General features: G+C 45.6%; 11 protein-coding genes and 1 long non-coding RNA gene across 28 annotated transcripts; 5 read left to right on the top strand and 7 right to left on the bottom strand.

Annotated features, from left to right (window-relative positions):
• Nucleotides 1-13,245: 13,245 nt before the first annotated feature.
• LOC9269675 (abscisic acid 8'-hydroxylase 1-like) lies at nt 13,246-16,038 on the bottom strand. The gene is made up of 5 exons (NM_001424303.1): nt 15,395-16,038; nt 14,907-15,290; nt 14,658-14,826; nt 14,370-14,476; nt 13,246-14,214 (listed from the first exon to the last, which is right to left on the bottom strand). The coding sequence occupies exons 1-5, from the start codon at nt 15,923-15,925 to the stop codon at nt 13,990-13,992; spliced, it is 1,416 nt and encodes a 471-aa protein (NP_001411232.1). The 5' UTR covers nt 15,926-16,038; the 3' UTR covers nt 13,246-13,989.
• A 10,446-nt stretch (nt 16,039-26,484) lies between these two features.
• Nucleotides 26,485-26,873, bottom strand: LOC136355423 (uncharacterized). The gene is made up of 2 exons (XR_010739674.1): nt 26,824-26,873; nt 26,485-26,749 (listed from the first exon to the last, which is right to left on the bottom strand). It is a non-coding gene; the product is annotated as an uncharacterized lncRNA (long non-coding RNA).
• A 4,322-nt stretch (nt 26,874-31,195) lies between these two features.
• Nucleotides 31,196-33,461, bottom strand: LOC4330447 (protein MODIFYING WALL LIGNIN-1). The gene is made up of 3 exons (XM_015767737.3): nt 32,583-33,461; nt 32,270-32,478; nt 31,196-32,160 (listed from the first exon to the last, which is right to left on the bottom strand). Exons 1-3 carry the CDS (start codon nt 32,694-32,696, stop codon nt 31,875-31,877), a joined length of 609 nt encoding a protein of 202 aa, XP_015623223.1. The 5' UTR covers nt 32,697-33,461; the 3' UTR covers nt 31,196-31,874.
• A 6,304-nt stretch (nt 33,462-39,765) lies between these two features.
• Nucleotides 39,766-44,172, top strand: LOC4330446 (syntaxin-22). The gene is made up of 7 exons (XM_015771641.3): nt 39,766-40,157; nt 40,370-40,463; nt 40,624-40,760; nt 42,588-42,665; nt 43,307-43,464; nt 43,542-43,642; nt 43,724-44,172. The coding sequence occupies exons 1-7, from the start codon at nt 39,988-39,990 to the stop codon at nt 43,787-43,789; spliced, it is 804 nt and encodes a 267-aa protein (XP_015627127.1). The 5' UTR covers nt 39,766-39,987; the 3' UTR covers nt 43,790-44,172.
• Nucleotides 44,173-52,818: 8,646 nt separating this feature from the next.
• LOC4330445 (rop guanine nucleotide exchange factor 14) lies at nt 52,819-58,702 on the top strand. Of its 3 annotated transcripts, XM_015767842.3 has the most exons (9): nt 52,819-52,910; nt 53,032-53,125; nt 54,244-54,359; nt 56,295-56,708; nt 56,856-57,010; nt 57,078-57,152; nt 57,328-57,603; nt 57,723-58,070; nt 58,228-58,702. In XM_015767842.3, the coding sequence occupies exons 3-9, from the start codon at nt 54,284-54,286 to the stop codon at nt 58,513-58,515; spliced, it is 1,632 nt and encodes a 543-aa protein (XP_015623328.1). In that variant the 5' UTR covers nt 52,819-52,910; nt 53,032-53,125; nt 54,244-54,283; the 3' UTR covers nt 58,516-58,702. The 3 variants fall into 3 exon arrangements, with proteins under 3 accessions (XP_015623328.1, XP_025878620.1, XP_025878621.1); XM_026022835.2 differs by lacking the exons at nt 52,819-52,910; nt 53,032-53,125 and adding an exon at nt 53,548-53,718; XM_026022836.2 differs by lacking the exons at nt 52,819-52,910; nt 53,032-53,125 and adding an exon at nt 53,774-54,129.
• A 4,635-nt stretch (nt 58,703-63,337) lies between these two features.
• LOC4330444 (dual specificity protein kinase YAK1 homolog) lies at nt 63,338-71,951 on the top strand. 7 transcript variants are annotated; one of them, XM_066307305.1, is made up of 18 exons: nt 63,338-64,073; nt 64,866-65,065; nt 65,700-65,853; nt 65,939-66,048; nt 66,130-66,199; nt 66,290-66,372; nt 66,454-66,535; nt 66,633-66,673; nt 66,840-66,962; nt 67,162-67,306; nt 67,405-67,513; nt 68,039-68,121; nt 68,365-68,439; nt 68,994-69,068; nt 69,156-69,961; nt 70,037-70,192; nt 70,786-71,045; nt 71,583-71,951. In XM_066307305.1, exons 1-18 carry the CDS (start codon nt 63,894-63,896, stop codon nt 71,660-71,662), a joined length of 2,832 nt encoding a protein of 943 aa, XP_066163402.1. In that variant the 5' UTR covers nt 63,338-63,893; the 3' UTR covers nt 71,663-71,951. The 7 variants fall into 7 exon arrangements, with proteins under 7 accessions (XP_066163402.1, XP_066163401.1, XP_015625776.1 ...); XM_066307304.1 differs by having other exon boundaries at nt 68,994-69,071; XM_015770290.2 differs by having other exon boundaries at nt 68,033-68,121.
• Nucleotides 71,952-72,825: 874 nt separating this feature from the next.
• On the bottom strand, nt 72,826-76,372 carry LOC4330443 (pectin acetylesterase 8). Of its 2 annotated transcripts, none has more exons than XM_015770291.3 (13): nt 76,140-76,372; nt 75,899-76,020; nt 75,679-75,761; nt 75,444-75,573; nt 75,026-75,105; nt 74,834-74,920; nt 74,641-74,765; nt 74,389-74,449; nt 74,103-74,156; nt 73,933-74,010; nt 73,632-73,737; nt 73,386-73,531; nt 72,826-73,257 (listed from the first exon to the last, which is right to left on the bottom strand). In XM_015770291.3, the coding sequence occupies exons 2-13, from the start codon at nt 76,017-76,019 to the stop codon at nt 73,135-73,137; spliced, it is 1,194 nt and encodes a 397-aa protein (XP_015625777.1). In that variant the 5' UTR covers nt 76,020; nt 76,140-76,372; the 3' UTR covers nt 72,826-73,134. The 2 variants fall into 2 exon arrangements, with proteins under 2 accessions (XP_015625777.1, XP_015625779.1); XM_015770293.3 differs by having other exon boundaries at nt 76,109-76,325.
• Nucleotides 76,373-89,960: 13,588 nt separating this feature from the next.
• LOC4330441 (trihelix transcription factor GT-3b) lies at nt 89,961-90,580 on the top strand. The gene has a single exon (NM_001416843.1). The coding sequence runs from the start codon at nt 90,103-90,105 to the stop codon at nt 90,430-90,432; it is 330 nt and encodes a 109-aa protein (NP_001403772.1). The 5' UTR covers nt 89,961-90,102; the 3' UTR covers nt 90,433-90,580.
• Nucleotides 90,581-90,689: 109 nt separating this feature from the next.
• LOC4330440 (pentatricopeptide repeat-containing protein OTP51, chloroplastic) lies at nt 90,690-94,382 on the bottom strand. Its single transcript, NM_001417114.1, has 2 exons — nt 93,453-94,382; nt 90,690-92,867 (listed from the first exon to the last, which is right to left on the bottom strand). Exons 1-2 carry the CDS (start codon nt 93,954-93,956, stop codon nt 90,999-91,001), a joined length of 2,373 nt encoding a protein of 790 aa, NP_001404043.1. The 5' UTR covers nt 93,957-94,382; the 3' UTR covers nt 90,690-90,998.
• Nucleotides 94,383-95,021: 639 nt separating this feature from the next.
• On the bottom strand, nt 95,022-97,012 carry LOC4330439 (3-dehydrosphinganine reductase TSC10A). The gene is made up of 3 exons (NM_001416842.1): nt 96,298-97,012; nt 96,036-96,183; nt 95,022-95,520 (listed from the first exon to the last, which is right to left on the bottom strand). Exons 1-3 carry the CDS (start codon nt 96,829-96,831, stop codon nt 95,219-95,221), a joined length of 984 nt encoding a protein of 327 aa, NP_001403771.1. The 5' UTR covers nt 96,832-97,012; the 3' UTR covers nt 95,022-95,218.
• Nucleotides 97,013-110,855: 13,843 nt separating this feature from the next.
• LOC4330438 (V-type proton ATPase subunit G 1) lies at nt 110,856-113,247 on the top strand. 8 transcript variants are annotated; one of them, XM_066307046.1, is made up of 5 exons: nt 110,856-110,965; nt 111,441-111,597; nt 111,875-111,989; nt 112,688-112,765; nt 112,841-113,193. In XM_066307046.1, exons 2-5 carry the CDS (start codon nt 111,569-111,571, stop codon nt 112,982-112,984), a joined length of 366 nt encoding a protein of 121 aa, XP_066163143.1. In that variant the 5' UTR covers nt 110,856-110,965; nt 111,441-111,568; the 3' UTR covers nt 112,985-113,193. The 8 variants fall into 8 exon arrangements, with proteins under 8 accessions (XP_066163143.1, XP_015623268.1, XP_015623266.1 ...); XM_015767782.3 differs by lacking the exon at nt 111,441-111,597 and adding an exon at nt 111,125-111,217 and having other exon boundaries at nt 111,895-111,989; XM_015767780.3 differs by lacking the exon at nt 111,441-111,597 and adding an exon at nt 111,125-111,217 and having other exon boundaries at nt 111,892-111,989.
• A 960-nt stretch (nt 113,248-114,207) lies between these two features.
• Nucleotides 114,208-117,792, bottom strand: LOC4330437 (probable tocopherol O-methyltransferase, chloroplastic). Its single transcript, NM_001416840.1, has 6 exons — nt 117,278-117,792; nt 115,948-116,117; nt 115,683-115,787; nt 114,987-115,190; nt 114,743-114,845; nt 114,208-114,642 (listed from the first exon to the last, which is right to left on the bottom strand). The coding sequence occupies exons 1-6, from the start codon at nt 117,669-117,671 to the stop codon at nt 114,530-114,532; spliced, it is 1,089 nt and encodes a 362-aa protein (NP_001403769.1). The 5' UTR covers nt 117,672-117,792; the 3' UTR covers nt 114,208-114,529.
• Nucleotides 117,793-119,250: the final 1,458 nt, after the last annotated feature.

The raw sequence follows: 119,250 nt of genomic DNA, 5'->3' as shown, positions 1-119,250 counted from the left end.
TGCCAAAAGGAATTGCTACCGTGCATGTGCCCCGTGCGCTAGGTCACGCTCACGTTGCACGCGAATCGATCGCTAGGACGGATCCCCCTCCCTCCCGACACCTGTTTTTTTTTTTTCACCGTATTACTTTCCTATTTTAGTAAATTTATGCACTTAAAAGTTTATACACCTCAAGTTTACACATCTAAAGTTTATACACAAAGTTTAGAGATCTAAAGTTTACAATCAAAAGTTTATATATCCGATTCAAATTTGAATTTGAATTCAATTATTTTTTAATATATAGTATTTCTATACATCTAAAGTTTATAGAGCCAAAGTTTATAAGTCAAAAGTTTACATACCCGATTCAAATTTGAATTTGAATTATATCCGATTCAAATTTGAATTTGAATTCAAATATTTTTTTATATAGTATTTCTATACAACTAAAGTTTATATACCAAAAGTTTATAAGTCAAAAGTTTACATACCCGATTCAAATTTGAATTTGAATTCAAATATTAGTTTATAGACTCAAAGTTTATAAGTCAAAAGTTTACATACCGGTTTAAAATTTAAATTTAAATTCAAAAAAAATTATATAGTATTTCTATACATAATCGTTTTTCCAACTTTGTTTTTTTATTTTTTAAAAAAATTATGGTGTAGTAGAAAAAGAAGAAAAGGAGGAGAAATGGGGGAGAGAGCGTATAGGGGGATGGGATCGATCACCCATTAACCACACCCTACCCTTTGTTCCTTTACTTTTTGTTCCATGGGTAGGAACAGACTCCATCCACTTCGTTGTTTCCAATATATTGTCAGAATCCTGAATCATGTCATCAATCACAATTACAATTATATGATGGGTCTACAACATAATAGTCGTCCTTACTCCCTCCGTCCCAAACGAAATGAATCTAGCTAGGACTGAATGTGACATATTCTAATATAATAAATATGGATAAAGATATGTCCAGATTCGTAGTACTAGAATGTGTCACATCCAATAGGTTAGTTTTTATGGGACGGAGAGAGTACTCTCTAACACATGTGACATGATTGTATTATATATGAGATTAGTTCCGATATAATCCTGTGGGTCAACAGCTTACATAACCCATAATGTAACAAACAATGTTATTCCATCGTGTGTTGTACCAGGGATAAATCATGTACGTACATGTAAATTCGTTCAAACAGTGTATCTCGATTAATTGTTGTTTAATAATTTTCTACTATAAAACAATAAATAAATAGTCTTTTCTCCTATAAAGTTTAGTTACTATCGTACAATTTTGTAAAGTTTTAAAACATGAGTTGAAAAGTTTCAAAAGTGTAAAGTTACATTTTGAATCCTATAAAGTTAATTATAAAGTTATTCATCACTGAGTATAGTTAATGATAATTATCGTTTCTCTCATAAAGCCACACATCACTTTAATTATTTTCAACCCTTTGATCATTCATTTATGGTGCAAATCGTTCCCTTCGTCTCTAGCATGAATCCACGTACAACATCTCAATTGTTTTTGTTTTTTTTATCAAACTACCTGTATTGTTTTTAACATTTGAATCATTGGTATTTTTCCATAATGGCAAGATGTGATTGTGTAAAGTACGTGAAGGCAAAAAGTTTAACTACAAAGCAAATTTACTTTGTACCTCACGTTTAGTTACTATCGTATAATTTTTCCTTAGCAATGCCCAGACTTTCATCTACATCTATTTTAAAGACAAATTATACATAAATCTTTTTATTTGCGTGGAAAAAGAAAATTTTTCCCTCCTGTTATTATAGCTAGGAGGGTTGACTCCAAAGTGCTAAGAATTTACTCCCTAGTGGTGACATAGCCAAAAGAATTTCGGACTGCACCTATTTGACGCCATGGTTTGACAAAACGAACAGTTGACGCCAGGGTGATCCAAACAAGGGACGTAGGAAGTTACCTGGTGGGAGCAACTTAATGACGGGTGCCACGTGTCCAGCTTATTGGCTAACAGTATGCTCCGTATCAGTGTGGTGGTGTTCTTTTCTCCCGAAGATAAAGATGAAAATAAAAATTAAGTTTTTTATGCAAAACGAGGTGTTATTAACGTATGATTGATTGAGTTTTAATTATTATAAACTTGAAAAAATAGATTAATATGATATTTTAGAACAACTTTCATATAGAAAGTTTTTGTACGAAACACACCATTTAGCAGTTTGAAAAACGTGCCACACGAAAATCTTAATCTTCATCCAACTCTTGTTGGAGAAAAGAACGGGGTCTATATGTAATATTGTAAACTACTCCCTTGTTACTCCCTCTCCCATTTCAAACACAACTATGAGTTTACGTGTCCAACTTTAATCATTTATCTTGTTTGAAATTTTTTTTAAAAAAATAATAAGTCATACATAAAGTATTATTCATGTTTTATCATCTAATAACAATAAAAATACTAATCATAAAAAAATTGAAATAAGACGGATAATTAAAGTTGGACACGAAAACTCATAGGTACACTTAAAATGAGACGAAGGGAGTATTTTCAATGACAAGTCAAATCACCGGTCAATTATTTGCCCCTAGAACTCTGAACAATTATAAAAGCTAAATTAGTCAGCATTTGTACTGTTCTAATAAAAAGGTGGCACTCGTACCACAGTGCTACTTGCAATGCTGTTCAAGTTGACCGGTTGTAGTATGTTAATTAACCTGAAAGTCCTGAGCGAAGACTGCTTATCACTATTGTTATGAAATAACAAATCATTGTTTCGGAGTTTTGCAGAAAAACGAGCTTCAGTTTTTCAACTGAAAAGTTCAGAAGATAGCTCCGCGTGTCATTTTCTTCAGAAGTTTTGAAAGAAAAAAGGGGGCTCATCAGCTCATGCCATCAGGTTTGCATAAGTACAGTTGACCTATATATAGCACATTAATAAAACACAAAATTCAAGCCGAAAATAAATTCAGGTCAAATAAGCATTTAAGTTTGACTCTGATGGATGCTCCAATAAAAAAAAACGGTACTACGTGTAGGTTGCGTATTCTCCACAACTGCACCTACTAGCCATAAAAAAAACAAGTGGAAATCGTCGCACAGCAAGCACAAGCCAAGGATCGAGTCCATGCATGCATGCATGAGGACGGTACTGGGCTTTTCATCTAAAAAATATAGTACACATATTATCAATTTTCAATGGCAATGAGATCGATCTGAAGACACTGATGAAGACTGGTCCAGTTTCTTTCAGAAGCAGGGAAGCCACAATAATGAACAATTGTATAATGTGTAACACTATGCAGATAGAGTTGTGCCTCTTGTAGACTTTGCTTGCTGAAAAACCAAACGTGGATATATAAATAAGTAGCATATGCAGAGGAGAACGGCTAATATATAAGCAAATTATTAGGTATCAATGGAGGCTTCCCAGCGGCGCCAGTATTCCTGGGGCCTAAATATATTTTAAAGTGTCAATATGTATGTAAACAATAGTATTATACTTCCTTCGTTTCAAAATGTTTAACACCATTGACTTTTTAGTATGTGTTTGACCATTCGTCTTATTCAAAAAATTTATGTAATTATTTATTCTTTTCATATCATTTGATTCATTGATAAATATACTTTCATGTATACATATAGTTTTACATATTTCACAAATTTTTTTGAATAAGACGAACGGTCAAACATGTGCTAAAAAGTCAACGGTGTCAAACATTTTGAAACAGAGAGAGTACTACTGTGGAATAAAATACATAGTTCTTTTCAAAATACATATAGTTGGAAGCTGTATTTTAGAGGCCACGTTAATTGCATACACCCGGCAATCATACAGAGAAACGGGAACTCGTCAACTCTATCATACTTCAGATTTCAGAACTCCCCTAGAAAAGTTTGGGCTATATTAATTCATGCTATAGTCAACTCATAGTTTAATTATATGAATGATATATTCATGCTAGCTGACTTAGCTCCGTGAGACCTAACCCTTCCATCTTGACCACGCAGCCCATTGAATTTTGTTACGTTCCTGATGAAACTTGTAATGTCAACGTACCAGATGACACGACAAAACATCATGTCATGAGCTGACAAAACAGCTTACGGACTGCTAGTACACTAAAGTTGAGGCTGACAAACAATCTTACAATTACCTCATCCTTACGACTTACGAGAGGGACGTTCCTCACCTAGGGTTTCCTTTGATCGGTAACCAAGCTTACGACCGAGATGCTATAAAAAGAAAATGAAATGGAATTTTGAAACTTCTGGTAAATATTACCTAGCTAGTTTTTCCATTATTCATTGCATAACTGCAAGGTTACCAAGCTTACTATCGGGGTACGATGACCCCTCCAACCTTAGTAAGGTCAATCTTGCCAGTGTTCGATTTACCGCCGGTAACCGCGCGGCTACCGCGGTTACCGGGCTTATCGCGGGGGTACAGTAATATAAATACCGCAGTAACCTCCTTAAATTCAAATAAATTTAAAAAATAATTTGAATTTTTGATAAATTTTGCACTGTTTCGTACGGTTTTTCACGGTTACCACGGTTACCGCGCGGTAACCGTGTTTACCGCCGGGGCACGGTAACCCCGGCCCCAGTGGTTTGGGAAACCCTGAACCTTGCCCCGCTTAATTTCCAAGCAAAAAATGACACCGAAGGGACTATGCTTTGAAAAAGAAAAAGGAAGTGCTCCCTCCTGAAATTTTTATATTTTGGTCCTTTTTGAAAACTTATTTTACAAATAGACCCCTAGGAAAACTTAAACTGGAAATGGTCCTTTTTGGGGCGCCAGAGTGGCTGGTGTCGTATCCCAACATAGCAGCGCCAGCCACACTGGCGCTGTGCCCGTGCCACCGTGGCACTAGGGCTGTCATGGAGGTGCTGACTGGGCAGAATGGGGGCGCCAGCCACACTGGCGCCGCCCCTCATACCACGCGCCAGCCATCGCGCCCCTCCTCTGCGGGCCCCACCAACTTTCTCCCCCCCCAAAATTTTCGCCAAGTCTATTCTGCCTCCGGGCAACGGCTGGCGCCCCCTCCCCCAGACTGTGGCGCTAGGGTGGCTGGCGCCGCCCTCCTCCCCCGCCCGAAACCCTTCTGCCTCCGGGCCTCGGCTGGCGTCGCCTCATGGACCACGGCGCCAGGGTGGCTGGTGCCGTCCTCCTCCCCCACCGAAACCCTTCTGCCTCCGGGCCTCGGCTGGCGCCGCCCTCATGGACCACGGCGTCAGGGTAGCTGGCGTCGCCCTCTGCCTCCCTGCAAATTGAAGATCTATATTGCACAAATGTACCAATTCACAGTTCGCAATTCAAATCATAATTCACAGATTCATACAGACTAAAACAAGTTCCAATTGCACAAATCACAATGCCAAAAGTCCATCATATAGTCCTCACATAGTCCATCACATATTCCACACATCAAACAATGCCAAAAGTCCATCACATATTCCACACATCAAACAATGCCAAAAGTCCATCACATATTCGACACATCAAACAATGCCAAAAGTCCATCCTATATTCCACACATGAAACAATGTCAAAAGTTCATCACATAGTCCTCACATAGTCCATCACATTTTATATCACATAGTACACCACATATGTCATACTACCAACAAATAGATTAACTTCATACAAATCACTTCTTCCGTTAGCGCCGAATTGCTTGCGAGCCCGGAGTGTACCTACATTTGAAAATCCAATGTTTAAAACATATTAAAAACAAAATGAGGGAAATCAAATAACATTTGAGAATGGTAAGCTCATTTTACCTCTTTTTCGCTGTCCGAGTGGATCGCAAGTTGTATTGCGTGGATTGTGTCCCCTGAGGCGCGTCGGGAAGCTGCGACATGTCTATCTCCTCAGCGTCTAGTGCGACGTAGTTCTCATCCTCCTCCTCGTCGTCGTCATCGTCGTCGCTAGGTGGAGCCGGCGCCTTCTCCTTTCCCCTCCCTTGCGGAATGCGTGACGACGACGAGCCACCAACTTCTTCACGCTCTTCTATCCTGATGGAGTGTCGAGCGGTACTTGGACGTGCGGATTGAGGTAGTGGTGGTGGTAGTCTCCGCGGTTGGTACACGTCGTCCAATCCAACCGACCTGCAACCTAATCTTGCTGCAAGTTTCCGGCACCTTTGACGAACTTTCTGCATTTCAAAAAAAAAAGAAGTTTGTTAGGCATAACTCAAGTAATGCAAAGTGCTAAATAAATTTTACCTCTACGGAGTGTGTTCTCCGTGTCCTCACCACCCCTCGGAGCTTGGAGGGCATGCCCCATTTCATTCACACTCTTGAGGAGCTCTCTCGACTGAAAGCGTGAGAAGATATATGTTAGGGTCTAGGGTGCAAATGGAAATAACTTTTGACAAATGCAAGAAAACTTATGACTCTGTCTCTAAGTGGGGCGTGCTCCATTTGATATCCAACTCTAGTCCGGACATCATAGGGATTCCGGCCCTCATCGGAGTCGCGGTCATCCTCTATGTCGGCTTCCGTCCATGTAGGGTGGAGGAACAATCTATATGTCCTATGCAGCCAACGAAGGTACTCTGAGAAAAGATGATTTTGGTGTATAGTCTCGATGTACCTGTCGTTCCTTCCGGCTGTCCTCCATTCATCAATGTATCTGTTATGCTCTAGCCCCCAGTCTTTCACCTTCTTTGTTCTCACCCTGTCATACCTAGACAAGTGGAAGGTGATGAAACAATAGTGAGCATCGACAAGGGTTAAATGGTACAAAATTGAACATTGACAATGAAAGCAAACAAAGATAAGAAATATTTACTTGTGTAATTCAACTCTAGTTGAGATGTCCTCAACCGGCCAGTCTTGTTTCTTCCCGAACTTTCGCATGACACGGTGCGGAAGGTGGTACTCAACTGCCCAAAAACAAATCAATGGGCACTGGTACATGAAGTAGTCAGAGTCTCGATTGCACATCGAGTTCAGGGTCAGGCTTGAAGCCTCATTTGTATGTATGGTAACCACTCAATCTGCAAAAGTTGAAGAGATGTCGTTGGTTAGTATATCAATTAAAGAAGTAAATGTCTAACTAGAAGTGATATTGGAAGTATTTACATGTTGAGGCTGTAAGCAGTCCATCTCATTGACATGATGCTTGTATGCCACATCCCGGTGAGCATGTGCAGTGGTAGTACTCTCAAAAAGGTAGGCCACTGTCTTCTCCATGTCTGGCTCATTGTAGGGGCAAGGAGTAAAGCTTTGCCTCCACTTAGGCCTTCCAACCGGTAGTCTTAACCACATCCACAGCTGAATCAATAGCACACAACCACTCATGTTGGATGATCGTGCCTGACGACAACAGGCCTCACAGAGCTGTCTATATGTCCACGCCAACACTGCTGAGCCCCAACTAAAATGGCCCAGATCACCAAGGTTGGTGACCAAAGGAATCCATATCACCGAAGCAATGTCACCTCCAGCATCAGGAAACAGAACCCCTCCCAACAAGTGCAAGATGTATGCACGGGCATAACACTCAACACGCCATGGCTCAGCGTCGTCGTCAAGATGTGAGAAGTTCTGACTCAGCCAAGACAGGGGTATTCCATTCTGCTTCTTCTTGCCCCCTTGCCCCTGCTCAATGTTCAGTGGAATGCCAAACAGCTGCTCCACTTGTGCACGCCATCCAGGATTCTCTGTCCTGCCCGTCACGGCATGCCCCCGTAATGGACGGTCATCATCAGAGTCTTCAGCAAATTCAACATCATATTGCTCAACACTTGCCTCCTCGTCAACCTCCTCTCTATTGACTTCTACTGAGACAGAATCGTGACCACCACTCAATTCGACATCAAAGTAATCATCTGGATTCACATATTGGCCTGCTACTTCCGTCGGGTATTCAGGGTTGCCTCCGTACGACAACCAATGAACACTCTCCGACAAATGTTCACTTAGATCAAGCCCCTTTTGTACTAACTCCCTTTTCATCTCCCTCGCTGCATCCATATCATCAGTACCGCAATGTCTCTTTGATGATCCTGCCTCCCCTAAATCATTTCCAAGCAAAGGTCTCTTCTTATCTCCTTCCCCCTCCAAGTCTTCTCGTACCAACTCAGTCTTACTTGCACCCCCTTCACGATGAGAAGAATATGTCACAAAATTCTTCTCAACGTAATGATAAGAAGGAGATTTGTTTAGATTCAAATTTTCTACGGTACGTACCAACTTTGATGCAAACACCTCTAGAGATCTAAACTGAGACTCTTTTACCAAATCAAAGTAAACTTCCCATTCCAACTGACCTATGACATTTAATATATACTTATGCCCTTGACCAACATCGTATCTCCCATAAAAACGAATCTCCACATTATCCTCGGTCCATCCAAGAACTTCTTTCACTCGTGACCTTAGTTCATCTAGAGTTGGGTGGGTGGGAAACAAAATGGTCTTCAATGACATATCCTAAAACTCAACATGTGCACCAACATAAGGTTCCACCACTCTACCACCGTAGTAAACACGAACAAGTCTATCCATCTACACCAAAAAATCAAATGTAACTTTGCAACAAAAATTAAATATTCATTTATAAACGTAGTCCAAACCGACATATTATAACCAATGCATAACTTAATTTGTCCCAAAGCTACTACTCCAAAAAAAATATTTAATCCACCTACAACTATCAACAAGTTTACTAGTGCATTATACATCGAAATATTACAAATACTCCGTCATACAACCCAACCTAGTTCTAATTAACTATAATCAATTTCTATAATGCAACCAAAATTTTCTCCCCTTCATATAATTAATTGTTAAAAGTTTAACCTATAGGCTATAGCATCAAGTCCATCAAATTAAAATTACTTTCATGCCTCAACCCTAATTTTTCATCCATCCATCCAACCAAACAATCCAAAAATTAACATTACCACATATATGGTTAAAAAAATCGTGACACCAATGCGTACATTGCAAACATGTAGCACTACAACAAGTAAATCCCAAGAACAAATGCTAAAAATCACAAATTTGGGCATAAAAGGGGTTCTAGGGTTACCCTTCGATCTACAAATTCAACCAATAAAAACGAAAAAAAAGAGGGGGGAATGGAGGAGTCTACCTTTCTCTTCAATTTCCACAAAAAATCCTGCGAAAAATGAGTTCAAATGGAGTGGATTTGATGTGGGGAGGTGAGGGGGAGAGAGAGGGGGAGAGCTGCTGCTGCTCAGCTCGGGCTGGTGCTTGGGCGAAAATGGGAGTGGGGAGGAGAAAGGTGGTGGGACCCACAGGGTTTAAGGGGTCGGCCCACAGAGAAGGGGCGCGCCAGCCATGTTGGCGCCGTGGTATGAGGGGTGGCGCCAGTGTGGCTGGCGCCCATATTCTGACCAGTCAGCACCTCCACGACAGCCCTAGTGCCACGGTGGCACGGGCACGGCGCCAGTGTGGGTGGCACCACCATGTTGGGGTACGGCGCCAGCCACTCTGGCGCCCCAAAAAGGACCATTTCCGGTTTAAGTTTTCCCAGGGGTTTATTTGTAAAATAAGTTTTCAAAAAGGACCAAAATGTAAAAATTTCAGGTGCTCCCGCTGTAAACTTTTTTAAGATACATTTCGTTTAGAGAAAAGGTCAAACTTTATGGATCTTGTCAACGATTAGTCAAACTACAAATACTTTTAGTGAAATAGATTCATATTTCAAAGTATTTTTTATAAATGTTACTAATATTTTCTATCAAAAACCAATGGTTAAAGTGTGATGTTGAAGACTTTTTCCAAATAAAATGTTGCATATAAATATCTATGCATGGAGGCAGTACTCTTATGTATGGCATGCATGCTTTTTAAAAACAAAATAAATCAAACCACATAGAATTTCATCAACAATTAGTTAAGTTACAACTTTGTTTAGTGTATAAAAAAATATGCTGCTACATTCGTACTATAAAGTATTTTGCCACCTTATTGTCTTTGTACCCTGTTTATTATGTGAAAAATCAATGGCCAAACCGTGCCCAAACAGAGAGAGGTACTACAATGGATGAGTATATGTATATCAACTAAAACCAAACCAGAGAGAGAATACTGCCTCTACATTTTTATTCATTAGCTAGCTAGTGGAGTAGCACGCCTAAGATAGGCGCTGTAATCGCTTCTTCTTCATTTACATTAGAGATAATCCATTGTATGCCACTGAGTTTGTCATAGGTCTACAATTTGCCACTGACTTTATCACGTTCTATAATATGCCATCGATTTTTGCTTAACTTCTACGATTTACCACCGCCATCCGGTTAGTCTCCGTTAGTACTGTACACTTTCATCCAAATGACCAAAATACCCCTGAGACAAAAACTTTCAAATTTTGGATAAAAAATCTGAAATGTCAGACTTTAAGTTTTTGGACAAATTTTGAATGTTTACAATCTTATGTTTATAATATGGTATTTCAGAATTTTTGTCCACATTTTGGAAGTTTTATCCCAGGGGTATTTTGGTCATTTGGACAAAATTGTACAGTACTAACGGAGACTAACTGGACGGCGATGGTAAATCATAGAAGTTAAGTAAAAGTCGATGGTATATTATAGAACGTGACAAAGTCAGTGGCAAATCGTAGAGCTATGACAAACTCAGTGGCATATAATGGATTGTCTCTTTACATTACCTTCGGGCATTAACTTTTCTTTTCCTTTTGTTGGTGTGCACTTTTCTACTGTGAATGTGAATAACATTATATACATAATTTACCTTCCGCAAAGTACATCTCAAAGAGGCTGCCTCTATGTCACTTAATAAAAAGGAACGAACCATATGGTAGGATCAATAATTAATGCAAGATGTGTGGAAGTGGAAAGGTTCACTTCCATCCTATGACACAAACTTCACGCCACGTAAGAAACATGGTTAGCAACTACTCATGCGCTGCCATCTATAAAATTACTATATGTAACTCTCATGCGACAACAACATAACTAAATAGCGTGTTCCTAAAAACACCCGGTGTAGCCATTTGTCCTCCATTTAACCAATACGTTCGCTGCAATTTTCACTTTCTTGTCACATTCTTCCTCCCACTCGTTTTCTCCGGTGTGTACACCCATTTTTTTCACAGTATTATACCAGAAGTACTGCATTAACACTAAGCTCTTACCTTTCAGCACATGCAACCATCAACCATGGGTGATACTATATTGCAAGTGCATGCACACGGTTGACAACCCGTAACTCTAGTCTCTAGTACGGCACTAGCACATGGGATTAGGCAAAACGGGGAGCTCGTCAAGCCTCTCCTGGCTGACCAGTGCTGACGTGTCAGCCCGGGAATGGCTAGGAAAGGAAGAGATTATATTAGCCAGTAGCAGAAGAGCAGAGAATCTAGCGGCCAATCAGCAGCAGCGTCTCCTCCCCCCCTGCATGCATGACGCGCACACGAACACTGAAAGTCCGAAACATACTTGTAGTAAAAGGCACATTTCCAGATGGATCATCGGTGGACGCGCGCGCGCACGCAGTGACTAAAAAAATGGGCAGGCAAAGGCCAAATTGCAAGCCGACCCGGCCGGGCGCGCGCTATCGCACGCAGCTGCCTCCTGCCTGTCACTGATTGGGCTCAGTTCACTCACCAATACCACATCGGTGTCCATCCATGAATTCCATCGATGGGCAACTGAATAATGCCGGGCTCGTGACCGCTTGCCTGCCTGCCCGGCTGGCTGAATAATTGGCACAGAGGATAGGGTTCCATCTGTCTCGCCATTAGAGGGAGAGGAGACTTCGGCCTCCGCTTTCCTGGAAACTTCGCTTTCGCTCTGTTCCTCTGCATCTCTCTTTGGCTCTTTGCACCTCTGTTTTTTTAAGCGTCTCTCTGTTTTTTTTTAAGTATGCTTGTTTCCATCTCCAAAAGTCAATCACTCGACTCGGTCACCAACCCTGTACCGCTGTACGTACTACGGCGCTTCCAAAGTTCATCCCAAGAAAATTGTCAACACCATGTTTAATTTGAGATTCGGTGGGCGAATCGATAGGGAAACAGATCCTCTCACATTGTCATATCAGTGTCACAACTGTAAACTGCACAAAGTTAGGGGAGTCTAATCCAATCGATAGGGATAGAATTATGGTATCATCCAAACTTCATCGTTGTTTCACTAGAAAAGCTCAGTTTCAACTTGATTAAGTTAGTTCATATAAGCATGGGAGATTGGATGAAAACAGGATAAGTATTTTCCACATACCCATCCACTCACCCGACCTGAAACGTGGGGATGATATTAGAGAGAAAAATAGATATGTGGTACTATTATCTAAACAACAAATATGAAATAGGATACGAGTTACTGAGTGATAGATTATTGACTCTATCCATACTTTCTAACTCCGAAAGAAAATATGGGCTAAGATACGGAAATACGATGAGCTGACGTACCAAACTTGATTTCACCCCTTGGCAGCTAACATGGTAAACGGATAAGTAGGTGAGTTTAAGTGTAAACCATTTTTGATACCTCTATAAATCAACTGGAACTTCTATCAAGGGAACCAAATTGCATGTGTTCGTCCGAGGTGAAAAATACTTATCCTGTTCTCATCCAATCTCCCATGCGTATATGATTGTATAGCAACACGAATACACGATGGAAGAATTTCATAACTCCATTAACCACATTTTATTTGAATTCTATGTGATGCCAACATTATATTTGTTGTTTCAATTCCCTAGGGTGTTGTTCCACGCGACCTTGGCCTAATTCATCGACGCTTGACCAATGCCACCGTGCCCAATGGGAGCAACATTACCCGCTACAATCTTAGTAGTTGTTGGCCATTATGGTTGTTTTTAACAAAATGAAATATTTTGAAGGGTTAAACCATCATAGTGCATTTGGGTTGTTTTGGAGCCAACATTTAGACCAAGAGTAACAATTTGATTTCAATCATCTCCTAATTCCATATTCATTTTTTTTATAAAAAGAATCAAGAACATGCCATTGGCATCCAAAGTTAGCTTCTAGAACCTTAAGATTGGAGATGGATCACAGACGTGGTACAAAGAGCTAGCCCTTCCAGTGCTAGAGAGGCAACAGATAGTTTTAGTTTAGTTTTAAAAGAACTCATCATCCACAATATGCATCATTCCATCAGTTTGACTCGGGTAGTATCCTATCCCAAAGTCCAACCGATATTTTTATGGATCACGCTGCAGATTAGAATTAGTTTATTGGAAGCATGCATGCATGCTTACACACAAGAAGTGATCGAAAAAATCGCTTGCTCAACTGCAATATAGGGTGCTGGGTAGCAATTCCTGTGTGCGCGTGTATAGGGACAATTCAATACTTTTCTCAAGAAGGTCATTTTCTCTTGAGTTGGACGAAACGGTACAGAGGAGTCGCTCTCCCGTGGCCTGGCTTAGCCCGCGGGGGATCACGACGTTCTTCCCTTTTGACTCTGGCGATCGATGAATCGATCCATCCGTCCATCATCGCTCGCCTCGATTATTCGACCTATAGCTGCATCTGCATGCCAGCCTGCTTTCAGGCGGGCAACCTAGCTTACATCCCAATCAGGGCCTCTTCATCCTCCCTGTATTTTCTCCCCAATTTCTCTTCTCTTCTCTACTCTTCTCCTATAGTTGTTGGCCAAAAAAAAAACTAAGCAAAAAAGGATAAAAAATGGTTGGTTTTACAATTAAGGGCCACTTCTTTGTGGCGCTCCCTAGCTCAGATGTCTACGTAGTGTTTGGTTTTTTTCATCAACTCCTCTGCTCCTCCTCTCGATTGCCAACCGTGGTCCTAGCTGAAGAATCTGTACAAGGACTCTGATGATCCGTGCTAATACGGAATCCACCGTTCGGTCTCCCGCTCCCACTGCGGCGCCAACAGGTGTCCCCCCGGACGGTGACCGCCGCGAAAATGGACTCGCGCGCGCTGCGTGGCGCCGCTGCCCGCCGTTGATGTTGGTTTTGCCAGCTTTCCCCAGCTTAGCTGATGCTAGTATTCTTCTTCTTCTTTTTGTCTCCCTGTTCGGTTTTCACTCCTGCTCGGTGTTCTTGCGGGTGAAGCTCATGGGGAGGCCGTTGAGCGGCAGCGCGAAGGGGCCGAACTGGACGCCGCTCTCGGACTTGGACGTGGACCACCTGTACTTGGTTGCGAGGTGGTGGAAGAGCACGAGCATCTCCAGCTTGGCGAGCTCGTTGCCCGGGCACGAGTGGGTCCCGTTCCCGAACGGCATGAACGTGTTGGGCTTGGGCGCCACCTGCAACAGTGACGGGACGGACGCGGGGTCAGGAAAACCCATACCGGCCACTGCTCGCAAACCGCGGACCGACTTGGCTAGGAAGTCGGCCGCACCGGGAAAGGAAAGGGAGGGAAGGGAACAAAAACACGGAAGAGTGGGTTCGTGATGCTGACCTCGAACCGGGACGGGTCGAACTTTTCCGGGCAGGGGAAGTGGTCGGGGTTGTGGTGGATGTTGCGGAACAGAGGTAGCACTTTCCAGCCCTTGGGGATCAGGTACCCTGCACAGAGCAGACGATCGAACGAGGTTAGATTCTGGGACGACTGATCGAGTTAGTCTATTTCAGTTAAGGAACCAGTCTGCCCCATTCGGTCCAGTTCACTCGCAGCGGAAGAGAAGCGCGAGGCTGTCTCGAAAGGGACGGACAGGCTGCCACCGGACAGCTCTGCTCTGCTGCTCACCTTGGTATTCCACGTCCTCCACGGCCTCCCTGAAGGTGAAGGAGAGGATGGACGCCACCCTCATCGTCTCCTGGATGACCCGGCTCGTCATCTTCATCCGCCGCGTGTCCGCCCATGACAGCGGCTCGCCCGACGCCTCTTTCTCCTTGGCAATCTGCAGCTGCTCTTCCTGTTCCATCCATGGCACCCGCGGTCAGCCTCACCATCAAGGACTTTGATATACTATGAGATATGAGGAGGCGAACTTACGGTGACGGCCTTGAGGACGGCGGGGTGGTCGCCGAGGAACTTGACCATCCAGGTGAGGACGCTGGCGGTGGTGTCGCGGGCGGCGAAGATGACGCCGATGACGTTGTCGGCGATCTGGGCGTCGGTGAGGGCCTCGCGGCCGTCCACGAACGACCCTAGCAGGTCGTTCCCCCGCTGCCGCTCGCGCCGGGCAGAGATGATGTGGGCCACAATGGCGCCCAGCCTCTTCCGGGCCTTCATGGCCTTGTGGAACAGGGTGCCCGGCAGGTTCACCGGCATCGAGTTGTACCCCTTCTCCAGCGTCAGGTAGCACTGCTTCAGCTCCTCGATGTAGCGCATCTCCTCCTCCCCGAAGATGGACAGCAATGCCACATTCAGCGCGTACTGTTGTATATGCCATCAACAACAAACACATCGGATCGATCAGCAAAGCAGAGTAGAGCAGAGCAAAGCAGAGTGGGAAGAGGAGTTAGGCAGTAAGAACTCACAGTCTTCATCTCTTGGAAGGTGTTGACGAACTGGCCGTCCCAGGAGTGGAGGGAGCGGAGCGCGATGGCCTCGATGGCCGGGACGGAGGCGCGGATGGACTCGGGGGAGAAGGCGCGGGAGACGATGCGGCGGAGGTGGGCGTGGTAGTCGCCCTGCTGGAAGAAGATGGCCTGGGGACCCAGCATCCGCTCCTTGCTCGCCGGGAAGGTGGGCTTGAAGAGGTGCGCCTGCGTCACCAGCACGAACCGCGCCGCCTCCGGGCTGGACACCATCACGCAGGGGCATCCCAGGATGTGCGTCTTGAAGATGGGACCGTACTTGTTCCGCTTCTTGTTGAAGAACACGTTGGGGTTCTTGGACGAGTACAGCTGGAACGTCTCCCCGACGTACGGCCACCCCATCGACCCCGGCGGCAGCGGCAGGCCGCACGCCGCCGCTTCCGACGAGCCCGCCTGCCGGCGGCGGCCGCGGACGGCGCAGACAAGCAAGAAAGGCGCGAGCACGCACACGAACAGAAGAAAAGCACCCATTGGCGCCTGCTCACTTCACTTATCTTTGTCAATCGCAGAGGAGTAGGAGGAGAAGGAAGAAGAAGAGGAAGAGAAAGGGAAATGGGCGGTGGTGTTGTTGGGGGGGGTGTGGAGGGAAAGGCGAGAGGGGTGGCAGCTATTTATAGATTGGCCGCGAGCTGAGTTTCCCGGTTTCTCCTCCGTTTCGCTCTCCTTTTCTGCGGCCGCTTGCTGCCCAAAAATCTACTACTACTAGTAGCTAGCACCACCACTACGCGCTAGAATAGCCGAGCTGGGTGCCTCCGCGCGCGAGAGAGACAGATAGACGCTGCCGAATAATTGCGCAATCAATACGGAAATAAAGGGAAAAAGGCGTGCGGGCGAGAGAGCCGGATTAATCAACTGATCGGTTAAACCGGTTAACCAATACAGTGATAGCTAAATGGGCCTCTCTTCTCTTCTGGCCAGCGCGCGAGAGAATCATCCCTTTCTCCAGCTCACCTCTCCCTTTCCGCCCTGTTTCCACACCATCAGCTACTGTACGCGCTCTCGTACGTACTACGTACTGCCCCGGCAGCAGCTGCTGCTGCTCCTGCTCCTGCTCCTGCTCCTATAATGCTGCTCTCCTTTGGCCGCTTCCTCTGATCATCCCCAACCAGCCATCATACTGGCCTGAACACTGTTCTGCTTAATTACTTGGTGTCCGGTGCGGCGGTGTTTTTTTTTTCTTTTTGTCGGTAAACACATCTACCGATTGTTCCTGAGTCCATCGTAAGATACTCATTTTATGATTTATTGATGCGTGAATAATCTATTTTTTCGAAGTAAACATCACTTGGGAATTTTTGCCGGTATCACTGACCGCGGCTAGCTAAAGCAGGTTGCAAAGTAGGAATGCGTGCCGAAATGCTTAACCTGCTCATGATGGGAATGACAGGTGTTGAACAAACCGTTAGTCCGTCGCGAAATGGTCGTGCGCATGCAGCTCTACCCCTCTTTTTTTCTTCTGAGAAAAATAAAAGCATATTTTTTTCTCTTTTCTCTCTTTTTTGATTCGGGCAAAAAAAGATCGGATGGTAGCAGTTCTAGTAGTAGGTTAACATCTTAATCAGAAATTCAAAGGCATGTGCATTCAGATCTACAGGTTGACCTTTGCATGTGATGGGACAGCTGTGAGGGTGTGCTTCAATTCATCTCTTATTCATCAAATCCAAATTCAGTCGTTCAACTCATCCCGTCAAAAAATCTTTCAACTCGAAACTGAATACTACTAGTATATGTGTATTAGGGAAGGACGCTGAGGAGGTGTAGTAGTAGTCTACTGTGGAAACTATTAGTAACAAAATATCTGCCATGGTTTCTGGACACGTGGACCATTGAAAATACCCTCTTGTTCGGTTGTTCCTAATCTCTTCCTGACTCCATGCAAGCAAAAGGACAAGTGGCACGGAACCATCATTTGCGTTCATTCTTAATCCAACGTATCCTCATCGCTATGAGCAAATGTAAAAGAGGCTCTATATTAGTATACAATATAATGTAAAAGGAGTGGCAGGCATTTCGTAATATAGTCTAACAGTTGTGATGCTGAATCTGAATCTCACACAACTTTCGAATGAGCTGCGTTATAAACGTATACTCAACCTATTTCTTCATCGGTCATCGCAGATGAGGCCATTGCCTTCTAGACGTTTGCAACGCGCCATGCTGCCGGCAGGGGAGGATATTGATCGCTTGTTCTCGTTCAATTATGACGGCATTATCAGTGTACCGGCCCAAGCTACCAACAGGCTACATGTATGTGTGTACAAACTCATGCTTCACGTAAGAGAACAAATGAAACTTGGCCTTTGATCAGTAGTAGTAGCATTCTGTGAAACGAATATGCAATGCACAATATTAAAATGTTATAGTGCGATTTGACAGGATATTTTCTCGCAGGCAAAGGACAATTACGTACATGCATGGGGGGCTACCCTTTGTGAATTATGCATTCTGTTCCGTCCTGTAGTGTGGTAGCTACCAGTCCATCTTTGTATCTAAACAAGTTTATCTATGAGGAATATGAGACCCGGTGGTCAGGTCCCACGGGGGCAGGAGCCCAATTTGGATCGGGAAGTGGCTGAAGCACAGCATGAGTGTGCGATTCGGATAGATTCTTGGGGGACCAAACTGTCCGTGGTGGTATCCTAGTTGCACATACATGCAGTGCCATTTCGTCTCAGGATATGCACGGCGGCGGATGCCGCTAGAAAGCCTGCAAGGTTTGCAGGTTGATGGGCGGAACTACGTGCGAGAGAGCCGCACGGTGCTGGCACGGCGCCGTCCAGGGCACGCGGGCAGGGAATTTGCACGTAGCACCCCACCGCGGCGCGCGCGCGGGCGCGGCGGTCACGAATCACATGCGAGCGCGGGGCGGCTACGTTGCGATCTAACTTTGGAGTCAAGGCCTCAAGGGCGCCAAAATGCGTGCTTTGTCCGGGCTCTTGCCTGCGGTGTGCAGGGCGCGGACGAGAGCCGTTGATAGTCAAATAGCCTCATCATAGCCGCCCAGAGCCAATCAACCGCCGCGGCGCGCGCGCGACCGGTCGTCTCGGCGCCGTCCTTACTCCACGACAACCGCCGTGGGATCATCAATGGCTCCTGGCCGCTTCGTGCGGTCGCGGGACACCTGTGCGCGTTTCGATCACCTCCTGATGAGACGATGCGGCGCGCTTCGGTGTTTGTCCTGGTCGACGAGAGGTGGAACCACGCATCTGATCTGATAGGGGATGCACGATAGTACGTCGTCGTAGTAGACGTAGCGCGGAAGCGGTCCCGGGCCGGGAGGCGCGCGCGTCTGTGGTCGCAGTGAGCTAGCCCACGGCACCCAGCAAAGCGGGCTCTAGCTAAAGGAAATATCGGGGGCCGGAGCTCGCGGAGGCGTCGTTGTGGCGCCGGATCGACGCGCGGGCCACGTTACGGCGGCCGCAGGACATACGTGTCTTCAATGATTGCGCGGATGTTCATATGTGCATATCCGCGCGCCCGGTCGCAGCTCTACCGCTCCTTGACCGATCGATCTCTTCCGTTCCGTGCCGTGCGGCGCCGCTCCGCGCGCGGTCGAGCCGCCCCGCGCGCCCACATGCGACTGCGTAGTACAGTTAGCCTTCCCCGTTTTGGCACGTTTCGATCAGCACGGACGATTTGCTCGCTGCTAACTTGGGTAACACGCAGATCGATCGTCCACCGACGGGATATGATGGAGTCGAAGCGTAGCAGTGTGCGCGTGCAATAGGCCAGGCGTTTTGCGTGCGATGTCGCGCGTGTCCAGCTGGGCGAGCAATAAAATAGCCCGATCAATCAAACACGAGCCGGCAGGCGTGGCAGCGACAATGTCACTCCGGCGGCGGAGGGGGCCCGGGGACGGCACTGATCGATAAGGCTGGTGATGCTGGTGGACGAGTCGGCGCCCGCGACGTGGCCGGCAGGCGGGCGCGCAGCGGCCACCCGACGCTAGCTGGCCGGTGGAATACTAGTATTTGAGATCGTCGTGCTGGTCAGGAAATACTAGTATTTGAGATCGCCGTACGTGTCTTCCAACAGCGAGCGCATGCTTGAATGAATACGTCGGTACTACTCGGCATTCGGCAAGGAAACGATTGAGGAACTATGTGTCTGTTTGAAGAGATTTGTTCTGGTCCAGCAAAATTATTTTAAGGTACCGGTACCTCACGGTACCAAATCGTTTCCGATCGTTGGATTAGCTAGACAGGATAAGCATGGTTAGATTCAACAATTGAAAATAATTTTTTTGGTACCATGAGGTATGATACTTCGAGATACCTTTTATTGGACCGGAGCAAATCTACTGGTTAAAATGAGACGATGCATACTTATGGGTATAAGATCTAAAGATCTAATATCTGTTGACACTAAACCGATATTTGTCAGTAACTCTCACAATATTTGACGTGTTGAGTAGTTGTTGATATCGACAATATTTTTTTAACGAACAACAATAGTGTGTTGTTTTATATTGATATAGCATACCAATAATACTTTCATGTCACCCGGTGTGCCGAAATCCTTATTTCCACTAAGTTAGAGGAAAACTCATTGTCCGAAGCATGATTTTCTCATGCATCTTGCAAACTAAAAAAGTTTAAAAGATAGAGAGGCAGCAAGGGCCACAATTATGACATTTACTCTAATCAAAAGACTAAAGATTTCAATCCCACAAAGCTATCACATCCAAAACTTAGGTTTAGTTCTGGAGACAGTTTGACTTGAATTTTAGTGGCACGTAAAATCAAATACTCCATCCGTCCCATTTTAAGTGCAGTTATGATTTTCCACGTTTAAATTAGATCGTCCATCTTATTTAATTTTTTTTAAAAAAAAATTAAAAACATAAGTCACGAATAAAGTATTATTCATGTTTTATCATCTCATAACTACAAAAATATTAATTATAAAAAAATTCAAATAAAACGGACTATCAAAGTTGGACACGGAAACTCATGATTGCACTTAAAATGAGACGGAGGGAGTAAGTGATTAGCAAATAATGAATTGAATACTAATTATTATAGGTGTCAAAATAGATTTACTTGATTCTTTTAAATAAAATTATACATAAACTTATGCACGAAATTTAGTAGTTTGGTAAACGTTCATGACAGGGATTTTTTTTTCAGCCCAACCTCCCTCGAGAGCCCAGCATAGTGTAAGTAGCATTGTTCTAAGTAACTTTAAACGGCGACCCATTTGTTGCACTTGTGACAAGAGGCCGGTTAGTTCCTGCAGTACATTGTACTCTTATTTGTTTCAATTTAAAACTCGCCCACACGCATTAGAATTTTCATCAAAGGAAATTGCAGTGGTTAAATTGCCCCTGCAAGTCGGCACTAGACTCTGAATTTTACGTCCCCCGTCACCTCATTTACACCCGGTCTCTGCTGGGACCAGGTCTTCGTACAGGTCTATGTAGACAATATCACAATATACCATGGAAAGGTACATGTTGATGTTGGAAGAAGCAGGTCGTTACGAGTGTCAGTTAGTGCCGTTGCATTATTTGTCTGCATAAGACGATCGAAAGGTCTCCTGGATATCTAGAATCTTTGTTTCGCTAAACTTTAGTTGGGTGTGTACAAGCACTACAGCGACTTCCATTCATGTCTACATCGGCACATCGCACTATGTACGTACGCTCACAATCTTATTTTCTGCATAGATAAATTGCAGAAAGTATGGCACATATCATCCATGTAACTTTTGTCCCGACTGTTCGTTGTTTGCTGGCTCAATATTGGAAGGATATCCTTCGCTTTTTATCACATAGGCATCTATCCTGTTTCCTCGCCGTACCCAATCTAATGTATTTTTTTGGGGTTTTTTTTTTTAGCTATACGTTCCGGATTATCAGATCATCAGCTAACCGGCCGATCTAGATACACCGTACAGTACAAACATATTGACATTGTGAAACTGCCGCAGCATGCATGGCTGCATGCATGTGTATGCATGAGGTACGTACGCAACAAATAACAGGTTGGTCCAGCTACAAAAATAGCCGCTCCCTCGCGTGACGTTCCGTTCCGTGCAGAACCGTGCATGCACGCGTACGACGGACTCCCTCCCCTGACACGCACAGCTTAGCCACAGGACCTCAAATTCTCTGTCCGGTATCTAGTCTGGCCGCACTGTGGCACACATCGTACGCAGCAACACGACGAGGCGCGAGGCAGGGGAGATGGATCGCGCATTCGATCACGCTAGAAGTGGCGGATCTTAGCCAGCCATTCAGCCAGAGGCTGAGAGGCGTACGTACTGCCTAGCCGGGTCCTACGACGCGCGAGCAAACAGAAGAAGGAGAGAAGGAGAGTCTGGTTGATTGGGGCGCATGCGGATGCGACGCGCGCGAGTGGTTGCCTGGTCCCTCGCGTAGCCAGCGGGCAGGTACCCAGGGCACCCGGCACGGGGGGGTCCCGCACCCCGATCGGCTCCGCCACACATATCTGGATATATATCTCGCTCCCATCCTCGCATGTACGCGCGCATGCACGCGCTACCCTACACGCCCCAATCAGGGCACGCAACTCGCGCGCCCCACCGTGCATGATTCACACGAATTCCAGACGCTGATCCTATCGCCAATCGATCAACACCCGCGGATTCTGCGTATCAATCGATCCAACCGTGCGTTGCGTATCTCGAATTCTCGATCATGCACCTGACCAGGTAAGTGCGTGTACGGTCGATCGGTACGCCTCGCCTGCCACCCGCAGATCGATCGACCATCCATGTGCTGCTGCTTGTATAACGGTCGCGATACTGCTCGGCTATTCATACGAGCACCGATTGTTGACAGGTAGTGGCCCCCTGGACCGCTAGCTCTGGACTAGCGAGCGAACGAACGAGGTCAATCTACACCGTACCGTACGTCCTCGCGTTGTCATAGGCGAACCATGATTTTGTCGTCCCTACCGACCGGGCAGGGGCAATGCCGACTATACATGCACATATGGCGATAGCTAAGCTGCTTGCTTGTTTCGTTGCGTACTTGGCTCGGTCTCAGTCCTATCAGTCTCGGCCTCTCCTCTCATCCAAGTCATACATACGCATTTGCATGAGGAAGGTCGCGGTAGTTGACTTGGTTTTCCACGGCCAAGACAAGCTGCTGTCCGAGTGGCCGACTATATATAACAACAAACTGGTTATGTTTCACCGCTGTCATTAAAACCGTTTAAAGAGACCTTATCCGTCGATATATTGGAAACCTGTATCGAACCTATCAGGAAAATTGACGCGCGTAGTTTTTGAGGAGTCAAGTTCAATGCCGACCGTACATGCAAGAGGGCGATTCGTAGTCCCGGTTCACGTAATTGACTCATAGAAAGAAATCCATGCCGACTTGTACTAGTAAAAGAACTGTTCCACCAAGCGTTAAAATAGGTATAGCTTGTTGTGTTTGTGAACATAAACGTCAGCATAATCAAAGAGGGTACGTCTAGCTCTCGCCAAAATTTCTAGATTACTTGCTCCGTCTCAGAAACCGGATGTGATTTAGTACTAAATTAACTTATTCTGGATGGAATCTCTCTTTAGAAATTTTGCTTTGAAAAGTGTGCAGCTCTGTTTGCACAGTCGATTTTCCAATTTCCATTATTCCTCAATAGTGCACGTGTAACTTTTGCCATGAGATGAGCAAAGGATATATGACCAACTGGCTATGTAAAGCACGCAGCATGGGCGAACCAAAACGACGCGTGGTTCCATCCATCTGTCAGTTTTCTGTTGCAGCGAAAAGCTCTTTCCATCTCATCTCATCACCAGAGGAAACGACGCCACGCCCACGCACACCACCGGCTCGGTCAAGGACCCCGCAACGGCCTATCGTAGCATTCCGGTGAGGTAGTTTCTCTCGTAATCTCGTTGGGTTTTTCCAGTTTCAACCAATGACGCGCGCGTGCGCTTTTAGTTTGCTGTTGATTCCCTATTCCCCCCTCCACATCTTCCGTCGTCGATGAAACGCGAGCGCGACGGCTGACTCTGACTTTTCCGCGTCGCCTCTGCCGTTATCCGGCGCCGCGCGCGCGTTCCGTGGCCCCACGCGAGCACGCGCCACTTGCGCTTGCGCGCCAGAGGGCGACCGCGGTCGCCTCGCGCGCCAGAGGGCGACCGCGACCGCACGCGCGCGAGGCGAGAGGCGAAAACCCGGAACGCGACGGGACGGCGAGAGGCCGAGACAGCGACGCGCGCAGGCAGGATTAGCCGAACTCTTAAACCGGGCAGGTTCAAGGCACGCGCATGACGAGAGAGAATCAGAGGGAGCTGATGTGATTAGCGCCAGAGGAAAACCACAAAAGCTGAGACGGGAAGCTGAAACAGCTCTGGTATTGTGCCGCAACTTGATAGCCGTGATGTTGGTTGCTGCTGGGGCTGTTGCACCTGGTCGGCCGTCCCGATACCGTTAATCTTACACCCCCGCTACATGCTAATATGTGTATGCGTGTGCCGTGCCGTCGCTTTCGCTTTCCGTCCCCGCCCGGGATCCTCCTCCCTCTCCTTTTCCTCTGCCTTTCTGGTCGCCTTTTCGGGCCTTGCTCCCCTGTCACTCGGGTGGACGCTTCGCCGTGCACTGATCCTACAGTTGTACTCCTTTGTCCTACCGGTTGCTCTCTCCACATCGCCTTCCCCCAAGCTAAGCTAATAAGCTAAAACAGCTAGCTAAGCTACGTGCTCATCACTGATGCTACTATGCTTCCCTGCTTCCTTGGGTGCTTCCTTACGTTGTATTTTACTCCATAATGATATCCAAAAGGCGAAAAGGAGCAGCGATCGCGGACCGTGCTAGTAGCTTTGCATCACTCTCTATTATTTAGTGGCAATCTGGCTAGATTGGGATACAGCTGCTGGTCAGTCTCAAAGCCCGATCAAACGCGAACAGTAGTATACACTAGGGCCTTTGGTGACAGATCATCCTTTGTTCTGATCTTTTTGCCCCACGAGCACTCTCTGCCTGGTTAAGCAATCGAGTCTTTCATTATTTTAGCGGAGGCAAAGGTGAGGATATATATATGCTAGCTGCTACACTAAGCCAGTTGTCAGGGTGGACTTGATTGTAAGGCCGGACCCATGCATTCGCCATCAACTTTTCTTTCACTTGTTTTTAATTCAGAAATCTCGATGCGTACCATATTAAAAATTTTCCCATTCAGCTGTCATTGTTATCCTTTTTCCGATCACAGGCCACCACAGCACAGTCCTCAGATCGCTTAGTTTAAGATATGTGCATCCATGCAATTGCTCGAGGGAGATACTGTCATGAAGCAAAGATCCAAGCTAATGTGTCAGTCCTTTTTTTTTAATTCGTTCACTTAAGGAGTACATTGCTAAATCGATCGCTTTGGTCGATCGAGCTGCACTTGTGCTTTCACTTAAAAAGAAACGCGATTTGTAGCCAGAAACAAAATCGCAGCTGGATGCGCGTCGCTTTAGAGAGGGGGGGGGGGGACACAAATTAATGACATATAAAGGCTTCTCATGATTTGAGATCAGAGTCATCACGAACTACGGCCTCAGGCTCCACTAGCGACCACCGGTTGATACGTGGCTCGATCTGCTTTACAGCGCATTTTTGTGTGTCCGTCTGACAGTCGCGGATTGGGGATATCAAAACGCACCAAAAAGACGGCTACAGATCATCAGAAAACGGAGATAACCAGGATCTTTTTTTTTTTTGGCTTCAGCTTTTGCCGAGGACTTACGTGTGCATGCAACCTCACAAAATCTTTACACAGATAGCCATGGGAGTATTTCTCTGATATAAAAATCTCGTTGCCGATGTGTTGTGTGGGGGTGGTCACTGAATTTGATTCTTGTGAGATTGTGGCTTAGATCCAGGAACCGGGTACGTATCCGTTTCAATATTTTATGCGAAAAAAGCAGCCAACATCTCTCCTTTTTCCCGTATCCTTTTCCATTCAGAATTTCAGACATCGTGAGTCACTCACCAGAAAAACTACGATGATACGATATGCTACGTTTTTTTATCACGAGAGTTTTCGTCAGGATTATGGGCCGAAATCGCAAGTTTCAGAAACCTGGGCTCTCCTCTGCATCAGCCGGCCGAACACGTCGGGCACAGGAATTTTGTGGGGAATAAGTCCACTTTGACTCCCTTAAAAGTGACCAAATCTAATCCATGACCCTAAACCGCAAAACTGGATATCTCGACCATGAACTATTGAAATCGGTGCAATTTGACTCTCTTGGCGGTTTTGGAGGACGGTTTCGCTGACGTGGCGCTGACGTGGCGGTGCTAACCTAATTTGTGGGGTTGACATGACGCTTAGGTGGCATTTGAATTAAAAAAATATATGTGGGACCCGTTTGTCATTCACACCCATAAAAATTGTGGGGCCCACTGACATATGGGCTCCACATGCCATCCTCTCTCTCTTCTTCCTCCCCTCTTTCTCCCTTCTCTCTCAGTACAGGAACGAGTAGACGAGGCAACACAGCACCATGGGACAGCGATGCCGATGTACAACGCCCTGGCGAGGGACGCCGCGTTGCGCCACTCTGCCTCGATCGTGCCGACCATTCCCGCCACCATGAGCAACCCAAACACCACACCCCTGCTCGTGCCGTCGAAGGAGTCGGCGACGAAGGTGTATATTGTCGGGATTTGCAGTGCCAGCCCGAGTCCGTTCAACGCCGCCGTCACCGCCATCTGCATCGCACCATGTACGCAAAAGCATGTCAACCATGGAGGAGCATGGAAAGGTGAAGGGAACTTTGCCATGGTCATTTGGTTGGCGTTCGTCGCCGCTGGGCTGCTGGCCTACTGTTGCTGTCACTGGTGGAGAAAGGGTTATTACTCCCGGTTCGTAACCCCCCTATAGTACCGGTTTTCGAACCGGAAGTACGAATCCGGGACTAAAGATCGCTATCTTTAGTCCCGGGTGAAAAAACCGGGGGTAAAAACCCATCTTTAGACTAAAGATGCTAATCCGGTTGCTCTTTCCGGTTCCTTTTTATTATTTTCTTTTCTTCATTATTTTTAAATATATTGATTTCACTCTATCCCGTCCCCAAAATCTCAAATCAATCATTCTCAAATTGCCTCCAAATCCACAAATCGATCATCTCAAATACTCAAATACATCACAAAATCTTAAAAAAAAATTACATCACAACTTCTACAAAATTCATCACATATTCACATCACACACAAATCAAATACATCACACAACAATCTCAGATCCAATCAAATACATCACACAACAATCTCAGATTCTTCAAAAAAAAAGGGGAGAAAGCGCTGCCTCGCCGCGCGCAGCCACCGCGCCGGCCCTCCGCGCCCCACCACCAGCCGCCACCGCGCCGCCTCACCGCGCGCCGCGCCGCCGCCACGCCGGCCGGCCCACCGCGCCCTGCCGCCGCACCGGCCGGCCCTCCGCGACCCGCCGCCCTCGCGCCCCTGCCAATAGGGAGGAGGAGAGGAGAAGGAGGAGAGGAGAAGGAGAGGAATAGAGATAAGGATGAGAGGAGGAGATAAAGTTGAGGAGAGAAGTTAAAGATGAGAGGAGGAGATAAGGTTGAGGAGAGGAGTTAAAGGAGAGGAGGAGGTACCGGCCTCGATCCGATCGCACACACCTCTCCGATCTCCGCGTCGATCTTTACTCCCGGTTGGTTTTACCACCAGGACTATAAATATATCTTTAGTCCCGGTTGGTAACAGCAACTGAGAGTAAAGCGTATGGCGATCTTTTTTCCTGGTTGGTGTTATTAACCGGGACTACAAATAGATCTTTAGTCCCGGTTGGTAACACCAACCGGTACTAAAGATTGAAAAAGTACTCTGTAGCTTTTAAACCGGGACTAAAGATATTTTTAGTCCCGGTTTTTAATACAATCGGGACTATTGTAAAATCTGGTCGACCGACCAAAGATGGTTTCTCCACCAGTGTGTTCATGCTCATGACCGGCATGCTTGACTCCGCCATCCCAACGATGAGCAGCGGAAAGAAGTGGACGGAGGTGATCAACCAGTTCCTCAACGCGCTCTTCACCATCATGTGCCTGTACTAGCAGTCCAGCACGCCAAGATCTTCCACCACCTCGTGCTGCTCCTCCGGTGGCGCCCCGGCACCAGCGACGACCGCGAGGAGATCCACAAGGTGTACTGCAAAGACTGCGCGCCGCGGCCGCACGACCGCGCGCACATGCTCGTCGTGGCAGTGCTGCTTCACGTCACCTGCTCGGCGCAGTACTTCTGCTGCGCTCTCTTCTGGAGCTACGCGTGCAAGGACCGGCTAGGCTGGGCTCCATGATGCCGGCGTGGGGAGAGAAGGAGAGAGAAGGGAGAGAGGGAGGAAAAAAGAGGGAAGGGGAGAGAGGATGACACGTGGGCCCCACATGTAAAGGGTCCCACAATTTTTTTTTAATGTGAATGACAATTGGGTCCCACAATTTTTTACAAATTATAGTGCCACATCAGCGCCACATGGAAGTAAAACCAGGTCAATACTGCCATGTATGCGCCACGTCAGCGAAACCGCCCTCCAAAACCGCTGAGGGAGTCAAATTGAACCGGTTTTAACAGTTTAGGGAGTCAAGATATCTGGTTTTGTGGTTCAGGGTCAGGGTCACGGATTAGATTCGTGTCACTTTTAAGGGAGTCAAATTGAACTTATTCCATTTTGTGGTCCATGAAGAGGCCAGAGCACCAGCCTATCGAAGTTAAGAGATGGGTCCTGAGCGTATCTGGAGGGAGGAAGGAAAATGTTTAATTGAGTCCCTCAAAGATAGTCAAGACTTATTCCTACCCCTCAACCGCAAACTAGGTATAGTGATTTCTTCAACTATTTAAACCATGCAAAATGACTCCCTTAACAATATAGTTGGTGGTTTCACTGACGTGGCATCCATGTGGCAGCCTAGTCATCACGTAATTTTTTTTTTAAAAAAAATACAATGGGGCTCACATGTCATCCCCTCTATCTCCTTACTTTCCTATCTATGTTTATCCCCTTCTCGGCAGTGGTACGACGACTTCTTCCATAGGACGGCGGTGGGACTGTAGCAAAACACGATATGCTCTGGGTACTCCATGCCTCCATGGTGGTGCCACCGCCTTCGTTCGCCTTATCCAAGAACTCATGCAGGCATTCGTTGTCGACCTTGCTTTACATTATATATGGTTTTGTGGTTGAAGGATATGAATTTATCATATCCGACCTATATCGAAGGAGTCAGATTGAACTTTTTCCAACGAGGAATGGGTCCGATCTGAGATTGCACCCACTTTATTAAGGACTCGATTGAATGAGTCGGTATTGAGGCCCATTCAACTGTATTGGCCAAACATTTTAGTATAATGTCCCGCTTATGCATTAGGATGGCGAAAACGCTAATTGGCGGCTAGTTGCGCGCGCCCTTCTTTTTTTCCGTTTCTCTTTCTGTTTGGTTTTCTCCGGTTTTTTTTGGTTTCTCTTTCTGTTTGGTTTTTTCCGGTTTTTTGTTTCTCTGTCTATTTTGGTTTTTCCGTTATTTTGGGGTTCTCTTTCTGTTTTGGTTTTTTTTGTTTCCCCCCCCCTTTTTTTTTCCTTTTTTCTCTTTTCGGTTTTTTTTAACATATACGTATACAAACTTTTTGTATTCATGTATACAAACTAGTTTATATACGTACGTATATAAAGTTTATATACGCACGTATACAAAGTTTGTATACGTTATGTTTTTTTGTTTTTTTTTATTTTTTAATACGTACGTATACAAAGTTTGTACATATTGTATACAAAGTTTGTATATGTGTATATTTTTTATACATCAACAATATATACATATAAAAATATATTTTTTATAGAAATAATACTAGTACTAATAGTAGTAGTGTAATAGTAATAGTAATACTAGTAACTACTAGTTGTATAGTATAGATACTAAGAGGAGTGGGGGGTGGTCGCGCGCGATGGGGCAGGCGCGACCAGTCGCCAGGTAGCCACCCCCTTAGGATGGGGCCAGGATTTATGCACATCCAGGTTTTGAGCTAACGTGCAAGGTTCAGGTTCTTGTACGCTTTGAAATAAAATTCACTTTAGGTCCCTCAACTATAGGTCGAGTTTTATTCACACCACTCAACCATAAAACCGGAGTGTCCCTCAACTTTTAAAACGGGTACAAATTAAATTCCTCGACAATATTGAAAGCGATTTCTAGTTAATGTGACGCCTACGTGGCACGATGATTGCTTGACTTATTAGGCCCATCCCGTGTCGGCATGACCCAACCTTTGCGCCATGCCTGGGCCTCTGTCTCGACACGATGGGCCGATACGGCATTGGCCCAGTCCAACGATCAGGGAGTTAAATAGATGAGAGAGACAAAATAGATTTATTCAGCCATACAAGAAATGACCCAAACAGATGAGGGATGAAAAATAGATTTATTCCAACCATATAAGAGACGGCCCAAAGATATGAGGGAAGCAAAATAGTCTTTTATCCAAGGAAGAGTGCAATGGACTTTCGTGGCTTTGGGCTAGCTCGACACCATCCAAGTCTTATTGGGTCGTGCATAGGCAGATGGTGCAGCAAGTGGATAGACCCGGGGCAGCCCGATGTGTAGGTCGAGTCTGCCGGCTCGACTAATCTCGGCCCGGGCCCGGTTGTGCCTAGGCCAGACGGCCCATTTGGTCATTGATCTATACGTTGGAGTAAGGGCGTGAGACATAGTGGAGAGTGGGGAGGGGGAAGAAGTCACATGTGAAGCTACTAGTTTATTTTTATGCTGACATCGACACCACATGCTGTTCACGTAAACGCCGCATAGAAAAAACCAGTCTAGTTTGTATGAGGGGTGTAAATTAAACAGTTTTATGAGTTCGGGAAGGAATTATGTCGGTTTTAGAGTAAAATGGATTCTTTTAGATAAATGTGGTAGTTGAGGGGGATGATATGAACTTATCCCAGCTCATAATGATATTAATCAATATCAACATAACTGAATGTATCTCTCTGTGAAACCAGTCAACAGTTGGTGCGGTAAGAGCAAGTTTAATACTACTAACTCCAAATCATTTATAGTTAATTTAATAGCTAATAAATATACTACCTCCCCCCTATCATACACATAAATCTGTAGCCCGCTGCTTTTCTCTCTCTTCTTTTATCTTCTTGATATGTGTTTATAACTGGCTTATAGTATGCTATTGTACATGCTATAATAGAGCTACCGAATAGTATACATTTTCCACGAATTTTTGTGTGCAAGAAAACAAAGAACACACGACCAGATGCAAGCCCGTATGAATGACAGCACATGCAGAATCCTATTGCCTTGTTTCTTCCACCTTCGGCACACCAGGCCAACATGTTTGCTGTTGCCAACCTGAAAGAAAACATCGAACTTGCCCGCAACGGCTTAAAAATCCCCTTCACCGTTGCATACCCTTTTTAGCTTTATGACCTGATAAAGTGTACTGTGTACGGATAGTTCTAATATGACGTTTGCATTTTTCTGCGTTGCATTGCTCTCCCAATAGTCCGTATTGTTGGACCAGCGGCGCGTATCATTATAACTCTGCAATTTCCATGATACTTCTAGTTCAAAAACTGGAGATTGCCCTATGAAAAGATAGAAACATAGGATAATGCGACTGCTTATGAGCCAACGTGCTTGTCATTCTCATTGCAACAATGCGACTGATAAACTCGGGGGCCATCACATATTATCCCCGTGTCATTTTTGTCTTCTCACCAGAAGAAGAAGAAAAAAAAAAGGAATTTACAGTCTACAGAGCCAAAAAGAATTGTTCATATGCATTCCCATCATGCTGTCTGTTAGACTGTTACAGACTAGATAATGTATAGAGGACAGAGCCAGCCTTTGCCAGCACAAGTGAACATGCTAAAACATGAGGACCTAATCAAGAAACACATGCTAGGTATATATAAATATTACTACAGTAATACATCTCCTGTTATCTAAAAAACAAATATATAAATACAATAAAACCATCACGAAAATCTGGCATAGGCGAGCTAAAAAAAAATAGAATCCTGCTATACATACGACTAAATCGTACGACTCACATTCGACTCTGCCACATCCACCAATCACCATGTTCGAACTCGGCTATGTCTTAAGATGCTGTAATTAATTCATGTACAACCTTTACTTTCTTTGCGTGGATCTGTTTGATCTGGTTTCATTTACATTTTGCACGGTCTTGGACCTCTTGGTCAGTAATTTTGTCAGTAATGCTATGTACTACCTTTGTCCAGCTAAAATATCTTCTAACCCACCGGTATACCCGCCCCCACCCATCACCAGCCGTTGGCCTTTGCCAGCAAGCGGAGATTGCCCCCACGCCGCTTGGCCTTTGCGGGACGAACAGCGCGGAGCACCGTCCACCCGCCTCTCCTCCGGTTGGCCCGTCCCGCCCCGCGTGTTCCGCCCCGGCCAGGCCGGCGGGTCACTGCTTCGATCGCCCGCTCGCCTGCTCGGCGTCCGTGGCCGCCGCGTCGAGACGGATTGTCGTTGTGGCGGATGCTGCCGAGGTGGCGCATGAGGATGATTTGGTGGTGGAGGTGAGGCCGAGGATGAGGAGCGCCGTGACGACGACCAGCGCGGCGGCCCCGCCGAACACGCCGTTCCTGGCGACGTAGCAGTCGCCGTCCATCCAGCCCCGGCCGTACCGCTGCCCGTGGTTCATGCTCGCCGCGGTCGCCAGCAGGACGACGGCCAGCGCGAAGCTCACCCTGCGTACATCCGGCGCGCGCGCCGCGGGCGGCGATTCAGCGATCCACGCTCGCAGAAATCACGCATTAATTCTTTGTTTGGCAGCCATGGCCGTACTATAGGGCGTACCATGAGAGGACGAGGATGGCGACGGACGCCGCGCGGCGCCTGGTGGTGGACGACTTGCTGCGCTTGGACGCGGCGCACATGGTGGTCGCCGCCGCCGTGGTGCCCACCAGCTGCGCCACGGAGAGGAACGCGATGGCCGCGACGCCCAATTCGAAGGCGGAGCTCTTGGGCAGGGAGCAGAGGCTACCGTCCAGCTTCATGTCCTTCTCCTGCGCACACACACAGACATGATCCAGATCCAAGGGCGTGAGTGAGACCGACCCGCCCGCCACCATTGCCGGCGTCGGAGAGCGCAAGAGCAAGCGAGCCTGACCTTGACTTTGCGGAATTCGGCGGCGAGGGAGCAGGAGAACGCGGTGGCGCAGAGCAGGACGACGATGCCGCAGATGGCGGCCCGGCAGGAGAGCCCCCTGCTCCACTTCTCCATCGAACCCAACCCAACCCAACCCACCCCGAGCCGAAGCAACCCTGTAAACGCCTCGCCCACGGCTAAGTACGTAAAATTCGACCAAATCCCTCTTCCTACCTCGCTTTGCTTCTCCAGAGCATGTCTAACTACTGCATATAAATGAGAGGAAATTCTCCGAACACGTCAAGACGCCAAGACTAATTGGCTGCTCTGAATAATCGAGGAGGGTTGGTGGCCTCTGGATGATGATGATGATGGAAACAGAGGAGGAGAGAGACGGGATGCTAAACAAAACCAAACCACATGGCCCCGTCGACTCATTGGTCAATACAATAGTGGTAATTGTTTAGCAGTTTTATGCACGGATACTAGAAGAAGAAGAAGAACGAGGAAGAGGAAAGGAGAACAGAAGAAAGATGGAATTGGCAAAGATGAGAGGCCCTCCTGATCGATCTGATCCCTGTGTCGATGACTTGACGGGTTGGTAGGCTGGTTTGGTCAACCGGATAGCGCCTGTACTGGTTTGGGAGAAGGTGGCTGATTGGCTAGGAAAGGAAGCCTGCAAGGAAAGAATCACGCTACATCATGGCTAATCGCGTTCGCCCCTGCACCAGACACTACCTAATGGTGCGGCCATTGTTTAAGCCCAAGTCGTGTCACCCATCGTCAGATCAGGGCATCAGGCCACCCAAACGAACAGGAAACACGCATCGACCAATAATAACCGGTGTTTGTGACTGCGTATGCTGCTGCTGCACTGCTGCTTGTGCGGGCAAAAAGGAGAACTACGAATGAGAAAGACCGGGAGGGGAGTGAGGATTGCGACGAATCGCTTTCTTTCTTTCGCAGAGTTCCCCCCCCCCCCCCCCCCCCCCTTTTCCTTGACGTTTTCGTCTTTGCGTTCGCTGGGTGGCAGCGGCAGACGGCGAGGCGACGGCGATGTTGTGGCGGGGGCCGTGAGGAATGGATCTCTTCCCGGATGTTTGGGCCGCCCTCTGGTCGGTCACCTTCTGTTGTCGCGTGCGATGCGTGGACTCGGCTTGGGTGGTGGCCTGGTGGGCGCGCGCGTGTGGCCCAGCGTTGGGGCGTGGTGGAAGCGGCATTCTCCTCGTCGGGGCAGACGGATCCATCCGAATCTGGCCGTTTCGTTCGGTCTCCGGTCTCCGCCGCCCATCCACCACCAACTGGATGCGCGCATCCATCATCTCGCTTTCTTCTCTTTGGTTCGTTGATCTAGGTTGCCTTCCCAATCGCCAGTTGATCCACTTGAGTCGTGGGGACGATCGTTTGCGCGCTGCGCAAACGATTTCGCATGGGTCACCGGCTTACGAACAGGCAGAAAAGCTAAACAAATCGTCACGCGTCGCATGTGTCAAATGGACGGACAATGACATTGGAGAAACAAGGCGGCGTTTTTTTTTTTTTCCTAAACTACTCTTCGAGTTCGAGCCTTCGATGGAGGAAGAATGGAAAATGTTCCTCTCGAGTTCTAGCCTGCAATCGTTGACTGCATAACGATGCAGCCGTCACCCGTCAGCCTTGCAAGCAGAAGAGGCAGCCCGACGTGGACTGCTCGCGCCAACAAGCAACGGTATCACATCAGCAAAACCGTGGTCCGCCGCCTCGTATTTTAGGTTCGGGGTTGAACGGAGAAACGGTTGAGAGCCTTACTAACAATGGGGATATTGGATTACGCTATCAAAAAAACAATATTAACCCGGGGATTTCAGTGTGTCTGCTGCTGTTTGGGGTTAGTTGAAAGAGGATCGCCAATTGTGATTGGTTTGGTCGTAGTGGTAATCTAATCGTGGTATTAAGACGATGGGATTAGACCGTGACACATCGAACGTCTCGGTTGATCCCGAATAAAATTGACAACTTTTGAAAACGAAATCATCAATGATCACCCCATCTTTGACACACGACTCTGCTGATCCCAAAGGTTGACATACAGGTACCATATAAAGTACTCTATCCGATATTCTTTAGACGACGGCAATGGATCATTGGATCACATTGTTTTATTTGGTTGTTGAAAAATTTATATCCATATTAATTGGGTGCTCAGAGAAAAAAAAAACACCCACAACTATACCTATAGATATTCCCGAGGAAACTCCTATGTTAACTGAAAATTTTAGTCGTTGTATCTGGAATCATGATTGTATATCGTATTTAGAGTTTTTTAAACAATACATGCAATTAAAAAAATCATCTCTTTTCAACTTCTACCAAACATGTTCAAATAAAATAAGAGTATGTACCAATTACAAACTTGGAAACACTAAACCAAAAATAAAAATTAATATATCTCCAAAAGTCTAAACTGAGTACAACTCGATATTTACAAATTTTAAATTTCAGAATTATTAATTTATGAAATATAGTACATTGAATCTCCAACACAAATACAAATAAATACTCCCTCCGTACTCGTAAAGTAAGTCGTTTAGGACAATGTTTAAGTAAACATTAGGAATATAAATCATGAGTAATTCTCAAGTTGTTGAGTTTGAAAATATAAAAATTATATGAATAAATTTGTCTTGAAAAATACTTTCATAAAAGTATACATATATCACTTTTCAATAAATATTTTTATAGAAATAAGAAGTCAAAATTGTGTTTTGGTGATCGTGTCACTGTCCTAAACGACTTTCTTAGGGAGTACTTATTAATTAAAATTTTAAAAATATTAAATAAAACATACAAACAACAGAAAACATATAGAATAAATTTTGATTTAGTGTTGTATTTAATTCTAAAAATCGAAATTAATAATTAATGAATAGTAATTGACATGGATTATTATTTTAACATGATCTATTTTAATTTGAAAGTTAACAAACATATTTGACATATAATTAAAATTTCAATATCCATGTTATTTAACAAAAAAAAACCCTTGCAATTATTAAAATTACAGTGAACGGGTCGGCAAGTAGTCATCATTTGTTAATTTGTTTCTCTACCGCACAAAAATCCAAAGAGAAAAGTCCAGTTTACTCACCCAAACAATTTCATTGTATTACTTAAACTCCAAAACTATTTTGAACTCATTTTACCCTATAAGCTACTCCCTCCATACCAAATTATTGGGCACCCTTATTTCTAAAAAAAAATTAAACTTGGTAATTTTTGACTAATAATCATGCTAACTATATCGATACCAAGTATTATGCATGTTATATTATTATATTTTCACGTGATGCTAATTTTATATTCATTGGGAACATGACATGAAATAAATTAATGGCCAAAGTATATCATTGGAGATCATGTAAAAAAATAGGCCTTATAATTTGGAATGGAGAGAGTATTAAAAATGGTTCTTTCATTTCTCTTATTTGTTTCTCTTTATACGAGTCATATTTTAAGCTTATATTTTGCAGAGCCACAAATGACACCATTATCAGAGTTCTAAAATAGTTTCATTTTTTTTCAAAACTATTTGCTTGAAATTTAAATTAGTATGAGTGTTTCCAACCTCTACAACAATTAAAAAAAATCAAAAAATGTTGAGATATAAATTATAATGCGTATATCAATGTCATCAAATTTAATTGCAAAATATGACATACATATAGAGAAAAGAAGAAGACAAATATCATTAGGGAGTAAGGTGAGCCATTTTCAATAGTTCGTGGTGCAAAATGAGCGAATAAATAGTATAGAAGGTTAAGTGCTCCGGCGAAAGGGGGGAAATATGGACTCTTTTTTTTTTCAAATCCAAATAGCCGTCTGTGGCATGTACTGAACTTTCTTTCAGTCCATCCATAGACCGAGGGCCTAGGCCCAAGCGAGGTACTCCAGACGCGGAATAAGTTCACATGAGGTCCCTCAACTTAACAGCGAGAATTTTTTTAGGTCCCTCAACCACAAAACCAGAAATGTTCGCACCTAAACTCATTCAAACCGTTCACAGGAGGTCCCTTCGCAGTATAGGTGGGTGGTTTCGCTTACGTGGCATCCTAGTCAGCAAAAAAAATATTAAAATTATGAGGCCCACATGTCAGCTGCAGTTTATTTTTCTTCTCTTTTCTCTCCTCTTCTCTTTCCTCTCCTCTCTCTTTGCCGGCGGCGAGCGGCGATGGGCGAGCGCGCGGCTGGAGTAGGTGGAGGGGCGGCGTCAGCACGCTAGAGCAGGCGGAGCGGCAGTGTCTGGGCGAGCGCGGCTGCGGCGGCGACAAGCAGCGGCCAAGCGCGACGGCGGGCAAGCGGCGGCTCCGAGCGTGGGCGGTGCATGGCCGGAGCAGGCGGAGCAGCGGCGTCTCCGGGCGCGGGCGGAGCAGAGGGGGGGGGGACGCGGGGGGCGCGGCGGGTGAGCGGCGGCGAGGCGTCGCCTCTTTCCCCCCTCCCGCCGGCCTCATCTCCCCCCGCTCCGTCCGTTCCCGCCGCTGCGGCACGCCACCACGCTGGGCTCCTCCAAGGAGTGCGACGGCGGCGACGGGAACCAGCGGCAAGAACGACGTGCTCGTTCGCTCTGTCCACTTTGTGTGCCGCTCTCGCCGCCAACGACGACGCGACCGGCGGAGTAGGCCGCCACGCTCCTCCTTCGGCCACCTCCGCCGTTGCGGCCCCCTCCTCCGCCTGCCATGCTCGTCCGCTCGCTTGCCGTCCGCTCTGCCCACAGCCCGTCGCGCTTGCCTTCCGCTCGCCCGCCGCCGTCCAACGCCGCTTCGCGTGCCGCCGCGCCGCCCGTCTCCGTTCTGCCCATAGCCCGGCGACCTGCCGTTCTTCGACCTCATGAGCATCCCCGGCAAGCTCATGCCCGACCTTGGGCGCTCGGCATTCGACCGCCACCCCCTTTTGATTCCTCCGCCACCGGCGGCGACATATCCGTCACCGCGGGAATCCCCTCCCGGAGCAGGAGCCCGTCCTGGATCCCGCCCCCACCTCCCGCCGCGGTCGCCCGCAGTCGCTCTTGCCAGCTTCGCCTGCCGCGGCCACACTCGCCCTCCGCCGCCGCCGCCGCTCTCGCCGGCCGTTGCCCCACCCGTCTCGGTCGTCGAAGAAGACGATAGAAGAGAAGAAAGGGGAAAATAGAAGGGATGTGGGGCCCGCACCGTTTTCTCTCACTTACATGTGGGCCCCACGTACTTTATTTATTTATTTTTCTGACTAGGGTGCCACGTACGCGAAACCACCTATACTGCCAAGGGAGCTCCTGTGAATGAGTTTAGGGCGAGGTTAAGGGACCTCGAGGGACCTCCGGTGAACTTATTCCCGAGAGATATCATGATGGGCCCAACTGCTTACATACAGTCGATTAGGCCGGCCTAAAACTTTTCCGTGTGTTCCACCGGCTGTTGATGGAATAAGTCCATTGTGCGTCCCTCATCTCTTGTGCTTGTGTAAATAACATCCCCCAACCGGAAAACCGGGTATAACGTCTCCTTCATCTCTCAAACCAGAGCAAATCACCTCCCTCAGTGGTTTTGCTGGCGGTTTCGTCCGACGTGGCGTTGTTGACCCGGTTGACAAGCTGACTCAGCGTAGTGGGACCCACATGTCATTCTCACACAGAAAATAATAAAAAAATGGTGGGACCCACGTTTTCCCTTCTTCTCGTTTTCTTCTCCTCTCGATTCTTCTCTCTGCTCTTCCTGTCGATGCTGAGACAGAGCCGGCGCTGGGCGGCGATGGGCGTGGCGACGGCGGCAGTCGGCGCGGCGACGGCGATGGCGGCCGGCGCGGCGACCGAGAAGGGCGGCAAGGCAGAGGCGGTTTCGGCGGAGGCGGAGGCGGCGCCCGTGCGGGCCGACTGGCCGCGCGCGGGGTGGCGCTCGGGCCGATGGTGGGGACTGGGGAGGCGATGGTGGCGGCGAGGCAGAGGCGGTTGGCGCCCGAAGGCGGCCACGACGCGATAACGACGGCCTGATGAAGACGGCTAGTCAAAGGAGCGCGCGAGGAGGCGGCGCCCCGGAGGAAGAAGAAACCGGCGGCGACGGCGGTTTCGGCGGAGGCGGAGGCAGCGCCTGTGCGGGCCTAATAGCCGCGCGCGGGGCGGCGCTCGGGCCGATGGTGGGGACTGGGAGGCGATGGTGGCGGCGGTGAATGGTAAGTGAAATGGGGAGGATGATGTGTTTGGGGATTTTTTGTGGGGGATTTTATTGCAGTGGCTTCGAAGAGAAGGAAGGATGGGTGCACAGTGGTGATGGCAGAGGCGACGCAGCGGCATGGGCGTGGCTCACGAGGGCACGAGGTGGTGCACCGGGTGTAGTGGCGTTGGCAAGGTGGACAGCTGCGGTGGCGTCGTGGAGTCCAGATCCAGTTGGCAAAGAGAGGAGGAGGAGGAGGAGGAGATGGTGGGGCAGCTGCTTGCTGCGGGGAGTCGTCGATCAGCGTCGAGGTTGCCTCCTCCGTCGCCGCTCCGACCACGGCGATGGCGGCCTCCCCGAACGGAGCCTCGGTAGCGGCGGGCACGGCCGCAGCCGCGAAGGGGTCGAGCACGTGCAGCGACCGCGGCCGCCGCAGCCAGGTCCACCTCCCGCGCCGATTCCTCTTCCGCCCACAACCGCCGGAGCCGTGCCTCCGCCGCTGCCCTTGTCCTCTCGTCGCTGGCGTCCGTAGTTGCCCATCTCCACCATCCGAGCCAGCCACCGAGTTCCCCGTCCCTCACTCGTTCTTCATCCGTTTCCCGCTACTCCTACCTCGCCGCCGTTCGTCGGCTCGCCGTCGTGCGTCGCCGGCCGTCGATCTCCCCGGTGGTCAACTGCTGTCGGTCCAAGATGACATCGCTGCACACTGACATGTGAGTCCCACCACGCTGAGTCAGCTTGTCAACCGGGTCAACAACGTCACGTCGGACGAAACCGCCAGCAAAACCACCGAGAGAGGTGATTTGCTCTGGTTTTCATAGATGAAGGAGGCATTATACCCGGTTTTCCGGTTGGGGATGTTATTTACACAAGCGCAAGAGATGAGGGAGGCAAAATGGACTTATTCCGCAGTTGATGGCTTCATGCCAAGCACCACGCCCAAACTGCGACCGCGGATCGAGCCCGCGGGCGGACACTGTTCCGTTCGTGGCTGTGCGGCCATCTCCACGACTCCACCACCTCCACCTGTAGCATCGCTTTGATCCATGGAACAATAAAGAACTCTTGCCTGCAACTGTGCGTGGCCGGTGGCGATGGCGACTCTACCCTAGTGTATTCTCCGCTCTGCCGCCTCCACCAGGACCACCACCACCTTCGCTACCCGGCGCCGTACCCTGCGCAGCCGCGGGGCACCTCGGCGGCGTAACGAGGCGAGGGGGATCGGACGCGCGCGCGCGCGCGAGGAGAAAGGCCGGGGGGGATCAGCGATGAGCTTCGCGGATCTGGAGGCCGGCGCGGTGCGGGCGCCCAGGAGGGCGCGGGGCCCCGACGCCACGCGCGCGCTCGTCTTCCAGATCACCACCGCCGTGGCCTCCTACCGCCGCCTCCTCAACTCGCTCGGGACGCCCAAGGACACCCCCGCCCTTCGTGACCAGCTGTCTCTCCTCGCTCCCCCCCACTCCTCACTCCTTTAATTGTTGTTTGCCTCTACACGTTTCATGTCCTAGAATGCTAGATGCTCGCGATTATTATTATTTTTTTGGCTCAGCTCAAGTTAATTGATCGAAATTGTGATGGTTGGTAGCTCATGCCCTCGAGGCATGTCGTTTACCATCACTCTGGTGTTCTGATTGGTTGATTTCTCCACAGGCAGAAGACTAGTCATAACATTCTTCAATTGGCAAAGGATGCGAAGGAGAAGCTCAGGAGAGCTGCTGAGGCAGACAAGAACGCCGATACTAGTGTTAGTAGTAATTTACTGTTTATTTATACCCTTTGTTTTAGCCCAGTGAATTTGTCTTGGACAAGACTGTTTCCAACTATATGTGTGATCATGTATGCATCTTTCTGCTCTTAGTTTACTTAGCTACCATAGTGATTAGGAATCTGGGTATCATGTGCAGGCAGACAAGAGGGTTGCTGACATGAAGCTTGCCAAGGATTTTGCCACGACGATGGAGGAGTATGGAAAACTTCAAAATCTTGCGATTCAAAGGGAGATGGCATATAAGCCAGTTGTTCCCCAGACATCTCAGCCAAAGTAATGCTTGTACACTTTTCATTCGATTCATCTCAAACTTTTCTCTGTATTGTTTGATTGTTTCATTTTCCTGCCATGATATGCCATTGGTTTTTAATAGTATACCGACGAATGGCCATGTGTAGAAGTTAATTTACATGCACATGTTACTTATCAGTGGCTTCCACATGGATTCTAACAAATCTATCTATTTATCTATCTATAAAAAGGAATATAAAAAGGAGCCTCCACGTTCGCTCTCACGGCCTAGAAATTCTCATATTAATCGGAGAAAAAGAAAAACAGAGTCCATATGGAAATACAATTTAGAAATACTTGAAATTCGGAATTAAAAAATAAGGAATATTGGAAGAGGAGACTAGAGTCCATATAGAAATACAATTTAGAAATAACTGAAATTCGGAATAAAAAAAAAAGAATTTTAGAAGAAGAGTATAGAGTCCATATAGAAATACAATTAAGAAATAATAGAAATTCGGAATTAAAAAAAATAAGGAATATTGAAAGATGAGTTTAGAGTCCATATAGGAATTTAAAACTAACTAAAATTCGGAATAAACATAATAAAACTAAAAGTAGAGTTTAGAATCCGTATAAAAATACAATTTAGAAGTAACTGAAATTCGAAATAAAAAATTAAAGAATATTGAAAGATGAGTTTAGAGACCACATAGAAATACAATTAGAAACAAAAAAAAAATCAGAATTAAAAATAAATAATATTGGAAGAAGAGCGTAGAGTCTATATAGAAATACAATTTACAGATAACGAAAATTTGGAATTAAAAATAAGAAATATTGAAAGACGAGTCTAGAGTCCATATAGGAATATAATTTAGAAATAACTAAAATTTGATATTAAAAATAATTAATAACTAACACGTATATAAAATACAATATGAATATTACACATTAGTAGTTTCGTAAAGTTAGTACAAAATTTAAAATTATGTTGTCATTTTAATATATTTTAATAATAAATTGAGAAAACATATATGCTATTATATGAGATAAAATATAGATGCTAGCCGCAATCTGCACGGGCCACCATGCTAGTTACTAGTATAGTAATAACCAATTCCTTTGCCCTCATTGCTTGATAAAAGAGTTTGGTTGAATAATCTGATTGTCGGCAGAGGCTGGAGATGTAAACCATTTCTATTATCTTAAAAAAAGTTGAATAATCTGATACTGTTGTGTATGGGCCATTTTGGTTTGGTGCCAATTTTTGCCCTACCAATTCTTTGGTAGTTTTGAATAGTGCATGTTAGCATTTTGGATTGGAGCCAATTTTTGCCAAATCAATAGAGTGGAGCCAAATCTATGCTATCAAAAATTTGGTAGTGCCAAAATTTACCCAAGGTTTGGTACCAGTATTTTGATAGGGTTTCAAACCAAACTAGCCCTATGTGAACCATTGGCCAAGTAATACTTCTCACAACTTTTTGGCATAGTTTGTTACTGTGTTCATCATGATCCATTTCATTTGCTTATGCTGCAACCTTCTAGGATTCTGCCTAGCTTATATTGGCATTTTTTTCTTTGAATAGGTCATATAACTTTGCCTATGTTATTGCTCCATTAGCTTCTCTTCCTTTGAAGTATGGAGATGGGTCTTATTATTTTGCATTGTAAAAACATACAATTTAACTAATTTAAAGACACATTGCCTTCTCTTTGTCAGTGTCATGACCATCCGTTTTACTTGCAGTTTACCTGATGACCTCATTTAGTGACATGGTTTATCTTAAAACTAAAGGTATTCATGTGCAGAGTTGACTGGGTTATCTTCTAATATCTTTGAGAATTTTGGTCACTATGATGTAGCTATACTACAGGTGGTATAGAAGCCAGGGATTCTGGTAAAATTCCTGAACAGCATGCGCTACTCGCAGAATCAAAGAGGTCAGTGTTCTCATAGCTCTTCTTTTTCTGCTTATTTTTTCAACTAGTGATTTAGTACTTACTGGTGGAAGGTCAGCTTTAATCGTATAGCGCATGTTTTTTCATTCTATCCCATCAGAAAATATTCAATTTTAGTGACTTCCTGTGGCTGAGTTTTCATCTGTGGTGCATGGAACTTACATAAGTCGCGTGGCACGTCATTTATCTCATGGGCAGTATATCACCTCATGAATTATATACCTGGCACACTTTCTATGTCTTTTTGGGAGAGTACATGCACCTAAAATCTGTTAGATCAAATGCTTCTGCTGGAATACATAGGCCAAGTGGCCATGCATTATTTTGACCGAGCCTAGATTGTGTGGCAGTTACAGTAAATTGCAGTGTTGGTACTTTACACAGATTGCCTTCCACATGTTGGTACTTCACACAGATTGCTTGTCGCATGAACTGAGAGCCTTTTCTACATTAGAGAAGGATGGAGAGAATTTTGACTAGACAAGGCTGTCTTTGATGTGACCCTGAAGAAAAAGAGTTGCATCTTATTTTGATTGATATTCATGGTGATAAAATACGACATGCAAGATTTGGTAGAATCACTTTTCCTTACATCTCTGCTAAGTTATCATGTTTTTCTTCAGGCAAGAGGTGCTGCAATTGGATAATGAAATTGTTTTCAATGAAGCTATCATTGAGGAAAGGGAGCAAGCTATTCAAGATATTCAACAACAGATTGGTGAAGTACATGAAGCATTTAAGGATCTTGCTACACTTGTGCATATTCAAGGAGTTACAATCGGCAAGTTTTACATTGCACTGTACATATCATGTGTTGTTCCTGTGCTTCCTAGTTAACACGTACATCTTTTATTACAGAGGAAATCGATACAAACATTGAGAATTCTGCAGCAGCAACCAAAGAGGCAAAGACAGAACTCGCGAAAGCGTCCAAGACTCAGAAATCGAATTCATCACTGGTATGTTCAGGCTAGTGCAAATTTCTTAAGCTTTTGCTATTGTAACCATTTCTCTACCTTGATAAATCATCTTGTTTGCAGCTCTGCATTCTTCTGGTGATCTTCGGGGTTGTCTTGCTAATTGTGATAATAGTTTTGGCAACTTGAGGCGCGACGTAGAGATTACTGGTGCACTCGGTAGCATATTTAAAAGCCATCTGCATCGGTCCTTGATCTTCTCGAAGTGCAAAGACTGTCGCTCACGAAACTGTACAAGTTTGTTGTTTGTTATAGGTTTTCTGAATTGTGAGTTCATTTCCTGATGTCATGCGTGAGTCTTTTTTTCATGGCTTGCCTTGAGTGAACAGTGATGCTCTTTTATTTTGCCGACGAACTTTCACTTTGTAAGTATTTTCAGTGAATAAAAACAAAAGAGCAACTAAGTTCTGTCTTGTAAACCCCCGTAAAATAAACTTGTCGTTGTATCATCAACGCCCTCACACTTCAGTGGCTTGGGTTTCATACGTGGAATAAATATGGATTGTGTTTTTTGTGGGTTGTGGTTTTTTTAAATTTTAATTGTGCCATCTATTATTAAAGTTCCCAGAGTACTAAACCTCGCCAAAGAAAGTTGTTGGAACGAAGCCAAAGATGCTATCCAGGTGACAACCCTTGTGAAATGTTGTTAACTTTGGCAGTGCATTTTCTTTTGGTGCTGCAACTTTCCCGGTGACCAATCAAAGTCTTCTTGTGGAAGAGGCAGGAGGAGGTTAATGAGGGCATTGTTTGGTAGTTGGTACCTCTCCCTATCCTACAGTAATATTATATGTTTTTCCTCCCATCTATCATAAAATTAGTTCATTTTCAAGCAACCATTGCATCCGAGTTTGTATAAAAGTAGAAGATAAAATACATTGAAAGTGGATAAAAAATAAGGTATTTTAGTTACATTGAGAGTGGATAAAGTGAGAAATAGTTACATTACGATTTGATAAAATAAGGTATTTTAGTTTTTTTAGTTTTATGTTGGCATATGAAATGGATAAAAAATAAAGTTATTTTATGATGGACGGTAATAGCATAGAGCTCCATGTGTATGCAACTGATATTATCCGTGCATCAAGGATCTGAAACTGTTCTAAAAGGTTTTGTGGTTAAAGTGGCTAGTGAAAGGCGAAGTGAGTGTAACTCAACGGGTTAATTTTCTTATGGTGGATTTAGGCTGCTTTTGGGAGTGAGGGTTGTCCTGGCACGGAAAACGGAGCAGCGATTAACAAGTGATTAATTAAGTATTTGCTATTTTTTCAAAAATGGATTAATATGATTTTTTTAATTATTTTTTTTTTGCAAAAAAACACCCTTTAGCAGTTTGAAAAGCGTACGCGCGGAAAACGAGTGAGGGAAGTTGGGAACGGGAGGTAACGAACGCAGCCTTAGCTTACCTGGGTTCAAGTTCTAAATATATCCATCAATAGCGAGGCGTTCATGGTGACTTCATCAATCTCAAGACACAGCGATGCGTCCATAGTGACTATCAACCTCAATACATGCTGACCAGTTTTTTTTAAGATGTGTTTATAGGTGAATGATGTGCGTGTGTACGTTCAGATGATAAGTGTACGCACGTTGTGAGTGGTTGTGTTTGTACTATATTTTTTTAAAAAAATGGCTAATGAAATCACTTGAGCATCATGATCGACCGTGGAAAATGTTACAACTCAGCGAGGGATTTGGAAACATGTTTTGAGAATCAACAAGGTTTGTCGTTGGAAACGGCACGGAACTAACTTTTGGAAGGCTGATTGGTCGACTGTTTGTCGTTGGAAACGGCGCGGGGCATCCAGCTCTCAATGCCGTCCTTGTTCAGTCATGTAGTTAGGCCAAGGTTTACAGTGGCACAAAGGCAGCGTGATAATTGTTAGGAACGTGATATACTGATATACAAGTGGCACCCTCCAATATAGAGCGATTGGTGAGTACGGAGTGAGTACCTAGTTCCGTGGGACGACGTCCAGGAGATCGAGCTGCACACAAGGAGGACCGACCAGGTTCAATGGGCAGCGTATCCTATACACACAGGCCTTAACACGGTCTTCGAAATGCTACTTTAACCAAAAATGACTACAAAAGTAAAATATTTTAAATAAAAAGACTTGCATACTATGATAGTAACATTAAATTTACATGATTTATCTTTCTTAATTTATCGCTATTAATAGTCAAAATTAAAACAGTTTGACTTGGCACTATTCTAGAAATGTTTATATTTTGGGACGGACGGAGAAATAAAATGGCAAAATTTGCTACAGGACACCGAAAGATTGCGGCCTTTGCTGTGAGACACCCAAAGATCGTGTATTTGCTCGTGGACACTGTAAAAATGTGGTAATTAGCTGGCGGACACCGGCCGCATTATTTTATCATTTCCGGACGGAGAGAGAAACTTTGATTAAAGACAAGTTTACCCATGGGCCCACTTGTCAATCTCTCTTTCTCTGTTCATCTTCTTCCTCTCTTTCTTTGTTCATCTTCTTCATCTTCTCTCTTTCTCATTGCACCGCCACCGAGCTCCGCCGTGGCCGAGCCGTCGTGCGTCGTCGCCGTCGACAGTGAACCTCGGCGATGCGCCGCCGCCGCCTCACCGTGGCCGAGCCATCCCATGGTGACCCCATCGTGGCCGAGCCGTCCTAGTTGCGAGCCACGATGCGTTGCCGCCGCCGCCACCCCGCCGCGGCCGAGCCGTCGACTGAGCCGCCCCGCCGCCACTGCCATCGGCGAGGACGAAGAAGCCGTTGAGAAGTGCGCGCGCTTATTGGGGCTCATCTCGCCGGAGAGCTTGAAGATGGGGGACTTCTGTGGTGGGGATTGGAACATAGGGTTGGTGGGGGCGGCGGCGCCTCCGCGTGCTGGTGGCCATGGGTTTGAGGTGGGACAAGGCGGAGAGGTCAACGAGAAGGGCAAGGAGCGCACCGACGAGGGAGAAGAGGCCGGAGAAGGGGAAGTCCCGCCAGAGGCGTCGCGTGGCAACGACGCAGTCGGCGGCGGCGGCACTGCCAAGCGTGCGCCGCGCTGGCGGTGAGACGCCGGTGCTGATGAGCGGCACGAGGCACGACGCGATGGCGATGGTGAGGCTGACAAAGGTCAGGATGCTGTTCGTGCGGTGCGGTGGCAGCGTGAGGCACTCGTCGGAGGAGTCTGTGTTGGACGACGACATCTGGGCCGCCGCGAGGAAGAAGGGGAAAAGAAAAGAAGAGAGAGAGAGGAAGAACAGTGTCAAAGGGTATTTTGGTACTTACACAACTCTTTCTCTCTCCATTTCAACTGAAAAAATAAAATAATGGGAGGAGTGTCCAGTAGCTAATTACCATATTTTTACAGTGTCCATGAGCAAATACACGATCTTTTAGTGTCTCACAGTAAAGGCCACAATCTTTCGGTGTCCTGTAGCAAATTTTGCCTAATAAAATAGAGCAGGGACTGAATCTTCAAGTCAAAGAAGAACATAGTATTATAAAATATATACATATATCTGCAAACACAAGATTTTCGTATAACTTCGATTACCTGCATTCTAATTAATCGTTGAACGGTATTATGTTTTCTGCAACAGTGGGCGGGCTAAGGTGAGATCAAGGCTAAGACGAGAGTGCCATCAAACGTCGAATTCTTCGTCTGGCTAGCAATCCAGGGAAAATGCCTCACAGTTTATAACCTCCTAAAAAAATTGATATCATCAACGAAGTTGTCACTCGTGTATCTCAGTTGATGAAGAATATCGCAAGCATATCTATTAGTTTCATGTGCTTACAGTAACAGTTTTTCTTTTTACACCTACTGACCTACACTAACAGGGTTTGGAGGCTATCAAAAGGCGGTGTTTCTTTCTAACTTCTTGGAGAGCTGGGGCAGGATTATTTGAGTGATTGGTGCCTTCTGGCTGGTAGCAAGGTGGGCTTTTCAGACGAGCTATAGGAAAATCCTTTGCCACCTTCTTCATGTTGGTATGTTGGCTGATTCGGAAGAAAAGAAATGCTAGGGTGCTCGAAAGGACGACCTCGCACGCCATGGTAACTATTCAGGGAAATCAAAACGAGGTTTAATTCTTGAAAGAAGTAGTTCCTGTAGTGCGAAATGTTGAGGTTACTAGTGATTGGTTGAGGTTGGACCACGCCTCTCTACAGCGTTCTATTGATATCATGTAATTTCTAATAAGCTCCCTTCCTGGTCTTAATGAAATTTGCTTGGCCGTTTTCTTTCGTCCGACCCGGCTAAAAAGGCTAAAGCTAATGGAGAAACGCAGACCATTCAGTTCAGTATGCTTCAACGTCAAACGCCAAAATTACTTTGAGGCAACGGAGGAGAAGGCGAAGTTTTCAAAAAAAGTTTTTTAAAAAAGGAGAAGGCGAACGAGCAAATTTACCTGCAGAGAAATCACCTACTTTTCCTCCTTGAACAGTTGCACTGGCCTGGTTGGAGGGGCGCAGGCTTCATTCTCCCCTATGCCCATATACTGTACCGGGAGGACGAGGTACATGAAAAACCTGGCCGGGCTTCATCAATCCACGAGTCCTCCCGCGCGACGACTCACGGTGCATTGGCGCCCGTGGTCCTCAGCACGTTGTCCTGCCTGCGCATCAGTCGGTTCGGCCAGCCGGCCGGCTAGGCGAGCGTGCAACGCTGCCAAAAAGCCAAAGGCCGAAGGTAAACAGCAACTCGTGCAACAACCACCCGCGACAGCGAATGTACCTACGAATGGTGCAGAGCTACAAATGGCGAGCGTGTGCAACGCTGTCAAATTAACAGAATAACTGGTTTTGGCTTCTCCTGGCAGAGGAGTAGATCAGGACACTCGAGTTACAGTTGTACGCGGCCACGCAGTTATACTTGGCAGCTTAGCCGCTACGCATTCCTCTCGATGTCTGTACGTGACCTTGTCCTACTCCATGGAAGACACCGGGCTTCATTTCGGAGGACATAGTAACAGTGACCGGTGGATTAACATTTGTTGCCTTCTCCATATATGCAACCAGACGATCCGGGACAGATAGATCATAAGCTCTAAGTCTCCATCTCCGACAATAATTGACGCCCTCGTCACTCACTTCCAACTAGAGCCACTATCGTGAACGCCCGTACGTGCGCCGTTGGCCCGTCCCCTGTCCCGTTAATGGATTTCCGCGCAACACCGATCCGATCTCTGTTTCCTCTCATATGTCGCCATGAAAGTTACCATAAAAAACCGGCCCAACTCCACGCTATATCGTACGCAGCGCGCGCGGTGAGGCTCCGGTCCCGGCACGCACGACGCCGCGCGCGGACAGACACGCCCCGCTCCTGCCGATCGATGCACCAAATCCTCCCGTTGCGACGACGACGACGAGGTCCACTTCCCCACCTCCGCTTGTCCACGGCCCAGCCGCCCGGGTTGCTTCAGCTGGAAGGCGTCTCGTGCAGTTGTACGAGCCAGGAAGTGAGAATTCAGTAGTACTAAGTTGCACGGAGCGAGAGCCTTGCTGCTCCCGTCCCGATGGCGACTGCGCCGTGCATGGGGGAAAACGGCGATGTGTTTGCATGTATTGCATGTGTGGCGTGTCCGCTCCGCGTGGTCGATCGCTTAGCTATACCGGAGTACCGGACAAGCTAGGCGCGAGCGGCCAGAGCGGTGGCTTGGACCGCGCACTAGCTGCCACTCGAATCGTTCGTACGTTGCCGCATTACACATGCATTTATGCTCGATCTCGTCGCGTGCCCTCGCGTCTGAAGGTACTCGTTCGCATGTGACCGTGCAGTGCAAAGATGCTACGCGTATGTGTTGATTGGCTACCTTGGCTGTATCATTATCTACCTGGGGACGCATTACGAGAGGTTGGTTGCAGAGAATGCAAGCGCGTTCAAGCGTTCATGCCTGAGGTGATCGTTTAATTATGACGTTGTTAATTATATGCGTAGGCGCGGCATGTAACAGAGGAGAAGATGCGGCCAAATCTGAGTCGTACGGCTGCTTTGTCACCCTGTCGTCGATTAGATCCGGGTTGTGTTAAGTTCACGTTAAAATTGAAAGTTCGGTTGAAATTAGAACAATGTGATGGAAAAGTTGAAAGTTTATGTGTGTAGAAAAATTTTAATGTGATGGAAAAGTTAAAAGTTTAAAGAAATATTTTAGAACTAAACGACGCTGGTTATTCCAGATGTGGCATTGGCTAGCTGGACCCTCTACAGTGATTCACAATGCTATGAGATCTGTAGCATTTTTTCTCGGTTTGGGTGTGTTTAGTTTCACGTTAAAATAGGAAGTTTGACTAAAATTAAAAGTTTAAAAAAAAAGTTAAAAGTTTATATGTGTAGGAAAGTCTTAATGTGATGGAAAAGTTGGAAGTTTGAAGAAAAAATTGGGAACTAAACAAGGGCTTCGTTCCCTATCTAGATGTTCTCGTTTTGCTGATGAACTACGGGTGTGTTTAGTTCACGCTAAAATTTAAAGTTTAGTTGAAATTGGAACGATGTGATGTAAAAGTTGGAAGTTTACGTGTGTAAAATAGTTTTGATGTGATGAAAAAGTTTGAAGTTTGAAGAAAAAAATTTGGAACTAAGCAAGGCCTGCGTTACACCGCTTCTACTCCACATGATTGCAAGCCTCCTACCTGGAAAAGTCAGTTGACAGGCCAGAAATGATTCAGTTTTCATTGTGGACAGTGTTAATTTCTAGAGAAAATCCCCTATGTACCCATGAAAGTTCACCTAATCCCTTCTATACCCCTGAATTTTGCTCAATCCCTTACATACCCCTGAATTTTAGTTTGGATCCCTTCTATGCCCTTTCCGCTAGTTGACCGTTAGTTGACCGTTAAATTCTTTTGAAAAAGTCCATTTTGCCCTTTGCTATGAAGAAACATAATAAATTAATGAAGTATATTGTTGGAATGTAAAAATTTATTGGATGGGACTATTATATTTATGAGTATGTGATGCACCATATTATTTGTGACAAATTTACTTTTACATATGATATAAAAAGTTGATACTTATTTATTATTAGTTATTAAAAGTTCTTTTATGTAACATATGTGTTTTCATAGTAATACAACAGATTTGTTTATTACTTCAGAACACATATGCTAAAAAAAATCTTTTAATAACTAATAAATAAGTATTAATTTTTTATGTCATATCTAAAAGTATATTTATCGCAAATAATATGGTGCATAACTATCTCATAAACATAATAGTCTCATATAACAAATTTCTATGCTCCAACAATATACTCTATTAATTTATATGCTTCTTTATACCAAAGGGCAAAATGGACTTTTTCATAAGAATTTAACGGTCAACTAACGGTCAACTAGCGGAAAGGGCATGGAAGAGATCCAAACTAAAATTCAGGGGTATGTAAGGGATTGAGCAAAATTCAGGGGTACAGAAGGGATTAGGTGAACTTTCAAGGGTACACAGGGGATTTTCTCTAATTTCTATCACATCTCTATATGATTGTTTAAAATCCAAGTCTTTTTTGTGCTTTATATAAAGTTATAAACTACTCACAAGGTGGCATTGATCTCAAATGATATACCACAATGCTGCCTAAATATTGAATCCAACGCCACAACTTCAATACTTTTACTATATTGAATCCAATTTACTACTAGCAGTATAAGTTTGAGAAAAAAATTCACATAAATACATATACTTTGATCAAACTATGTGTATCGTAAAACTACAGGTTTAATGTTAAATTTATCCCAGAACTACAGATTTAAAAAATATCATATCGTAAAACTATATATTTAGTGATGAAGTTATCAATTAAGAACTACACATTTTATATTTTATATCCATAACATATTGAGATTACAAAAGTTATAATTTTGTGATATGATTGATCAATGTACATGTAGCTCTATGAAATTTACTCTATGTTTTTTTTGGTATTAACCCTCCATGGGTAGTTTATAGCTAGGATGGTATTATTACGAACCTGTACATACACATGAGGCTTCGATCGTAGTATAATTTGTACATTTATTATCAAAACCTTATGGGCAGTTTATATAGAGTACAAGACGACTTGGAATCTAAATAATCCTAGAGAGATGTGCCATGATAGCCGGATCTTCCCCCAGTCTAATCGAGTACTCGAAACACAATTAACCGATCAGTGGTAGTAGATCATTATTAGTACTTTCAGCTGATCCGGGAATGGTGGGATTTGGGGTAGTTTGGTGGTAAACAATGGAAAACTCTGATAGGGGGAACAAAGTTTTGCGTGCATGTTTGCTTGTTCGAGCGATATTTGCAATATTGTTTGTCTGTAGCCTCACTTCCAGTACTATTTGCAATACCTCGGTGTTAATCGATGCATTAGTTTATGTATACGACTATATCCCTCCAATCTCCAGCCAGGCAGAAATTCAGGATTCCGATCCTAAAAGTGAGCATTACTCCTCCGTGTGCTCGCCCCGTAGCAAAACCTGGACACGGGTCACATGCATGCGTACACGTCGGTATGCACCCCTGGTTCCTCGGATACTCATCTCGATCTGTATACGTCGCATTTGGGAGATTTCTGACCCTCGCAAAAAGCTGGCCTGAAAAGGCCACGAAAGTGCGTCGTGAAGTGATCGGCCAGGTGAAAAGAGCGAAGAATTAAGCCGGGTGGTTCACGGTTCACCGGTTACACGTTGTCACGTTGCAGTCGCGACGGGGGATAATGACGATATGCCCCCCACGCTGGTTGTTGCCGATCGATCCAGCGTCGCGGACCGCGCGCGGTTGCAGCGGAGGAGCTTTGGATGCCGTGTGCTCCTGTGCGTGCAGGTGCAGGCGAGCCGCGATGGGTGTGGGTGTGGCCGCGCGTCCGCGAGAGACGAACGCACCAAAGTCAGACGCGAGGAATGGGATCGTGATGCACGTAAGGGGTACGGACCGATGCCACCACCACGAGCCGTTGCTGCAGCGGCACAGTATTTTATCCGAATCCACATGCATTCCTCCTCTTCCTCTACTTTTCCTGACTTTCCTCCTCACTCTCCTCTGCCACTTCGCTTGCGTTCTGTTCTTCATCTCCTCCTCCTCGGTGCCGCATTTATTACTCGACAGAGTCAGACAGTTCGAGCTTCCATTTCACACACACTCCACCGGCTCCCCCTTCTTCTGCCCCCTTGCATTTCACCAACGCTTACCTGCTCCATACGACCTCCAGTGCAGTGCAGTGCCTCTGAGGTCTCTCTCTCTCTCTCACACACACACACGTCCTCTGGTCACCGACGCTCCTCCTACTACTAGTACAGTGGTAAGCACAGCCATTTCTCCATCCATGCATCCGTCTATCTTGGCTTCGTTTTGCTACTTCGTTGATCGATCCCTCGTTTTACTTACCTTCGCCTTCTCTTGGCCTCGTTTTGCTACCTCAGTGATCGAGCCCCTCCTCACTTACCTTCGCCGAAGATCCATGGCGGAGGACTAAGCTCCGGCTGCTGATTTCTTCGCTTTGGACGCCCGCAAAAGGTACAACACTTCTCATCTTCCTCTGGCTCTACTGCCTCAACGAGTCACTGTTCAGTCCAGGCGATTTTCCTCTTCCTGCAATGTCGGTGAGCGAGCTACCGAATGGTCTAGTAGACGAGAAGCCAGTTTTGTTGCCAGTTTTGTCGCTAGGCTGGTAAACGGCGTCCTCGCGAGGGTGGTGCAGGTGCAGGTGAAGCATCAGCGATGCCGGGAAAGAAAAGAAAGGGAGAAAAAAAAAGATAGCATGAACAATCCCCAAACTTTTCAGCTCCGCCCACTTTATTACGCCAATCTTTCCCTTCATCAGGTCATGGCTTTCCGTTTGTTTCATGACCATGACTTCAGCTGCCTGCCTAGCTAGCTAGTACCTTTGGGGAAAGCGGCCAACAAAAAGCCTACGTCCCCGTCCTGTTCCTTTCCTCAACCTCCCACACCGCCGTCCAGTTCAAAATTCAAAGTTCAAACACCTCATCCTCCCTCCGGACGCTGCGCTGCACGGCCGCGCGGCCCTCCTCGGCCTCGCTGCCCTGACCGGTCAGCGTCACCGGGCGTCCGGGCCAGTGGGCAGTGGCAGCAGCCGTAAACCCGTATAGGTGGGACGCTCATCCCGCACCATAAAAATCCCGTCAGGACAACACGGGAGCGGTTAGCGTGATCCGACCCAAATCTAATCTAAACCCGTCCCCGTGGATTACGCATCATTACCCCGCATCTGCTCGTGGATTTTATTAGCTTCTCCTCTCGCTACGTTTGGGGTTTGGTTTTTGATGGGCTAATTATTAGCGGTGGTGGAACCTGAAAAGTCGCGTGTTTTGTGCTTTGCGTTTTGCTCGCTTGCCGTGTGTAGCGGTGGACTGGTGGCGTCGTTCGTGTCGCGCACCTTTTCTCTTTTTTTTTCTTCACCGGGACCAACTGGGGAAGAAAGATTTGGGGGGTTTTTGGCCGTTTCGGCGTCTCATCTTTCTTCTCGCCGCGCGCGCTCGTGTCCAGTCGCCGCCGTAGTTGTACGAGCGCTATCCTTGAGCTTTGGCTGCACGGGATTCATTGCAAGGGATGCGGTGGCCAGCGTCGTAACTTGCTCGTTTCAGATCGTGACGCTGTGGGGTTCTCTTTTTCAGTTACTGCTGCTACTGCCGGTACCGGCTGCCGAGGAGGGGAATGAGGATGAAGACGCTGGCGTGCTGCCGGCGGCGGCCGCAGGACTTCAGCATCGACATGGACCAGGAGCCTGACAGTAAGCCTGAAATCTCGAATCTCCCCCGTTTTTGTTTTCCTGCCTCATTTTTTTTTTACATTTCTTTTTCTGTTCGTGGTGTTCTTGCCCGGTTCATGTGCGTACAGCTGCCGCATTGTCTCATTTCACGGTGTATTTGCTCATTTCGGTCCTCATTTCTCAAGTGCATGAGTTGGTTGTAAGTACTACTAGCTGTAGTAGTTGTTAGTTGTTGGATCGATGGTAGCTGCAGCATGTCTACAAGCCCCGGGCAACCTGCTGCTCCAAATCTGGCCAAGATTTGGAGCTGCCTAACTTTTCTTCACAATTTTTTTACCCGCACAACCAAAATCCATACAGCAAAGAAGTAGGAGCACTAGTAGTGTGATGAAACAAAAATTTTCAGAGATATATTTTCTTCTAGTACTAGATGTGAACGTGATAGGGTCATGGAGTGTGGGATAGCGCTGGTGTCAGCAGCAGTAGATTTGGCACTGAGCAGTCACGACCAACGCGACTGTTCATGCCTCACGGGCCCTCCTCTCCTCTCCTCTCCTCTCCTCTCCTCTCCTCCCTGCTATGTGCTTGGTCTCCGACGGAGGCTGCAGCACAGTGCCATCAGCCACTGACGTTAGGAACGTGGGAGTAAATGGGAGTCACGAAAGATGCGGCAACTCTACGAGTAAAAAAAAGCAAACAAGAGAGAGCAAGCGAGTCATGGCCTCTGCTATCTTGATCTGACGCGAATCCGGGCGGCGCCGGCCGCATTCACGCCTCGCCACTATCCAACTGCTTCCGGTCTACACTAGTCTTGACTTTTACCAGCCTAGTGATATTTTTATACTCTTTTGTTTGCGTTTTTGATCTCTCTCTTGTATCCGTTAGCTTCTGGTGTGTTTGTTCATGGAGTGGTAGTGCAGGAGTACAAGACTACAAGCAGTAGAAACTAGTACTAGTACCTTTTATTTTTGGAGCGGCGTGTGTCGGGGACCAGCTAGCTACTTTCAGCTGGGTCAAGTGCGACATCTGCGGCTTCATTGACTTTGGAGGATAAAGAAGTAACGTAGTGGTACCCTGCTTTTTAGACGGTGAGCACTGAGCAATGTGAGCAGGCAGGAAGTTGGGGAGGAGTAGGGAGTATGACTTAACGACTAACTACAATTTAGAACTATAAATCGTGTGCGCCATGTGAGCATCTCGTGAAAGTGTAACATAGTTTTTTTCTGTAGGGTAGATAAAGAACCTTTTTTCTTTGTCTTACAGGGGAATCTGGGAATCTCAGTGGTGGTTAGCAGTAAAAGGGACCACTTAGAATGTTTTGAAGCTATCGGCTTTCAATGGGAGTGTCTGTTTGTGGGTTCTGTGGTGTCACAAGAACCTAGCCTGGTTTAATGTGTGCCTACCTGTGCTTATCCGAGCTAGGTTTTTAGTGGTAGCAAGCTTGAACTAGCGTAGTTTGTATGGAAGCGGAATGAATTATCAGCTTGTACATTGCGGTGGAGTGAGGCATTAAGCGTTACAGATGGCACACTGTACTATCTGTAGACAGAAGCACATGGAGTTGGCAAAACATCAGAACATTTGCAATGGCATACTCGTACTGTCATGCTAAAGGCATTTTTTTTCTCAATATCTTGAGTGTATTACGGTGTACAGTGCATAATTGCTAGACTTTTCTTGAGTTATTTGTGAAGTGCTCTTCAAAAGAATCATTGGGTCGTTGGGAAATATTTGTGTTAAAATGTATTTCTGAATCAGCACATTAGAGTATACTGAACCAAACCCTGATCTCCATGTCTGTGCATTTTAAATGTAATATGGCGGTATAACTAATTTTATTCACCGTTTTCATTATCGCAAGATCAGGCTCCCTGGAAATTCTTAAATTTATGTCGCATGGTCATCTGAATGATTTAAAATCTTGCCAAAATAAGTTGAAAATACCAAATGATGTAGGGGTGATGACGTACAATGGCCTTGAGAGCTGTATTATCAACAGTTCCTCTTATGACGATGATAGTGGCCTTAGTGCAACAACGGGAGCAGATGGGTGTGTAACCACTGATTCCGTTGATGATGAAGTCTCAAGTTGCTCCTCAAGTAAAGATGTTTCTAGCTCTTCGTTCTCTTCACAATGCCATCCACTGAGAAAGCAAGAGGAGCATTCACTTTACGAGTTGGATACACTCAGTGCTGTCCATCTACTTCCTCTCAAAGGGAAGAAGCCAATCACGTATACCTTGAGTGCTTCAGACATTGAAACCATGAAGGAGAAGTTTGGGAAGCTACTGCTTGGTGATGATGCTTCAGGAGGAGCTAGAGGTGTTTGTGCTGCTCTGGCTTTGTCCAATGCCATTATTAATCTCTCAGGTATGCTTAACCATTTGTTTGGAAACTATGATATTGTCCATTGTAGAATTTTTTTGGGTGAACTATCATCTTTCTTTCCTTTCTTTTTTTGAAGTATTTGTTCCATACTCCTATCATCATGACCAAAATGATCATTTCTTATGCCAGCCACTATATTTGGAGAACTCTGGAAGCTGGAACCACTCTGTGAAGAGAAAAAAGTCAGGTGGCGGAAGGAAATGGACTGGTTGCTTTCTCCTACAACCTACATGGTTGAGCTGGTTCCTACAAAACAAAATGGAGCAGACGGGTGCACGTTTGAGGTAAAGATCCATTGAATAAAGCCTGTAATTTCACTAAGTGCTGTGTCTAATGTTTCTTTTACTGCAGATTATGACCCCGAAAGCACGTTCAGATGTTAATGTGAACCTTCCTGCCCTTCAGAAGCTTGATTCCATGCTAATTGTATGTTTTTGTTATTATTATGTTACACTCTAGTAAATGAACATGCATATCTGACAAAGTTGCCATCTCTTTTCATTTTATTTTACAAATCAAAAAATGTTCATAAACCATCGTTCACTTAATTATGCAATGTCATAGTTTGTATCTCCTAATCCTGCATGCCACAAATGTGCAGGAAGTGCTGGACTCGATGGTAGACACAGAGTATTGGTATGTGGAGAGTGGTAGCCGAGCTAATGGCCGGGGCAAAAAGAATGGTCTGAGGCAGACGAAGAAGTGGTGGCTCCCATCACCTCGTGTGCCAGATATAGGGTTGTCTCAATTTCAGAGAAATAGGCTTGTTTTTCAGGCTAAGCTGGTTCATCAAATCCTCAAAGCTGCGATGTCAATCAATGAAGAAGTCCTGCTTCAGATACCTATTCCTCCAGCTGTCACGGATGCTCTTCCTAAGGCAAGTACCATTTCAAGTTAACTTGTTTGTGCTTCATGACAATCTCTGTGAATTTCATGCTTCTTTTCTCCCTTTAATTGATGATTGTACTGAATATATGGTCTTAAATTCTTTTGCAGTCTGGCAGAGCTGGCTTGGGTGAAGACTTGTACCATGCTATAACCACAGAGTACATTCCCATAGAGGAAATTTTCCTCTCTCTTAGTTTAAAAACGGAGCATACCGTGCTCGAGACTATGAACCGGTTGGAGGGTGCAGTTTTTGCATGGAATCAAAGGATCTCAGAGGAAAAGAGCAAGAAATCCCCAGGAAGGCATTCCTGGAATTTCATGAAGGATAGTTCATCAGAACTCGATAAGATGTCCATGTGCATAGAAAGGGTTGAAACACTTATGCAGCTTCTGAAATCCAGATTCCCGAGCCTTCCTCCAACTTTTATAGAAGTTGTAAAGATCCAATACAATGTGGTAAGTTCGCCATTACATAACAACCATTTGTGCTCGCGCAGAGCATGTAACCTTTGTCCAAAATGCATTATGAAACCTTATGAAATCCCTGAACATGTTTTGGTTCTGCTTGCTGAATTTTTTGCCTTTTGAACGAACTTACTACATATCTACGCAGGACGTGGGGCATGCCATTGTGGAGGCCTACTCAAGGGTTCTTGTTGGGGTGGCATTCAGCATACTGTCCAGGGTAGCAGAGATTCTGCTGGAAGATGACCTGATCAAGAAGCCCAACACCCCTCTGGCCACACTCAAGTTCGACCTCTCCTCCGACGTGTACCTCGCCGGCATCACCGAGACGCCGCCGGGCCACATCCGGCGGTCGCTGATGGACCAGATCAGCCTGGTCGACGGCAGCCTCGACGCGGTCGTCAGGAAGAAGGGGGTGAAGCAGCTTAGGTGGTGAAAAAGGACATGAAGCTGTGAAGTTTTTCTTTTTGGCAGTTGTACAGGGTTTGTGATGATGATGCATGCTGTGCTGCGCGCTGGCTGGCTACATAAAGTTGGTTAAGTTCACCTTGCTAATACGTCCTGTATGGAACGGGCTAAATAGTGTATGCATGGTAAAAGCTACTAGCATTGGCCGCATCGTACATCAACGTTTGCAGCGATCAAAGCGTGCTGTTGCGGTGCATTGGACCGTAGCCTGTGGTTGACTGCTGGATGGCACGGCTTGGGTGTGTGTGCGACGAGCAGGGTTTATCAAACTGTTTGGGAATAAGTTCACCGGAGGTCCTTAACTTAACAGATTTTGAGATCCCTTAACCACAAACTAGAAATGTGTATCTCTAAACTCACACAAACCATTCATTTAAGGTCCTATGATAATATATATGGATGGTTTCGCTGACGTGGCATCCTAGTTAATAAAAAAAATTTAAAAAAGTATGTGGAGCCCACATGTCAGCTGTACATTCTCTTGGGCGACCGCGGATACGGGCGGCGGGCGGAGCGACGATGGGCGACCGCGGATACGGGCGGCGGGCGGAGCGACGATGGGCGAGGCGGGATGCGGGCGGCGGGCGGAGCGACGATGGGCGAGCGCGGATGTGGGCGGTGGCGGAGCGACGATGGGCACAGCGATGGGCGAGCGTGGATGCGGGCGGCAAGCGAGTGCGGCAGTAGTCGGCGGGTGGCAAGCGAAGTGGTTTGGGAGGGAGGGGGAGGCGGCCGGTGAACCCGTCCGAGCTCGCCCGTCCTGCGCGCGAGGGAGGCAGACGGCGACCAAGGAACCATCTCCTCCTTTGCCTCTTCCCCTTCTCCTGCCGGTGGTGCCACTCCTAGCATCGTCAGCCACCCGGAGGGGTACGGCGGTGGTGGCGGTCGAGCACAGGGGAGCTCTCCGAGATGGACCTCGACTTCGGGAGGCTTGTCGACGAAGGGGAGGAGCATGACAAGGACGGGGTTACGGTCGGGGTCGCCGTGCACCACGCGGAGCCGGTGGCCTCTCCCCTCCCCCCGCTGCTCTTGGATATGTGGTCCGCCACCGCCGCGCTCATCCCCCGTTGCCGCTCCACTGCCGCGCTCGCCCGTCGTCCGCTCCGCCCGCCACCACTCTATCGTGGTAGTCCCGCGGTTAGGTGGCTACTACGGTTATCGCGAAAACCATATGGTTATCATGAAGTATATCATTGTTTCAAAAATTGAAAATGTTACCATATATGATAACCACGATAATCGCATGGTTTTATAAACCTCACTCTCGCTTCCCTCGTTCCGGAGCAAGACCCGTTCGGTTTCCTGCAGGGACACGGCGAGAGGAACGCGACACGGACGTATCGCTGTCAGCTGTCAGGTCAATATTTGGCGTCCTGGACGGGGGCTAGAGACCGGTGAGCTGATGACCTCGTCCGGTCGACCCCGTCGCCGAATGCTTCAGCGTTTGAGAAAAAAAGGGGAAGCGCAGAGGCGTTCACGGGTCACGGCTTCCACGGTCGCCCGGGTCCTCGAGCGTCCACGGGCACCGCCGGCGCGGCCGGCGGACGCGGCAACTGGCAGCGTGCTAGTCCCGGTTGGTTGGAGGGTTGACATGCGCCGTGTGGCTGACTTGCCGTACGTTGGTCGGCGTTTTGGCGTGGCATTGGAGATGGGAGATTGGGAGTGGGAGAGAAGGGTGGCGCGCTGCGACTTCGCGGCGTGGACTCCACAGGAGCTTTTTACGGTGCAACTGCACCCGTGTGCCCGTGACTCGGTTTGGTCTCGACATTCTCCTCGACTCCTCGGCGAGATCGTCGACGGTCAAAACAACGTGTCAGCTGCTGTCGCGTCGCGACAAGCCCAGAAACCCGTGCTCGGAGAAACACTGATCCCACAAATCCACTGGCGTCCTTGCTTTATCAAAGATCTAAATTCCATGTAGTTTCACGAGCTTTTTCTTTTCTTTTCCACGGAAGTAGTTCCACGAACTGTTTATAAAAGAACTACGCTAGTAGTTTCACATAAATGTATAGTGAAAACCATATCTAGGTGGTACCTGCAAACAACGGTATAACAGTTCTTAGAAAAATATCATACATATAGCTAAGATGATATTAGACAGCCCCAGAGTTGTAAAAATAAACTCATCTTCGTTTGTAAGATACTTGTCATTGGTTAGTTCATTTTCAAACTAACCATCGTTAAAAAACAAAGGAAGTATAAAATTGAGAAGAATATTGCTATATTTTAATTGTGTGATTTTTTGTGAAATTCCAGTCACATAAAAATTGTACACTAAATTGTTGCGATGTGCAATACGCCATTTACTTTTTTATGCAGTTTTATTGATATATATGGGTTTACTTTATTTTTATTTGAGTTTGAAAACTTTTTGTATGTATTTTTGTAAACCTTTATGTATTGTATGTTTCTTTTTTATGTAGCTCGGTGATTCTTTTCATATAGGAATAGTTTATTGCTTGACCTTTTGTCGAGCAATCCCCTTACCTCTGGTCAGGCTGTCGGGGGAAAACCCTGTCTTGGTTTCCCTGAGATCTGGATGGACAGCGGCGGTGGTGCTCATCGTCGTTCATTTTCCTGGAGATGTCATTTTGGAGGTCCCTTGCCAAAACTTCCTTCTGGTAGTTAGTGCAAGCTTCCTCTATATGCGTTGTTTTCTTGCGGCGGTGCTCTAGTTTATATGAGTAGGCGGGCTGTAGGGGGAGAGCGGATCCATTATTCTTTCTCACCCTCCCCCCTCAATCCCAAAGGCGTGATCAGAGTTGAGTTAGGTGCTTGGTTGTTTGGGATTGGTTTTGGGTGGTCCCGACTGTAGCTTCCTTGTTAGCCTAGCGGTGGCCGATCCAATGCTAGCCTTCTACTTGAGTATGTATATGTGTTGTCGGTGCGTGTGGTGGTGTTTTTTTTATTTCTTTCCTAACTACTGCCTTATAGGGTACTTGTAATTTTTTTCCTACTCTATTCAATGGATCATCACGCCCGTGTTGTGCTGATCGCTAAAAGAAAAAAATGAGAAAAGTGATTGATTTTTTTTCTTTAAATTTGAATTTCCTGATGCTCCCAAATGAGGAATAGTGGATAAGGAAAAAAAGAATAGTGTTTTTCTTTGCGATTTGGTTAGTTTTTGCATCCTATAATCAAAGTTGAGTTTGTTCTTATTGGATGGCTGTTTATTTAAATCTAAACTTCTTATTGGATGATTGTTTATTTAAATCTAAACTACTCCCTCCATTTTACATTATAAGTCGTTTGATCTTTTCCTAGTCAAACATTTTTAAGTTTGATCAAGTTTGTAGAAAAATATATAATAGTATTTTCAACACAAAACAAGCATATTATCAAAATATATTCAATATTAGATTTAATGAAACTAATTTGATATTTTAGATATTGCTAATTTTTTCTGTAAACTTGATCAAATTTAAGAAAGTTTCACTAGAAAAAAAAGTCAAACAACTTGCAATATGAAACGAAAGGAGTAGATGTGTATTTTTTTTACTTCTAACAAAAATGTTTTCAAGTTTCCATAGTATATGTTCTGCGGTTATATATTCAAATCCTGTGTCATGCATTAATTTCAACAATTCTTGGGATTTATTCATACAAAGTATGGAATAAAATTGAAAGCCAACAACCTTTTCACATCTACCAACTCTGAATATCGAACCAATTCTGACAAAGGCTGACCTAACACATATCTCTTTTTTTCTTTTGTTCCTTGAACGTGCTGATTTTTACATTGTTTTGATATTGGTACCAATGACGAAATTGCATTTATCTATCTTTCCATGTGATGGGTCAATCACATCGAATATATACACACACAACCCAATATATCAATTTTTCTAGCACTTGCGTTAACTTCTTGTTGGTTTCTCTATGTTGTAGATGACATGAATAATTTAAAATTTGAGCATCATATGATGATATAAACACATCCTAAAGCTATAGTGTCGATGAATTTTAGCAACTATCTATCTTGAACACTCAATCCACTTTATGTTTCATAACACATCTATTGTAAGAAAATAAATATATTGATTTCTACTTAAGTTGTTTTCGTATTAATATCACTGACAAGATTGTATCTATCTATCTAGTCTATAGAGTGAAATTACGTCGGATATGTAACACAGCCTAACACGTCAAATTTTCTAGCACTTGCGTCCACTTTTTGTTGGTTTTTTTATACTTTAGGGTTGATGTACTCTAGCGACTACCTATGAACACTCAACCACTTTATGTCTTGTAACACATCTATCTCAACAAAAAGTCCTACGTTTCTATCTTTTGGGTCAATTGTTCACATTTATTTGTAAAATAGCAATAAATCACACATCAATTATACTATTTCGTTGTTTCCATTTTTTTTTACCAATAATGCATTTCACATATTTTCCCACTAATGGTATTCACATGCCATTCAAAATAGCAACGAACCATATACAACCGGAGGGCGAAATATGTACTACTTTCAGAACGTGGTCAACAAATTTGAAATTACCGTGTAACCTCCTAACAAAAAGAAAAACACAACGAAACACGAGTTGGTCTTTCATCATTTTCCACGTACAACCGCATGACGCGAAGATCAGAACGTATCAGACGGTCACCGTGCCATCTGGACGACAAAGCAGCGTGGGCCGGAGCACGTGACGGCGTCGTCGATAATTAGAGGCCGTTGCTGCTGTGCTTACCACTGTGTGCACATTGTCATTTCACCCCCTTTGATTAATTAAAAAAAACTCGACGCGTAAAAATATATAGAAGTACTAAGCTAATCGCTGGACGGAAAAGGGAGCGAAAAAGAGGCGAGAGGGAGGTGTGACGGAGACGAGCAAGGAAAGGGAAGAGAGAAGAGACGAAACAGGGAGGAGGGGATTGGGACTCGCCGCCCCCCTCTCCAAATTCCCCACTCCTCCTCCTCCTCCTCCGCCTCCGCCTCCGCCTCCGCCGCCGCCGCAGCCTATCCCCTCGCCAATCCGGCGAGGTAGAGGAGTGGGTCTCTTCTCGTGCTCTCCCCAAAACCCCGCGCGCCCAATTCACCGGGGTCCCGAGCTCCCGGCGGAGGCTCGGGAGCGGGAGCGGGCAGGGGCGGAGGAGATCGGATCGGGGGAGGGGGGAGCATTGGGCGATGACCGCCGCCTAGGATGCAGCTGGACTCCGCCGGCGGCCGCTTAGCTGCTGCTGCTGGTGCCGCTTATTTGGAGGAGCGTGTTGGTGTGATCCTAGTGGGAGCCGGGAGCCGGGAGCCAGGTGGATTGGGCTGAGGTGGTGGTGGTGGGCATTTGATCTCCGCGGGGGCGGCGGCGATTGGGTGCTGGGAGGCGGTTGCGCGTGTGGTGTATGGAGGTTTCCTGGGAGGTGGACGCGGCGGGGCCGCCGTGGAGGCCGAGTGAGTCCACGGCGTTCCTTCCGTTCGCTGCTGCTGCGGCGGCCGGGGACCGGGCGGGGGCGTCGTTGTCCGGTCGACGCAATGGGCTTGCCGCCCGCTCAAGCAACCTCAGCTCCGTCAGGAAGAGGCCTGTACGTTTCCTGCACCTTCCCCTTCTCACAGGGCTACCTAAGATGCTTGCTTGATGCGGCTGCGGTCAGGCCTCGCTTTGCTGAATTGTCAATTGCATTGAGCTATTCGCACATGGTTACTTAGCTGGAATGCGATTAGCATCAGGTGCTTGCAAGGAACCAATAGCTTAAACTCTGGTCGCTTGAACTAGCTGTATCATATGATCACCCATTGTTGCTGCCATTTTTTCTTATTGCTTGCACGCATGGTCTAGATTATTCGATTGCTCAGATTTTCTATTGATTCTTCAGCTACAAACTTCATTTCTGAAAGCTCTCAGCATTGCTAACCAGAAATCCGACCCCTGTTTTCTGCTAAATTCGAATGCACTGTTAAGTTTAATGTACACTAGATTTGTTTGCTTAGCTTGTTCTTCTAATCGTATAGTCACTAGAACAGGTACTTTACTGCTACAGGCGGTCCTAATTACTTTGATCATAATTCATGAGCGAATGGGAGGCATTGCACAACTCAAATTGACTTGAGGATCCTAGCTTTTTGCTAAGTTAAGATGTTCCTTTAAATTGGTATTTATTTTTTGGCAGCATAACTTTGCTATCTCATCCAGGGGTAAGCACAATACTTTAGGGACAATTTTCAACTTTGTTGATATTCTGAATGTATTATATTGTAAAATGATGAGGGAACAGTCTATGTGACATTTTTTTTGTTACAATTGTTCAACTGTGTATGACACCTCCTTCATATACTTGTGATGCTTCACTCTAAATTATATTTTCTTATTCCTGCAGTTTGTTGCAAGATTAACCACAGACATTGTCCAAACTTTCGGAAAATGCAATCCTGAGTTTAAGTACTCAGATTCACTGAACCCCAAGCGCTTTCTCACCAACCCTTCAGTTCCAGCTCACAATGATGGCCTTGATAATGCAAATTCTGACCTCATCTTGTATGTCAACTTGGAATTGGTTAATAAAAAGTCGGACCGGAGGTTAGTTTTCTTCTTGACTTGTTAACCCTTTTATGTGATTCAATATTTGTGTCTGTTGTCCATTTCTTAGTGAGTTAGAGCACTCAAAACATTTTTACCAGATATATCTCTTTTCACTATTTTGTTTTTTATGTTATAAGTTAGAAATATGTATGCACATTCTGACTCTCCATTATACTAAGAACTCAGATGTGGAAATATGGGAAGATGAAATATGTCCAAAGGACTGCCATATTGCCACACATTGTAGTTTCTTTCAAATTTTCAACTTATTGAACTTAGGCGATAAAGCTATCCAATTGATCAATTCAACTTTGTGTTCATATTTTTTTTATCAGAGTTCCTGATGGTTAAAGTTAAGAGTACCTTTACGGTGCTCTCTAGTATTCTACTACAAGTATTATTGCCAATAGAAGTGATCTCAACTATTAATTTATGAGTTCTACTACCAGTAGAAAATATTATTATACTACCAGTAGTTGATGTGGTAGTATAAATAGATATGATCTATTGGAGAAAAAAAATGATCTAGATTGGTTCTACTACCAGTAGAGAGCATTGTAAAACACCTCTAAAGTTAAACTATGAACAGCATCAGATTGGACTGCACTCATCTTTTTATTGTTCTAAGTAGGTACGTTATTAAAGAAATGCTTGGCCAAGGTACGTTTGGACAGGTTGCTAAATGCTGGGATGGAGAAACTAACAGCTATGTTGCAGTAAAGGTTATAAAAAATCAGCCTGCCTTTTATCAGCAAGCTATCATGGAGGTCTCACTGTTGAGCATGGTACAGTAGTTTACCTAGCATTTACTCACTTGTGATTGATGTATGTAACGACTGGCATCACAACTGTGTATGCTCAATCTTGCAGCTGAATGAGAAATATGATCCTGATGATCAACACCACATTGTCCGGATGCTGGATTTTTTTCTCTACCAAAATCATTTGTGTATAGCATTTGAAATGCTTGGCCATAACCTGTAAGATTGTCGTACTTCTCTTCGCTAATCTATTATATACCATGTAACTAATTCATGTATCACTTAAACTCCCACATCTAGTTATGAGCTGCTAAAAAGGAATAGTCTAAGAGGTTTGCAACTGAAATATGTCCGAACTTTCTCTAGACAGGTAAGGTTTTATTTTCATATGGTGCTTGAATTTTTGAATTTTAAATGCATTGATTACCATATTATCTATGTCTAATTCTTTATTGGTCAGATATTGGATGCATTGGTTGTCATGAAGGACGCTGGCATTATTCATTGTGATCTAAAACCGGAAAATATTCTCATAACTCCAAAGTTAGTTGTCTCATCTCAAATCAGCACTTGATTTGTTCACTGTTTGCATGCTATTAATCCATCCACGCTATATCTTTGCAGTGTAAAAACAGCAGCTGGGGTTAAAGTAATTGATTTTGGATCAGCATGCTTGGAGGGTAAAACCATTTACTCGTATATTCAGGTTTCATTCAAACTCACCCATCAGTGTGAACTCTGAATTCATGTTATAGTAAAATTGTTGATTTAAAGAAGCTTCTCCTTTTTTTTTTCTTTTCCAGAGTCGGTATTACAGATCTCCGGAAGTACTTCTTGGTTACCCGTATCCTGTGTGACATCTATTTTTCACTAGGAAATACCTTAAAGCTGCACAAATGTCTTATGCTTTTAATTTGTTTTTCTCTGTTATGTCCATTTTAAATTTGTCATTATGTGGTGCAGCTTTTGTGAATTCTAACATCTGGATTTGTAAACTTAACAAGTACTAGATATACCACGGCCATTGATATGTGGTCATTTGGCTGTATAGTCGCTGAACTATATATAGGATTGCCTTTATTTCCTGGAGCGTCAGAATACGATGTCCTATGCCGTATGATTGAGATTCTCGGGTTAGTACATCTGATTGAACTTTTCCCTCCCTTTTCTTCATTACAACCAACAATTTACAGTGAAAATAACTTATATTCAATTACTTTGTAACTGTCTGAGTTCTTTCACTTCTGTTCTTAACTTTTCAGAAATGTTACAACATTGCTTTTATGGAAATTCAAAAGTGTTTTTAAACATGTTTGCCTTTTTCTTATACAGTGGACAACCACCAGATGATCTGCTACGGGAGGCTAAAAATACTGGGAGATTTTTTAAGCAAGTTGGAAGTATTTATCCTGGTATTGAAATGCAGAATGGCCCTATCAGTGCGTACAGAATATTAACTGAAGAGGAGATTGAAACTGTAATATTTTTATTTTTTTTAAGGTTACATATTTGTCCTGTCCTATACATTTACTTCATTATTACTTATCTATACCCTGTTTACATCCTGCAACACAGAGGGAGTCCAAAAAACCAAAAGTAGGAAGATGGTATTTCCCTCGTGGAAGGCTTGACAAACTCATATATACATACCCTTGGAAGAATTTGAATGGGGAAAACTTGCCAGGTATGTTTTGTGATACTTATTTTTAAGGATGGAGCTAAGTAGGTTTACAGCTGATTTTGAAACTGTGTTTATTCTAGAACAATCTCAGCTAGCAGTGATCAATATGGCAGACCCAGTAATTAGCGTTTCTTGCGGAATACGTGGTTCATTTGGTGTGCATTGCCTTAAGGTTTATTGCCTTTGGTGTACGACTATACTGTGGCATAAATTATAATGGGTGCCCAGGAAGTTGCAGTAGTTGTTATAGAACTGATAGTGTTGCATACTATAGCGGTACCTTTTGGGAAATGATCAACCTAGTTAACTATACCTTATTTCCGGTTGCAGTTCTTTATTAAACAGGTGTATGAACAATAGGTTAGCAATGCTGGCACATACCAGAATCATGCAAGATACTAATAATACTGGTGAACTTAGAATTATTTCTTAGTATTAGTCTCTTGAATGATAATATCCTAGTCCTTATGATGAAGTTGCAGGTTTGACATTATCTTCTCACCTATTTCAATTTTGATTCAGAGACAGAAAAGACAGATCGCTTAGCACTGGTTGATTTCTTGAGAGGGCTTGTTGAGTTTGATCCTAATAAGCGGTGGTCACCATTGCAGGTATTCACTGATGATAACATTTGATTCCTATTTGGTTGTACTCTTTGATTGTGAATGGGAAGTCTTATTAATCCCAATATCTGAATATGCTGGGGAATCCTTGTTTCGTAGCCGTTAAATAAATGAGCTTTAGGCAGGTCAGTTTGGTACTTAGGAAATTATTAACTTGATTTCCTATTGCGCTATTTTTTTTTCTTCTTGAATAATCAATGGAAGTACTTCACAATTATGAACCTATTTCAGGCTTCATATCATCCCTTCATAACTGGTGAAGCGTTTACTGGTCCATATGAGCCTATCCAGGAGACTCCAAGAATTGTAAGTATGATCTTGTTTCCAGACAACCTGCTGTATAATTTTTCTCTCCTTAGAGACTGTTGATACGGAACGACCATCATTTGTAACAATTGACTTTGGTTTTGCTCTGCATTTAATTGAACGAGGTATTTAGATATCTTCCTTTCACATTATAACAAACATGGATACATGAAACAGTGTTTCTTCCCACCAACAGACTATATATTGCTATATACTACTCCCTCTGTCTTCAAATACTTGTCACTAGGTACTATTCATCTTCAAACTTTGACAGCTCGTCTTTTTTGAAAAAAACAAATACTTAAAAGTATGTCATATTAACGAAGTGTGTTGCACCCTAAATATCACAAAACTTTTGTGCGTCATGCTCCACCATTCAAAATTTGTTGTGGTCAAAATTATAATTGCACTAGTCAATGGTGACATATCTGAAATCAGAGGGAGTAGACAATGTGGAGAAACCTTAAAATACTTGTACCTTAAGCGCTCCCTTTTTTTCATACAAGTAGTCCGTAAGTCATATACTTATGTCTTGTTGTGTTGTGCCATTGTAGCCTGTTGGTCGTGTTGCAGCAGTTGATCATAATCCTGGAGGAGGTCACTGGTTAGCTGCTGGTCTTTCCCCTCAGGTTGTAAGTATGTTCTCTTATGCTTTTGTTAAGTTGGTGAGTTGTAAGATAATTATTATCATAATATATTGTTGATTATGTTTGTAGGTTGGAAGCATTAACAGAGGCCTACCATTTAATAACGCTTTTGCACCAAAGATTCCCTTTTCATATGGAAGCAGCTGTGGCAGCTTCGGTAGCCATGGTAGCTTTAATGACAATGTAGGTCTTGCAAGCAGCTATGGAAGCTATGATGTCAACAGTGTGAACATGTATCATTCACCACTAGGCCCTTCTGGATTCAATTTACATTCACAAGCCGGAGGAACATTTTTGGGATCTAGTCCAGATATTAGACGACGATCTTATCTCTATCATGGTGGTGGCATTCGATTAAGCCCTGGGTGTCCAGGGCCTATGTCTCTTGGGGCAAGTCCATCACAATTTACTCCACCAAATTCTCAGATGCAAATCCCAAGTACTGCTACAGGAAAGTATGGTTCCACTTCTCCTGCAAGGAGCAGTCATGGCTCATTGGGAAAAGCTGCTGCTGTAGGCCAATACAATAGAAGAAGAAATCTTGGTCACCCACCTATATCAATGCCGCCTCATGAATACACATCTCAGCTGACTCAGGGACACCATGGGGATGGCACCATTAGTAATCACTTTGATGGCTATGCTCGTGGACATTCTGGTTACCCACAAAGTGCACTCCCTAATCCTGGTCATTTCAGTTGGAGACCACATACATGCGCTGGCAGTGGTTTATCAACAGACACTTCGAACCATGGGTCCTTTCCACCATCTCGATACGGTGGTTTTCCTCCTACGCACTCATCCAATGTGTCAGCAGATACACTGGCTTCCACCTCATCAATACCGGATCCAGCTGATTGGGATCCAAACTATAGGTAACAGTGCATCATACAGTTTTGTCTTTGTAATGTAACATGTGTTGATCTTTTTCACTTTGTTTTGATGTGCAGCGAAGAGTCACTTCTGCAAGAGGACACTTCACTATCAGATGCGTTGAGCGATCTCCACCTGAAGGATGCAAGTGGTCAAACAAACCAATCCAGCAGATTGGCCCATATCCAAAGCCATGCTATTGCAAACTCAAACTCTTTATCCATGAATCAAAGGTACTTAAGTGTTTTCTAATTTGTTCATGTAATGACATTTGGCCGACGCATAAAAAGCTAATATAATAGAGGCACCCCTCATCTGATAGATTGCTTACAATCCAACTACAATGATTTGCTCTCTGTATAGTTCGCTCATATCTTTAGGAAAAAAAAAGCATACTTCACTTTTCCCACCTTGTGCTGTGCTGCTGGTTTCTGCTTAATTATTCACCATTTTTACAAATGCTAAAATTGTAATGTGCTAACAAATGGATTTGATTATATACATATGTAAGGGTATGATTGTCATTTTGGATGGCATGTGTACAAAGAATCGAAAGAGCTTTCATACACGTTTATTAGACGCTGTGGGGTGTAAAATGTAATGCCTCTCAGTGCAACAGTTTGTTTCATGACAATAAACATCTTAAGGGATAACTGGATAAGGGAGGTGCTTCTTTTACACGAATCTTGTTTTCTATGTGTTGCTTTATTGAGAGTAATACCACTGAAAATATTTTGAATTTTCTTGGGTGGTGCTATATTGTCAGGGGTTCCATATTGTTATATTTAGTATTATTAACTGATCATTGTTCATGCTTTTCCTATAGAGGTGACCGCCTGTTCCATGCATCAACTCTTACAGAGAGTAGTGCCTCTACAGGCCATGTGACCTATGATGGTTACCATAATGCAAACTATTCTCAGCTGAATTTTCAAAGTCGCCATGGACAACCATTTCAGCGGTATAACCATATGACTGCGAGCTACCTACGTCCAATGGGGAATCATCACAATGGTCAGCCTGTATGGCCTAATTATGGCATGGCAGAACCTCCACCTGCTACTATGGCTGACGGAATGCCTTGGGGTAATATTTCCATGTTGTCATTTGTATGTTTTATTTAATTGGGTGTTGTTGGTATAGCCATTGACTCTGCAAAAGCTATCGTAGCACTAGATTTACTACCATCTGTGGTCCTCTTTTTTTATGTGGCATGGCCTTCTAGTCCAACTTAACTAATTTTTTTTTGAGGTATCCAACTTAACTAAATGTGCTACTGAAAACTTGCAATCTTGGTATTAATTTTCAGAACAATGGCCTTGCAGTACACATAGTTTATTGGCAAATTTTGTTTAATAGTATATTGAAACATGTTTGGTCTAGGCTTGTAATTGCACATGGGACTGCAATGGCCAAAAGAAAAGGTGTAACCTTCATGCATGAGATATGTATGTCCTGTTGATATAGTTTGCTTTCCAATTGGATCTTCCATTTTTTTTTCACGAGTGCCTTATCTTTATTAACCTATTATAGCTTAAAAGTCATTTCAATCGGTGCATGCATTTGGAAACCATAGAAGGTATGCATATTTATGTCTGAAACATAATTCTGAATGTTGTGCAGGAGGAAGGCCTGGTCACTCTTTTACAGCAGGCGGACTGCCGTCTTCCTTTGCAGGAAAGGATTTTGGAAGGATTTTCTAGTATGGATCTGGAGGAATGCCATTCAATTGGTTGCATTAGTAGTTTGTATTTGCAACTCTTGGTTGCATTGCTTACGGGCTGTTGATTTTGCAGTTTGTTGCATTCCTCTAATTGATCCCTTCGCAATGCTCCGGCTCATAGAACTGTATGGTATGGGTCTGTAATTGTAGCATTCTCTGTTGGTTTCTTCTTTTCGTTTTTGGTTTATTTGTTATACATCGAGCGGAGGCTTCTGCCTGCTGCAAAAACCCAGCGGGAAAAAGAAGTTGAGCAGCCCCTACTTTCAGAATGCCATGCTTTTCATGTGACTTCTGACGATTTAGACAGATCAAATCAAACCAGACCAGTACAAATGCTTCAAAACGTTGAAGATTTGTTAAAAGCCCTTGTCGCTAGGGGAAAAAAACAAACGCTACAATCCGCCCAGTAATAATACCGTGTCATTAAAAGGATCAGATCAGACCACTACTGTGTGATTGATCCAAATTAAAGACAAGATGCTTCGCTGACACCTATTTACTCCCAGTAGGTACACCGCTAGATATATAAACTGGCAGCCTTGCAAAGCGAGAGAGCGAGTGATATTTTCCCTCGGAGGAAAAACATGTGTGTGCTCCATTTATCATGCATCTCCCCTCCTCTGATTGTGCAAGTGTGGCACTGTGTTAGGAGGCATCGGGCAAGTCGACATCTTTGTGTTCAGTATTCTACCTCCTGTCTCCTTCAGTGCCGCACGCCTGCACCCTAGATAGAGCGAAGAATCTGAACGTAGTCTATCGAGATCAACTAGAAGAAGCTCCTTCACACACTCCGATCGGTGCATGAATCGACGAAATATCATCCCCTCCTCGAGCTCGTGCTGCATCCCTCGCTCTGCTCATCAGCGCCGCCCGTACGTCCGCCGTCGTTCGTCACGCCGACGAGGGCAGAAATGGATCTGGCACTCGTTGACGTGCAGACGTGGTGATATGCGGTGGAGATACGGGGGATCTCACGCCGGAGCTCTTCATCGATGGCCGGCGGGGACGCGCAACGGCGGCGGCGAGGCGCCGTTGACAGGTTAACAGAGCGCAGTTTGGTTAGGCTCCACTTTGATTTCGAAAATCTCACTGAACGTACTTGAATTTTGAGCTAATTTCGAGAAAATAGCATTATCCATCCCCTCACCAGATAAACTTTTCGTGTTTCGTGTTCGTCCAATGTCACTTCAGTAACATTAATGTGGACTTTGTCGATGATTATCGAAGATATGGCAAAATATTGCCGACAAAGCGAATCAAATGTTGGAGACACCTGTAACTACTGTTGGAAGCTGCATCCAGCCTCCAGGCATCAGATGAGCTTTAAGCCATCATCTGCAGTTATTCCTGAAAATCAATGGTTGCCCACGGATTGCCCTATTGCGAGCAATAAGGGTGCATCAAATATAACAATGTGATGAATGGTAGTACGAGGTGAGGTTTCTGTAATTGCTATGCTTCTGAGGGGTCGTCGTAGATTCGGTTGTGGCAGGTTGAATCGCAAGGGTAAGGGCAATCAATCTTCTGAAACGGATTGCGGTCGTAGAACCAATCTCCAACTGCATCCGCTATTGTCTACACAAGTGTGAAGAGCTCTTGTCAGATCATCATTAGATAGCTGGCTCTAGCAGTAGCCGGCTCTAGTAGTAACTTTGGTTTAATTTTGAGTTAAGTGGTGTTGAAGTTGAAGGATGTAGTATTACTTTGGTTTCAAGCATGGGGGAACCAGATGCAAACCATGTCTCCTGCGTCTCAGATTGGCAATGCACGAAGCATGAGTTTATAAACAATCCTCTGGTGGAGGGAGTCCCTTGTTCCTTCAGTGCTTTCAGAAAATCGTCTCTGAATCCTGTGATGGCATTTAGAATCCATGCAATTTTTAAACTGGGTCGATAGCTGGCCAACTAGAAAATGCAGTATTACATACCAATACACTATCTAGTACCTACCTTGCAAGATTTGAAGTTGCGATGCAGGACATTGATCTATATCATGCTTACAGCTATGCCATTTACCATGAGGGTCTGCAAATCCTGGCACCAAGATGTTCCTTACCTGTAACACACGAGACCTAAATTAATGCCAAAACATATTTTTAGAAAATGGATTAAAGTCTGGCCTCTACATCCAAATCGGATGTACACAGCCACAATGCCAAAACATATGCCACTACAAAGCATATTTATCTAAGGGCAACACTAAAAGGATCATAATCATAGAAGTATTGCAGAACGTGGATCAGATGATAACCTGCCAGGAATCATACGCTGCGTTGAGAATGAACAAAGGTGTCTGAATCTGTTTCACCTCATTCTGAGGAAAAAAGCACTGCATTCAAAGCAACATGTTTTTAACAAGTATTCAAGTGTAATCTGTTGTCTAAATTCGTATTGTAAAACTGCCTGAAGCTTACACCTTACCATGCCTGGGGACAATCTGGAGGTGCAAGCAGAAGGTAAATTCTTCGCTGATCCCTAGCACATTTGTACAAAATGTATTTAGGTATAGGAGAAAACAATGCAAATATATGTGAAATAGAACTTTGGAAAATGATGGTTTGCTTTTCACTCTGTTAAATTCTGATCCTAATTTGTAATTTACATACCAGGTAAGTTTTTTTTTGGGGGGGGAGGGGGGGGGGGGTGCATGTGTGTAGAATCCTTGACTATCTACTAGTATAACAGAGTAATGACTGTATGTGCATACATGGGTTGTAGCTACGCCATTGAAAAAGGCCACAATGTACTCCACTCCAGCAATATCCTTCCTGCTAACACAAAGATGGGATAGGTGTTAGACATGAACTCAATGTTCAGAAATGGTGTTTTTTTGTTCTAAGTTAATATACTAATGGTTTGTCCTTCATATTAAAATGGCTAGTACATCCTTAATGTGGAAAAAAATACATAATGCATTTAATTTTTCCTTCAACTGCCTTTTGTACTAGTATTGTCTTACTCATTGATGAAGAAACCAGCATCAGAAAGGCATTTAACTTTGGTATCCACTGGGAAAAGGTCACGAAATCTGTCACAGTGTAGTATGGAAGTTAAACCACCAGCAGAACAGCCCGAAATTAGAGCCTGCCATAAATTCGTTAGTCTTGAAAACCTTCTTGTTGTCAAGAATTATGCTCATAAGAATAACATACATTATTGGCACTGTTCATTCCTTTCGCAAGCAGATCATCCATAACTGCTTGCCACACCCTAGCACCTCTGTAGTGAAGCTTTGTTGCCTATCCATATGGAACAAAATCAAAGAGAAACTTAACACTGGAGCAGCACTAATCCTCATACAATTTGTAACTGTAAAATCAAGAAAGAATGGACTATGGACTCACAGGATCTACTTTTTCCACATCGCCGGTGAAAGATGACCCATCACAGTACCGAACCTTGACCTTGTTCCAATTGTAGAAATCTGGTTTTGATGATTGCACAGGAATCGATCAAGCATGTGAACTATACTACTCCCTCCGTTTCATATTATAAGACTTTCTAGCATTGTCCACATTCATATATAGATGTTAATGAATCTAGAAAGTCTTACATTGTGATTCATTAACATCTATATGAATGTGGACAATTCTAGAAAGTCTTACATTGTGAAACGGAGGAAGTAGTAAGTAGTAACATTATCTTAAAAAAAAAGTAAGTAGTAACATGGAGCCTAGGCAGTCCAATTCCTGAGGTGGTAGAGAACTAGGACAACATAGTACAAAATATTATTTCCTTCAAACAACTAGTGAAATACAGTACCCGGGTTGTAATCAGGGGTGTTGCTCAGTATTCCAGAGAAGGCAATCTGCTTTGCCATCTGCTTCGATGATCCTAACCGAGTGCGTTTGCGTTGCAGGCAGGTCGTCACATTGCTGCACCATCCTCCTCCCTAACATTTGCAAGAAAGACACAGAAAATTGAGCCGGGCAAACATTTGTAGTAGAGTTCTAGGCTCCAGTAGCACAATTGCACTGCTATCCTCACAAGAACTAACCTCGAAATGAACCAGCCAACTATTCACGCCGGAGCCAAAACCCCGGGCGAGATGGTAGGCCGGGGGGCTCCCATCCAAACAGACTAGCACATCACACCACACACCATCGAATGCACATTAGCACAACGAGATACTAATTCAGGAAAGAGAGAGAGAGAAAAAGAGATACTAATACAGTATGAATGAACAAGTAATGACAGAGAAGCAGCTGCATCCACACCTGCGCCTTTGGCCACAGCGCTCGCTACGTAAGTAATGTCCACGAAATCACCATCCACCGTGAGAAACACCAGCGCGCAGACAAGTGCAGAGCACGAGAGGCAGACACCCCCATTCGCCATCCTAACGAGAGCGCGAAAACGAGATACAGATAAAACCACACGAGCTGCAGAAGAACACACATAACCAAACCAACCACCCAAGAACTCACCCTTTTGTGCCGGAGATGGAACAGCGCTTACCGGATACGCCGTCTCGATCTAATCTCGCATGCTCTTTGTTCTTGCCGAGGCGAGGGGACGGGACGGGACGGGGGGCTCAGGCAAGCGAACAGCGCAAAAGCTTGGAGCTTTCCATCCAAGCTCGGCCTTTTTTTTTCTCCACCGCGCCTCTGCCGATGCAAAACGCAGAGTGGGCGGCCCCCGTTCGGTTTCCACGCCGGGCCGCGTCTCTTGTGTGAGCTCGTGTGTCCTCTCTTTTTCCCCTTGGGTATCATCTAGTGCGTGCGTACGCCAGGATCTCGTCATCAACGCAACGCCTGCCATTGATGCCGCACGTTAAGACGTGCAGTGGTGGTGAATTGAACAGTGAACACGGGGATTGAATACAGTGCCAGTGTTAGGCACATCTGCACTCTGCAGAAAGTGGAAGTCCAGCCTCCAGAGCAAATACGGGAAAGGTTTCTGCGAGGATAATGGAGCAGAGTTCATTCCGTCAGGATTGGAATGGTTAATACTCCGTCATCCCATGAAACCCAATCTAACATGAGATGTAACACAACATAATATAATAAATTTGAACATACTACTCTATCTTAAAAAAATAAATTCTAGCTACAAATCTGGATACGCATGTGTCCAGATTCGTAGCTAGAATTGGACTTTTTTTCTTGAGACGAGGGTAGGTGTTATATCCAGCTCTAGATTCGTCTTTTATAGGATGGAGGAGTAGGATCGAGCCTAAACTATTTTTTCTAGATTCATGATCTATAATGATCAATCCACCACGAGATCATGCATTATATTGATAGGTTATCATAGACATCCAAATGAATCAACTATATATTACTAATAGATCAAGTAATTTTCAATATAAAACTGGGACAAAAATTCTTAAACTCATTTTCAGGCTATAAAAATTTTTCAAGTTCAGTTAATTTTCATAGAAATGATTATTATACAGAGTAATAGACCGAGAGAAAATTTACTACACGTGCATAAAACTTGGACCAAAAATTTTAAATCAGTGTTCATAATATAAAAACCTATTAAATTCAGTTCATTTTTATAGAAATGATTTATTATATAGAGAAGCAAATTTGCACAAATTTAGACCATTTATACATGTGAAGCTGTTTTAGATTGAACATTTTAGACATAAATTTTAGAGTGAACCTAAAATTTCATTAGAGTAAATTTATATATCAGTTTAATGGACAAGTGGAGTCGAACCAAACCATTGCCATCCTCATCATTTGGTGTAACTTTCTTTTTTATTTTTCGAACGAATCATTTGGTGTAACTTTCTGAAAATGTAAAAATGGAGAATGGTAATCCTGTCTTGACTCCTTGACTCTTGAGGTACAGCTGCATCTGTGTGAGAGCATGTACTACCTCAAAAGTTTAACCATCCGTCTTATTTGAAAAATTTATAAAAAAATTTAAAAAAATAGTCACACATAAAGTACTATTTATGTTTTATTATCTAATAACAATAAAAATATAAAATAGTAATCATAAAAAAATTTCAAATAAGACAAATAGTTAAATGTTAGACATAAATAGCGTAAAACTGTACTTATTTTAGGACGGAGAGAGTACTAACTATCATTGTTGTGCGGCCAGCAAAAGCCACGGTACCCAATGGCAATGTCAGCATGTGACGAGTCGTTTCTCGAGAAGGAAACCGATGCTACGGAGTAGAGTAGTATCTTTTTGAACTGTTGATGAAAGCATGTACCTCGAGTCGAGGTAAAATAATTCATCGCTCGCCGAATGTCTTTGCCTTCAAATGGAATGTCCGAAGGATGTCTGTCTACTAGTCTTCGGTCAAAAGGTGAGTTCCATTTTCCATTTCCCCCCTAGTGTTCGTGTGTTGTCCAGCTTGAAGACGGTTGCTACTCTCATCTCATGGCAGTTGGCACTGCAGAGATGGAGGTCGGCCGGCGTGTGTCGACTAGAGATCTGGCTGTGTCTTTAACGGGTTACGGCACTGCGGTTTAAGTCCACATTTTCTCGTTGGGCCGGAACGGAACGGGATTGCCACGCATGTACGGCCTGCTATACTTGGGACGGAACGGGATTACCGTCTACGTGAGGCCCTTTCTACTTGGGCAGGCCGGAACAGGATTATGATGCAAGGGCGTCCTGTATTGTATACTTCCTCCGTCTCATAAAAAACCAACCTAATATCGGATGTGATACATCCTAATACTACGAATCTGAACATACATTATTCCAGATTCATCGTACTAGAATATTCATATCTGGTCATATATTCATTTTTTATGGGACGGAGGGAGTAGCTGGCTAGACGAGATAGGTCCCAACTCGCGCCCTGTTTTTTTTTCCCAAGAATACGCAAAAGAGTTGTGCATCATTGTATTAAGACTTTGAGAGAAGCAAATTAATACAAGATTATAGCACTAGGAGGCTATACTCACGATAAAAGAGAAAACACACCACGCCACGTGCCCACACACCACCACACCCTGAGGAATACACAGCCACCTCTAAAACGACGCCTTCAATAAGATCACAACATTAAAAATGCTGTCATCGCTCATCCCAAAAGGATAAGATTTTCACCTAGAGGATCCCTTTGAAGAGGGAAGGGAGGCACCTCGACAACGCTCTCAAGAGGTACCTCGACCACTCGCGGCCTGTTTTGGTTGGCCTGGAACTTAACGCCACGTGTTTCGGAATGCTAGGAGACGAGATCCTATCTCAAGCATCCGCATTGTATGTTGGGATCCTTTATAAGGTAGGCAATAAGAAATGGGTAGGGCAATCTGCATCTGTTCCCCGATTTCATCCCCTAACTCTAGCACTAGCTTCTTTGGGAGAGAAGCCTCCCTCACTCTTGGTCCCAGCGGGTTCTCTACCGCTTAATTTGACCTTACACAAGAGCCAATAAGTTGTAGTGTTTGACGGTATTTTGTGATCTTATAAATCCAAGGAGTATTTGTATTATCAAGACAAGCAAACAAAGGAGCTGCTATGATCGTCGCATTCGTTAATATGTGAGACTGTATATAGCTTGCTCAATTGCATGGGATGCATGAGCCATGCACGTACTACATATATATGTCCATCTATATATGGCTATATCCATGTGTGTGTTCAGCCATATATATACATGCTTGGCTAATCTGTACGTATGCATGCATGCACAAGGAGACTTGAGTGACATGTGAGCAGCTCATACACGAGCGCTATATATGTATTCACCGTACATGCATGTATACGTATAGAAATACCGCGTGATTTCTGAGTTAAGAAGCAACAGCTAGCTACACGTACGGTGGAAATGTGAAGCTGCCCGTGGGCCGGCAGCCCATGGCCACATTTCGTTCTCATCGTATATATGCGATTGTATATCAGAATACACGCGTACGCGGGATATCTCAACCGCAAGCTACTGATGTGCGCGGCTGGCGCCGGATAAACCCAAGCAACAAACTCCGCCTTATCCAGGTGATTCGGATGAAAGTGATCTGCAGCAACGTCGCCGGAGGCTTCGGAGCGAACCAACGCGTGTGGCCCCGGCGGCGCTGGAGTATACGCGCCCATCCGTTAGGTTTTCCTAGCGCCTATAAAAGCCACCGAGAGCCAGCCAGCCAGAGGCCATGGACAATCAATCAACTCCCATCGAGATCAATCTATCAACACACAGTTCTATCCATCGGCATCCATCTGTCTCTGCCCAGCCATCTTCAACTCATATCCATCGACAACACACCGGCCGGCGGCGAAGCAGTATCACGTACGCCGGTGTCCCTCGGGAGGGGCAGATCGCCGAGAGGCGGCATCAGCGCACATCATCGGCGTCCGGCGAGCTGGTGTCAGTCCGATCTACTACCATAGATTGATCACGGAGGGGAAAACCATCGGCGCGTTGCTCCGGCAGCCTGTAGACTACTCGTCAACATCGGCATCAATACACATCCATTCGTCGGCGAGTACAGCTCCATCCTTTTGTTTGTTATTGTCTTTTTACAGATTGATCATGGAGCACAGACAAAGGAGAAGAAGCCATGATGTGGAGTTGGCCGGTGGCCGGAGGACGCGCTGGCCGACGACGCCACACCAACGTGTGCGCCACCGGTGGCTGCCGGCCGGCAGCATCTGACGCTCGGCGAGGGTACATGCAGCCACCCAGGAGACGGCGCCAGGCGATCGGCATCCATATTCATCTACTCCGATCCCATCTCATCCACAGCATATATCAAATAGCAGAGAAGCCTCCAGCGCGGCGGGCGGGCGTGCACAGCCTCACCGGCGCTCGGCCCGGCAGGGAGGCCGAGGCCAAAGGAGGAGAAAGCCATCTACGTCGTACGCGCACGCGCCGACGGCCAGCATCCATCTACCGGCCCCCACGAAGCGACCTTCCGACGGCAAGCAACGGCGTTTGACCTCGGCAGCCGGCGACCTCACTGCTGCACCTCGGCGTCTAAGACAGGAAGTGTGCGCTCGGTGGCCAGGTTACCACGGCTGCAGCACACCCCAGCGTCCGGCGTGAGGACGCGCACGCCAAGGAGGAGACATGTGCCAGGAAGGAGCGAGGCGATGTCGTTCCAATCTGTTGTCATGGCCAGGGAGAAGTCGGGTGTATTGCCGTCGCCCGGGGTCACTGGGCCAGCCGATCTATTCACGTCACCCGCAAGCCTCCGTCGAGATTGACGTCACCCGTTCAAGCCACTGGTAGTGTCACTACCGTACCCAACGCTGTGACACCACCAACACCCGTCCGCCAGAGAAGACCATCGTGACGCCACTCCGTCGGGGCGCGCCGGAGATCGTCGGAGCAGCCGCGGACGCCGCCAAGTCATGTTGATCCAGAAGTTCTTGTCGAGAACGACACAGACTCCGCTGAGCTGCCCGCGTCCGTGAACAACATATCCTCATCACACCGGTAGCCACCCACGCCATCCTGATGGAGCAGCCCCATCGTCAACCGGGAGGCATCTCGTCCACCTTATCGGCAACGCCCAGACGCTCGCCGTCCCCGTCAAGCTGCTGGTGACACTGTCCGCCGAGTGCCACCCCGTCAAAGTTTGCCGTTGTGCCGGCACCATCGCACCGACGCCAGGCTCTCAGGATGTCGGCGTTGTGATCTCTACTGTGTGAGGACATCTCACCGAGACTCCACTGGCCGGCGACGCCTTCACGCTCGCCGCGGTCTCTTAGGTCACCATTGATGTCTACTCAATCATCTTCGACGGTCCTGCCATTTTCCTTACACTCGTCGTTGAGCCGCTCGAGGAGATCGCCTGTCGGAGCGCCGCTACCCGGAGCCCGCACACTGTCGTCGTGCCGTTCGGCTACTACACCTCTGCTTCATCGCGCCGGACTTGTGATGCCATCCGTCCGCGATGACTATTCTTCGCCGAGTCGCTGAGGCGCTGCCAAGCAGCGCTCATCTCCGTCAACTAACAATCATCTGCCACCTGCCGGAGAAGGCCGTTGTGACGCCACCCAGCCGGAGCGTGCCGAAGATCGCATCTACCTGATGCTACGACGTCGCCAAGACGTCGAGCGTCCTTACTTTGCTGGTCGCAACCTATGAGAATGGCGACACCATCAACATCTACTCAACCTATGCAATGCCGGAGTGCCACTGCTGGGTGCCCGCACGCTGTCGTCAAGTCCGCCGGCCCATGATCCCTTCACTTCGTCATGCCGGAGCATCATGGTTTGCAGTCATCGCGCCGTTCGTCCGCAATGTCTTCACCTCGTCAAGCCGGCGTCGTCGTGACGTCTCCTCTCCACACCAACATGATATCGTGACGTCCGTTCGTGATGCGTTCTCTTCATTATGCCGAGATGAGATGTTGTCCGTCCATGGTGCTTTTCCCCTCTTTGTCAAGATCTGTGTCGTCCGTCCGTGGCGCTTTCCCCCTCTTGTCAAGAATCGATGTCATTCGTTCGTGATTCTCTCCTTCTTCGTGGAGATTGATGTCGCTGTTCGTCCGTGTATTGGAGTGTTGCTCATCTTCATCAACATAAAGCAAGAATGGTGCCGTCTGTGATGCTAGGGAACCGTTCGTGCTGAATCTACACCAACAATGTCCTCGGCCGTTCCGCCGAAGAGACATTTACTTCTTCCAAGGTCGCCGTCGTTACCGGCGCCCTTATATAGCCCCTTTTATGGGCTCGTCATCATATCAACTGGATCAATAGTAGATCCATCATCCGAAGGTGCTAAAGCCACGTTCATCCGGCTATTGTCTACATTGACTTCTTCATCAACATCTTCATTGCAAGTCCCTGTTGTATAAGGGACATGACGAACCAAGAGGTGCCCAGCCATGTGTAATCCAGCTACCGTCTACACCAACCGTCTTTGTCAACTCTTCGTCACTTTGATCTCACCTAGCCAGGAGGTGCCTAGCCACCGTATATTCGGCTGTTGTGTACACCAACTGACTTCACCAATTCCTCTTCCCTTTAACATCATTCCGACGCTACTACTGTGACGTCTCTACCGTCCAAGCTATGCGAGTTTCATGCATGTTGAAGATCAACCTATCTACACCACCACGTCGCTCAAGACTGATGAGGCGGAGCGACGAGGGTGGGCGAAGCCGATGGAAGGCTACGCTACCAACATCGGCGCACGGACCGACGAGGCCGTGGATGCGTTGCCGGCGCCCACATATATATATCCACCATCTTCACCAACATTCATCATGCATGGAGAACGTGAAGCGAAGACGACGAGACGACCACAAGCAACTTAATCGGAGGTTCTCCTACAGGTGTAGATCTGCGGAGGTAATTAAATGGGAGTCTTTCGAGACCCCAGGAACCAGAAGACCACACCGCTGATGTCAAGATCTGTCCAACGACAGGCAATGGCGCGCGTATTTTATATTATACATGGAAACTGTATCTTGTTAATTCAATTAATAAAGATCACGTGTTTCTGTGTCTCTTTTGTGTTTATTTTACATTGTGTATCTAGGTACACTGGCACGCCCGCGCTTATTTTCTTTCTAAACATAGAGGATTATATTCGTATTTTTCTATCCTAAACATGTAGCACAGGCAACCATGTGAGAGATGGTGAGATAAAGATAAAGTAAATGCATGAGAGCAGGCGTGTAGCAATGGAAGAAGCACCGTTGCGGCCTGCGGGAGCTCGGGAGGTGGAGGTGGAGGCCACCGCATGGGAGCAAAAGCCCTAGAGTTGCAAGTGAGCATGAGCGGATAGTGAAGTTGTGTCGGGAGGCGGATGCACGAGGTCGTCTTGTGCGTGTGATGCGGTCGGAGAATTGAGGGTACCCATCAGCGACAATTAGGGAAACATGAGGTTATGGTTGCATTTTGTTTCATACCGACGGTGAGTAGAATGGGGGTTGAATTGGGCCTAAATGCATACACATGTTTTTCTAATGATTTGTGAATTATGATAAGTTTTTTTTTTGGGGGGGGGGAGGGGGAGGTTCATACTTTTAGGGCTTCACAGGTCAATCATTGGGTGAATTCTGGCTACCCCTAATCTCGTCCTCAGCATAGGCCGTCAAACTTTCATTGGCCTCTGCTCACGATGATGTGCGACTCTATGAGAAGGATGTTGCAAACAAAGCGACCACTGCCTTGGGCCCAACGACGAAAAAAAACCCCGCCACCTCTGACCAGGCATCGCCACCACTATCCCTATTGCCCTCTTTCGCTAGGGGTAATACAACTAGAGACATACCTAGATTAGGGGTTGTTGGCGGTATGGCATGAGGCCCTTCGACCAAAACCTGCCGAAGGCTATGCGAGGAGTGGGGATCCAAGCCCGAGACGTCAAAGTTAGTCGGGGCGAAGCCCCCCCCAATGGCGAAGACTATGGAACAAGGACGGCGAGAGGCGAAGGATCGTGCGGGTACTCTGCCAAGCCGGAGGCCTCTTGGGGGAAGGATGTAGGGCGAAGAGTATATGCCGAAGGGAGACGACTTCGCCAAAGCAAGCTTGCCCCCGCGAGGGCCGAAGAAGCCTTTTCCGGCCCATCAAGCCTAGGGGCCATTGGGCCGACGATCGCCTAACGGCCCATCAGGAGTCCATGAACCTCTATTACACTATGTATCTATGTAAATGTCCCTTTCATAAGGGTAACCATGTAAATTCCCCTGTATAACCAAAACCCTAGTAGTAAGAACCTGTAATAGGGGCTATAAATAGTCTCATAGGGCCATGTAATAGGGGGATCTAAGAAAAATTCTCTAATCAATACACTTTACTTTCAACCACTGTTGAGTAACCACATCTTTCGACGTATGCAGTTGTCGTTTCGACAACAGTTGGCGTCGACCGTGGGGACCTCCGAGCAAAACCACTGAGAGCAAACGCCACCGAAGAATGTCGTAAAGGAGAAGGTTACAAGGCGAAAGGAAAGCGACGCCGGGGTGGATATGGCTGCCGAAGAGGGAGCAGAGCCTTCGGCGCTTATCGCCGAAGATGGGGGAGCGCCATCTGCTTCCGCACCTGCGCCATCACTACCGCCTTCGGCCCCTGCTACCTATGTGCCATGGCGAAGGCGGCTGCGGCGGCAAGGGCACTCCAGACCAGGGCGGAGATCCTTTCGACAAGCCAACTGCTGGTGCCCCAAGCCGCTCCGTCGCAGCCGGCAGCGGCCCAAACTGCGCTCGCCGCTGTGCAAGCCCAAGTCTACCCTGACCCCGAGACACAAACCGAAGCCGACATGGAAGCCGTGCGACAGAACATGACACGACTCCAAGACATGCTTCGCCAAATGCAAGAATAGCAGCAAGCGTACGAGGCGGCAAGGCGGTCCAAGGTCGCTTCGGCACCAATCCTCCAGTATTCGGCAGGCTATGTCCCACCCCAAGTCTATCTACAAGTGCCGACCCAGCCCCTTCCGCCACAAGTCGCGCAAGCGCCAATGTACTTCGCTGGGCAGCCATCGACCGCAGCAGCGCATCCGGCCCCTCACGTGCAACTGCAAGCTCAACCGATCGCTGCCCAAGTACATCCTCAACAGCCTGGCCAAGTGCCACAAACAATGGCAGAAGGGGCTTCGGCTCTGTAGGCGCAGCTCCAAGCTTTCCTTCAGCAGCTCAGCCAACCCCACAACATTTCAAGTACAGCGCCTTCGGCCCGCCCGGAGGGGAATACAAGTCAAGGTGCGCCTAGTTGCTTGCCTTCGAATCAGCCAGGTCTAGGGGCTTCGCCGTGGAGTCAAGGACCGCAGTTCGACTCTATCAATGTTGCCAGGCTTCGGAGCAAACCAAGCACCAAACCAGGTCACCATGACATGGTCACAGCCAACTTTCGACCCATTCATGGCGGCTCAGCAAGCATCACCAATCGGGGCCGAGCAGCCGAATGCCATGGCCCAACCTCACGCGCAAGCCGTGATTTCGCCCTTCGCCACGCCGTACCCGCAGCAAGGTGTCGTGAACAGCGCAGGGGGCGAAAAGGGGCTACCGCTGAGTGGGGGAATCAAGACCCGTCCAATCCCACCCCAGTTCAAGTTCCCACCCGTCCCACGCTACTTAGGCGAAACTGACCCAAAGGAATTCCTCTCCATTTATGAATCCGCGATCGAAGCGGCTCATGGCGACGAAAATACCAAGGCAAAGGTAATACATCTCGCCCTAGACGGCATCGCCCGCTCTTGGTATTTCAATTTGCCAGCCAATAGCATTTACACATGGGAGCAATTGCGCGATGTCTTTGTCCTTAACTTTCGAGGCACCTATGAGGAGCCGAAGACGCAGCAGCATCAACTCGACATTCGCCAGAGGCCGGGGGAGTCGATAAGGGAGTACATGCGTCGCTTCTCGCAAGCCCGGTGCCAAGTTCAAGACATAACTGAGGCATAAGTCATAAACGCTGCTTCGGCCGGTTTACTCTAGGGCGAACTCACAAGAAAAATCGCCAACAAGGAGCCGCAGACGCTTGAACACCTACTTCGCATCATTGACGGGTTCGCAAGGGGCGAAGAGGATTCCAAGCGACGGCAAGCAATACAAGCTGAGTACGATAAGGCTTCTGTCGCCACTGCTCAAGCCCAACAACAAGTTCAAGTTGCCAAACCATCTCCTCTCGTTGTTCGCCAGCCCCAGCCGGAGATCCAAGCACAACCGCCAAGGCAAGGTCAAGCCCCCATGACCTAGAGGAAGTTCAGAACCGACCGTGCGGGCAAGGCTGTGATGGCTGTCGAAGAAGTGCAAGCCCTCCGCAAGGAGTTCAACGATCAGCAAGCAAGCAACCATCAGCAGCCTGTCCGCAAGAAGGTCCGAAAAGACCTCTACTGCGCCTTCCACGGACGCTCTTCGCACACCACAGAGCAATGCCGAAACATTCGGCAACGTGGCAACGCGCAAGATCCAAGGACGCAGCAGGGAGCAGCAGCTGAAGCAACTCGTGAAGTAGCTTAAGAACAAGCACCCCCGGCCGAACAGCGCCAATATGCGCAACACAGAGTGATCCAAGTGATTACAAGGGCCGACCCGCCGATCCAACTGTCGAAGCGATAGAAGAAGATGCAGCTGCGAACGGTCCACAATATCACTTCGGCAGGCGAAGGGGCTCCGCAGTATCTGAACCAGCAAATCTTTTTTGGCCCAGAAGATGCCGCAGGAGTAATGTTCCCGCATCAAGAACCTCTGGTGATCTCAGCCGAGATAGCTGGTTTTGAGGTCCGGCGAATCCTGGTCGACGGAGGAAGTTCGGCTGATGTCATCTTTGCCGAAGCATATGCCAAGATGGGGTTGACTACCCAAGCCCTTACCCCAGCACCGACATCGCTCCGAGGATTCGGCGGAGAAGCAGTTCATGTTCTTGGCCAAGCACAGTTGATAGTAGCCTTCGGCACGGGGGAAAACAGACGCGAAGAGCAAGTATTGTTTGACGTTGTCGACATCCCATACAACTACAACGCCATCTTCGGCCGTGCAACCTTGAACAAATTCAAAGCCATTTCCCATCACAATTATCTCAAGCTCAAGATGCCCGGCCCGGCAGGAGTGATCGTGGTTAAGGGGCTTCAGCCTTCGGCTGCTTCAAAAGGTGATTTGGCCATAATCAACAGAGCAGTGCACAATGTAGAGGCCGAACCGCATGACCGGGCGAAGCACGCGCCAAAGCCCGCCCCTCACGACAAGATAGTCAAGATGCAGATTGATGATGCCGACCCCACAAAGCTCGTATCACTGGGGGGCGACATGGGCGAAGAAGAAGCTAAGAACATCCTAGAGGTACTCAAAAAGAACATTGATATCTTCGCCTGGGGCCCTGATGAAGTGGGAGGTGTTTCGGCAGATCTCATCATGCATCACCTGGCAGTCAAGCCGGATGCCAAGCCAAGGAAACAGAAGCTACGCAAGATGTCCGTTGATCGCCAGGAGGCAGCAAAAGCCGAAGTCCAAAAATTGCTCAAGGCAAGGGTCATTCAAGAGATCGATCATCTTGAATGGCTGGCGAATCTAGTGCTGGTGCGGAAGTCAAATGGCAAATGGCGCATTTTTGTCGATTTCACATACTTAAACAAAGCATGTCCGAAGGATGATTTCCCCTTGCCACGGATTAACCAGCTCGTGGATTCGACAGCCGGCTGCGAACTCATGAGCTTCCTAGATGCATATTCCGGCTATCATCGGATTCGCATGAACCCGGCCGACATCCCCAAGACAGCCTTCATCACACCGTTCGGCACCTTTTGTCACCTCAGGATGCCTTTCGGTCTGAGGAATGCCGGAGCAACCTTTGCCAGGCTGATGTACAAGGTCCTTTACAAGCAATTGGGGCGAAATGTGGAAGCTTATGTCGACGACATCGTCGTAAAAAGCCGCAAGGCTTTCGACCACACGTCCGACCTACAGGAGACCTTCGACAACTTGCGCGCAAAGCAAGCTTGGCCCCGCGAGGGCCGAAGAAGCCTTTTCCGGCCCAACAAGCCTAGGGGCCATTGGACCGACGATTGCCTAACGGCCCATTAGGAGTCCATGAACCTCTATTACACTATGTACCCATGTAAATGTCCCTTTCATAAGGGTAACCATGTAAATTCTCCTGTATAACCAAAACCCTAGTAGTAAGAACCTGTAAAAGGAGCTATAAATAGTCTCATAGGGCCATGTAATAGGGGGATCCAAGAAAAATTCTCTAATCAATACACTTTACTTTCAACCACTATTGAGTAACCACGTCTTTCGACATATGCAGTTGTCGTTTCGACAACAGGGGTCATGCCCTAGCCTACACGGCGAGGAAAGAAAGATTGGATTTGACATGGTTGAAGAAGACCTACTCAGATTTAATCAGACTCAGACTGAGAATGCCAAAAATAGCTTTACGAGTTCCCTTGGAATATGAGATGACTAGGGATATACTCCTCCGTCCAAAAATATAATGAATTTCGGACGATTGAGACACTTTCTAATACTATGAGTCTAAGTCTGAGTCTAAAAGACTTAGACTGAGAATGTCAAAAATAGCTTTACGAGTTCCCTTGGAATATGAGATGACTAGGGATATACTCCTCCATCCAAAAATATAATGAATTTCGGACGATTGAGACACTTTCTAATACTATGAGTCTAAACATGAAGCATATCTAGATTCGTAGTATTAGAAAATATCCTATCCGTTTAAAATCTCTTATATGTTAGAACGGATGGAGTAAATATCTAGCTCCAAGAGAAAGTTAGATATCGAGATTCAACCTAGGACACACAATCCCGAGATCCATCGAGTCTGAGCGAACGGCTTTCTCCGTGCTCCCACTGTTCTCCCAAATCGTGGAATACTCGACGAGACTAGCATATAGGCCTATACTGGTTCTGGTATTTTTGTTGATCGGATGAAGAACAGACTGGCAGACGAATGATGCGTATCAACCACCATGGGACGCACCCACGGTACGCATCCCAGCCTTCCCAAAAGAAAACCGAGATCTGCACGAATGTTGCTTATCAACCACCACGGGAGATCGGGAGGCATGCACGGCACGCATTCCAGCCTTCCCGAAAGAAACTGAAATCTGTACGCCGAGGACGACTACCGCTGCACGCAAGGGCGGTGCACAGGTTCAACTCGGAGATTAGCACACAAAGACTAGCACACAGCAAGGCCCGTAGCACGCGTCACCACGGGAAGACGCGGGTGCAGGGGAAGTACAGCTCGAATCAAATGCAACCCGAGGCCCTGAGCCCCTGAGCTTCGCCATCCCTGACCGGCAGCTGCACCACGGCGCGCCGGCTAAACCAAAACAAATTCTAACAAGCGAGGAGAACCGGACACCCGATGTTTTTTCACGGAGGTATGTACGTCGTGAAACGTCAAGCGTCCTCGCGTGCACGCACGCGCGCGCGAACGTGATCAATTCGCCTCATGCTGGCGTGACGCGGACCGAGGAGCAGCGGTCAGTGTCGCGGATCGCGTGCAGCCGAAGGACCAGGAGATTTCGATACGTCGAGAGTTTCTCAGATCTCGTCGAGTCGACAATGTGGGGATGGGTCCAGCGCAGGAATCCCATTCGATTGATGACGTGGCGCCGCCAGCCGATGTGTGGACATGACCGAGCTCCAGCGCCATTCAGACCGGCCAGCCGTAACGACGGTGTGTGAATGAAGGGATAGCGGAGTCCGCGGCCGCGGATCGACGGACTGGACGGGGAGTTTTGAGATTGCGTCAGAAAGCGATGGAAAACGCATGAAAATCCAGCCAATGGCTGCTGCATGTAGCCGTTCCGCCTTGCTGGCCGCTGACTCCTGTCCCGTGCGCGTTGCACGGACGCGGACCCTTGCCGGTCTCCCCTTCCACACTCGCCAACACGTAAGCACGTACGACGCGCCCCCTTTATTACCGCCCTCGCGCCACACGCGAGAGGGAATACCGCGCCATCGAGCGACAGCTCCCCGGCCGTGAACCGGGACGAGCTGCTACGCCTGCTGCTGCACACAAGCTCAAGTGGCCGGCCGAGTCGTCCGTTCACCGCGGCCTACTGCATCTGCCGGCAAGGAGCTGAAAGATGAGGGCTGCGGGGAAGCCGACGAGCGGCGGCAGCGGCACGTCGAGGTCGAGCAACATCCGTGGCCTACTGCAGGACTTCCTGGAGCAGCAGCACCGGCTGGACGTGCGACGGCAGGAGGCGCTGGAGAGGCACGCGCAGGAGCGGGCGGCCATCGAGCAGCAATGGAGACAGTCGATGCAGGCGCTGGAGCGGGAGAGGCTGATGCTCGAGCAGGCGTGGATGGAGCGAGAGGAGCAGAGGAGGGTCAGGGAAGAGGCAAGGGCTGAGCGGAGGGACGAGCTCCTGACCACCTTGCTGAACAGGCTCTTGCAGGATGATGATTTGTAGGGATGATGTGAGATGTCTAACTCAAACAGAGAATTTACCATGTCTTAGGATCATAGCTAGATGGGAATTCTTTTTTTCTAGATTTGTGTATGTGAATCTTATGTTGTTCCCTGTTGAATTCTTTCTGCTAAATATTCTTTTACCCGCTAGAAACCATGGAACGGATAAATGAATGAACTGAAAATACTGCTGACGATGGAATAAGTAGTACAGTTCAAGGACTATACTGGTATGGGCAAAATTTCATGAAGGTTAAATTTAACAGAGAAAAACAAAGGAAAATGAAAATAGCTAGCTGATCAAATGTATAATACATCATTTTACATGTACAAAGCAAGGATAACAAAAATGACTTTCCCATCTTTCTTACCTAGGACTGTCTAGTGCACTAATCTATCGTGGCATTGCAAGATAGGTAGATCAACCAGGGCTACATGTTACTAAGTAATTGCCTATCAAAGCAAGAAATATGCATTACAAAATTCTGAATCTCTGATAAGATGTGTAGACTTGTGCCCCTTTAGATATACCTTCAGGTTTTAATAACTACTGCCTGAACATTGTATTCACTCGTCTCTTTCTGTATCGGACATTTGCATATCATCGTCAGAATCAGTGTCGGTATCTTGGGTACCATCAGAGCCTATGCTGCTACCTTCCTGTGTTACTAAACTCGCAAAATTGTTCAAAACATGAGGCTCTATAATTCTCCAAAAAGATTCAGCATTGCTACCCTGAAAACCTATCCAAAAGAATCTCCCCTTCCTCTTCACTTTACTTGTTAACGACTGTGTGTGCAGGGAGTTCACAATTCTCTCAACACCCTCGCTATTCCCACCACTGAGCTTAAGAACAATATCACCTGATGGGAGTTTGGAGCCTCCAAACATGAACCAATATGCTAGAACACGTGGAGTTAACCACCTATGGATAAGCTTTGGGAGCACAGGCTGACCTTTCAGAAAGAACTGGTCAACAAAGAAACTGAAATGCTGGTGAGGTATTGTTGAAAACTGATAGGGTATCTTGCTCCCATCATCGAATGATCTGCTTGCTGAAGACAACCATTCAAAGAAACGCTCATGAATGTGCACCCTTAAAACTGAATGAGCATTGGAATCTTCCTGGAACTGAAAGTGCACAATATGGACCCCTCGCTGTGCATAAGATTCCATTCGAGTGCCTCCCAGAAGCAAACCAATTAAAATTTCACGCTGCTCTTGATCCAGCTTCATGCTCACAGTTTTTGGTTTAATAACTTTCTTGTTGAGAAGGAGACCACTTTGGAGCTTTTCCAAAGAGTCTGCCTGTACATCATATTTCTTTTTACTCATCATATCATAAACCTTTTCGGCTTTCTGATAGTCTTCTGCAGAAAGATAACCTCTTAGCATAATGTTGCACGACTTCGTGTTAGTACCTATCATCCCATTATTGTGCATTTCACCAAATACCTCCTCAGCCTTCTCGATATTTCCAACCTTTACTAGTGATTCCAGATAAATGGTGTACAATATTCTGTTTGGACGGCACCTGGCTATGCATTTTAAGAATGTTAATTCTAACTTTTCATGCATATCCAGATCCATGTACATGTACATCAAGTCAAGGAAGGCTGGCATCAAATGCTTCATATCACTCTCAATAAATTCATTCATAAGTTGTTCCACGATATCTACTTCCAGAGCTTTTGTCATTATCTCAATTATTTTATGATATGATGCAACATTAGGAGGTATATTTTTATCCTTCATTTCCTTGAACATATCGAGAGATTTCATAGGCTCACCAGTCCGGGCATAAGCCTCCATTCGGCAGACATAGGCCTGAACAGGGAGGTCAGAACCACTCTGAAGAATATTGTGCCACGTGGCCTCTGTTTCTGCAACATTCCCTTCCTTGGAAAAGGCCCTCATCACTGACACCAGCACATCAATACCCTCATCAAAGCCTGCTTGCTTCATCTCCTTCCTAAGAGCTATGATCCTTTCTCTATCAATGACATCCTGGTAGCTGTGAAGCCAGATGAGCCCAGCGTAGACATCCTTGTGCACATCAAGATTGGTGGTGACCACATTATGGTACACAAACTCAGCCTGCTTGAGATTGTACTTTGCAGTTCCCCCTGTCTTACTAACAAGCGCACGGAACAAGGAGTTATGAAGGCTAAGGCGAGGCTTGTAACCACCCATCTGTATCATCTGGTTGTAGATAGTGCATGCCTCCTCAAGGCAACGCCCTTTAGGTACACTGAGGTAAGCAACAATCAGTATGTGGAAGGTAGACTCTGCAGGCACACGGCCCTGCTTGACCATCGCCTCAAACACCTCCCGGCATTTCTCAACCTTCCCATCCCTCCCAAGGCAATCTGCCACCCTGGTGGCTAGTGCAAAGTTGAAGCGGAACCAGTGCTGCCGTACCATCCAGCTATACACCTGAAAACAACCAGTGAAGTGAGCAAGGACCATCCAACATCCATGTCTCAACCTATTGTGTCTTTGTGTTCAGAAAGTCTCTTTTACAACTTGTTCCCTTGGGGGAAAAAAAGTCATTTTAGAACTTAAGAGAGAATTCCTTCATTCCACAAATTGAAATAGTTATGACATATTCCATAATAGAGTAAAGTTAAATCTTTCACTCCAAAAAATTTCAAGACAAAATATTGGACCTACAAATGAGAAAACAAAGAATACAGACAAATTTATATTTTTCTTGCACTCTTCACAAACACATTGGTCTTTTTTTTTCCTCGATACATAGATTGAGCTAGTAGTTAGTACATGTGGGATGGTATTTAGCACATATTAACATCAATGTTCTCAATATTTTTTGGAATTTTTTCACGACTATTAGTAACAAAGAGTGGAGAGCGTGTGAAGGCGTGTAAAATTCCGCCCCCCTTGTTGCCTACAACAAAGGCAATTCGTCGAACAGTACACGAGCAAGAACTGCATGTATGCATGTTTAGTGGGGATGCTAAAAAGGTTTAGTCGAGCGAGGTGGAAGCGCGAAGTACTGACCCGGAAGGCAGCGTCGTTGTTGCGGATGCGGAGGCAATGGACGGCGACGTAGGTGGCGTCGTCCTGGGTGATCCACTTGCGCTGGGCGTTGAGGATGCGGGTGAAGGTGGAGTGCTTGTAGGCGGGGAGCTCCTTGCAGAGCCAGGCGATCCTGGAGCGGCGCCACTGCTCGGGCAGCTCCTCCAGCTCGGGCACCACCAGCTCCGGCGACCTCACCGCTTCCCTCTCGTCGGCCGCCGCCCACGCCTCTCCCTGGAACAGCCCAAACTCGGTCTCCTCGTCCTCATCCTCCTCGTCGTCGTCCAAATCCAGGATTAGGGACTCCAGCGCTGACGCTACCGCTGGGATTCCAGGAGGCGGGGACACGGCGAGGCGGCCGGGGAGAAGCTTCGGGCCGGCGAGACGGAGGGCGGGAGGAGGAGGAGGAGAGGCGAAGGGGTGGGAGAGCGCGAGAGGGCATCGTAGCGATGGGGATGGCGCGGCGCAGGGAGAGGTGGTGGCCATGGAGGATTCGACCGCGTAGCACCGGAAGCCTTGTCGCTCCTCTATCTCCAGTTATCGCAGTCGGCAGGCACCGCCGCCGCCTAATCGTTTCCGGAGGCTCTGCGTGTACAGTGTACACTGTACACGGTTCTCCTCTCTGGTGGGCTTGGTAGGATTTGGGCTTTTGTAAACTAGATTGGGCCTCCAAGAAGATACTGAAAACCCCACAGGCCCACTCCTGTGAGATTTGGATACAGAAAATGACAGCATATCCTCCACTAGTCCACTCACATAGCTGATACATTACCAAAAAGAAACACCTAAAAAATCTTACAAAGAACACACGTCTAGAAGATAACTCAATCTCAGTACTCTCTCCGTCCTAAAATATTAGCATTTTTAGCATACAGACAATCATTTTTACCTTTAATTATTAATAGCAAAAAAGATTAATTATGTAAAATTGATCTTACTAGATTTATCATTAAACAAACTATCATAAATGCAACTCTTTTTTATTTAAAACATTTTACATTTATAGATATTGTTAGTCAAAGTAGCATCTCAAAAACTGTGTCAAAGTCTAAAAATACTTATATTTTGGGACAGAGAGAGTAATTTCAACAGAACACTAGAACAGGGATTACAGGGATGAGACTCCTCTAACATTGTGCAGTTTGCAGTTGTGCCACTGACATGTGAACCATACTAAAAGTGGGGCCCACATGTCAGTGGCACAACTGCAGACTGCACAAAGTCAAGGGATCTGTTTCCGATTACAGTGATGTACCAGAGCAATTCTCTCTTCAAATAGGACAAATCATTAACCCGAGTTGTTGACAGCTTACTGTTTGTTGAAAAGATGAGAGAAATCTAACATTGTTCATATGGTACCAAAGTAGAGCAGAACACGTAGAGAAAACGAGGGCTCGACAAAATATGGCTCTAGTATAATCTCACTCTCACAGCTTATAGACTGCCAAAATCTAACAAAAAGAAACATCTAAAAAAATCTACTAGCAAAGAACACACATCTAGAAAAAAACTCAACCTCAGACGACCCCGGTAGTTTCGGATAGAACAGTTGTTGAAAAGATGAGAGAAATCTACATTATTCATATGATCTCATAGTAGAGCAGAAAACATATGAAAAACGAGCGCTGGACTTATCTGTAAAGCATGGTACATTCAGTTCAGCTGGAACTAACAAGTTAATTTATTGTTGCATTGTAACTTCTACAATTTCTCAATGGAGGACTTGAACACAGGTTCGGCTTATCCTTTCACGCATGCTTCTTGTTCTTGGCATACCAGTTCTCGATGGTCATGAACCAATTAAATTGGAAGCAAATTGCTGCAAATCGCATGACTCCAGCACCAATAATCTCCAGGAATGCTGTTAGCGGGGAACTCTGTGGGGATAGACCAGCAGTAGCTACAGCTAACATTGCTCCCTCGAAATTGCAGGGTACAATAAACTTTCCGGATTTGATGCCATCTAAAGCCTTCCTAGCAACATCATCAGCTTTCATGCCACCAGATGATCCTGCTATGATATTGGTCAACTCTGGCCTCCTTTTATTCTCTGCAACCAGTTAATGAACAGACTAACTGTGTAAGGCACTTGACTATGAAATAGTAGTACTGATAAAGTTTAGTTGATGGAAAGAGTGAAGAGTGCCTCCAGAACTAGAGTGCCGGAAAGAATTAGATAAAAAAGATACTTTCTCCTGTGTACAATGTCCAATGCAACTTGTAACAATGGCAAACACACAAGCAATCAACCGAATGAGTGAGTATTTTGGCCCTGAATTCTATTTGCATGTGTGACATCATGATTTTGACAAATATAGTATATTACGTACAACCAACGAAGTGGCATCGGTTTCATCAATGCCTGAAGTAAAACTGCTTGTACACGATATATTCACAGAATCACAGTGACATAAGCCTGAGAAATTTCAGTGAATATGAAAGTGTGTGCCTGTGAAAATTAAATAGGGCAACCAATATATTCAGAGATGCAAATCCATCAATTTAACATGTATGGCTCACTGCTAGTTCATCAATCGCTTAAAAGCATCAATGGTCAGCACATACCTTCAGCGAAACCCGGTGTCTCTGTGTCAGGAGGGAAGATCAACGAGACATGAATGTTGTCCGCAATAACCTCATGCTGCAAGGCCTCACCCAATCCACGAAGCGCAAATTTGCTCGCTGAGTAAGCGGTGTACCCATAAACTCCAACCTACAGCAAGAGCAATCATGTCAGCAAAACCTCATCTCCCCACCATGAGGCATTACATCGAACACCTGGGCTGCGACATGAGCATAACAGCCTGAATTTGCTTGTACGGTGTACCTGGCCGGCCTGTGAGGACATGATGGCGATGGACGCCGGGAGGCGCGTCTCCTTTGTGCGTTCCTTCATGGCGGGGAGCGCCGCCTTGACGAGGTGGAAGGTGCCCATGAGGTTGATGTCCACCATCCACTTGACCTCCTCCATCTCCTGCTTCTCCAGCTCCTGCGGGACGAACACGCCGTGGTTGCAGACGAGGACGTCGACGGGGCCCGCCTCGGCGAGCGCGCGCGCCACGGCGTCGGCGTCCCGCACGTCGGCGGCGTGGACCCCGACGTCCCGCCCCGTGGCGGCCCGGATGGCGCCGCGCGCCTCCTCCAGCCTTGCGGCGTTCCGGGCCAGGATGGACACCCGCGCCCCCTCCCTCGCCGCCGCCGTGGCCATGGCGAGCCCGATGCCGCTGGACCCCCCGGTGATGAGCACGTGCCGGCCCTTGAGCGGGATCCGCGCCGCCCTAGGCCGCGCCAGGAACGCTAGCGCCGCGAGGAGCCCGATGGGCGGCACCAGGATGAGGAGCGAGAGGAGCGCGGCGGCCATGGCGAGCGAGGTCGAGCTTTGCGAGTGGTGGCTGGTGGGAGGAAGGGGAGCGAGGCGGAGGGGGTGGTTTAAAGTGGGCGAGGCCGCCGTCGGAGTGGACCCAGGTTGTACTAGTTGTACAAGGGTGGAGACGTGAGGAGCTTCGTGGAGGCCGAGGCTGCGCGGCCCGGCGGGAACGGCAGATCTGACCGAGGACGAGGTGCGGGATGACTTGGTGGAGAGTCCGTGGCCGTGACCAATGAGCCGGTCAGGTTTGCCACATGGGACACTATGTTGCAAGGTGTGTGTGTGTGTGTTTTCTCGCAGTACATAGCTGAATTCAAACAAGAACAGCTAAAAAGAAATCGACGGTATGACGTTCTTTGATTAGTCATTTAATTACAACTATTTTGGAACGATGTGGCTCGCAAGTTTTCTTTTTGTTGGCAAGTTCTTGTGTGTTAAAAATACCAATCATTGATCAACGGAAAAAAAAACATATGAGTACACTTCGAGCACTACAAGAAAACGCCACGCCGGCCATTATGGAACAGGAGAGAGGGATAATTGAACTCATTTTTTTAGTACATGAAATACGCATATACTAACTCCATATATCTAGATCTACAATTACATTAGAGTAAAGTCCATCACCGTCTAAACTTGTACCGTTGTGTCATCCCGATTCCTAAACTCGCAAATCGACCGTTCAAGTCCTCAAACTTGTTCGAGTGTGTCATCCCGGCCCTTAAACTTGCAGATCACTCATTTAGGTCATCCAACTTGTTAAGTTGTGTCACCCCGGTCTCTAAACTTAGATTTGAATATCATCTGAGTCAAATAGGACGGACTAAAGACTTTATATTTAAAAATAATTCATAACTTTTTCATGTGAACTCTAATGGAGAAAAACTTTATATCAAACTTGTAGCTCTTGACGCGATCTACAACTTTGTAGTTGAATTTTTTTTATTGCAAGTCATTTTTTGTCCCAAAATGTAATTTTAAAATTAAAATTTCAAAATCTATAAACATGCAACAATATTTTGGGACCCTAAACAGTTTTAATTCAAAAACTTTTCAACTACAAAGTCGTAGGTCGCGTCGAGGGCTACAATTTTAATATAAAGTTTGTCTTCATTAGAGTTCACATGAAATTTTTGATATAAAGTTTTTAGACCGTCCTGTTTAGGGACCGGGGTGACACAACTGAACAAGTTGGAAGACCTAAACGAGTGATCTGCATGTTTAGGGATCGGGATGACACAGTCGAACAAGTTTGAGGACCTGAACGGTCGATTTGCGAGTTTAGGGACCGGGATGACACAGCGGTACAAGTTTAGGGACCGGTGATGAACTTTACTCATTACATTAACGACACTTGAATGTAATTGTGTTCCTATTTTAGATGAAATATAAAATTCTAAATCACTATAATTGAACTTAAGAACTTCATATTCAGTTTGAATCTAGATGTGGAGCTATGTCAAATGGGACCTACGAATGTGCCCTTTAAAACACGTCAAAAAAATAAAGAAAATAATAAACTCTTTTATATCATTGTATTAAAAGACATCTGCCAATAGGTAATACTATAGTCTACCCTATAATCCACCAACAACAGTCCTACATACTACATACTTCATCCTTCATGGAACGGTCAGGATCTTTCCTCGTTAGATCCAACGATCGATACCCACCGTGCTCCCACTCTCCGGACAACCGCCCACCCGCGCCCACCCCTATCGCGATCTCCTCCCCATCCCCCGTCGCTCCTCTCCCTCCCCTGATCGCGCCCCTCGCTCTCACGGTCTCACTTCTCCGCCGCCGCCGCCGCCAAAATCAACGCCACCAAATCCAGCGACGCCTGCCTCGCTGATCTCCTCCGCAGTCGCTGCCGATCTGCACTACTGCTCTTCTCCCGATCTCCATGCCGCCACAAACCTGCGCCCCCGAAGGCCTCGCCGATCTCATCCGCGGTCGACCGGCGCCGCCACCCGCATCGCCGATCAACTCCGCGCCTCCACTTCGAGGACCACATCACCGCCATCATCCTTGACTTCTCCGCCCGATCTCCTCTGGATTGCCACCGACTGTCAAGCCTCGACCTCCGTTCATCGTCCACATCCACACCGCAACTCGCATTCCTAGAGGCTATCCACCAGCAGCCAGACACTTCGACTTCAGGTTGGGATCACTGTATTATCTATTGCATTTTGAATCATCGAGGGTGAAACTTGGTACATTTATGTTGAACACATGATAGATAGCGGTTCCCATGCTCACCATCATTTTTAATGAAACTAAAAATAAACCGAAGTAGCCTCTTGTTATGTGGTTCTCAGTACATAATTGCTATTGGGAGATATATATTTTATAAAGACTGAGATGAGAGGTAGATTTCTTGAAATGTTCTGTATGTATAAAGATGTCAATGAGGTAATTTTTTTCAAAATAGGAAAATAAAAGTGAATTTGGGTGAAAGTATGGACTGAAAAATAGAAAAATGGAAGCTTTACTAAAAATGGCAGATTCGTTCCATATGTAAACTTTTTTATTTAACTACAACTAGCCAACACTATACTGATTGAACATTATTTCCTAACATTGCACGCTTATATGTGGTTAAACTAGCCAGCACTATAATGATCCGTGTCTCTTCGCCCTTCCGCGCGCCCGCACGTCTTTCACCGCCCTTCCACCAGATCCCTCCCCCACTACCGCCGCCATCGATCCTCCCCGTTGCCCACGCCGTCCTCCACCAGCTCCCTCCCCACCGCCGTCGCCACCGACCTTGCCGTCCCTGGCTGCCAGATCCCTCCCTTCCCTCCCCCATTTTTTTGATCAACATCATTTTTTTAAAGAACAATATTTAGAATTTTGGAATTTTGTGGACTGGATAGTGAAGAGTCGATGGTATGCATTCTAATGTATTGAAACTATCTGTCAGACAAATACTAAAAAATAGGATGACATGTCAGCTTATAAATTCCATAAGAACAATTTGTGCTGCTTTACTCGTGATAATAAATCATATAATCTATAGAAACTTGTAATCTTATAAAATAACTTATATGACTTGCTGGACCATTTGTATGATTGGGCATGCTGATCCTTTCCCAAGCATATTATTATCGTCAGACATCCAAATTTTGCCATGCACATGATTGATAGCTCTACCTGGTGCTTGACGTTCATATGTACTTTTGGTAAAGGAAATTTGTGTGCTGATTTTTAGCTTTGGTTGTTTAACCCTTGACAAACCACTGCATGATCAGGTCTTTCATTAAGCTTGACTCGAATCAGAGTAGAATTGTGTTTCCCAACTTGGTTCTGTCACTTTCAGAAAAAGAAAAAGACAGTTCTGTCTATTTGCCTGAATGGTTTATTTTTACTGATTCTCCCCTTTTGGATTAAATACAAGTCAACCTGTTCCTATACATCATTTTTAGCCATGTGAGAAAATGCTCTCCTTTGTGAATCATTCAAAGTTAATGCAGGTAACAGTTTCTACACCTCCAAAATTAGAGCAATATTGGCAGATATTAGATCAATGAACACTATAGGCGAGTTGCAAAGTGCATAGTACACTTGTTTGTTTTAAATTCAAATAGAACTGGTTGGATGAAGCTACTAATGAACCCTTTCATGTTTTTATAGGGTTCCATATCATATACTCCGGACTTGGCATCCAATCGTCACCGCCCACGATCTCATGCACCTCACCGCTGCCGCCGCCCGCGATAAGGTTGAGTTTTTACCTCTAACAGATTCTTTCCTGATTTTGTGTTATGATATAATAATTTTAAATGTGACATGGTGTGTGTATGCGATGGATTTCATATGAGAATTAAATAGATTCTTTCACAAAAGAATATCATTTTCTTACTCTGTTAAGCAACCTCAAATAGAAACATTACTGAAATAAATTGACAGATTCGATCCATAGCTAAAATTTCCTTCTCTACTTTTAGTGATCGGGTGTAAACTGTTGGGATTTAGTTCTACAAATGCTATTCTTTTCCCTTTATCTGATCAGCAATGTAAGCCAAACTTATCCATTGAGGTTATGGAGTATGGGATTTGGCTAATCACACAATACAAAGACGTGCCATCTGAATATGTGTTAATTCTCAAGCCAACAACTGATGAAACTCGTGCAACCAAGTTGTAAATCCTTCCATGGATCTGAATCTAGGACTCTAAAAGCTCCCAAGCTTTAAGATTTGAGCTTCCGTGCAGAGGCAGTGGAGGCCGAGGGTGCCGCCATCCACAGCCGACAACGCGACGCCGCTGCCGCCTCAAGAGCTACCACTGCTGAAAGGTACAAGACCCCTTCCCCACCCCTACCCCATCCCTAATATGTCTCCTCTTTCCCGTAAGTATCCCTGCCGTCGATCTTTTGTAAAAACATCATTTATGCTCAATATATTCAATGTAAATTGTGCTAGAAATTGGGAATCCTCGATGAGAATTTCTGTATATCTACACCCATGGCCCATCAGTCCTTATGTTTACAACATTAATATATCACAGTTTTTACCTTTCATGATAAAATATAAGTTATTCAGATTAACTCCTTTTGCAAATAAGATTGTTAACATTTTGATTATCCTGTTCAGGTGAGCCACTTTTTTTCATACTGTATCGGTATTGCTCTACCGCTAATCATTGACTTGATAACTGATTTGTATACTGTATAACTTCTTCTTTTTATTTGCAACCGAGTCCCAACTTTAAAGTTGACAGTGAAATGGATCTGGTTGGGCTTGTATTGTTATAAGTATAAAGGTTATATTATGCTTTGTTATTTGTAGTGATACATTCAATTGATGTATAACATTTCTATATACAGTATGAAACCACAATTATGAATTGGATGAATCTCAGGTTTGTTTATATTTTATCAGCTAGGTATGGATCCAAATGCTTCAGCCAATGGGGGGCGTATTGCCTTCAGAGATGTAACTAATGTTTCTCCAGGTGTTGTAGCATGTATAATATTTTCTACTTTTTGACTGCTCTTTGTATACATATATGAACCACATCTTTTGTTTTTTTCCATTTTGCAATAAAACTACAACAGCTCCAAACACACCTTTTACAACGAATGAACATAAAAGGAGAGAAATTGCTAGAAAGCACACAAATCAACATGAAAAGAAGGCTGAGTATGAGACATGTGTCAATCCTTTTGTGTTTACCACACCTAATCAAGTGTCACAAACCAATATGTTAGACAAACAAAAGAAAGAAGAAAAGAACATAAAGCTATGTGAATGGCGTGCAAGGAGCGCACAGAAGGCCGAGTCAAAATTTGGTGAAGAAGGTGTGACAAATGATGCTATAATGCAAAATTTGACACAGACTGAATTGTTAGTGAAAGAGAAGAAAGATGAAAAGAATAGAAAACTGCGTGAATGGCGAGCAAAGAGGAAGGCTCAGTCTAATTCTGTTGATGGTGGAGGAGCATCAGCCACTGTCATGCAGAATTTGACGCATGCTCAGTTGTTAGCTAAAGAAAAGAGAGAGAAGAGCAGAAAGCAATGTGAATGGCACGAGAAAAGCGCAAAGAGGAAGGCAGAGTCAAACAATGTTCCAGATGAAGTAACATCATACAAAACAATTCATACACCGACCTCTTGCCACTCGCAAGTGACTGAAAGTCAAAAGGTCAATCATTCTAAAATGTTGAGCATAGACAAAAAGAGTGAAAATGAGATGTCGAGTATAGACAAGAGGAGGGAACAGAAGACGAAATATCAGCGTGAATGGCGTGCACGAAAGAAGGCTAAGTTGAACAATGTTGACGGCTGGAGTGCTACATCAAGCACCCCTGCTATTGGTAAGATTAATGCCTTCCGCTAATTTCTCCGTCTTTAATCCAATATTCTGATATTGTTTTGATATCTAAGGTGCTTTCTCCACCATTAATGAAGGATCGCTTTATGGAACAGTATGTTCCACCATTCTAAATGATGCGCAGGTGGCCGACAAGGAGAATCATGATCCAGATGATCCAAATGATTGGTTACACAGAAATGATGTCTACAAACCTCGATTCAATGTAAGAAAAGCTTCAAACCTTGAACAGACAGGAGCCGGTTTAGTCATAGGTGAGAACATTAGATACAAGTATGTGCATTGCTCTCTATTTATAGTGTTAACCAATATTAATCCAAACATATACGTTGTAACCAGATGGAGTTACACAAAGTCAAACTATACAGAAACCAATTGTTCATCATGCCATTCCACAAACCAACTACGTCGAATTCGATAGTGCATTATTCGAGCCTGCAATTGTAGATGGTGTCGTCGATGTTGAGTTCTCAAAAAATCACCTAAACAGTTAATTTATCTTGTCCATTATTAAAAATATATCGTCTCATGCATCATCTATAGGGGGGTTGAGGACGCAAAATGTGTGGACAATGATTTTGAAGGTGTCAGTCAAGTTCTGGAGGATGATGGATACGAGTCATATCGTGTTGATGTTACTGGTGTGATTGGGATTAGTACTGATGACCCACACGATCGTGTGTACCATAAGCTACCAAAGACACACCATGTTTTAAAAAAAGTGCCAGATTGCAAACACTGTCAGGCGATAAGGTTTCAATTTGAGTCTCCTGGGTTTTGTTGTAGGGAGGGAAAGATAAATGTTAAGATTCCAACGGTGCCTGATGAATTAATACGGTTGTTTACCAGCCAAGTGCATAATGATGCAAAGTATTTCAGAAAGCACATACGGTATTTCAACTCCCATTTCTCATTTACGAGCCTTGGAGTGACCCTTGACCAACGAGTCAGCACTGCAGCAGGAACTGGTGTGTATACATTTCGTGTGCACGGTGCGTTGTACCATCGCTTGGATAATTTGGTTCCAGGTTCTCAAGGGCCGTGCCATATGCAGCTCTACTTTTATGATACAGAAGATGCTAATGCACTGGCCCATAGGGTTCGCAGGTCTCCTGACCTTGATATCAACCTTGTTCGGGTCATTTTACGTATTTTGGTGCAGAACCCATATGTGCAGACCTTCAGTAGAGTTGGATCCATGTCCAATCTAGATGACTACATGATTGAGCTCAACACGAATGTAACACCTGACCAACGAAGATATAATGCACCCACCGCCTCGCAGGTTGCCACTATCTGGTTAGAGGGGGATGATCCGATGAAAACTTTTGATAGACATGTCTTGGTACATGCAAAAGGTGATAAGCCTTGTTATATCAAAGCATACCATGGTTGTTATGATCCTTTGGCGTATCCTTTATTTAACCCTAATGGGGAGACTGGGTGGAACCTAAAAATGCCGTACGACGATCCCAACCAGATTCCGTGTGATGTGGAAATGGATGAAACATGTGAAGCATCAACTTTTGGTGATGTACATACCAACGAAGAAAGCACTTTTAATGATCTTCCGGGTACGTTTACTCATGGCTTTTGTCGAATAATTTCTAAACTTTATGTCCTTATGCATTGTTTATGTATATTAATATGTAAGTTTGGACGCAAAGAATGAGGTTGTTGACAATTATCTAGACAATGAAGATGATAATGACGATAGTAGTAAATCTGGCAAAGGGAAAAAGGACAAGTTTGTCACAGCGAGGGAGTACTATTGCTTCAGGCTGCAGGTTAGAAGGGGACTTCTAAACATCATTTGTTCGGAGGATGACTTTTCCAACAATGAGCCGTTGACATGTACATCAAAATCGAGTATATGAGACTCGATTGGTACTCAAAACCTGAGAACCAAAAAAAGATTCGGGCTGAGCTATACCAGGTAAATGGTATAACATATTTCTACAACTATTGATATTGTCTCCCATCTGTGATTCAACATACCAGTTATTTGATCATGGTGTTATTTAATAATTGCAGGGCGTGGTTGACGTGCTTTCTTCTGGAGAGACAAGCGGTTCGGCAGTTGGTAAGAGGATTGTGCTACCTCGATCTTTTCCGGGAGGTGATCGCGACATGCAACGAAGGTTTCTCAATGCGATGGCTCTTGTCCAATGTTTTGGGAGGCCAGATTACTTCATCACAATGACGTGCAACCCATACTGGGATGAGATAACAGAACATCTTGAACCCGGCCAGCAACCTCAAGATCGACCAGACCTTGTCGCAAGAGTTTTCAGGGCTAAGCTGCGAGATGTGTTGGATCTTATTGTGAAGAAAAAATATTTTGGGGAGGTTCAGGCTTACGCGCACGTCACTGAGTTTCAGAAAAGGGGACTACCACATGAACACATCCTGTTGATCATGAAGTCAAGCAGTAAATTGACAACCCCAGATGAGTACGATAAAGTGATTTGCACGGAGATACCAGACAAGGCCAAATACCCTGAGCTACATCGTCTTGTCATCAAGCATATGCTGCATGGACCATGTGGCACACTGAATAGGAATTGTGCTTGTATGGTGGATGGAGAGTATCGCTTCAACTTTCCTCGATAGTTCAATCAAGCAACACAACAAGGGAAGGACTCGTACCCTTTGTACAGGAGAAGAGATGATGGATGGCGTGTCAAGATTAGAGGTGCAGTGTTAGACAATAGGTGGGTGGTCCCATATAATCCAGGACTGCTTATGCGGTATAATTGTCACATCAATGTTGAGGCTTGTGCAAGCATCAAATCTGTGAAGTACCTCTATAAGTATGTGTATAAAGGACACGACTGTGCATCTTTCTCGGTTGATCCATCTGGGGAAATAAATGAGATACAACAGTACAGAAATGCTAGATACGTGACACCACCAGAGGCTATACATAGGATGCTTGGTTTTCCACTGTTCGGTATCTATCCAGCTGTTCTGCAGCTCCAACTTCATATTCCTAACATGCAGTATGTCACGTATAATGAGGGTGGTAATCTTGAGGATGTTGTTAATCTTCCATCTTCTACCAGGACAACTCTTACGGAGTATTTCAAAATCAATCAAGTAGACCCGGAAGCAAGGAAACTGCTATAAAAGGAGTTCCCTGAACACTACCGTTGGATAACCGGACAGAATGTGTGGCAAAAAAGGAAAACAAAGAGAGGCCAAGTTAGACGGGTTGTGTACGCTCACCCTGCAGAGGGGGAGAGATACTACTTGAGAGTGCTTCTCAACCACGTGCGAGGTGCAACCTCATTTGAAGATTTGAGGACAGTGTCAGGTACAACGTACTCTACCTTTAGAGAGGCATGCGAGAAGAGAGGGCTTGTGGAGACGGATAAGTCACATGACGATTGTTTGAACGAGGCATTCACTTTCCAAATGCCATCTGCTCTGCGTCGGTTATTTGCAACCATACTGGTATTTTGCGAAGTCACTGATATCCGTGCACTATGGGACAATCACAAGGCTGCAATGTCTGAAGATTACAGCCGAGGGAACACTAACCCTGCAGCAGTAGAGCAGATGGTGCTACGAGACATACGTGATTTGCTTCATTCCATGGGGAAGGATATCACGGAGTATGGTCTTCCCGAGGTCATTGATATAGGTATTTTTTTTCTTATACTATCACGTCTTTTTCTTATTAGTTTACATTTGCACCACCCACCAATAGTTTCATGATGCATATATTTGTTTTCACTAATCAGGTGAATGTTGCAACGACGTAATGACAAGAGATTATAGACGAACTTAACGTGCCAGTGGACCAAGACCATTTAGACATATACACATCCCTTAATGATGAGCAGCGTGCAGGATTTAATGAGATCATTGATCATGTAACTAATAAGAAGAGCCAGGTATTTTTTATCGACGGCCCAGGTGGCACTGGCAAAACATTTCTGTACAAGGCGCTTCTTGCTAGAGTGTGGTCCGAGGGATTAATAGCCATTGCAACTGCGACGTCTCGTACAGCAGCGTCGATTTTGCCTGGAGGACGTACCGCGCACTCGAGATTCAAAATCCCTATTAAGATTTCTCACAATAGCATGTGCAACTTCATGAAGCAAAGTGGCACCGCGGAATTGCTTCACATGGCGTCCTTAATTATTTGGGATGAAGCTACAATGACGAAGCGTCAAGCCGTAGAGACACTTGATAGGTCTCTTCAAGACATTATGGGTTGTTCATTGCCATTTGGAGGAAAGGTTATTGTTTTTGGCGATGATTTCAGACAGTTACTTCCCGTGGTTACACGTGGGATAAGGGCCCAGATAACTGATGCAACATTGCAGAGATCATATTTATGGGAAAATATTAGGAAGATCAGATTGTCGCGTAACATGAGGGCTCAATCTGATCCATGGTTTTCGAAATATCTCCTTAGAATTGGAAATGGCACTGAAAACACTATCAGAGATGATTACGTTCACTTACCTGATGAAATTGTGATTGCTTACGGGAATAGCGAGGATTCAGTACACGAATTGATTAATCATGTGTTTCACTCACTTGATGATGAAAAGAATGCAAGCTCTGCATCTTATATGAGCACACGTGCTATTCTATCCACTAAAAATGATTACGTGGACAAGCTGAATGCGAATATGATTAACAGATTTCCAGGGCAGGCCAAGGTTTATCACAGCTTTGACTCTGTTGATGATGACCCTCACAACAGTTATCCTCTGGACTACCTTAACTCTATTACTCCAAATGGTCTGCCACCACACGAGCTAATAGTAAAAATCAATTATCCCGTGATTCTTCTTCGCAACCTTGATCCAAATAATGGATTGTGTAATGGTACTAGACTAATGGTTAGAGCTTTTCAAGATAATGCAATTGATGCTGAGATTGTTGGTGGACAACATGCCAGCAAAAGGGTGTTCATCCCACGAATCCCTTTGTCTTGCTCCGACGATATATCTCTACCTTTCAAATTCAAGAGGAAGCAATTCCCAATACGTCTCAGTTTCGCAATGACCATTAACAAATCACAAGGACAAACCATCCCAAATGTTGGGATCTATCTTCTAGAGCCCGTGTTTTCACATGGTCAGCTATATGTCGCATTGTCAAGGGGTGTGTCAAGGCTAACAACAAGGATTTTGGCAAAGCCAAAGAAAGAAATTGATTCAACAGGGAAGAGCACTAGAAATATCGTGTATAAAGACGTTCTTGACTAGTGAGCAAAGGTAGGTTCGCATGATCTAAATTAATTCAAAAAAATATTGAATATAGTAAATTGCTCATCGAATGTTACTCACCATCGTCCTCTTGTTTTGTACAGCACACCATCACCTTTTATATGGAATGTCGTGTGATTATCTTCTACATACTATCTCACACTAGATGTGTCAGTTTGCACCAGGCTGTCATTTGAGATTGTAATTATGGTCTGTATTATATTAAGGGATACATATGCTTACAAAATTGTTCTGGATTATTTTTTTTATCATGGTTCATCCATACAACTTAAATGGATAATGCACCGTAGACAGCCCACACCACCGCCATCGCCATCGCCATCGCCATCGCCATCCACAGCATACAGCCCGCACCACTGCAATCACCATCACCATCGCCGCCGCCTCCGCTTGCTCTGCTGTTTTTGGGGGAAAAGACAGAGAGGGAGAATAGGGCTGACGAGTGGGCCCTACGCTTTTTAGTTTTTCTCCTATGACTTACATGTGGGCCTCATCTTGTAAAGTTTTATTGTGCCCACGCAATATCATAGTACTGCACTTTACATAAAATATATTTTATGTATGATATGAATTGAATTAAAGTTCAAATGCATAGATCATGTAAAAATATTTTTTTGCTAACATGAAATTCTAAAAATTATTTAAGACAGATAGAATAAAATCGTAGCGTTTAGCACGAGCATATTACTAGTATTTAAAAGAATGCCATAATTCAATCCTGATGGATTTAGTCCTACCCCTATGACAAGATTACAAGTGGCACTAACAACCAGTAGAGAAAAAAAATACAGTTTTCTTTAAGGCCCATTTAGAATTCAAGAAAAATATATACTCCCTCCGTTTTTTAATAGATGACGCCGTTGATTTTTTCTCACGTGTTTGACCATTCGTCTTATTCAAAAAATTTATGCAAATGTATAAGATATAAATCACACTTAAAATACTATAAGTGATAAAACAACTCATAACAAAATAAATTATAATTACGTAAATTTTTTGAATAAAACGAATGGTCAAACATGTAAGAAAAAATCAACGGCGTCATCTATTAAAAAATGGAGGTAGTATTTTCATGCAAGAATGAAACCGTGTTTTGTAAATCCAAATGGAACTAGCAACAGTTTGCACGTTTGCGTCCAGACTCCAGAGGGCCTATTGCCCTGCTAAATTGCAATTGGAAAAAGTACACCGAAGGTCCCTCAACTTGTCATCGAGTTACAAAATCGTCCTTAACCACAAAACCAGATACAACGTGTCCCTCAACTTACAAAAACCAGTGCAAACTAAGTCTCTCGACGGTTTTGACTTCGATTTTATCTGCCGTGGCAGTTGACTCAGCGTGGGACCCACGTGGGTCCCACATGTCTGCATCTTCTTCCCCTCTCCTCTTCACCTCTTTCTCTCTCTGTCCTCTCTCCACGGGCAATTGGCAGAGAGAAGATGGGCGCGGGTGGCGGCTGGCGAGGGAGGAGCTGCCACCGGCGGCGGCGGCGGCGTCACCGAGCTCGGGCGTCACCGGATGCCGACCACGCTACCGTGCTCGGCTCATCACCAGCCCACGGAGCGCCACATCCATCCGCATGTCGTCGTCGTCGCCGTCACCACATCCATCGCATCCATCTCTCTCTCTCTAGCCACCATTGTCCTTGTCACTGCAGCGGGACAACGCCACTCGTCGGCCACCGCCCGCACTCGTCTCGCTCTCCGGAAACGCAATCTCCATGTCGTCGGTGAGGGCGGCGCCGCCTCACCTCGCTCTCCGCCTCACCGACAAACGGACACCGCGGAAACTCATCACCAACAACCTTCCAGTCAATGCTGTTTGAGGGGAGATTCAGAGAATCGGAAGCAGTTCAATCCCAAAAGCAATTTCATTGTTCCTAAATCCTAATCCCTTCGCTTGTCGCCGATGAGCGCGGCGACGGAGAAGGGGCGGCTGGACGGCGAGGAGGATTCACCGCGCGCGGAGGCGTTCCTGGAGATCCTCGCCGGGTCCAGTCGGGGGATGCGGAAGCGGAGGTCGCGGAGCAGGTGCTCAGGTCCCGCGTCTGCTACTCCCGTCCCAAGTCCGCCGTCCGCTTCTTCGTCTGGTCGGGGCGGTCGGTGAATCACACCGGCTACGCCTGGAACCTCCTCGTCGACATCCTCGGCAAGGCCGGCATGGAGTAGCCCATGTGGGACGCCGTCCGCCGTCCGCACCATGAACAAGGAGGGCAGCGGCCTCGTCACCGTCGCCACCTTCGCCTCCATCTTCTCCTCCTAATGCGCCAGCGGCAACCACAGGAAAGCCGTCGAGGCCTTCAATGTCATGGGGAAGTACGGCGTGGAGCTGGACGCCGTCGCCCTCAACTCCCTTCTCTCTGTCATGTGCCGCGGGGACGACCGCGCGCAGGCGGCACAGGACCTGTTCGAGCACACCTGCCGCTCCTACCACCCGTGGGCCTCCTCCTCTGCCGTCTCGCTTCGCCGACCTCCTCCCCACCAGCCGGCCTGCCACGCCCAGCCCCTCCCCTGCCAACCGTCGGCCGCGGCCCGTCGCACCAGCCTGCCGAGCCCGCTGCGCCGGCCTGCCGCGCCCAGCCTGCCGATTGCCGCCTGTGGAGAGGGAAGGAGAGAGAGAGGAAGAGAGATGGAGGGGTGGGGAAGAAGAGGCTGACGCGTGGGGCCCATGTGGGTCCCACGCTGAGTCAGCTGCCACGTCGGACAAAACCGGGTTCGAAACCGCCGAGGGATTTGCACTGGTTTTATAGGTTGAGGGACGCGTTGTATCCGGTTTTGTGGTTCAAGGATGATTTTGTACCTCCATGACAAGTTGAGGGACCTTCGGTGTACTTTTTCCATTACAGTTTGGGTTGAACATGTTGGGCCTTGCCGCTTACGGCCCAATTTTATGTGTCCAATCATAACCCGATTTCGTTGTCAATCTGTGCCTTCACGGCTTCTCAGACTTCTCTCCTCTATCGCTAGCCACAGATCCGCTCCTGGCTCCTGCAAGGCTGCAACCTGCAACCCCAACACCCCTTCGAGAATCGTCGTGCGCGCAGGTATGATCCCCTCTCGCCTGCGCATACCAGGTCCCTCGCTCGATCCAATCTTCGGTTGATTGAAGCGAATCTGGAGGCTTTGCCTCTCTAGTAGGTTTTTTTTTCCTGATTATTTCCACTCACATTTGCTTGCGCATCTCAAACACTATTGTGGAGAAGTGGGGAGGTGGTGAAAACTGGCAATGGGATCGTTGTGGGCCGGATCAGGGATGAATCTTGGGGGATTATTGCCTTCTGCTCGCCGCTATAGACGTATGCTTGTTTAGTTTTAGTATTCTGACTCTTTTCGGCTGATCGTATCATCATAAAAGCTCTTGGTCCACTCTGTGGTTTGATTTTGTGCAAGAAGAAATATAATATCGCATGATTATATTCTGTGATCGTAGATTGGGATAGAGAGCAGATGTTATTTTGTGCACGCACACTTTTAAAATCCTCTGATATGGTTAACTAATTCCGTGACCTCTTCATTCAGCAAACCTGTACATGGGTAAACAAGCATAACTGAATTACAGGCAAGCCGGTAGCTTGGAAAGAACCCTCTTACTCCCAGTAAAAACAATAGGAGGCCCACTACTGCTATTTTCTTTATTGTGCTTCTGAATGCAAAGTAGCACAAGTAGGGATATTAGGTATGGGAGAGAAAGTCCTTTTGTTTTGTTGTTATCCTCGTTATTGTAACTGTTATCCGGTGCCAAATTAGCACCTGTTATTGTAACTAAAAGTCAGTGGCTTTTATTAGAAGATAACATCTTCCATTTTTTATTTATACCTCTTAAAATGTATCTTGTGAATGCTCGAATTCTGGCATATGTTATGCAATCACATTCATTTGTGTTCTGTTCATTTAGGACTTGTTATATTCCACTCGGCTTTCACTATGTGTTATTTTGTCTAATAATAAAATAGTTCCTCACACCATGTAGCAGAAGGAAGATGGATGCTAACAGACGCCAAGGTGGAATTCAGCAATTATTGGCTGCAGAGCAAGAAGCTCAACAGATTGTTAATGCTGCTAGGAGCGGTAATTGTTCCACAAATATTCATTAAGAATAACGCGGAAATTGATGGGGGGGAATTGCTTATGTTGTACGAAATATGTGCAATGATTGCTTCGATATACCTACAACAAGATTTTGCTCGTATATTTCTTTGTTGATGTCTTTATAGGGTAATTTTGAATCATCCTGTTTGTTGAATAAGTTCCATTGTACCAACATTAAGCAAATCAACAGTGGGAAAATTCCATGTTCAGCAGAATGAAAACATGCTTTCTGGAATTTAAAACATGTTCAACAGTGGGAATTAGAGATGGCCTCATGTTTTCTGTTAGTTCCTCGAAAATTGAGTGAAAAACATGCTTTCTTGTTACTATTCTTCTGTACCTTAACTAAGGTAAAGTACCTGTCTGATTCCTTTGATATCTTTTTAGCATGTAATTATCATGGTATTTTGTTCATATAGTTGGACATCGAATATATCACATATATTTTGGAAATAACACCTGAATGGAAATGTATAAAAAAAGTGGTATGTTACCCTGAATTGTGCCCTTTGACAGCTTTTGTAGAATGCGATGGCCTTGTATGATCGTTTACAGAAACCATGTTCTATCTTTTGCTTCTAAGCACGCAATACAAACATGTTACTCCTACTCATTTTTTATTCAACATCTAGAGATCTGACTTGGGTTTGAAACTGAATACCTTTCCTATTCGTCAGGCAAAAGAGGAGGCTGAGAGAGAAATAGCTGAGTACCGTGCTCAGATGGAAGCTGAGTTCCAGAGGAAGGTTGCGGAGGTATGCATCTTTCAATCTTGTATAGTTCGTGGAATTAGAAGAGCTATTGCCGCTAACCTTCCTGTTTCTTTCCAGAGTAGCGGTGATTCTGGTGCAAACGTAAAACGGCTTGAGCAAGAAACTGACACGAAAATTGCGCAACTGAAGGAGCAGGCTGCAAATGTCTCCCCTGAAGTGATCCAGATGCTTCTTAGGCATGTAACCACCGTGAAGAACTGATAAAAGTTGGACGTCCTGCCGACAAATTAAGCAGAGATTGGGCTCAAATTGTGTGCTACCTTTTTGTTAATTCCAAGATGGATTACAAATTTACGGATGTCAGCTATAGCCACGAACCCTGTTCTTAGTCATACAATACCAATAAGCCGCAGCAGATTTATTGGTGAACACGAGGGATGATTATACAATAAGCATTCTTGTTGATGTGATTTGGCGAGCCTTTGTTGAGCTGCTGGAGAGAAAGTGAATGATCCTGTGTGAAACTGACAGTTCTAGCTCTACCTGACTACCTTATCGTTTCCTGCCATTCTCTCGTCAGAGACCAAGCTTTCTTCGCAACGTCGTTGATTTCTTAACCAGGGCCCTGTCATTTTCGTACCAGATGGAGCCGTTCTTTTGCTTGGCTATTTTTGTGAATTATGGAGCGGGCAAGTGGGTCATCCTGAAGGACGACGAGAGTGAGACGGCAACATCGATGGACGCCGATTGCCGACGTCTCCGTGACCGGAGCACCACGCGGCGCGCGGCAGACCGTCGGTTGCCCGACTGTGCTGGTGCCTGCCCGTGCCGTGCCAGCTTTGGTTCACCGTGCGGCGCGGGTGGCGTGGTGAGCGCGCCGCGCCATCGGAGAAGGATGGCGGTTCGGCGTCGAGCTGACATAGTGACGCTGCTGCACTGCTAGTGCGCCTTTGGAGCGCAAAATTTTAAAAACACAGTGATAAAAAAAACATAGAAATAAGATGCCACGCTCTATAAAATCCTACAGAAATTTAAAATACATGAATACTATAGAGTAGTTGCCTTTGGATGATTAGTAGCAAGTAAACACAGAAATTTCAAAGGAGAGAAACTATAGAGATAGGGAGCGAGTGCATTAGACTTCTCAAAGGGAGAGAGATAGGGAGAGAGTGCATTAGATTTCTCAAAGGGAAATAAAAACATGAGTTTGAGCTCATGTTTATTTTCCTATGAAATTGGGAGGCATAGGATTTATAGCGATCCTGTTATGTTCCAAAGGGGCTTGTAGAAATTTTATCAAGGATTTGAGTCCTCCAAAATTCCCATGAAAATCCTTCAATCTAAATAAGCCCTCGGTTGAGCCCGGCTGTGCTTTTTATCTACTCCATTTTTCTTCGAAATTGATTTATTATGTTATTTTATCATTTGAAACTGTTTTTCTTAACGAGCTAATGAGCCGAGCCCAGACAGAGTGAAACTAACTTCCATCCAAAGTAAAATAGTTTTAGTTTTAAGAAGAAAACTAGGTCAATCAAAGCAATCTTGCACCGAGGGAGCTAAATGAGCTTTTTAGCCACCTCTAGCTGACGAGTTGGTCTGAAGATCTAAGAATTTCTTGACGTATTTGGAGTGCACATTCATGGATATTTTTTTTTTAAGTCTGACGAGTACAAAATCAATGACGTGGTAACAGTGCACTGGCTGTTCCCCAAATCAACAAATCGCCATCAGTAGGTGCTAACTCGTCAGAATTTGCATTATTCGTGATGGAGAAGATAGCAGGAGCGTAATTTCACTACTAGGGTACTACTGCGTTGTTTCGGGCTTGCGACAGGTGATGATGGTGAATTTGATGAGCCCTTTCTTGTATCCTTCGATCATCAGAGGCATCACCATTGCACCTCTTATCGTCTTCCACCCTTCAAATTAAGACGAAGCCAACACAAATTAGTTCAGTTTTGTCCAACATCTGTTTGCCGATAATCATAAGTGGAGGAAAGGAAGATGGCAAGATCATACCACTTCTTAGCAGAGAAGTTAAACCTTTCCATGTCAATGCTGATTTTATAACCGCAGGCCAGAATGGGGCGACGTTCTCTGACCAATCAGCTGTCCTTATATCCTGGCACATTTCACATGTCACACACATGCAAGAATCTCTTGCGAGAATGCAAATCGGCATGGTACGCAAGTTGATGTGCAAACCATATCAAGTTGTAACTTAAATTCACTTACGAGTTCAGAGCATGAAAAGTTTTTTTACCTCAAGAGACAGTGACTCGGCAATTTTGACATAATCAGAAGGAGAGCACCAGTCTGGGAGATAATATGCATCGCATATCCTTTTCAGGAGATTCAGCTCATCAGGTTTCAGGGACTCTTCGGATGGCTCGAGGTTCCTATGGCACCAGGTCACAATGATTATTCTCGCCCCAGGAGCTGCGACGCGTGCCAGCTCGCTTACAAACTGTAAAAGACTCAGGTAAGAACTCTTAGCTAAAAAAAGAGAGTGAAAAGATCCAAAAACTATTCAGTAACATCCAATACAGACTCCTCTCAAGATGAGTTGATTGACATCTGATTTTAATAAATAGCAGAATTGTTTCATTAATATCCTCTCGTTTTTCTACATTTTCGCAACCCGGCAAATTAAAATCGACAGATGCGATTGCTCAACCAAGATTCCAACCGATGCATGGTAACCCATGCCACCGTAACCTGATGGCTAGATTTGAAACGTTCTCCGATCCAAGATATTTCTTCCGTTTCATATTATAAAACTTTCTAGTATTACCCATATTCATATATATGTTAATGAATCTAAACATATATGTGTGCCTAGATTCATTAACATCTATATGAACGTGGCAATGCTAGAAAGTCTTATAACCTGAAACGGAGGGATTACATTTTCCCATTTTCTTTTTTTCTGTAAGGATAAAAAAGAGGAGTATCTTACCTGCCGTTTGTCTGGCATGTGCTCGCCACTCTCCATGGACCAGACAAGATCAAACTGCCCATCAGGAAAAGGCTGCTCCAATGCATCACCAACTTGAAAGGAGACCTGCTTAAACAGATTGTCGTCACACCAGCAGTGAGTAATCAGAGCTTAAACCCTCTGATATTGTCAAATGTAACTATGACTAGCTACAGCGAGATTAAATCCCGATACGAATAAACAGTAGAATTTTTTTTAGAACAGAATAAACAGTAGTAATACGCACCTTGTCTGATAACCCTTGCTCTGCCGCGAGGGCATTTCCTCTTTCAGCCTGCACCGGACTCAACGTGATGCCGTAGCATTGCGCTCCGTATTTGTTCGCCAAGTATCTTGAGCTACCACCAATGCCACAGCCAACATCAACTACACTTTTGGGTTTCTTCTCCGCATCATCTGCAGGCATCAAGCACAATTATCAGCTAGAGCAAATTAATTGAACCATGTACGTACTCCAAGGGTAAACTACGGCTGAATTCAGGCAACAATTTTGGTCTTTTTCGTATTCTTTGCAGTACTAATACCACAATCGCCGGTTCGCCACGGATTTTGTTTTTTGAGCTTCTTTTCTCCAAATTTTTGCCAAAGGTTTTTGCTCCACTCTTATTAAAATACGATTTCTCAAAAAAAAAAAAACTTCTACTGCATTGTTAGATTACTTACTCTAAATTATGTGTAAAGTTTATTTCTTAAAATATTGATTTATCGTGTTAATCAACTAAATAATCCGTGCAAAACATGTTTCAAACAGAAAAGCTAACGAACTTAAGGGCCCCTTTGATTTGTAGGAAAAATGTAGAAATTTTAGAGGATTTCAATCCTATGGAAAAAAAAATCATATGAAGGTCTTTGAAACAAAGGATTGAATCATATACAATCCTTTAAAATTCCTATGGAATGGGTAATCCTATGCACATTTTGGAGGAAAGTTAGCAAGAAGTCTAACCTCTTGGAACATTTCCTGAGTCTATCTCTCTCATATGATTCCTACATTTTTCTCGTGGTCCAATCAAACGGTCATTCCTGTATTTTTCCTGTGTTTTGCAATCCTCTGTTTTACAATTGTATTCCTGTTAGAATCCTGTGCTTTTCTTATTCCTTTGTTTTTTTATTTCTATGATTTAAAAGGGCCCTAAATGCTCAAACGGTCTACCGTGTGAGATAGGACTGCAAAACCCCTGTTGGGAATAGTGCGTGCCAAAACTGTCACAGGTCCACACCTTTCGTAGTACGAGTACCAAGTGAATGAATGAATGGAACAAAATAGTGGTACTGTACAAAATTAAACCCACACCAATCAAGATGGTGAGTTTATCGTCTCCAAAAAGAAAAAGAAAAAGAAAACCCCCTGAATATCTCATGATTTTGCCGTACGTGCTGGAGCCGTGAGGCGAGCAGGGGTTAGGTAGGCAGAAACAACTGTTAAGCAGCAGAAAAATGGCCGGGATTCTCTATGGCCAGCGGCTTGCAGCCAAACAGAAAAGCTGGATGGGCTCAGCCGCGCAGCCAGGCAAGCGTAGATTCCGGGGGGGCGGAGTGGGGCGGGCAATACGTACCGGGGACGGCGGCGAAGGCGAGGGATTCCTCGATCATGCGGATCTGGGCGCGGCGGTGGTCGGACATGGAGGCGGCCTCGCCGGCGTCGTAGAAGCCGTGGTGCATGTGCTCGCCCCAGATGCTCTCCCACACGCCGGACGACTCGTCGTAGAGCCCCGCGATGCCCTCCTTCAGCCCCGGGGGAGCTGCCGCCGCCGTCGACGACGAGGACAACGTCGGTGCCATCGCGCGCACGGCGAGTTTCGTCCTCCGGCTGCTGCGGCGGCGGCGGCGGTGGTGGTGGAGGCAGAGGCCGGCGCGAGGGGAAGCCGAGGCGCAGAGATGACGGCTCGTGCAGCGGAGCAGTGGATGCAGCGGTGCCAGTGCGCCCGTGGCCGCGGCGGCGTGGGCCATTTTGTAGCGCTCTGGCGTCTGAGGCCTTGACGTTTTCTTTTCTTTTTATTCGCTCGCAGCCAAGCCCCGGCACGAGCGCGCGACGGCGCAAGGATGGTAGAGGCCAGACTGCCAAGTGCGGGGTAAGTCGACTGAGAGCGGATTGGAACATAAGTAGTAATTGTATTACTAGTATATTTTTCTGTTTATTTTGAGATGGAGATATTAATATTTAATAAATTAGATATTTTTATTGGTACGTGAAATAGGTAAAAGATAGGATTATTTTGAGACGAATGAGGCACTGCACTGCACAGTGCTATAGCACTCTGTGTTTAGGGAGGATTGTAGAGGGCTGTAAGTACGGGGTAAATCTACTGAGAGCGGATTAGAAGAGAAATAATTGTATTACTAGTATATTCTTCTGTTCACTTTGAGACGAAGAGATTAGCATTTAATAAATTAGAGATTTTTATTGGTACGTGTGAAATAGGTAAAAGATAAGATTATTTTAAGATGGATGAAGCACGACACAGTGCGTTTAGAGAACACGCGACACCACACCAAAATAAACCAACATCATACTAGAATGTGATGATGATAGTATAAGTCTATACCATTTTAAAAGAGAGCAATGGTAGGGGCATTGAATTTGCCAGCACTACCCCCTTCGTGACGTATGGGTTCATAGGTTTGACACCCCTTAAATAAGCTCTTTTAGTTGACTCGAAGTTTATGCCTATCAATACATTGATCGTATTGTGTCATTAAATCTTAACACCAGGTAGGCATTATATGCCAAATGGATTTATTGTGCTAAAAACTTGTAAATTTTACCTTTTTTCTTTTATAATATCCATTACAACGCATTGATATTGTGCTAGTTATCTTAAAATAAGTTCACTTATATCCCTTTAACTAGTATTTGCTATGTAAATCGAGAAGTTTTATCCATTCAGTACTTTTTACTAACCTTCTCGTACTATTTTCTTATTATTAAAACTAGCATGATGGCCCGTGCAGATTGCGCGGCTAGCATCATTATATTTTCTCTCATATAATAGCATATATGTTTTCTCATTATATTATTCAAATATATTAAAATGACATTGTCGAGGAGTAATCCTCTCTATCGGGAGATCGTGAGATCCCCTTTTGTGAGTTCGGCTAGGGAAAAGGGCTCGCCTCTAGAGATCGCGTATCCGCCCTAAGTCTTGCTAGTCGCGTATGGGCAAGAGAATTATACAGGTTCGGGCCGCGATGGAGCGTAATACCCTACTTCTGTGTGTGGGATTTAAGGTTGAGAGTTACAAGGGTTCCTAAACTCCGGAGAGCGTTCTCGCTTCTCTTCTCCTAGAGCTCAGGCTTCCTGAGAGTCGTCGTCTTTCTCGGTGGGTAAGGTCCTCCTTTTATAGCTCAAGGGGAAACCACATGCACCGCCTCTACCTACTCTTCTACAGGGTGGGGACCCACCCTACCTTGACCAGATCACAATTCGTGCCTTCGCCCGGAAGCCAAGCCACCGCTCGTCCTTAAGCGGGACCCATCGTCGCCCCCTGCCTGACACGGGGGACAGCCCTGTCATTCCCTCATAAATGGG

This window comes from Oryza sativa, chromosome 2 (assembly GCF_034140825.1).
Source record: "Oryza sativa Japonica Group chromosome 2, ASM3414082v1".
Classification (NCBI taxonomy): Eukaryota; Viridiplantae; Streptophyta; class Magnoliopsida; order Poales; family Poaceae; genus Oryza; species Oryza sativa.
The sequence above is the reverse complement of the archived record's forward strand: the minus strand, read 5'-3'. Positions and strand labels throughout refer to the sequence as shown.

What these genes read in the sequence shown, in the direction of transcription:
- LOC4330447 (XM_015767737.3), bottom strand. Translation starts at nt 32,696, where the DNA reads ATGGAGAAGTGGAGCAGGGGGCTCTCCTGCCGGGCCGCCATCTGCGGC. An exon ending in CCGAATTCCGCAAAGTCAAG is followed by an intron (nt 32,479 to 32,582) that starts GTCAGGCTCGCT and finishes GTGTGTGCGCAG; the next exon opens with GAGAAGGACATGAAGCTGGA. An exon ending in GCCATCCTCGTCCTCTCATG is followed by an intron (nt 32,161 to 32,269) that starts GTACGCCCTATA and finishes GGATGTACGCAG; the next exon opens with GGTGAGCTTCGCGCTGGCCG.
- LOC9269675 (NM_001424303.1), bottom strand. Translation starts at nt 15,925, where the DNA reads ATGGGTGCTTTTCTTCTGTTCGTGTGCGTGCTCGCGCCTTTCTTGCTT. An exon ending in CCGTCCTCAAGGCCGTCACC is followed by an intron (nt 14,827 to 14,906) that starts GTAAGTTCGCCT and finishes TGGATGGAACAG; the next exon opens with GAAGAGCAGCTGCAGATTGC. An exon ending in GGAGGACGTGGAATACCAAG is followed by an intron (nt 14,477 to 14,657) that starts GTGAGCAGCAGA and finishes TGCTCTGTGCAG; the next exon opens with GGTACCTGATCCCCAAGGGC.
- LOC4330441 (NM_001416843.1), top strand. Translation starts at nt 90,103, where the DNA reads ATGAGGGCTGCGGGGAAGCCGACGAGCGGCGGCAGCGGCACGTCGAGG.
- LOC4330439 (NM_001416842.1), bottom strand. Translation starts at nt 96,831, where the DNA reads ATGGCCGCCGCGCTCCTCTCGCTCCTCATCCTGGTGCCGCCCATCGGG. An exon ending in TGTCCTCACAGGCCGGCCAG is followed by an intron (nt 96,184 to 96,297) that starts GTACACCGTACA and finishes CTCTTGCTGTAG; the next exon opens with GTTGGAGTTTATGGGTACAC. An exon ending in GACACCGGGTTTCGCTGAAG is followed by an intron (nt 95,521 to 96,035) that starts GTATGTGCTGAC and finishes AACTGGTTGCAG; the next exon opens with AGAATAAAAGGAGGCCAGAG.
- LOC4330437 (NM_001416840.1), bottom strand. Translation starts at nt 117,671, where the DNA reads ATGGCCCACGCCGCCGCGGCCACGGGCGCACTGGCACCGCTGCATCCA. An exon ending in CGCCTTCGCCGCCGTCCCCG is followed by an intron (nt 116,118 to 117,277) that starts GTACGTATTGCC and finishes TGATGCCTGCAG; the next exon opens with ATGATGCGGAGAAGAAACCC. An exon ending in CCGAGTCACTGTCTCTTGAG is followed by an intron (nt 114,846 to 114,986) that starts GTAAAAAAACTT and finishes GAAATGTGCCAG; the next exon opens with GATATAAGGACAGCTGATTG.
- LOC4330444 (XM_015770287.2), top strand. Translation starts at nt 63,894, where the DNA reads ATGGAGGTTTCCTGGGAGGTGGACGCGGCGGGGCCGCCGTGGAGGCCG. An exon ending in CGTATGATTGAGATTCTCGG is followed by an intron (nt 66,963 to 67,161) that starts GTTAGTACATCT and finishes TTTCTTATACAG; the next exon opens with TGGACAACCACCAGATGATC. An exon ending in GATTGGGATCCAAACTATAG is followed by an intron (nt 69,962 to 70,036) that starts GTAACAGTGCAT and finishes TTTGATGTGCAG; the next exon opens with CGAAGAGTCACTTCTGCAAG.
- LOC4330438 (XM_015767780.3), top strand. Translation starts at nt 111,148, where the DNA reads ATGGGATCGTTGTGGGCCGGATCAGGGATGAATCTTGGGGGATTATTG. An exon ending in TGTTAATGCTGCTAGGAGCG is followed by an intron (nt 111,990 to 112,687) that starts GTAATTGTTCCA and finishes CCTATTCGTCAG; the next exon opens with GCAAAAGAGGAGGCTGAGAG. An exon ending in TCCAGAGGAAGGTTGCGGAG is followed by an intron (nt 112,766 to 112,840) that starts GTATGCATCTTT and finishes GTTTCTTTCCAG; the next exon opens with AGTAGCGGTGATTCTGGTGC.
- LOC4330443 (XM_015770291.3), bottom strand. Translation starts at nt 76,019, where the DNA reads ATGGCGAATGGGGGTGTCTGCCTCTCGTGCTCTGCACTTGTCTGCGCG. An exon ending in GTTGGCTGGTTCATTTCGAG is followed by an intron (nt 75,574 to 75,678) that starts GTTAGTTCTTGT and finishes TGCAAATGTTAG; the next exon opens with GGAGGAGGATGGTGCAGCAA. An exon ending in ATGTGGAAAAAGTAGATCCT is followed by an intron (nt 74,921 to 75,025) that starts GTGAGTCCATAG and finishes CCATATGGATAG; the next exon opens with GCAACAAAGCTTCACTACAG.
- LOC4330440 (NM_001417114.1), bottom strand. Translation starts at nt 93,956, where the DNA reads ATGGCCACCACCTCTCCCTGCGCCGCGCCATCCCCATCGCTACGATGC. An exon ending in ACAACGACGCTGCCTTCCGG is followed by an intron (nt 92,868 to 93,452) that starts GTCAGTACTTCG and finishes GGTTGTTTTCAG; the next exon opens with GTGTATAGCTGGATGGTACG.
- LOC4330446 (XM_015771641.3), top strand. Translation starts at nt 39,988, where the DNA reads ATGAGCTTCGCGGATCTGGAGGCCGGCGCGGTGCGGGCGCCCAGGAGG. An exon ending in CTACTCGCAGAATCAAAGAG is followed by an intron (nt 42,666 to 43,306) that starts GTCAGTGTTCTC and finishes GTTTTTCTTCAG; the next exon opens with GCAAGAGGTGCTGCAATTGG. An exon ending in AGAAATCGAATTCATCACTG is followed by an intron (nt 43,643 to 43,723) that starts GTATGTTCAGGC and finishes TCTTGTTTGCAG; the next exon opens with CTCTGCATTCTTCTGGTGAT.
- LOC4330445 (XM_015767842.3), top strand. Translation starts at nt 54,284, where the DNA reads ATGAGGATGAAGACGCTGGCGTGCTGCCGGCGGCGGCCGCAGGACTTC. An exon ending in TGCCATTATTAATCTCTCAG is followed by an intron (nt 56,709 to 56,855) that starts GTATGCTTAACC and finishes TTCTTATGCCAG; the next exon opens with CCACTATATTTGGAGAACTC. An exon ending in TCACGGATGCTCTTCCTAAG is followed by an intron (nt 57,604 to 57,722) that starts GCAAGTACCATT and finishes ATTCTTTTGCAG; the next exon opens with TCTGGCAGAGCTGGCTTGGG.